Here is a 118,722-nt window from a genome sequence, read left to right as displayed (position 1 = left end):
TGTGGCTTTACTTTACTCAGAAAGAAGTATTTTTACCTTGTTGAACTTTAACTTTTACCACTGTAGTACTCCACATGGAGTACTCCCCTGTAGTACTAGTACTCCCCCAGCAGTAGTAGTACTCCCCTGCAGTACTCCCCTGCAGTACCAGTACTCCCCCTGCAGTACTAGTACTCCCCCTGCAGTACCAGTACTCCCCCTGCAGTACTAGTACTCCCCCTGCAGTACCAGTACTCCCCCTGCAGTACCAGTACTCCCCCTGCAGTACTAGTACTCCCCCTGCAGTACCAGTACTCCCCCTGCAGTACCAGTACTCCCCCTGCAGTACTAGTACTCCCCCTGCAGTACCAGTACTCCCCCTGCAGTACTAGTACTCCCCCTGCAGTACCAGTACTCCCCCTGCAGTACCAGTACTCCCCCTGCAGTACTAGTACTCCCCCTGCAGTACCAGTACTCCCCCAGCAGTACTAGTACTCCCCTGCAGTACTCCCCTGCAGTACCAGTACTCCCCCTGCAGTACCAGTACCAGTACTCCCCCTGCAGTACCAGTACTCCCCCTGCAGTACTAGTACTCCCCCTGCAGTACCAGTACTCCCCCTGCAGTACCAGTACTCCCCCTGCAGTACTCCCCTGCAGTACTCCCCCTGCAGTACTAGTACTCCCCCTGCAGTACCAGTACTCCCCTGCAGTACTAGTACTCCCCTGCAGTACTAGTACTCCCCCTGCAGTACTTGTACTCCCCCTGCAGTACTAGTACTCCCCCTGCAGTACTAGTACTCCCCCTGCAGTACTTGTACTCCCCCTGCAGTACTAGTACTCCCCCTGCAGTACTTGTACTCCCCCTGCAGTACTAGTACTCCCCCTGCAGTACCAGTACTCCCCCTGCAGTACTTGTACTCCCCCTGCAGTACCAGTACTCCCCCTGCAGTACTAGTACTCCCCTGCAGTACCAGTACTCCCCCTGCAGTACTAGTACTCCCCCTGCAGTACCAGTACTCCCCCTGCAGTACCTGTACTCCCCCTGCAGTACTAGTACTCCCCCTGCAGTACCAGTACTCCCCCTGCAGTACCAGTACTCCCCCTGCAGTACCAGTACTCCCCTGCAGTACTAGTACTCCCCCTGCAGTACTAGTACTCCCCCTGCAGTACTAGTACTCCCCCTGCAGTACTAGTACTCCCCTGCAGTACCAGTACTCCCCTGCAGTGTGTATTAGCTGACTGGCTCTGAGGCGTTGGACTCCTCTTCCTCTGTAACCTTCCTCCTGCAGAGGAAGAGGAGGGACAGTCAGATGGACCCAGGAGGTGCAGAGACAGATTTCACCACTGGGGGGAGGTTTAACACAAGAAACCCTTCGGTCCCTCCGCTCAGGAGTCTGAACATTAAAACACACTTCGCTCATCACCAACATGTCTGTCTGTCTGTCTGTCTGTCTGTCTGTCTGTCTGTCAGCACTTCCTGTCTGTGGCTCCTCACAGATATCTAGTTTCATTCACCGCCCACTGTGGCTCTTATCAAGCAAACAGGAGGGAATGCTGCATTTGTGGGGGACTATTTTCAGCGGCGGATGAATCCTTGTTGAGTATTTTGGGCGGCAGGAAACTGTGTCGGTGTCGTTACATGTGTGACGGGACTTAGATTACTCATGTGGCCTCAAGTTATGTTTAAAGTTACAACACAGACTTGAGTAATGATAAATAAGTTAAGATAAACCAGTGCTGTGTCCAAACACATAATCATCTGTCGTTTTAACCTCCTTTAAAAACAAAACAAAAAAACAGAATCATCACGTTTGTCAGCAAAACATCATAAAAAAACAGTTCAGCAATCTGTAGGAGAGAGGGGAGGAGCCACGCTAGCAGTTCCCCCCTGTTTCCAGTCTTTATGCTAAGCTAAGCTAACAGGCTTCCAGCTGCCATGTAGTACTCCACATGTAGTACTCCACATGTAGTACTCCACATGTAATACTCCACATGTAGTACTCCACATGTAGTACTCCACATGTAATACTCCACATGTAATACTCCACATGTAGTACTCCACATGTAATACTCCACATGTAATACTCCACATATAGTACTCCACATGTAATACTCCACATGTAGTACTCCACATGTAGTACTCCACATGTAATACTCCACATGTAGTACTCCACATGTAATACTCCACATGTAATACTCCACATATAGTACTCCACATGTAATACTCCACATGTAATACTCCACATGTAATACTCCACATGTAATACTCCACATGTAGTACTCCACATGTAGTACTCCACATGTAATACTCCACATGTAATACTCCACATGTAGTACTCCACATGTAGTACTCCACATGTAATACTCCACATGTAATACTCCACATGTAATACTCCACATGTAGTACTCCACATGTAGTACTCCACATGTAATACTCCACATGTAATACTCCACATGTAGTACTCCACATGTAATACTCCACATGTAATACTCCACATATAGTACTCCACATGTAATACTCCACATGTAGTACTCCACATGTAGTACTCCACATGTAATACTCCACATGTAGTACTCCACATGTAATACTCCACATGTAATACTCCACATATAGTACTCCACATGTAATACTCCACATGTAATACTCCACATGTAATACTCCACATGTAATACTCCACATGTAGTACTCCACATGTAGTACTCCACATGTAATACTCCACATGTAATACTCCACATATAGTACTCCACATGTAATACTCCACATGTAGTACTCCACATGTAGTACTCCACATGTAATACTCCACATGTAGTACTCCACATGTAATACTCCACATGTAATACTCCACATATAGTACTCCACATGTAATACTCCACATGTAATACTCCACATGTAATACTCCACATGTAATACTCCACATGTAGTACTCCACATGTAGTACTCCACATGTAATACTCCACATGTAATACTCCACATGTAGTACTCCACATGTAATACAGAAAAAATGGCCGCTGCTTTGGTTTGAGGACCCGTCTGGTGTCTTGAGTGTTCTTCAGTCCGGTGAACTGAACCTGTGGATAAAAAGCTCTGCTGGTTGGAATGATGAGGCTGAAGCCTGAAGTGACGGACCGTCAGAGGGAAACAGGAGCAGCCGTCTGTCGACACAAAAGCAGGAACACGATCGCTGCCTTTTTTTAGGGGTCAGTGAAATCTTATAGTGACACTCAGAGATGCCCCCCCACCACCCCCCCACAGTGGGACGACTCAAACTGAAAAGAACAAATAAAGAGGTGAAGTTACATTAGTACTTTAAAGTACTGTGAAAATACTCCACTGCAAGTGAAAGTTTGTAATGGTACTGATAAACTTTATTTATATGGAGTTTTACGATAAAAACAGATTTGAAAAAGATCCAAAAGTTAACATAGAAACCAGATAAAGTGATATTAACAGTTAGAAAGTATTAAAAGGAGAATGTTTTATTATTAGATCTGACTTTTTATTAATAACTGTGACGTGCGTAAAGTCCCTGAAGTTGTCAGATGAATGTAGTGGAATAAACAGTGGACTATTTTCCTCTGTGATGTGTCGGAGCAGTATAAAGAAGTATAATCATACATAAAACTGAAATACTTTTCTCAAGTACCTCAAACTTTAGTACTTTAGTACAAGAATGTGTTTTAGGAGATAAAAAAACATCCAGATATATTCAGTGTGTGTGAATCACTGCTGAACACTTCCTGTCACACCGAGTGTTAATGTGCTAATCCAGTTTCCCAACGTTACACACACACACACACACACACACACACACACACACACACACACACACACACACACGCTCTTGTCTTTCTGTGGTTGTGAGGACAGGCGGTGATGTAATGTGGTCACCAGCCTCTGACACTAACCTTAACTAACAACTAACAGCAGAACCACAACCTGATCTAATCTAACCCTGAACACCTTCACCCTCAAACAGAGGACCAGACCAAATGTCCTCACAGTGTGGGGGTACATTTGATTTTTATTTTAGTTTTAAAGCAAAATGAGTCCTCATAACTATACAAGGACACACACACACACACACACACACACACACACACACACACACACACACACACACACACCCTCAGTGTGTGAGGGCAGACAATCCTGTTAGTAAATGAATGGGTGATTGATGGACTGAAGCTCAAGAGCAAATTGCCCCCTGGGGCTGAGCTCCCCCCCCCCCCCCCCCTTTCCTCTTGTCCCCTCTTCACCCACCCACCCACTCTCACCCCCCCCATTTTAGCCCCATGCTCTTCCTCCCCCCTCGGCCTCCCCTCCTCCCCTCTTATCTGCTCTGGCTGTCACAGGTACCATTAACATTCCCCTTCACACCTCCTCTCCTCTTCCTCCTCTTCAGCTGCAGGACTGTGTGTGTGTGTGTGTGTGTGTGTGTGTGTGTGTGTGTGTGTGTGTGTGTGAAGGGTTTATTATAAAATCATTTCTTGTTCTTAATGTAAACTTTCTTTTACTTCCTGACAACTAAAACATGTCCTCATTGTTACACCAAACTTCCACTTTTCCTTATTTATTCTACATCATATAGTTTTTCCAGTTTATAAAGAAAGTTTCTATTAGCACATTATCATTGTATGTGTATATAAATATAAATATAAATATAAATATAGATCTGAGCACACTGTCTATACTGTCCTCCTACTTCATGTACTGAGGCAAAAACATTTAACCACACAAATATATCTACAGATCATACATGAGAGCAAAAGGGAAGGCTGGAGTCAGACTGATTCTGTTGTTTTGTTCTGTAAATGTGACATTTGTCCGTCCGTCCGTCCTGGGAGAAGAACGAACAGTGTGTTTGTGTTGTTGTGTGACTTTGGTGTTTTTCAGGGTTAGTTCGGCTCCAGTGTGATATTTGTAAAACACACAATAACACAAACAAACTAACTGGTAGAAGCAGCAGCAGACCAGCAGCTCCTGTCTTCTGTGAGCTAAAATCACTGTTTTTGTGAATGGAGTCTGGTGTGTGTGCAGAACGGCTGTTTGTGGTTAAAAACGTAGGATCTTCCAGTTCTGTTCCAACACTTAGAATAACAATCTGAGCCCATCCTGACCAACCTCAACACTTCCAGTCATTTTGACCCCAAAATATGTACAAATAGGATAAAAAAAAATACCGTAATTGCCCTTTAACTATCATTATTTACCATAACCACAAGCTTTCCTTATCTTTAACCATACCAAAGTTGTCATGTGCATGTGTGTAAGAGAGGATTTTAGAAACATTTGAGTGCTGACAGATTTGGGGGATTTATACACCAATAAATCAGAGCTGGCTGAACTCTCTGTTATGTGTGATAAGCTGACGTTTTGGAAGATGTTACCGCTGAGCTCCAGAGCCCCTTTAAGCAGCTGTCTTCCTCCAGAAAACGACCTTTCACTACAGCTGCGGATGACCTCACTGGCCAACCATCCCATTTAACGCACGCCGCACGTTTTCCTCCAATAAACCCGAGCACACGGCAGAGAGCTCAGAAACATGAAGACCATGATCTGAAAACACAAGAAAAGTTATTCTCCACAAAAAGTACTTAAAGTATGAAAGAGAGAGCGGCTCCTGTCACAGTGTGGTAATACTTATTAATTAATACACATCAGAGGACTGCAGTTTGTCCATGTGGAGCCAATAGTACAAACTGGGTACACTGTAGCACTGCATCGTGTAGCACTGCAGCATGTCTTCATGATGTAGCACTGCGTGATGTAGCTACATCATGTATCGCTGCATCATGTTGCACTGCACGATGTAGCACTGCACACTGTAGTGCTACATAGTGTAGCATTGCATCGTGTAGTACTGCAAGATGTAGTGCTGCACTGCATGTATCACTACATCATGTATCACTGCGCGATGTAGCACTGCATGCTGTAGTACTGAATCATGTAGCATGTTAGCATGTTAGCATGTGTTTTTTAATGTAAAAAGTGAATAAATGTAGTACTAAGTAGTAAAAGTACAAGTAGAAACAGTAAACGTGTTCAGTTTTTAGCACTGGAAGAACTGCAGAAGTGAAGTGGCTGGTTAAGGCCAGGTTAGGTTTAGTTTAGTACTGGTTATGGTTATGGTTAAGTCCTCAGGAAATGAATGTAAGTCAATGTAAATACCCTGAAAGTGACTTAAGTAAACGTGTGTGTGTGTTTTAACAGTGTCTCATTTCCTCTCTGTGTCTGAGCTGTAATGAGCTTTGAGCTGTATAAACACACACACACACACACAGACACACACACACACACACACACACTCTCTCTCTCTCACACACACACACACACACACACTCACACACACACACACACTCAGCCTGAAGCTAAATCAGCCCTGCAGACGCTCAGATTCAGATTTTTACACACAAAACAAATGAAGAATAAAATAAAAATATAATTAAATTCTGAAAGTGTCGCTGCTGTTTAATCATTAGTTTTTTAACACTTTTAACTACTTCTTCCTGACTGCCGTCGCCATGGAAACAAACCCCTTAGCGATCAGCTGAGCAGACCGGAGACGTCACCGCTCCAGTAAGAGATGTTTGTCCTTTTCTAAAATCAGGAATCAGATGTTTTCTGTCGTGACATGCAGACGTTAGTTTGGTGAAACTGATCCGGCCGACGGCAGCAGGTCGTTGTTCTGGACATTCAGCGACTCAGATAGATACTGTCAGATACTCGACAGGTTTACTGCCAGACTTTTTACAGCGTGGGATTAGTAGTAGTACTTCTCCTGGTTAGAGCCTGATCCATGTTTCGCTGACTTGGCCTTTTTAAACTACTCACAGTTCAATAGTTAGCCGGTGGTTTCAGCATGCAGCCTGTGTGAAATGTTTGGTATCACTGTTTCTTAACTCCAAAGGTGAAATCTTTGACCTTTTTCAAACCCTTTTCACTTCTGTTTTTTTTTAACCACTCATGTCCTTTGACTGACACTTCCTGAATGATCTAAACCACGACTCCTCTGATTCTCACTGGCTGCAAACAATAAAGGGGAACTTTCCGATTGTCGTCCGGCTGTGAATCATGACAACGTGTGAAATCACACGAATAATGTTTGACTTTCCATCATCACCGGACATTTGCCGTGTTGTTGTTGTGTGCACTGAGGATTGTACTTTCAATTTTCAGTCTGTCTGCTGTAAGAAATTTTAACGGTTTATGGCTGGAATCACACGTTCGGGGCGACTTATGTGAGCCAGAAAAGGAAGGAAGCCAGAATCCAGAGGTTCATCTGGGATGGAGAAACTTTAGCTGCTGTCTGTAGCTGCAGCACAACAAAGCAGGAAGTACATCCAAGAAACACATTTAAAGCAGCAGAAGAAGAAATGCGGCCTGTTTGGTCCTGTTAGAATCACATTTAAAGCAGCAGAAGAAGAAACGCGGCCTGTTTGGTCCTGTTAGAATCACATTTAAAGCAGCAGAAGAAGAAACGATCAGCAGGAGAAATAAAGCTCCTGATGGGAGATGGAGCCTCGTGGAGGACGGACACAAACTGGACTGCGACTCAGACGAGCCCGGTGGGGTTTCGGGATGAGAGTAAAGGATGCGCAGTGCATTCTGGGTGTTGTAGGTTCTCTGCCTGTTGAGCTAAAGGGAATACCACATCTCCTTGTCTCTGCTCACGTTGCACCAGTTTTAGAAATATTTGCGCCTTTCTACACCAAAGAGACGTCTCTGCAGCAGTGAAATACCACTTTAAAGATCTGACCTGAAAACACAAAGAAACACACACACATTCACATCACTGCTCCCACTTGCAACTGAATTGAAGCTCCCTGTGGAGAACAACCTGGTGCTAATTAGGCTCCAGTGCCTCGTCTCCCTCCCTCTGAGTCTCTTTGTTTGTTTTCTCTGCTCTCTTCGCTCAGCTCCGTCCTCCACAGATAACGTTTACAGTCTGTGAATTTACTAATCAGAACAAATGCTTTGCTCCTCGTCTTCACTGTAACTTCAGCTTCAGTGTGGATGTACTCCAGAGCTTTGTTCCTCCAGCCTGAATACCTCCACACGAGCTCCTTCCAAACTTAACACTGCTGCTGAATATAATCCAGGCAGCAGCTGATGTTTCCGTGTCATCATTTCTTTAACCAGTGTTTATGTAGGTGACATCTAGTCGAAGTAATTACGCTCACATGTCCCGTGTGATGCAAAGAGTCAGCGTTAACTCATTTTAACATACGATATTCACGTCATGAACGTAACCTTTAACATCATTCACATCTGGTACCTAACTTCTCTTTCTCAGTTCACTACATTAACTTACATGTAACATAACATTTAACGTAACTTAAGTTGCGTAAGTAAATCAGGAGACTGCTGTTCGTGTCCTGTATGAAACCAAACCTCCTGCATTGACTCATTTTAACCTACATAATGTTACTTTAAATGTAAGTATATTTAAAGTGACTTCACGTCGGTAACAAACACAGAGACAAACATAACTTGTCTGTAACGTCTGTAACTAATGTGTTTTAACGTAAACCCTTAATCTAACCAAGTGGTTTTGGGTGCCTAAACCTAACCAAACTGCGACCATTTCACAGCATCAACTTATTTTATGAACGTAACGTAGCTGCTTGCTTGTAGCTGGTCCCGGTCCGTCCTGTAGGGGGCGCTGAAAAGGCTCATACACGTCATTGTGTACCGACCGGCTCGGTTGTTTGGGCACCAGGATGTGTGCAGCAGAATAGAGACAGAATTTCTCGGACATGAAGTTGAAAAGTTTCTCTCCATCACTTTCTCTTTCTGTCTGGTTCCTTGCAGCTGTCAGACGGACTCGGGACGCATATTCATCCTTCCGCTTGCAGCCTCTCTTTGAGTTTCCTCCATTAAACACACAGAGCGTACACTTGGCTTCCTCGGAAACAAAAGAGGGATTTCCTCCCCACCAACAGGCCCTCAAACCTCTAAATCCTACACTGCAAACAGCGCGGTGGAGGTCAGCTGCGTGGCCTACAGTAGGAGGCAGATTTGGAGGTTACAATTCAACAGAGGTATGCAGTGACACCCCCATTGCTCCCCCCCCCCAGCTCCTGCATAGCTTTGGGGGAGAGGATCTTCACAGTCTGGCCCTGAGCCAAAGACTGAACCCTCTCTGTAATCCCCTCCTGCTGATATACACAGCTGCTGGTGTGTGTGTGTGTGTGTGTGTGCAGCGCTAGCTTACAATGGTTGTCTCAGTGTCTAGCCACAGTTTGTGTGTGTGTGTGTGTTTTTTTTTTTCTTTTGTCATTAGTTCCCTCCAGCAGACCGCTCATATCTCAATCTGTCTGACAGGGTTGAAGAGGCCCGTCAAGAATGTGATGGATTTTTCAGGCCCATCACAGAGTGGGAACCATTACGGCCGTCCAGTAACAGAAGTCGACTGTGAACGTTTTGCACGTTTCAGGTCTGTAACCCCCTTTTCCTGCTCGTAATGGTGGAAATGAAACTGGAGACTTGGGCGTATTCCCGACTCCAGATGTAGCAGGCCGCTCGCTCTCTCTTGCAGACTGGAGCACAAAGAAGACTTTTAAGAAAGCCCGAACGCTGGCTGGCTAAACTACGAGTCCACTGTCTGCAGGTACAGTTAAAGGTGCATGACACAGATTCAGCATTGCACGGCTGCAACACTGTCAGACTGACGCTGGACGGTGAGAAAACAAAAAAAAGATGATGCAGGAAACCCACAGATATAATTCTTTTTCTTTGTGAAAAGCTGGTGCATACATTACCCACAATGCAACTCGACCTGCTGACAGTTCATACTAGCCTGGACAAATCTTGTTGTGTTGCTTAATTAATCGGTTTCTCTCATCTTTATAACCAGGATGAAGTAAAACATAATGACACACACCACCTCACACCCCCCATCAAAAACATTAAGAGACATAATATGACTGAAAAGAGACACAAACAACCCCAAAGAGACAAAAAAACTACCACAAAATGTAATTAGAGACACAAAGCAACTGCAAAGAGATGCAAAATGACCACAGAAAGACACAAAACAACCAGAAAAAGACAAAAAATGACTATAAAACAACAGAAAACAACCTCAAAGACAAGCAAAACAATCATAAAGACATTCCTTTCCCTGGTGCCTACATTACCCATAGTGCACCTCTACCTGCTGGCAGCTGGTTCACAGAGCGAGCTGTGTTATGCTCGCAGACACTAGTGTAGCAGATTCATTAAATCTTTAAACCTTGAGCCTTTAAAATGAGTCTGAGTTTGTCTCTCCTGCTGCATGATGGGACTTTTGAGGCATGATGGGACTTTTGAGGCACGATGGGACTTTTGAGGAACGATGGGACTTTTGAGGAACGATGGGACTTTTGAGGAACGATGGGACTTTTGAAGAATACAAACTCAGCGTTTCCACACTCAGCCGGCCGCTCTGTAAAGTCCAGTGTTGTGTGTGCAGTCGTGCTGATGGACGTAACACATGTTTTCCCTCCACGGTCGTTGCAGCTGGTCATGGCTCTGACCTGCAGCTGACCTGCTATTGTGCTCTGCAGCGGAAACACAAGAACTACATGTGAGAGTGATCCTCATCAGTCAACAGTGTGTGTGTGTGTGTGTGTGTGTGTATGTGTGTGTACGTGTGTGTGTGTGTGTGTGTGTGTGTGTGTGTGTTTTCATCATTCCACTATAACAGATGCACATGATTAATAATGTTTATAATTCAGCTTTTAAGTCACTTTCATTTTCTTTGTTTTCTCTGGTATTATATTTTTAGTCAGGCTCTTTCTAATGCTGCTGTCATGTGAAAATCAATCAATAATCAATCAATAAGTCTCATCTCATCTCTTTGCATCACACGGGACATGTGAGCGTCACAGATGTGATTTAACAAAATAAAGTAAGTGGACACAGATGACTCTTATGATAATGAATTGAATAAATAAATGACTATTCAAGTGAGCAAACCACAACACTAATAAATATTCAATAGCTGATCAGTGTAGCTGTTATTATTTGGTTTGATTGGTCCACTAATATATTTATTATTGAATTATTTTTCAAATTAAATAGAGTTTGGACAAATCTAATACTGTTTTCCTTATCTGCAAAGCAGGGACAAACTAATTAATAAAGACACACGACCGCAAGCTCCTGTCAAACATAGAGACATAAACTGACCACAAAGACACTAAACAACTACAAAGAGACACTAAACAACCACAAAGAGACACTAAACAACTACAAAAAGATATTAAACAACTATAAAGAGACACTAAACAACTACAAAAAGATATTAAACAACTATAAAAAGATATTAAACTACAAAGAGACACGTAACAACTTCTCTGAGATGTGCAAGGAGACAAAAAGAGACAAAAAGAACTACAAGGAGCAGTAAACAACAACAAAAAGAGACAAAATAACCACAAAAAGATGTAAAACAGCCACAAAAAGATGTAAAACAATCACAAAGAGACTCAAACCGACTGAAGGAGACAGAAAACACATCATGTGTATTCACTTTAACAGGAAGTCTTGTGGCTCTGGTTTTCCTCCCTCCTCGGGTCAGGGGGTCAGGAAAGTGTCTAACTGCTCCTTTAAGGTCTAAAACTGTCCATTCGGTCCATCAGTGATCTGCCCCCTCCCTCTGGGCGGACGGGACCTACCTGTTGGCACCTGGTCCTGGATCAGCTCTGCTCTCTGCTCTGTGCTCTCTGAGCTGAGGCCTGTCTGCTGAACTGATCCAGGATCTGCACCATGGTCCTCCTCCTCCTCCGCCTCCTCCTCCTCCTCCCACAGTCTTTTCCTTCCCCTCCACTTCAGAGGCAGAAGCCAGCCCGTCTCTTTCTCACGCCTCCGCACCGCAAACCACCGCAAAACGCCTTGAACCAGCAAAAGATTGTCAAAATGCGGAAACGGCCGCTTTAACAGGGCGCCGTCAGTGGGAATTATGCTGCTTTCAAAGTGCCCCGACGATGCAGGAATTAAATCAAAACAGGCCTCGACTTTTTCCTCTGGACTAACTGCACCGAGGGGACGTAAACTTTTCAGGCGGTGCGACCGGACTGCGCTCGGTTTTTACAATGTCAGCGGAACCGAATCGGCTATGAGTGGGTTTTATCGCCATTTTTGACCGTTTGGAGCCTTTTCTGTCCACGCGCCGCCTTTTGGGGACTCTTTTCTCGGCGGAAAGCGGCTCTCGGAGGACTTCTTCCACACCTCGGGAGTTCGACGCCAGAAACTGACGCGTCCGTGAACGCCGCAGGTAGCTAGCTAGCTTGTTAGCTAGTTTTTTTGTTAAGCTAGTTTTTGGTGTTTTTTTTAACGCACTAAGAGACGAAACAACCACACAACTTAACGCTAACGCCGGCTGCGATGCGTTTAGCTCGCAGCTAACGTTAGCTAGCTGATTTCCTAGAGCTTTTCCAGTCTTGTAGGTTGTTTTTTTTAACAATCTGTAAGTTAGCCGCAACTCGGTCTAACTCGGCTGTTGATGCTAGCTGTCGCAGCTAACGTCCAAACATGCCGCAGCTAAACGGCGCAGACGGAGACGACTTGGGGGCAAATGATGAACTGATTGCGTTTAAAGACGAAGGGGAGCAGGAGGAGAAGAGGAACGTGTCTGCTGAGCGGGACCTGGACGATGTCAAGTCCTCCCTGGTCAACGAGTCTGAGACCAACAGTAGCTCGGACTCGGAGGTGAGTCGACCCGGACCAACTTTCCCCCCCATCATGGAGCTCATCCTGCTGTGTGTGTGTTCTGCAGCCTCCACAGTGCTGGACAGGCTTTGTTTACCTGTGTGTGTGTGTGCAGGCAGACAGACGCCCCAGGACCGACCCGGATCTGGAGAGCAGGGCCAGGCACAGTCTGCTGTTTGAAGAAGGTAATGGACCCAGTGCTCCACCTCTCTGTGCCTAAATCCTCCATAATGCTCAGAAGTTATGTGTCTGCAGACTTGACTGCACAGACAAAGTCACTAAGCCCACTCAGAGTTAAGGGGGTACTCTGGGGTTTAGAGTTAAGGTGGTTTTAAACTTTATCAGGTCAGAAACCCCTCTGTGTTTACATTAGAGTATCCCCATTATGAGCCTCTCACCATCTTCTAGACCTGCTGTTTAAACGGCTCATGAAGAACTCTGGTTCATGTGTCCGCCTTATCTTCAATGGGAATACAGCAGCATTAAGTTATTGTTATTTTTAAAAAGTACCGTATAACTCTGTATCTGTAGTTGGGGTTTGTGTTTATTTCATATGTCCTTGCCCATGTGGCCCAAGCACATTAGAGCTAATAGCTAAAATGGTTATTGTTAGCCAGCGTAGCCCGTTCAGAACAGAAAATTACACTTGTGTTACTTTTGGCATGTTAATTGTGGAACGTAATGTGTAGAAAACTACCCACCACAGAACAATAACCAGGCGTACATGTGGGTACATGAGTAATAACATGAATAATGTTAATAAATAACTTAAATAAAGTCATCAGACGCTGTAAATAAGCCAGTTAGCGCAGGTGAGGGAAGCGATCAGACAGAACTGCAGAACAAAATAGTAGAAGTTCGGCCATTTGTTGATTCCTTAATTTGTGTCCTCTGATACATAATCAATACTAGTATGCTAGTTACTGATCTCAGCGTGCTGTCTGCAGACGTTGGACATCACTAGCTGAGGTGCTCCTCCACTGTACGTGTTGGAGAACCTGCAGCCTGTGTACTACAGACTTTATTAGGGCGGCATGTCGGTGCTCCTTTCCCACCCAAACTACCAAATCTATATCCATCTGAGACGCCATGTTTGTGTTTTGTTGTTTCGCTGACGGTCGGCGGCGACCAGAAACCTGGATAAGATGTTCACATGCAGCAGGATCCTGGTTTGTGTTGGAGCGCTGCCTCTAGTTTACTGGATTAGGAGCTCAACCAGGTGTCTGAAATCTGGATATGATGCTCACGTGCCCAAACACACAGATGGGATACGTCACAAACCAGATCATACCTGGGATACTCATTTCCATGATCACGCGCTCATAGAGCTGGAGTTACATCCAGATAACTTCCATTTCCTCTTGTCATGATTACTGTCTGTCGTTCACCGTGAAGGAACGCTGCAGCCTCTTGGCTGCTGTTGTTCCTTTGTTTTGTTCAGATGCCCGTAATATCTGACATCGATACGCACAATAAGACTCATCGATGGACTTCACCTCTACTTATCCAGCTCTACTCGTCTTACAGAAAACTGACTCTCGGGTTTATCTCCACATCATATCTGCTCTGGTTAAACTGCAGCGGCTGGCCTAGCTGGCTCGATAGGCAGCGTCATGCAACCACCATCTCAATAAAACTGGTTCCACCGGTGTCACAGAGTCACAACCCCCCCCCCCACCTCACCCGTATCTTAACAAATACAAAAACATGACACCAAAATACTGCAATGAAATCATTTCATTTTCATATGTGCACATAAAAACAAGTTTCACCGCACTGTGAACTTCTTGCTTTGCCCTTTCGCCTTCAGTGTCGCTTCAGGATAAAAAAAAAAACAGATAAAGAGAAAAAGAAAGGAGATAAATAATCAGCAGATATACAGAACACACACACCAGATTAACAAGATATGTTCAAGAAGGAGAACTAAATACAAATTCAAGTAATAACTCAGTCCAGTTGGATCCACGATGCCGAGCAGACACTCCTCCACTGCGCCACGCTAGGCTAACGCCGTGTCAGGCTAACTAACACAGACAGCAGACGGCCTGCGGGCAAACAAACACGGCATCTGTGGAGGAGCGTGCACAGAAAAACAGGAAAAAGGAGATGAATGAAGAAGTGTCGTTAACATGCTCCTAAACCTGTGTGCACCCTGTGGGTGCTCCTAGCCTGCTAAGCTAACTAGCATGTTAAGCTAACTAGCCTAGTGCCTGAGACATAACCAAAGATGAATGCCTCCTGTTCTTTAGCGAGCTAACTACCCTCAAGCCCTCATGATGTCACCCAGACCCACAGAAGATATTATCATGTGTTTCCTTTGTGTGACTCCGGTGTTTAACTTGTGTCTCAGCTCTGAGGAGACGGCAGCAGGATGGAGGAGGACTCTTCCAGCCCTCCCCGTACGTTGGATATCCCTTCTTCATGATACCGGACCTGGGGAACCTCTGTAACCCTTACCTTGCCAACGGAGCTCTCACACCAAGTGCCAGGACGGTAAGACCACACACACACTCACCCAAAGGTCACTGTGACCAATAGCAGAGCACCAGGGAGGTCATCGGATGGTCTGGTTGCACTGTGGTGTCATCTGTCTTTATCTTGTTTATCGCTGTTAAATGCACCACCCGCTCAGGAAACACATCCAGTTGGTGCATGTGTTTAATGTTTTGCTGGAAAGAAGATATCGCCCTCTGCAAACGCACCAGACTCCATTCACAAAAACAGCAATTTTACAAAATAGTAACGGAAATCTAGTGAACAGTTTGTTTGTGTCAGTGTGTGACTTTTGGTCAATTCAGACCCAACACATTATTTCTGTAACACATACCTGAGTTAACGTGCAGACAGCAGCCAAAGAGGATTACCTGTACAGGGTATGAGCAGTGTATAAAGATTACACTAAATATGTAAAGTAAGCAAGGGAGTGTTGGTCAAAACAAGTCATTGTGCTACAGGATGTCATAAATGTCATAAATGTCTGTTTTTTAATGGACCAAATGAGTAAAGGAGAAAACAAAGAGGACATTAATCAATAAAGTCCCTCCCTACAAAAGTTAATACCACAGCTGTGTTGTCTTCGTCACCTGATAGATCTCAGTCAGGTGGCACGAACATGTCCGCTCAGACCCCTGAAGTATTGATGAGCATATTTCACCTTTTTCTGTCATTCTGTATTTGAGCTGAACAGATTGATAAACCTGGTGAATCGATCGATAGCTCTGTCGGGTTTGTCTGGTCGTGGTGATGCAGACGTTTACGAGACGCTGACGTCATGTAAATTAACTCGTTCGCGGGTGTAACCCGAGCCGGGACGCGCCCTGCACAGGTCCGAGCTGCCTCACATTGTGGGGATATTGTTTTGCGAGTGGAGACCTGGATACTACTGACTCTTCATTTTCCTGAAACCTGTCTGTTGCACTTGTGTTTGACTTGGCGTGTGTGTGTGTGTGAATGTGTGTGTGTGAGTGTGAGAGCAGCCTGCAGCCTGTTATGATAAGGAGGTTTGTGATGGTACAGGGTTAGACAGGCCCGGACACAGTCTGGTGGGGAAGCTGCCCGCCCGCCTGCAGCAGGAATGAGCTCCCATCATGGCTGCAGCTAATCTGCTGCTTTCGCTGGCAGCAGGATCGACGGTGTGTTGCCCAATTTCCCAGTGCCCAAAGCTTTATGGGAGCTCAGCGTGGATTATAGGAATACTGGGCGGGGGTTTAATACAGTAACACTCATGGCCACTAATCTAAAAACTGCCTCACTGGCACAGCGAGGAATTTGAGAGTATTTTAAGCGAGATGTGATCGTGGAGAGCAGTTGAGAAGGCGTGAGCTCAGGCAGAGGGCTGTGCTGAGAGCTTTGGTCTGAATGTGCAGCAGTTAAAACAACAGATTCTTCCGTGGAATAAAAACAAGAGGAGCGCAGTGCTTCTGGTAGCTACCACCAAAGACACCGAGGTCATGTCGTCTGCATTTGTGATTTGTTTTGTGTGTGAGTTTGTTGGTTTTTATAATCTGAGGGAAGTTTACACTCTAGAATGACTGATTCTAGTGTTTTCAGGCTCCGAATGCTCCCCCCCCCTCCCCCTGTGGATTAGTTTCTGAGGTTTCTAGCTTTCTGATTGCCCCGTGACTCTCCTTTTTTCCTCCTCTGGTTTGTTTTGAGAGTCTTTCCTCTGCGGATTTGGCCCAGACGCACATGTAGGCTAAACACACAGCCAAGCCCACTCACACAAACACCTGCATTCCTCAGCTCTGTAACGCCCGCCCCCCGCGTTAGTCGGCCATTGTTGTCATTAGCGGAGTCTGAATGGGGCTAATGCATGGCTCCACGGGGGCATCGTTACACCTCATTATACCTAACTCACTGCCCGTGGCTTCTCCGGACACACACACACACACACATTTCCACTGTTTCTGACTGACTGATGTTTGTACTCTGGCTGCACGTTGCCTTGAGACAACACAGTTATTCCCCCTGTTCCTCTGCGCTGGTCCTCCCTCACATTTCTCTTTGCACAATGGAGACCTTGTGTACTTTAAAGGGCTCTCAGTAAGAGTGCGAGGTGTGTTTATGAGGGACAGAGGAGGAGGAGATGCGCCTGCCAGTCTGAAGGCAAGTCAAGGTAAACAGGCGCACTTTAGCTGGACGCTACCTGAACCATAATACAGGCTGTTTACTGTACTCATGTACGCTGGCAGGAAGCAGGAGCCAGCATGTAGACAACCTGTCTGCTCACTCTGCCCCCCTCCCTCTCCAAACCTCCCCCACCTGCCTCCAGCCTGAGCCGCTTTCTCTGCTCTTTAAATGGTCTGGCAGCCTGTGACGCCTTCACTGACGTTCATATCAGGCACATTAGTCTTTCTGTGGTGTTTGTTTAATGGAGATCTCAGGTATTTTTAGACCTGGGCCCTATTCGTGCATATTTTGGTGTCTGAATGATCGGTATGTACAAAAAGTTTTGGAATTGGTCCAAAACTCCAATCATGTGAGTTAACTGCACCTGATCACAGTAGGTCCACTAAAAGAGCTTGTTTGATCCACTGACAGGCTCAGAGTGTTATTCTAAGTGTGTGACAGCATCATGGAAAGGATCCCTACAGAGAGAGACCTGGAAGATCCTTTTGGTTTAACCACAAACAGCACACACACCAGACTACATTCACTAAAACAGGGATTTTAGAGAACAGGACACAGGAGCTGCTGCTCTGCTGCTGCCTCCATCAGCTAGTTTGTTTGTGTTGTTGTGTGATTTTGGTGTGTTAAAAGATTAGTTTGGATCCAACGTAATATTTGAGTAACACACAATAACATAAACAAACAGGCAGCAATGGATCAGAGAACTCGTATTTTCTGAGCTAAAATGACTGTTTTTGTCAATGGAGTCTGGTGCCTTTTGAAGGAAGTGATATAACATCTGTTCGTGCCTCCAACTGAACGGCAAACAGAACATCAGCCACCTGCGACCAGTTTAGGGTTGAAATCCGTCTGAATCAACACAGTGACTGTCTGCCTTTACTCCACCGATCTGACTACATCCACGTGTGCAGCTGTGCCACTAAGTGTGAAGAGGAAAAAGACCCAGTTGGCCCAGTTAGAGGTTTGCTGACTTTTCAGATCGGTTACACACACACACACACACACAACGTCATACCTGTGTCACACCTGAGCAGCAGTGAATGGCAGGAGGGAGACCGTGGAGAGATAAGCTACCTGGTATTTGTGTGTTGATCATGCTGGAGATGGCAGGCGCCTCGCTTCATTTTCCCTCTCTGTTTAAAAAGGTTTATGTTGACAGAGCTTGACCATTTGTGTTAATGTTCGTGTGTGTGTGTGTGTGTGTGTGTGTGTGTGTGTGTGTGTGTGTGTGTGTGTGTGTGTGTGTGTGTGTGTGTGTGTGTGTGTGTGTGTGTGTGTGTGTGTGTGTGTGTGTGTGTGTGTGTGTGTGTGTGTGTGTGTGTGTGTGTGTGTGTGTGTGTGTAAATGTGGCTGTGCTTGTTTAGTTAAAGTTGGTCCCTTTCAGCTGGCTGAACAATCCCAGAATTCCTCTGTTTACTTGACATTGTCTCCAAAGTCTTAAAATACCAAGAGGATGACCTGTCTCACACAACAGCCTCATACATACACGCTCCCATATACATGCTAACGTAAACACACACACACACACACACACACCGTCCATCTTAACAAAGCCTCTGCTCATTCTGCAAATGTTTCCACTTCACTTATAATTCTATTTATCAGGATTTCTATAAAACTGCACCGTGTTTTGCATAAAGCTGTGCTCAGAGATTAAAGATTAACTCCAGTATTTTTCTAAATGACTGGTAGGTGCTGAAAGTGTTGGAATTGGTCCAGTAGAGGTTTAACCACAAACAGCCGTTATAGCGCTCTCTGCAAACACACCAGACTCCATTGAGAAAAACAGTAATTTTAGTTCATAGAACACAGGAGCTGCTGCTCTGCTGCTGCCTCCATCAGTTAGTTTGTTTGTGTTATTGTCTTATTTTTGATGTTTTAAAGGGTTTGCTCATGTAAAAAAAAACTATTTGTAACACACAATTAAGGCAGCAGTAGACCAGCAACTCCCATGTTCTGCAAGGTAAAATTATTGATTTCGTCAATGGAGTCTGGTGCCTTTTGAGGAGAGCGATATAATGGTTTCTTTTACCTTAAATTTAAGCTTGCAGAACAGAGGAGTTGCTGGTCTGCTGCTGCCTCGATCAGTTTGTTGTTTTTGTGCTTAACAGTCATTTCGACCCCTAAATATGTTAAAAATAGGGCTGAGATTTTAAAAAGTTACCTTTTTAAAGCTTCAGAAGGTCACTAAGAATAAGAGATTATCAGTCAAATCCACACGGGCACTGATAATCTTATATTTACTCCAGATTGTTCAGGGAGAGAAGGAAGGTGAAGGCAGGGCATTGGTCATTTAGTTTAAGGCAGCTGATGTGTGCTGAGGATAAAACAATATTCCTCTTATTCAGAGATAACCGATGAGCAGCACCCAAATTTTTTGGTTTTATTCTTGTCAAACTCTTGAATTTGTCCTCACATAAAGGGAGATTTTGTCTTCTGAAAGCTTCAACTCTAATGAAAGATGCTTTTTGTGTTTTTTTTTGTGTTTTTTTTTTTTTTTTTCACATCTTGGTGGTGTTCTTAATCTGTGTGTGTGTGTGTGTGTGTGTGTGTGTTGCAGTGATTCGTAAACAGCAGTAAGCCTAATAACTTTCCCCTCTAGTCACAGATTTTATGCTTCCCTCAGTAATAGACTCTGATTGTGCAGGGCTGGCTGTGTGTGTGTGTGTGTGTGTGTGTGTGTGTGTGTGTGTGCATTGATTTTTCCTGGTATTTCCAACAGCTGGATCCAGTTAGCGCTCTCAGCCAGAGCTTCCTCGGGTCTCAGAGTGGGGGACGGGAAGAGGCTGCTGTGTGTGTGTGTGTGTGTGTGTGTGTGTGTGTGTGTGTGTGCTGGGGTTAGTAAAAGTCACGGGGTTTCACACAGCAGCACGGGGACGTGTGCACGCAGCTGTAATAAGATAAGAGTAATTAAGAGGGAGAAACGCAGTTAGTGGTAGTTTCCCTTTCAGCATCGGTGGATGTCTGTGGAGCCTCTGGTGTTTTTTTTTTGTTTTTTTTTTTTACGAGTGGGTTCTTAGTTTGTTTTGGAAGAAGACGACTGAAAATATGCAAAACAAATATGGATGTAAACATTGCAGGTTTATACCATGTGGTCTGAGTGAATACTGGATTCTGATTGGCTGGTGGGTGCTTGTTAAAAAGTTATAATGGACACCCACTAAGTAGTTCTGGTCAAACTGTTAAATTAATGTTTCCATCAGTGTCTGAACACCACGAGCTGCAGGAAGTAGACTGATCCCCTCTGACCTCACTGAGACTTTTGAGTCACTTTGGGTTTTACAGTAATGATCCCCGAATCTTGCTAGCATAACGTTAGCTTTGTGGCTAGCATAACGTTAGCTTAGTGGCTAACAGCTGAGCCAAAGGGATCTATGAGCTGAGGGACTAGAAATATCTCCTGTTGCCACGTCTTATCTATGATCCGTCCTATTTCCTGGAGAAGTGAAGGACGTTTCCATAACCTAATGGGATGGTGATGACTGTTCCAGGTATTAGTCAGACCCTCAGGCGTTACCACGGAAACAGAGTTATGGCTTGTGAAAAACTTTAGATTTTGGTTGCAAAACTTATGAAAGTAAAAACAAATGGTCCTAATTGTTTTTCTCTGGCAGCGCCTGTGGTGTCAGCGGGATAACGCCCTCTAAATGGACCATAACGTACTAAGTGAACGTCCTGCTGTGCTGAAGAAGACTGTAAACTAGAGACTGAGAGCAGAAACTCAGCAGGAAAATGTTCACTGAGCTGATAAATCAGGTTTACCTGAATGTACATGAGTCACCTTGTCGTTATGGCCCCAGTGATCAGCAGAGTATTGAAGGACGATAATGAACGCAGGAGGTTTGGGAGCCGCCGTCTGTGGGGTCAAAGGTCACAGCCGGGAGTCTGTTGACGTCACTCACAGTTCACTGAGCACCAAAAGCCTTTTTTTTTTTTCACTGGGGGTCTGTGTGTGTGTCTGGTAGAGCTGGGGGGGTGGGGGCGGTAGGTAGGAGGTCTGGTGGTCCGGGGGGGGGGGGGCGTCCCAGATTCAGACAGTTCAGTCAACAAGTGGGACCCCAGTGGTTTTGTGTGTGTGTGGGTGGGACTGGGGGGGGCAGGGCGAAGGCAAACGTCTTGGACTCTCACTCTGTTCTTTGTCTAAGTCGAGACCCAGAGCTACACACACACACACACACACACACACACACACACACACACTCACACTCACACTCACACACACACACTTCACATGCCCCTGTGGTGATCGTTATGATTTCCATCCAACCCTCTTCAGCACAATAGAGCTCTTATCCAAGAGAGTGTGTGTGTGTGTGTGTGTGTGTGTGTGTGTGTGTGTGTGTGTGTGTGTGTGTGTGTGTGTGTGTGTGTGTGTGTGTGTGTGTGTGTGTGTGTGTGGCCCACTGAGGTGTGTTAATGTCAGAGTGTGAATCCTGTTGCGGCAGAGAAAATCCAAACATGGGGGAGATGAGCGACGCTGACCGGTGTTATCTCACCTGTTATCGGGCACTGTGTGTGTGTGTGTGTGTGTGTGTCGGCAGAAACATCCTGCACACTCGGACGTTTCCTCCATCTGCTCCTGACGGGGTCGGGGGTTCAGTCACGTGTCCACAAAATAAAACTAAATGACTAAAACATGATGGAAACGACACTTTTTCAGGGTTGAAGTCCTGGAAAACCTTCAAAATCAGATAGTTTTCTAACTTGGTCCTTGAAAAGTACTTGAGTGAAGCAGAGAAGAGAACCGTCGCAGCGGAGGAAAGTTTTATTAGCAGCTGTGTTGAAGAGCAGTCGTGATTATTTGAGGGGTTTTAGCTGCGGCGTACAGGCTAACAGGCTAACGGCAAGCTAGCAGAGGGAGGGAGTGCTTGTGCTAACTGGAGCTAATGCTTGTGCTAACTGGGGCTAATGCTTGTGCTAACTGGGGCTAATGCTTGTGCTAACTGGAGCTAATGCGTGTGCTAACTGGGGCTAATGCTTGTGCTAACTGGGGCTAATGCTTGTGCTAACTGGGGCTAATGCTTGTGCTAACTGGGGCTAATGCTTGTGCTAACTGGGGCTAATGCGTGTGCTAACTGGAGCTAATGCGTGTGCTAACTGGAGCTAATGCGTGTGCAGAGGTGAGGTTCCCCTCAAGGATGCATTCACTGACGCCGTCTCTGCAGGAAACTGGAGCGCTCTGCCAGGAAAATGTTTCCCCCAAGTTGAATATTTTCTCGTTAATTCGTCTGATTGTCATCCTTCACGTCGCTGTTTCTCATCTTCTCGTGTTCTTTCGCATCTTGGCAGGAAAAATTCACTTCACCTTTAGTGAAAACACACCTGAAGTTGGTAGACTCAGGTGTGGAGACTTTGATGTCCTTCGTCTTAACCTGACCGGTTTGTCTCTCTCCCTTTCTCCCTCCCTCTCTCTCTCTCTCTCAACAGTATCTGCCGTTTCAATGGCCTCTGCTCGACGTCCCGGGACGAGCCGCCATCAGAGACTCTGCGACGCCAACACACCTGGTAACACCTGCTGCACACACACACACACACACACACACACACACACACACACACACACTCTTCCTCCTGAGGAAGCTCTCAGGAATTCGATTGGTTATAAATAACTTGATTTCTGTGATGTGATTGGTTGTTGAGCAGCGTGACTCATCGCTCACTCATTTAGATAATTTTTTTTTATTGAAGAAATTGGAGTTTACTATCAGTTTTATTCTCAGTTATTTTTACTACGAGTCATTAAGTCCATAAAAATGGCTGTAAAATGACTAAGAGTCCAAGTTGACGTCAGTGTTTTGTCAATCCAGAAGTTTAAAGGCCAAAGGTTTGAGTTTAATATCAGACAAGATAAAGAAAACCAGCTGATTCTTCTCAAGAAGCTGGAACCAGTGAACTTTTGGCTTTTTGCTGTAATAAACGAGTGAAACAATCAGAGATAAATAAGGTTTTTTCAGTCAGTCAGTTAACTGAAAGGTTTACTCTGCTAACTGACTCAGTTAAAGTATATTTTAGACTTAAATTCAGTTATTTTAAGTTAGTTCTAAGATACTTTGGGTGTTAATTGAAACATAAAGTCAGCTGACCTGCGTCTCTTTAACTCGTTAACACTGTTGGGACGCGTGACGAGGACGTCGCTGCCAAATCCAACAAGACTAAATCCACATCAAACTGTGGACACAGAAAAGTTCAAGTCCAGTCAGAATAAGGTTTAAGGATCTGTGATCAACAGGAACCAGCTCGGCTGTATCAGTGTTTCAGTTATTTCTGTTTTGATTTAATTGGTATCAAATGGTATTTATAGTTTCTGTCGACTGGTAGAGGAGGAAGGAAACCTGATGGATTATAAATCCTTATAAAGGGCAAACTCACATGTTGCTCAGCTCCTCGACGCTCAGAGTGACGGAGTCAGAATCAATAATAATACTAATACTAATAATAATACTAATAATAATGATAACGTACAGAGCGAACAGGACACTTGGCTGCTCGTCGGTTCGTGTCCGACGTGGTTCTTTAGTTCTCGAGCTGAAGGAGAACAAACGTTTTTGTTTGGAAAGAACCTGCAGCTCCGTTATCTTCTGTCTAATAATAGTAGAGGAGCACTTTCCAGCTTATCACTGCTGTGTGTGTGTGTGTGTGTGTGTGTGTGTGTGTGTGTGTGTGTGTGTGTGTGTGTGTGTGTGTGTGTGTGTGTGTGTGTGTGTGTGTGTGTGTGTGTGTGTGTGTGTGTGTGTCTGAGTGTGTGTCTGAGTGTGTGTCTGAGTGTGTGTGTGTGTGTGTGTGTGATAGTGGAGGCCTGCAGTTTGTCCGTCCACTAACACACACCTACTTAAATGATTTCAAGGTTTGAAAAGTGTTTGAATTTTGAATAAAGTTCTTGTACTGATGAAATAAATTACTGTCGTGTGGCTTGATTGATTAGTAGATTAAATTAAATCAGAGTCGATGAAATTTGCGTCTGCAGTAAGTGTGTTTTAGGGTCTCAGGTGTGTGTTTTAAGGTCTCAGGTGTGTGTTTTAAGGTCTCAGGTGTGTGTTTTAAGGTCTCAGGTGTGTGTTTTAGGGTCTCAGGTGTGTGTTTTAAGGTCTCAGGTGTGTGTTGTAGGGTCTCAGGTGTGTGTTTTAAGGTCTCAGGTGTGTGTTTAGGTCCCACCTCCGCTCATTCTTGTTGTTGTTGCACAGTTGTTAAGAGGAGCAGGTGTGACACCTGGTGGACGCTCGGTGTCACTGCAGCTCCATAATCAGCCTCTCTGTGTCTCCAGTCCAACAACGTACCTGTGGTGCAGCACCCCCACATGACCCACCTCCACCCGCTGCTGTCCTACAGCCCCGAGGCCTTCTCCCCTCAGAGGGCCTCCCCCGGCTTCTCACCTGACACAGGTACGCTGACCACGCCTCAGAGCACACACACACACACACGTCTGACTGACACGCCGTTGACCTGTGTGAGTAACGTCACCTGTGCTGTAGGTATGTCGAGGACCCCCCACGCGGCGTGCTACCCCGTGTCTCCTGGAGGCGTGGCTCAGATCACACACCCTCTGGGATGGCTGTGAGTGAAAACACACACTTCATGTTCACCTTCGACCTTTAGATGACCTGCAGGACGTCTGACACCTGTGTGTGTGTGTGTGTGTGTGTGTGTGTGTGTGTGTGTGTGTGTGTAGGCAGGGACAGCCGGTGTATCCCATCGCCGGAGGTTTCTCCCCCGCCGCTCTCGCCATGAACGCGTCCATGTCGGGGTACGTGGCGTTTTTGATCGTTTCTGTCTTCTGCTGATTTAAGAAAAAATATACAAGAGAAAAGTCTGAATATTTCTGTAATAATACAGAAAATATAACAAACAAGGAAAAAAAGTTAAAAATATACAAGAAAGAAGTGATTATACTTTGAGAATAAAGTTGTTCTTGTTCTTCTTCGGCTGCTTTTGCTCCGTGGTGTTAAATCAAACGTCTGATTGGCAGCCTGGTGTCCGGTAGCTTCTCTCCTCGCCTGGTGCCGACCCCCCAGTCGTCCATCCCCCACCCCGCCATCGTCCCCACGGGGGTGAAGCAGGAGCCCGGAGGCAGCAGCCAGCCGGGGTAACCATGCCAACGGCAGCAGCCGCTCTCTGATCTCTGCATGAATATTTTCTTTTATCCGTGGTTTGCGTCTCTCTCTCTCTCTTCGTCTTGCCGTGGTGACGCCGTGGTAACGCTGTTCGCTCGTCCTCTGTGTTTTCCTGTAGGAAGTCGGCGCCCGACGGCCAGCAGGAGAAGGAGGACGAGAAGAGGCCGCACATCAAGAAGCCGCTGAACGCCTTCATGCTGTACATGAGGGAGGAGAGGCCCAAAGTGGTGGCTCAGTGCAAAGTGAAGGAGAGCGCCACCATCAACCAGATCCTGGGCCAGAGGGTGAGTGTGAGAATTAAAGGGACAGTCCGTATTATCTATCTATGTTAGCTACAGTAGACAGGAGAGGATTTTATACACCTGGTTTCGTTGCTTCACGTCTCCGTCAGGCAGCTCTTTGACGCGGGGAACTGAGGCCGTCTACCACACCAGACTCCTTAGACAAAACAGTCATTTTACCGCAGAGAAGAACAGGAGTTTCTGGTCTACTGCTGCCTCGGGTGGTTAGTTTGTTTGTGTTATTTTGTCACTTTGGTGTTTTAAAGGATCATTTCAGATCTGAACTAATGTGTTCGGTCATTGATCGAGGCAGCAGTAGTGCAGCAAACTCCTGCGTTCTGTGAGGTAAAATGGCTGTTTTTGTCAATGGAGTCTGGTGTGTTTGAAGAAAGTAAGAGAACAGCTTCAGTTCCCAGTCAGAAAGGACTGTGTGACAGCAAAGTGAAGCTGTGACAATAGTATATGTACAGTGTACACTTAAAGAGGGGTCTCTTTTTTTTTTAGATGGTTAAAAATCCACATATTCATTGTTCATAAAGTCATGATATTTGGAGAATTGTGTGAGAACTCCATTCACAAAAACAGTATTTTTCCTTTACAAAACACAGGAGCTGCTGGTTTGAGCGGTTAGTTTATTTGTGTTATTGTGTGTTACACAAATACTTCTGGATCCAAAGTAACTGTTAAAAACGCCAAAAGTCACATAATAACACAAACTAACAATCAGATGGAGGCAGCAGCAGAGCAGCAGCTCCTGTGTCCTGTTCTCTAAAATCCCTGTTTTAGTGAATGTAGTCTGGTGTGTGTGCTGTTTGTGGTTAAACCAAAAGGATCTTCCAGGTCTCTCTCTGTAGGGATCCTTTCCATAAAGTGTCTCTAAGCTTGTGTTTCCTTTTTACCACGTTAACCACAGCTGATGTTTCCCACAGTGGCACTCTCTGTCCAAAGACGAACAGGCCAAATATTACGACCTCGCTCGCAAAGAGAGACTCCTGCACTCCAAACTGTACCCGGGCTGGTCGGCCAGAGACAACTACGTCAGTGTAAACACACACACACACACACACACACACACACACACACACACACACACTACTGTGTACTCTACTCTTTACTCGGTGGATGAAGCTGCTCTTCATCTTCCTCCTCCTGATCAGCTGATAGTTTGAACTGTTTGTGTCTCTCTGCAGGGGAAGAAGAAGAAGAGAAAGAGGATGAAGAGTGACCCTCAGCCTGAAGGTAAACCCTTAACCTTTACCTTACACCTTAACCTTTACCTTACACCCTAACCTTTACCTTACACCTTAACCTTTACCTTACACCCTAACCTTTACCTTACACCTTAACCTTTACCTTACACCTTAACCTTTACCTTACACCCTAACCTTTACCTTACACCCTAACCTTTACCTTACACCCTAACCTTTACCTTACACCTTAACCTTTACCTTACACCCTAACCTTTACCTTACACCCTAATCTTTACCTTACACCTTAACCTTTACCTTACACCTTAACCTCTACCTTACACCCTAACCCTTACCTTACACCCTAACCTTTACCTTACACCCTAACCTTTACCTTACACCCTAACCTTTACCTTACACCCTAACCTTTACCTTACACCCTAACCTTTACCTTACACCTTAACCTTTACCTTACACCTTAACCTCTACCTTACACCCTAACCCTTACCTTACACCCTAACCTTTACCTTACACCCTAATCTTTACCTTGTTTGCCCCCCCCAGTGCCTGACGAGGACTTCCCCCTGCAGCTGAAGAGACCTCGTGTCCCACCTGAGGAGACGCCTCACACACACACTCCGCTCACACAGACTGCACACACACAGTCCCGCCCCCACCTGTCACAGCCTCACACCGTCTCCCACCTGACGCACACACACCTGTCCCAGGCCAGCCCCGCCTCCTCGCTGGACTCCCCGGCGACGCCCACCACGGCGCTGGCCTCGCCCGCCGCCCCGGCCCCGACGCACACCGAGCACACGCACTCCTCCTACGGCGGCCACACGTCGCCGTACGGCGAGCAGCTGCAGCCGCTGTCCCTCACCACCAAGCCCCACCGGACCCCCCACCCTCTGAGCCGCACCGCCGTCACCCCGGGACCCTCCACGCCGTCGTCCTCCTGCGACACCCCCATCTCCTCGCCGCTCATGGCTCCCTCCAGGTCCTCGCCTCCTCCTCCTCCGCCTCCTCCCCCTCTGCTCTCCCAGCCCTTCCTCGTCCCGCCTCCTACCTCCGCTCACCAATCGGCGGCGAGCTCCCACGGTGCCTTAACTCAGCCGTTCTCGCTCCGACGAACCAATCAGCTGTGAGCTGTGCTGGTTTCTACTTTCCCCAAATCACCTAAAAAACCAGAGAAATCTCAGACACGATCTGATTCGTACCTCCTTTTTAATGCTGTAAATAAGCTTCTTTTTTAAACTTTTTATAGATGTATCACATTTTATATTAGTAAGAAAATAATTGGTCAATATTTGACTGCATCTCTAACTTCATGAAACGGTGTATTTTTTTGCAAACTGTCACTTTTTCTATTTACTTTTTATGAATGATCAACTTCTTGTAATTAAAAACGAGGTGTGGCACCGGGGTTCGTTTGTTTCGTTTAAAAATGCTTTTTTTTTTTTCCTCCCTCCACCTGGTAGTAATGAGTGTACATCTGTTTTCTGGTTCCTCTTCTGTGTTAATAAATATTCACTGAGTTCTCACGTGGTGTCTGTGTGATGCTGGGAGTTGGTGTTTCCCCACAAAGGTGCAGTGAGGTCACGTGTTGTGTCCAGCAGGCGGAGCTGCAGGAGCGTGAATGGAGTCACATCACATGTTTTTAGCTCCACAGAGCTGTAGACCTTCCAGAGACATCATTATAGCTCATGTGTCATTTATAAACACCAATAAATCTGCTTGGAAATCAGGTAAAAAGACGCTCCAGAACTTGCCCGAGAATAATGAGACTTTAAAGTTTTCTTCAGCATCGCAGTGATGCAGTGATGATTATCTGCACATCCACAGACACGCTGTGAATATGAGCTGCTAACTGATGATTCGGCGTAATTTTAATGGAGATATTTTGCCAATATGTGAATAAACACCGGCTACAATAAGAAGCTGTAGTTAACTAGAGATGAGCACTTTACTTAATTTTGCTTTAATCGGGTTTATAAACGCGGGACTTGTACTTGTACTGCAGGAGTATTAGTTGTACTTTGTGGTTGTCGTACTTTTACTGCAGTAAAGTATCTGAGTTCACTCCGGAGCAGAAGATGGCGGTGGTTCGCTGGTTTCCAACCGCCGGTAATAAAGAAGTAGAAGTAGAAGAAGAAGGGGAAGCAGAGACCGTAGAAGAAGAGTGACCACTTCCGGGAAAAATACAAACACATGGGCTGAAACTCTCTCAAGGTAACGATGTCTGAGCTTAAATTTATAGATTTAATCGGTGATTCTGTGTGAAAAGTTGACTTTTAATGACTCCCAGTGTTTCGTTTCCTCTCTGGTGGAATATTTATCGTTAAAAACGAGAGTAACTCGCTGTGTTAGCTAGCTGCTAATAAACATGCTAACATGGTTTTTACAGAAGAGTTGTTCCTAAATGTTTTTGTGTGTGTAATAATTTTATCCTAACGACTGAAATTAGATTAAAAAACTAAAGCAACGTTTCAGTTTTCTTTTAGTAGTTTTTAATATTGATCTGACAGCTGCAGCTACTTTACAGGTTAATATGTTACACACCAAATATAAAGGATGGATGGATGGATAGATGTACTTTATTTATCTCAGACTGGGAGATGGTGTGAAAATGTGATAGTGTGAAACGGCTGTTTCACTGCTCTCTTCAAAGCCACCAGACTCCATTGACAAAAACAGTAGTTTTGCATGGGAGCTGCTGCTCTACTGCTGCGTCGATCGGTTTGTTTGTTTGTGCTGTTGTGTGATTTTGTTGACTTAAAGCGTTCATTCAGATCAAAAACTATTTGTGTAACACACAATAACACTATCAAACTAACAGCAGCAGACCAGCGACTCCTGTGTCCTGTGAGGTAAAATAGCTGTTTTTGTCAATGGTGTTTGGTGGCTTTGAAGAGAGCAGTGAAACAGCTGTTTCTGGTTCAACAAAACAGCATTACAGTGATCTACTGGACCCATTCCAACACTTTTAGTCCCTACCTGTGTCAGTTAGACACCAGGATATGAACAGATAGGACCCAGGTCTGAAAACAGCTTCTCCTTTAAGTAAACATCTGATCAGTTGTAAAACTTCATCCTCAGCAGCTGCAGTGATGACGAGGTGGGCGAGAGCCAATAACGTCCACAAACACAAGCCAGCAGACGCCACGCCATGGAGTCAGCTGAGAAGAGGAGGAGGAAGAGGAGGAGGAGGAGGAAGAGGGGGAGGCGGCCCAGGCGGCTCCGGGTCTCAGCTGAGAGGGACTCAGGCTGCTGGATCAGCTGTGAAAAAACCGAACCGTAAGAAGAAAGACTACACGGACGAGGACGTGAACGGCTTCATGGAGTATCTGCAGCAGAGCGGACAGACGGCGCCCAGAGGGGAGCGAGGGAGGAGGGAGGAGGAGGAGCTGAGGGAGGAGGTGCAGACGGCCCTGAAGAAGGACAGAAGGAGAGAGGAGAGGAGGACGAAGAGGCAGAGCGACAAGAAGAGCAACATGGTGAGAAAACTGAGCCAGAGATTTTAGTGAGATTACAAATGAAGAAGGGAATGAAGTTTACACCTCCTCCTCCCCCTCCTCCTCCTCTCCTCCTCCTCTCCTCCTCCCTCCTTGTCCCCCCCAGCTGTGTTTTAACTGCAGAAAGCCCGGTCACGGTCTGGCCGACTGTCCGGAGGCCGATGCCGATGAGGAGCTGGGTCGGGGGATCTGTTACCGCTGCGGCTCCACTGAACACGAGATCCAGAGGTGTCGGGCTAAAGTGGATCCGGCGCTGGGTGAGGAGATCCTCCGCCGGACGCCGCTGACAGACGGCCGATAACTAACACAGACTCACTAACGCTCAGCTGTCGTGTCCCGCAGGTGAATTCCCGTACGCCAAGTGCTTCATCTGCGGACAGACGGGTCACCTGTCCCGGGCCTGTCCTGATAACCCGAAGGGACTCTACGCTAAAGGTACGACCTCAGAGATCAGCTGACCGTCGCTCATCACTGTCTCGTTGCTAACCGCCTGTCTGTCTGTCTGTCTGTCTGTCTGTCTGTCTGTCTGTCTGTCTGCAGGCGGCTGCTGCCGGATCTGTGGCTCCGTGGAACATTTCCAGAAGGACTGTCCAGAGCAGCAGGCAGCAAGTGAGTCCTCAGACCAGGTCACTGCAGGGTCAGGTGTCACACACCTTTAGAATATCCTGGAAATGTCCCTTTATTTAACTCTCAGTAGATCACCTCAGCCAGCAGACACCAAACGGGCTGCAATGGCTGCAACGTGATCCTTTGGGACAACTGCACCTGATCACAGTAGGTCCACTAAAAGAGCTTGTTTGATCCACTGACAGGCTCAGAGTGTTATTCTAAGTGTGTGACAGCATCATGGAAAGGATCCCTACAGAGAGAGACCTGGAAGATCCTTTTGGTTTAACCACAAACAGCACACACACCAGACTACATTCACTAAAACAGGGATTTTAGAGAACAGGACACAGGAGCTGCTGCTCTGCTGCTGTCTCGAGTTGTTAGTTAGTTTGTGTTATTGTGTGACTTGTGGTGTTTTAAAGGGTTTGTTCAGATCCAACACAATAATGTTGTAGCTCTAAACAACACAGACAAACTAAGTGACTGATGCAGCAGAAGACCAGCAACTCCTGTGTTCTGTGGGGTAAAATGTATGTTTTTGTCAATGGAGTCTGGTGTCCGGAGTCTTATGTCTCACCTTCATCTTTCTTTTCTCTCCGTCCAGCAAACTCAATGACTCTTCCCTGGTTGTCCAACAACATGAGCGCAGACTATGAGGAAGTCCATGTTCCAGTGAAGAAAGCCAAACCCAAACAGACCAAAGTGGTGACGTTCTGACGTTCTCCTGCTGACCTGGACTCTGACAAACGGACTAATGATGAAGATGCTTCCTCAGATTCTCTTTGTGTGTCTTTGAGGTTCTTTGGATAAAACGTTACTTCATTCTGCTGCTGGAACGAGACTTTGGATGATAAATTTATTGTTTCAAAACAATAAAGTTTCTCATTTCTTCCTTACAAAACTACCAAACTGTCACCAGTTTCCCCCCAGAAAAGGTCGACTGGAAGATCCTTTTGGTTTAACCACAAACAGACGTTATATCGCTCTCTGCACACACACCAGACTCCATTCACAAAAACACGAATTTTTACGTCCCAGAACACAGGAGGTTCTGGTCTGTCTGGTCTGTTTGCTTGTGTTATTGTGTGATACGCAAATATTGTGTTTGGATCCAAATTAACCCTTTAACACACAAAAGTCACTCAATAACCCAAACAAACTAATTTATTGAGGCAGCAGCTCCTGTGCTCTGCAAGGTAAAATCCCTGTTTTTGTGAATGGAGTCTGGTGTGTGTGCAGAGAGCGATATAACGGCTGTTTGTGGTTAAACCAGAAGAATCTTCCAGGTCTCTCTCTGTAGGGTCTAATTATGTGAAAATCTGTTCCTCCAACCACAACTATAACTAATAGCTAACAGTAGAATTATAACAACAAATAATAAAAGTATATAAATATGTTTATTATAGTACAAAATATATGGAAACGTGTGTCAGAATGAAATATATCACTATAGAGGAAAGAACTGAAAATTAAACAGTAAATCTTATGCTGAGAAATGCCCCATATATAACAGCACAATAGTAAGAATAGTTAATAATAATAATGATAAACTGTCTATAAAGCAGCTTTCATACATAAAATGCAGCTCAAAGTTGTGAAAAATTTAAAGAATACCAAATATTAAAAAGACATAACAAACTAAATCTACCATTAAATAACAGTAAGATAGAAATAAATGTAAGATAAATTAAAAAAGCACCACATAAATACTGTGGACTTTGTTTTAATGCAGAGACTCATGAAGGATGAACAAATAATAACTGATGTGCTTTCATGTGAGCAGTTCCAGATAATAGTCTGAGCCCCAGTTTGTGCTTCGTTTTCTGTGAGAAGGAGAATAAAAGGAGTTTCGGCCACTTCGCACTAAATCAGCCAAACAAACAGTGGTGCTTCCACAGGCGCCGACGCTGGGGGTTATTTGTGCCGCGGCTTTGAACACCAGTCTTCTTCTCATGAATGAAAAGCAGCTGGACGGACCACAGCAGAGAGAAATCCATGATCAGAAGCTCCAAATACTCTGTTATTAGTTATTCTCTCTGTGTGTTTGAGGCTCTTTGAGTTGGGGGTCGTGGTTTAACCCTCCTCCTCGACAGCATCATGGAAAGGATCCCTGCAGAGATAAACCTGGAAGACCCTCAAACCGCTGTTATATCGCTCTCTGCACACACACCAGACTCCATTCACAAAAACAGGAATTTAATTTAGCAGAACACAGGAGCCTCTGGTCTGCTGCTGCCTCCATCAGTTAGTTTGTTTGTGTTAATTGTGTGTTCGACAAATAGTGTGTTGGATCGAAATGAACCTTTTAAAATGCTAAAGTCACAAAATTGAAGCAGCAGCAGACCAGCAGCTCCTGAGTCCTGTTCTCTAAAATCCCTGTTTTAGTGAATGTAGTCTGGTGTGTGTGCTGTTTGTGGTTAAACCAAAAGGATCTTCCAGGTCTCTCTCTGTAGGGATCCTTTCCATGATGCTGTCACACACTTAGAATAACACTCTGAGCCTGTCAGTGGATCAAACAAGCTCTTTTAGTGGACCTACTGTGATCTTTGATTTTAATATTTTAGCATTTTAACTGTTGCGTAGAATTTCTTTTAAAATCTAATCTTGACTTTCCAGCTGTGAAACTTTATTTTGAGAGATGAACTGAAGACTCTGGTTTTATTGCAGCTGTAATGAGGCGTCTCGGCCACTCGGGGGCAGGACTGAGCTGCAGGTGGACAGACAGACGGAGACAGACCTGGTTTTCACAGGTAACTCCCACAGTGCAGGAGCAAGCTGTTTAAAGGGACAGTTCACACATTCACATCTGACCTGCAGAGCCAAGAAGAACGAATAAAAGAACATAAGGATGACTGGTGCTTTTAAACCTGGACCCTGTTTGTACAAGTTTTGGTACCTAAATGACAAGCTAGCGGAGCGCTAACAGGAAGTTAGCCTGTGCGCCATGCCCTATTGGTCCAATAATGCAGTAAACAGTAGTAATGTCGTCCTCCTCCGCTGAGATAGTGTGAACATCATGTGGCAGCATGTCCACGTAAGAAAACAGATCACCAGGATGGAAAAAATATCCAGAATTATAGTGGAACAAGTAAAAAAGAAAAGGAGAAAAAAATAATGTGAGAGGAAACAACAAGAAAACAAAAATGTAAAAGAGGTCAAACGGTGGCAACAGTGAAGGTGGAGCATCATCAGAAAGACCGTGGGGGGTGCGGCGCCTCTCGTCCATGACAACACGGTTGGCAGGTGTAGTTCGGCAGGAAGTAGTTCCTACATTAAAAGTCCCATATTCTGTTCATTTTTAAGTTCATACTCTTATCTGGACGTCCCCTTAAAACAGGTTAACGTGGTTTTATGTTCAGAAGACACATTATTGTATGCTTCATGTCACCGGGGGCTGGAGGTCACATGATCAACAGATCCCGTATGACATCATAAAAGGAGCTAAATCTAAACAGAGCGTTTTCACCCAGAAACAGAGAGGACGGTCTTTTCTCAGAGGCACTCTAAAAAGTGTATTTTGGACATTTAAATATCCAAAAATCACTAACTCACACTAAACTGAGCTATGATGGATAAACAGCCCTACAGGTAAAATCTGTGTTTTTGATTTTGGGGCGAACTGTCCCTTTAAAAACAGAAGTGCGGTAACGTTTAAAGGAGCAGCTGATAATAGTCAGCTGGTCAAGTCTGATACGTCCTTTAAATACAAACACAAACACGTTTTGCTTCGTACACAAAATAACATCGTCTGCATAGAAACAAACGTCTCCAGTTTGACGGCTGTGGACGTGTTTTTTTCTTACTACAGGATGAATGTGTTGATCCATAAGAGGAAAAGAAACATAAATACATTAAAAAACATAAAGAAACAAACACAAACCTACATATAAATAAACAGAAACATTTCTTAGAGACACACGCTGCTTCTTCTGCTCGTTCGTCTCCAGTTTGGCGGCTCTGAACGTGTTTTTACAGCCACATTTTAGTAATTATATTCATTTATCTTCTATTTTCCTCTGAATTTACCCCCCAGACCTGCAGAACTTTGGTTTCCAGGAAACATGTTTTCCTCTTTAGTTGATACGTCAGAGCTGCAAGATAAATTTCCCTCTGTGGGACGACCCTCAAACGCAACACGTCACACTGCAGCATCGGCTCAGAGGACGACGACCAGAACCAGAACCAGACCGGACTGAACTCCTCTCAGTCCAGGATTTTGTTTTCCAGGATGCAGAGCAGAGTGTGTGTGTGTGTGTGTGTGTGTGTGTGTGTGTGTGTGTGTGTCTTACATCACTGATGATGTCAAAGGTTTCTCAGACTCAGATTCATCAACAGTTTCTACGATAAAAACTCGGGATTCATCAGAAAAAAGTTTTTAAGAATGTTTCCCAAAGAAAAGTCTCATTTTGTCTTTATTCTCTCCGACACAGAGTTTGTAGCTATGAAGTAAATAATGATAATTAATTAGATAATTATAATAATGAAGTTTATTTGTAGAGCACAGCGACAAAGTGCTTCAACAAGTTCAACCAGCCGGAGCGAAGCAATGTGTTGGATTTGTTTAAATCCAAATCTACATTTAGTTAAACATCAGTGAAGCTAAGATGATCAATAATATCAACAAAAGATAACCCAGAGGTCAAAGGTCAGTGGAGATCTGTTTGCAGTACTTTCTATTTGTTTGCAGTACTTTCTATTTGTTTGCAGTACTTTCTATTTGTTTGCAGTACAGTCCAGTCTGCCCAGAAACATCAGATATAATCATAATATATACATTATAATAACAGTGATAGTAAAACTGCTGCTGATGATACTGACACACTTTAGTAGGTCTGAACACAGGAGGTGAAGTTTTACTCCAGAAAAGACTTCCTGGTTCAGTAGATAGTGTAGGTGGTGTTGGTGGTGTTGTTGGGGGGGGGCCTCCTGGAGGTTACCCTCAGAAGACCCCCCCCCCCCCTGTTTCCACAGAGTCTGATGCTTTCTCATGGAGGCGAAGCAGAGCTGCAGCCAGACAGCTGCACACTGCCAGGCTGATTACACAATGATCCACAGGAGAGAGAGTGTGTGAGAGAGTGTGTGTGTGTGTGTGTGTGTGTGTGTGTGTGTGTGTGTGTGTGTGCGCCCCATAACAAAAGCACAGAGGGCTCATTCACTGATGTCTCCTGGATCCAATTTAAGAGGCTGAGAGGGGGTCTCTCTCTCCTCCAACTCAACTATTGTCTTTCTGTCATTGGATTGCCCAACAACCAGCCTTCATCCCGCTCTCCTCCTCCTCCTCCTCTGAGCCTTTACTGTACATACGTTCACCCTCAGCGGTGATCCTTCTGAACGTCTTTCATCTCCATATCGTTCATTTCCCCTCTGACGACAGCCGTGATGTAAAGTAGTCATTAACGTCCTTTGTAGCGACGCTAGCAACATGATAGCTTCTTAAAACGTTATTAACTTTTATAGGAACGTGTTTATGAATACATGAAGGGCAACCCTGGGTCCTCTCTGTCCACATCCTGGTGTCTGAGTGACTGGTAGGTAGTAAAAGTGTTGGAACTGGTCCAGTAGATCACCTCAGCCAGCAGCCACCAAACGGGCTGCAATGGCTGCAACGTGATCCTTTGGGACAACTGCACCTGATCACAGTAGGTCCACTAAAAGAGCTTGTTTGATCCACTGACAGGCTCAGAGTGTTATTCTAAGTGTGTGACAGCATCATGGAAAGGATCCCTACAGAGAGAGACCTGGAAGATCCTTTTGGTTTAACCACAAACAGCACACACACCAGACTACATTCACTAAAACAGGGATTTTACACAGGAGTTGCTGCTCTGCTGCTGCCTCCATCGTGTAGTTTGTGGATGTTATTGTGTGACTTTGGTGTTTTAAAGGGTTAATTCAGGTCCAACACAATATCTGTAAAACACACAACACCACAAACAAACTAACTGATGGATGCAGCAGTAGACATCAGCTCCTGTGTCCTGCTACGTAGAATTACCGTTTTTGTCAATGGAGTCTGGAGCATGTGAATGACATTGTAATATAATGTCAATATATGTTTTGAGCTTAAGAGTCCACATTACTTAGGACATTATTTTCATCTTTCCAAAGAAAATTACCTTATTTATATCTTTTCAAGTCTTTGAAACTCATCCTCTCAATGTCTGAGTGTGTTTTCAGTAACTTTTAGCTTTGGATCGTTGGTTGGACACATGAAGCGTTGTGAAGGAGTCACTTTGGGACTCCTCATTGGAGGAGATACTGTAAAGTGTCTTTTTTGCATTTAACTCGCTCTTTTCAAACACACCAGACTCCATTGACAAAAACAGCAATTTTAGACCTGAGTTGCTGGTCTACTGCTGCCAGAGATTATCAGCATGAGAAAACAAAATAAGACCCTCTAATGAGATTCCCCTGCAGTATTTTAGACTAGTTTGCACTATAGATCTGAGAGCATCCAGTTTTCAGATCGTGTTGTTTGACTTTTGCAATAACAGCTGATCTCTTTCAGGATTTAGTCCCATTTGACGTTAATTTTCTGGCTCTAATCGTTGGAGCTGCTGTCCTGTGTCGGTTGGTCTCACACCACAGAGACTGTGGACGTAGATCCACCCCACGCAGAGCTCTCCGTGCTGGGCTGCTGCTGCTGCTGCTGCTGCTGGAGGTTCTGGGCCCGCTGACAGCGGCTCATCGGGGTCCCTTTAACAGGAAATATCCATAATCCCTGGCGTGATCAGAGACCCCCGAGGACCCCGTTCAGACCCCTTCTCGGTGCCCCTCCGCCTCCAAAACTAGGCCAGTCCTAATGAACTTCACTGCCGACATTTATGGACTGTGTTTTAACTGCCTCCCTCTGAGAGGAGAGTTCTCTGTGGGTTTTTTTGTGCAAATGCAGCAAAACTTTGCAGGTTAATTGTCTTGACCTGCACGGAAACCTCATTTATCTCTGACGGTGGTGGAGTCCGTCGGTTAGATGCGTTTGGTTTAACCACAAACAGCCGTTATGTCGCTCTCTGCACACACACCAGACTACATTCACTAAAACAGGGATTTTAGCTCACATAACACGAGAGCTGCTGGTCTGCTGCTGCTTCGATCGGTTAGTTTGTTTGTGTTATTGTGTGTTGCACAGATATTGCTTTGAATCCAAACTAACCTTTTAAAACACCAAACGGACACCATAACACAAACAAAACAAGTAATCGAGGCAGCGGAAGACCAGCAGCTCCCACTTTCTGAGAGGCAAAATCACTGGTTTTGTCAATGGAGTCTGGTGATTTTCTGGACCAAAATCATTTCAAACCAAAATATGTAATAATGGGAGCCAGGATAGAAAATAAACAAGAAAGCCTTTAAACTTGAACACTATGTATGTCTGTAGAGTGATGAAGACAGGACTGAGCCTGAGAGAGATGGTCGGCGTCCGTCCTCTGGCAGAAACAACCACCAGGAAATGCTTGTTACCTAAAGACTGAGCTGGAAGTCATTACTGCAGGATCTAGCCTGGAGTGCTCGGCTCACGTACGCATTCACGCACATGTGTCCGCTGGAGGCCCTTAGGTGCAGGACGGCGCTAAAGACGGGCGGAAGGAAGGATCCCTGAGCAGCACGCAGGAGATGAAAGTGAAGAGTTACAGTTAATGACAGAGGAGAGGAGATCAGAAAGCGAAGGCCCCGTGTGGATCTGTTAGGGGTCTATTGGAGCTAATAAGGCCGAGCTGTCTGGTCGGGCCCTCTGGGGATGCCGGGGGGCCTCTGGGAAACATGTTCCTGTTTATCTGATGGGTCCCAGCAGGTTCTGGAGGCTCTGGGTGGGTCCACTGTGCGGCCGGAGCCACTTCTTCATCATGTGCTGCAGTGAGTGCATGTTTAGTATGTGTGCCAACTGTCCCGTGACAGTAAAAGCAGGTAATTCCACCAAGAAGAAGCAAAAAAGGGAACATTTCTGTAATAATAACATTATTGTCCACCAATATTTAAGGTTGCAGTCCAACTTCTCACTGATTTTAAGTTTAAGTGTATGCTATATTATAAATATTTAACCACCTTTCTGATGAACTGAAGCCGTTATATCACTCACTTCAAATCCGCCAGACTCCATTGACAAAAACAGTAATTTTACCTCACAGAAAAGAGGAGTTTCTGGTCTACTGCTGCCTCGATCCATGATCTAACACGTTAACGCACAAATATTTAATTGGATCTGAACTAACCCTTTAACACACCAAAGTCCCACGATAACACAAACAAGCTAACTGATGGAGGCAGCAGCAGACCAGCAGCTCCTGTGTTCTGTGAGGTAAAATCACTGTTTTTGTCAATGGAGTCTGGTGGGTTTGAGGAAAGCGAAGATAAAGACATAATGGCTTCATTTCCTGTCAGAAAAGTTGTTTAACAGCAAAGAAAAGCTGTGAAAATATTCTAAACACAGCGGACACATACACTAACACACTGACTGGTAAATGTGTAAAATGCTATGTAACACCTTTAAAGACGGGCACTATAAAGTGGTTCCACTATAATTAGCAGAACCACTCTTAGTGCTATTTAACACCATTTTTGTTAAGTGTGCGCCCCATAAAACTCCTCTTCAAATAATCCAAACTGTGCCTTTAAAGTTGCAGCGAAAAAACATTTTATCATCCAGGACAGATGGGCGGCGCGTTAGAGATCATGAAAATACCCCTGAAGATACAAACAGTCCCGCCAGAGATGCCAGTTTAGCAACTTCACAGACGGGTTCACTGTTATCCCAACCAGAATTATCCTCTAGAGCAGAATTATTCTTGTCCGCCATCCAAACGCTGTTCTCGGCCGCTCAGTCGCGATCCTCTGTGCCCGTTCCCGTCGACGCCCACCACGCCAAACACACACCAGAACCTCCTCCTCCGTGAGCCAAGCTAAATAAATGACCCTGGTCCTGGAGGGAGCGCCACTCTGTTGACCTTTTCTATCTCCACGTCTGTGAATAAACTCTTTATTCGGACTTGCAGGGCTGCTAACGCCGTTTAAGGATCGTCTCTGTCTGATGCCCGTCTGAAACATCTCACCATCCTTCAGCTTTAGAAGCAGGAGGAAACCACAGACACTGTGGAGGAGAAACAACAAAGCCAATACAAAGAAGACTTCCAGCGAGATGCCAGAGTGTGTTTGACCACACATCCATCTGTATTACTGGACGGACAAAAGAGCTCTGTGTCAGAGGAGCTTTGGCCCGCTACAGCTGGATGTACAGCTTCATTTAAGAGCTCTCAGCGTTCTCCAAAAAGTCCAGATCTCAGAGGACTGAGAAAGTTAGACGGCAATAACGGCGAGCAGCAAAGACTAATAAAAACAATAACAAAGAGACGAGCACAGATGTGTTTACATAGACGTCTGGAAGCCAGTTTGGGGAACTGATTGAAGCTGGATTATGAAGGCCTGTGGGCAGGATGGAGGAGGTTGTGTTCGCTGTGACCAACACTGACTGTATCAGTCCTGCTAATTAAATACAGACACTGCACTGGTTTCATTGTGTGTATGAGGGCAGTGATTCTGGAAATTATAGGAAATTATGGAAGAATTAAAGCTTTTAATTGATTTTTTTTGGACACAGATGGGCAGCAGAGCAAAACCATAAACAGGAGACTGACATATTATTAAGTTGTTGAATGAGTTTACACGTCCAGCAGATACAGAGCAATATTCACTTTCTTTTAGCTTTGTTTTTGGGCTCCACCGCCTCCTGAAGCAAACAACTGGCTCTTAAAATCCTAAGCGCTCAGCTGTGTTCACCAGCTACACACTAACTTGGTGCACATCTCCAAAATCTGAGTGTGTTTAGTGTACATGCACTCTAGTATCCTGGTATTATATTGTTTGGCTTAAAGCTACCAAACTCCATTGACAAAAACTATAATTTTGCCTTGTAGAACACAGGAGCTGCTGGTCTACAGCTGCCTCGATCATTAGTTTGTTTCTGATGTTGTGTTACACTAATATTGTGTTGGATCTCAACTAAGCCCGTTAATCACCAAAGTCACACAATAACATCAACAAACTAAACTTATTAAGGCAGCAGCAGACCAGCAGCTCCTGTGTAAAATCACTGTTTTTATGAATGGAGTCTGGTGTGTTTGCAGAGAGTGATGTAACGGCTGTTTGTGGTTAAACCAAAAGCATCTTCCAGGTCTCTCTCTATCTTTAAATGCAAAAAACGACACTTTCCAGTCTCTCCTCCGATGAGACGTCCCTCCGCCTGCATATACTCAGACCTGAAGCAGGTGTTAAAGGATGTTGTTAAAGGTGAGGCTGCTGCTGTGCTCTGCTCCAACATGTGTCTGAGTTATCTGATCCTTAATTCTGAGGGTCTCTGACAGACATCCTGTAAGAAAGAGCCCGGAGAGAAATGAAAGACCTGCATGATGAGAAATACAAACAGATAAACAGGAAGGAATTACTGCCGGGGCCAACGAACATATGAGCAAACACAACGAGAGAGAAACCAGTGATCCCAGTAGCTTCCACCACTTCAGGGGAGGAACTGCAGCCAAGGACGAACACACAGAGCCCCGTCCAGTTTTCTGTTTTCACTGCTAAGACACACGTTACAGTAACGGTGGCAGATTTCAGACGCCGAAAAGTGTCTATAAATGGGATCAATGGGGATTCTGTCATCTGAAGTGATCGTTATCGCTAAATAAACCAGCAACAACCTTAAAAAGACAGCAGGGCGACGTCTCCATCAGCTGACGGCCCAAGTGGAAAACACCAAACTAGAAAAGCATTATTCTGATATTGTCTATGTTGGTATGAGTTTGACAGGGAAGAACTTGATATCAGACTGTTGTTTGGTTCTATGTTAGCCGTCTTTGGCTGCTCAGCTAACACATTTATTTTTTTAAATATATTTTTTACAGTATTATCCACTCATAGTGTTGTGAGAGGCTTCAAGGACGAATCAATGTGTTTGGAAAAGTTCTTTTGAGTGGAAACTTCCCCAAAATCCAGTAAAGTGCACTATGAAGCGTTAGCTAAATGTTAGCTTAATCAAGCTAAAGTGGGGAAATGCTACACAGCGGACGTGCTAGTTTGTTTTTTCTTTTTAAAAATAATCTGTAACCACGGTAACTATGTAATTATCTGTTATATGTTTTTGAGGGTAGCTGTGTTGCCTTTTAATTATCAGTTGCTATCGGCAGGTGGGATGCAAACTGATGACATTTGTTAGCTTAGAGTTGTTTGTTTATGATCTTATTTTTATTTTTAAACAAAACACATCATAGGTTTGTTTTATTCACATTTCTTCTTGTTCCAGCGTGTTGAACTTACTTAAGAACCACTCGTGAATGATTGTAGTTGCCTTATTGCTAACTAGCTAGCTAACACAATAACAACACATCTAACCAACAAGGTGTCTGATTATTGAATAATTACAACCAGTTAATTGCATTTTAGTGTTTCAGTCACTTTTTAAAGCTGAACTTTGTCACTAGGTAAAAGATGCTAAACTGGCATCACTGGTTGGTAATAAGCTTGTTAGCCAGACATGCTAACATTAGCACACAAACACAGCATCTCTCTTTGGAAAGGCTAAAGAAGACTTTGTATACAGAGCGGTTGGCTTCATGTTCATCACTTCAACATGTGGAGAAACCCAAACACGTCAGCGTTTTGAGGAGCGGTTCAGCGAACAGTAAATTGTGGACAATTACAGCGTAGATGTTTCTCAACTGTGGTCTTCTCCTCCGATAAACAAGTCAGAAATCACTCTGGCTGAAACTTAATATTTCCCACAGTCCTGCACACACGTCACCAGAGGCCACCTGGGAGAGCTGCACAGGTGACTGTTTGAACTACTGCACACACACACACACACACACACACACACACACACACACACACGTATTTCAAATCCCTGCAGAAAACCAGCTGATGTCAGATGTCAGTGTGTGTGTGTGCAATTATTCTTGGAAAGAGAAGTCAAATCAGAGTCTTAGTAATCCCTTCATTTCCCTCTCAGCAACATGTGGCACACAGCTTGTTGCCTTAGCCTCTGTGACAAGGAAACCAAAACAACAGAGAAACAGAGAAGCTTATTATTATTTAACTTTAACTCACTTCATATTCAGATCCACCACTTGTCTGTCTGACTTATGCTGTCCTGAAAAGTTGACAGGCTCAGAGTGTTATTCTGAGTGTGTGACAGCATCATGGAAAGGATCCCTACAGAGAGAGACCTGGAAGATCCTTTTGGTTTAACCACAAACAGCACACACACCAGACTCCATTCACTAAAACAGGGATTTTAGAGAACAGGACTCAGGAGCTGCTGCTCTGCTGCTGCCTCCATCAGTTGGCTTGTTGGTGTTATTATATGACTTTGGTGTTTTTAAAGGGTTAGTTTGGATTCAACATGATTTGTGTAACACACAATAACACGATGGAGGCAGCAGCAGAACAGCAGCTCCCATGTTTCGCAAATTAAAACTACTGTTTTTGTCAATGGAGTCTGGTGGCTTTGAAGAGAGCGATACAGTGAGTATTACTGTTTTTTAAAAAAGCTTTAAGGTCTGTGTCAGAAATTTCACACAGGAGTTGCTGCCCTACAGCCGCCTCCATTGGTTCGTTTGTTTGTGTTACTGTGTTTTAAAGGATTAGTTCAGATCCAACATAATATTTGTGTAACACACAATAACACAAACTATTATTACTATAAAATAAATAAAAATATCAAACAAAAACACAATATATTCAAGGATTCAAGGAACTTTATTTGTCATACCAACACACGTTTACACATGGGGAAGTACGAAATTACCTTCTCAGGTCCCGTTTTAAGGCAAGATAGATATCAAATAAATAAAATATAGAAAATAGAATAAAGTATAATAACATAATAACATAATAAAAGGTAAATAAAGGTTATACAAATACAAAATTATTAAAGATTCTAAACTAATACATAAAATAAATACATTATAATAAAATAGGAAAATATCTACAAAATAAAATGGATTGAAATAATCATTATGACGATCAACCGTAAAAAAGTAGATAAAGCAAACTAAAAAATGAGAGGAATAATAATGATAGTAATAAATAAAATAAGTATAAATAATAAATCCCTTAAATTAAAGTATCAATCTATCGATCCATCTATCTAAATAACCTGATTGGATCAGCTGTGTGTCGCTTGGTGATGACGTAAGGACGTGCGTCCGCAGCCGGTACAGCTGCGGATCATTAAAAAAACAACATCAGCAAATTATCTGTAAAAGAAGCAAAGCTGCGGAGACCACGGTGAAGCTGTCGGTAAGATGAACACTGACACGGTGCTGCTGGAGGACTTACCGGGGCTCTGACCGGTGGTTTGACCACGTGGTCCGCCTCCGTGTTTACAAACACACGGTTAGCTAACAGCTAGCTAACAGTTAGCTAACAGTTAGCCACAGCTAGCTAACCCCTCATACTGTGTGTGTGTGTGTGTGTGTGTGTGTGTGTGTGTGTGTGTGTGTGTGTGTGTGTGTGTGTGTGTGTGTGTGTGTGTGTGTGTGTGTGTGTGTGTGTGTGTGTGTGTGTGTGTGTGTGTGTGTGTGTGTGTGTGTGTGTGTGTGTGTGTGTGTGTGTGTGTGTGTTGGACCAGAGGGATTGTTTCCTGTGTCTGTTGTCATCTGCGGTTCAGCTGGACGCTCTTGTGCGGAAAGAAAGTCACACTAAACCTTCATTAAACATCTGGAAAGTGAATCGATGGGGAGCTGAGGGACTGGATTTAATCGATCACAGTTTCCATAATGAATCACCAGAAGGTTCCCTCTGAGGAGAGACAGTGAGCAGGAAGGACTCAGATACCACACTGTGAAAACACTGCTTCAAGTAAAATAGTGTGAGTGTGATGAGGAAAATGTGTTTAAAATATTAAAAGTAGAGGATCAGGAAAGTTTCCCCTGAGGCTGTTCAGTAGGTCAGTAGATTATTGATCCTCATCAGTGATGGAAAAGCAGGATTTTACAGGATCAAACTGCAGCTGATGATTCTTTTCATTCTGGATTCATCTGCTGGTTATTTTCTCCATCGATCCACTGATTGATTGGTTTGTGAAAATGGCGTCGCAATGAGCCCAAAGTGACTCCTTCACTATGCTTGTTGTGTCCAGACAACTGTCTCAATGTACAACGTTGTTAAAATCACATAAAAACAAGTTCTTAGGTAATCAGGACTATTGATCTCAAAACATAAACAATTTAGATCACATTTCCTCAAACAAGTCCTTGAAGAATCATTTCTGTTATAACCAAAAACAGCTGATTTATTGTTTGATGCAGTACTGCCAGACTCCATTGACAAAAACTGTAATTTAACCTCGCAGGACATAGGAGTTGCTGGTCCAGTGTTGCATTGATCAGTTAGTTTGTTTGTGCTAATGTGTGTTACACCAACATTGTGTTGGATCTGAACTAAGCCCGTAAAACACCAAAGTCACATAATAGCACAAACGAACTAAACGGATGGAGGCAGCAGCTCCTGTGTCCTGTGAGCTAAAATCCCTGTTTTAGTGAATGTAGTCTGGTGTGTGTGCTGTTTGTGGTTAAACCAAAAGGATCTTCCAGGTCTCTCTCTGTAGGGATCCTTTCCATGATGCTGTCACACACTTAGAATAACACTCTGAGCCTGTCAGTGGATCAAACAAGCTCTTTTAGTGGACGTATTTGTCGTCCCAAAGGATTACATTTGGCCAGCTGGACCCATTCCAACACTTATTGTACCAACCCGTCATTCAGACACCAGGATATCTACAAATAGGGCCCAGGTTTAAAATACTGGAGTTATCCTTTGGAAGCAAAAACACTTTCCAGTCTCTCCTCCAATGAGACGTCCCTCCGCCTGCATGTGTTCAGACCTGAAGCAGGTGTTAAAGGATGTTGTTAAAGGTGAGGCTGCTGCTGTGCTCTGCTCCAACATGTGTCTGGCCGTGCGTGGATGTTAGCGCGCCGCTGAGGTCGGTCATTAGCATCCAACTAACTGAGGTATGAGTTTCTCTGCTGCTCTCCGCTCAGCCTGTACTTAGGCCTAATGAGAGGTTGTGTATCAGAGCATTACAGTGCTTACTGAGCTCTGATGACACGGTAGCATGAAGCTGGACTCCTCATTCTCACTTTGGTCATTACACGACCAAACGGCACTCAGGAAAACCAGCGTTTAACAATTACATACCCCTCATTCTAGCACGAGCGCTGTGCATGTTTCAGTTAAGTGGACGGACGATGAATCTTTTTCTGTTTTCAAGCTGTTTTGGGGAAATTTAGTAGTTTCTTTGAGCCAGGTTGGTTTTAATAAGCATTAAATAGATCCAGTTAATCAGGGGGAAACACTAACAACAAGATAATTAAACAGCAACTCAATCTGCAGATGGGAAAAATAAAACAAGTAGAAAGAATTGAATGCTCAACATGCTGTAGGTGAATGTACAGAACTTTATTTTAGCAGGAAAAGACCTCACTGACATTTAAATTCTCTTTTATGCTTAAAAAAAATCAACTCCATCTAGAAGATGAAGCATTTAAACCATCTAAAAACATCCCACAGGCTTTTTTTAATGACACAAAACATGAAGAGGAATCTGCAGCTTCTTGTAAGTGCACTGATAATAACTCCTCAAGAGACGTGAACATGGCGATCGATTTATGACCAGAATGAATGAGTGATTGATGAGTTTCATGGAGTTCAGTAACGCAGGGCTTCCTCGTGCTGCTGTTCCAGCTCTAAACCACTAATGGCACACAGGCCGGGAGTGTTTTCTCTTGTGGGGGCTCTGAGGTTCTCCTGGCCAAGCCTTATGGGGTCTCTGATGGTTTACAGATCCTCTCTCCCACCGGACCTCCAACATGTTTCCCATTCTTCTGTAAAACAATGCAGATAAGCACCAGAGAAGCTGCATCCAGGAGTTTCTCCTCTCCTGGTTCTGTGTTTGCCGGGCCGTTCGCAGCCTCGGCGAGCGGAGGTAAAGCGGCGGCACGTGAACGGCAGGCTGCGACACATGCCGGGAAAATGATGTAAGAACAGCTGTGGGAGTTATAACAGATGTGAGGCAGGTCTGACGCACCTCTGCCAGGCAGGACCGTCGTCACACCGTCTGCTTCACTGTTCTGGCTTCAATCTGGAGCAGCGGGCTCCATAAAAAGCTCCGAATGACTTTTAATGTGACAGAAAATGACTTAAACCTGATGTTTTCATGCCTCATTGACACTTTATGTTGTTTCTGTGCCTCTGTTGGTTTTTCTCTGGTCTCTTCTTCTGTTGCCTGATTTGGTGTCCGTCTACGTCCGTGTTAGATACACAGATGGGAGGGAGCTGAACAGCATGATGGCGTCTGCTGCCAGACTCCATTGACAAAAACTGTAATTTTACCTTGCAGGACACAGGAGCTGCTGGTCTACTGCTGCCTCCATCTGTTAGTTTGTTTCTGATGTTGTGTGTTACACCAATACGGTGTTGGATCTGAACTAAGCCCGTAAATCACCAAAGTCGCACAATAACGCAGACAAACTAAACCGATTAAGACAACAGCAGACCAGCAGCTCCTGTGTAAAATTCCTGTTTTTGTGAATGTAGTCTGGTGTGTTTGAAAAGAGCGATCTAACAGCTGTTATACTTTAAATGCAAAACTTGATCAGTTAGTTAGTTTGTGTTACTGTGTGTAACAAATGATTGTTTTAGAAAATAATCAGCATATGATCGTAGGATGCAGCCCGTTAGTATCATATATCAGACTGAATTGTGGACATGTTTAGGCCAGTCTGACGCTGAGCTCATGAAGTTCACCCAGTAAAACCAGGAAAAGTCGAGCTCATGGTGTCAGAAACCAGTCGTCCTCTAACTTTGCGTCGTCCTGTGGTGTTTCCTGTCTGCAGGGATGCACGTGTCGGTGCGTGAGATCCACGTCCCGTCGGAGCCAGACTCCTCCTACTTCCTGCGGGTGTCCTGGAGTGGGCGGGGCTTAGGATCGGGCTTCCAGTTGCTGCTGACTGACGGACAGGACGCTTGGAGAGGAGACGGTAAATAATGTCGCCCAGCGGGACCTCACAACTCGCTGTCTGACGTTTTAACGTGTCTGACTGACAGTTTTATGCTCCCCCTCTCACCTGTCTGACCACACACACGCACCTGTCTCACCTCACCTGAGAACATTTTAGAGCGTCGTTGACCTTTTCAGCTGCTCGGACAGCCACCTTTAGATTCTGACCACTTTATTATCACATCCCAGGTGTCATTATAGTCCACCTGTCCTAAGACACGGACAATACCTCTCCCCAAAGTATTTCAAAATAAAGGAGAATTCCACTATTTTTAGTATTTGGCCCCCATTTGTGTATATTCTGGTGTCTACTGATTCAGATTGTTATTTTAAGTGTCTGCAAATTTAACCTTGTAGAACACAGAAGTTGCTGGTCTACAGCTGCCTCAATCGGTTAGTTTGTTTGTCTCATTTCATGACTTGGGGTTGTTTAAAACAGGATCTTAACTAACCCTTTAATACACCAAACTCAACACAATAACACATTAAAACTAACTGATTGAGGCAGCGGAAGAACAAAAACTCCTGTGTTCTACAAGGTTAAATTACTGTTTTTGTCAATGGAGTCTGGTGGCTTTAAGTTACCTTTTAAATAAATGAAGTAAAAAGTACATTTTGACATGACTTGGCAGTGAGCGAGGCGGCAGTGTGCGCGGAGGCCGAGGAGCTGGAGATGCAGACGGAGCGGTACATCCAGGACCTGCAGCAGGCGCTGACCCACACGGAAACCTCCGGCACGTACAGCTTCAGCCTGACGCCGTCTCCACCCGAGCGCGGCTCCACCGCCACGCTGGCGTACGAGAAGGTTCAGAAGGACATCTCTGTGAGTAGTATCTCAGTGTGATGCTCAGATATCTGCTGGAGCTGATGAATGGGGGCATCTCACTATGGCTTCATCAGAGAGCGTGTGTGTGTGTGTGTGTGTGTGAGCGAGTGTGTTTATTTAAACCTCCCTCTCTCCTGGCACACCGGTCAGGAAGTTAATTTCACAAAGTGGCAGCGTGTTTTGACTTTTGCAGCTTTATCGGTAGAATGTAAGTTGAGTGTTGAGGTTAAAAAGCCGTCCTCACAGTTGTTGATGTTTCACATGGCGTCAGCGCTGCCATTACTGCAGGTAACGCCGTCACCTCTGCCTCCTTAATCTACCTCGGATGTTTTAAAGGAGAAAAATGCTCCGAGATTGTTTTGATTTCCTGACTGAACTGAGCGGCTGATGAATGGAGTGTGAAACGTCTGCTCGGACCCTCGTCTGTTGATGTTGTTTCAGAAACTTGAGCCGTGGCCTCATGTGATCGTTACAGTATTACCTCACCAACGACCTGCAGTAAACGTATCTGACCTAACGCAATAACAGCTAGAAATGGCCACCCTTTAAAGGAGAACTCCTACAGAGATCGACCGCTAAGATCCTTTTTTGTTTAACCAGAAACAGCTGTTAAATCGCTCTCCTCAAAGACACCAGACTCCATTGACAAAAATGCTCATTTTAAACTGCAGAGCACAGGAGTTACTGGTCTACCGGTAACTTGATCAGTTAGTTAGTATTGTGTTACAGATAGTGTTTTGGATCCAAACTAACACTTTAAAACACCAAAGTCACACAACAACGTAAACAAACTTGTAACCAAACTAACCGACTGAAGCAGCAGCAGAGCAGCAGCTCCTGTGTTCTGTGAGGTTAAATCCCTGTTTTAGTGAATGTAGTCTGGTGTGTGTGCAGAGAGCGATATAACGGCTGTTTGTGGTTAAACCAAAAGATCTTCCAGGTCTCTCTCTGTAGGGATCCTTTCCATGATGCTGTCACACACTTAGAATAACACTCTGAGCCTGTCAGTGGATCAAACAAGCTCTTTTAGTGGACCTACTGTGATCAGGTGCAGTTGTCCCAAAGGATCACGTTGCAGCCATTGCAGCCCGTTTGGTGTCTGCTGGCTGAGGTGATCTACTGGATCAGTTCCAACACTTTTAGTGCCTACAAGTTATTTAGACACCAAAATATGTAAAGATATGGGCCAAGAAATACCAGAGTTATTCTTTAAATGGCTCATACTGCGCGTGGTGTGAGTTCCGATATAATTTTCATGTGGTTCAAATCATCTTCAGCTCACAAATCAAGTGAACCGTCACAGTTAATCTGCGCAGCTGCAGCAAACTGCTCACAGATCAGCACTCTCCTGCGGCCTTAATTGATTTATCCTGTAATAAATATGTCTTATTATAATGCACCATTGGCCTTACATGCTGTTTTCCCCGATCACGGTTGTATTGCTGTGTTCAGCCTCTAGAGGAAAAGATCCAACCGTTCAGAACAAGACGTCGTGACGGCCATCGGCCAGATGTTCTTGTTCTTGGAGTTTTCTCACATGTTATGAATCCCCAGAGGATGAATTTTAAAGTTACTGACTGTTTTAAACACCAGACACCTCTCCACATTCAAGTGACACAACCTGATTGGTCCATCTCGCTGCCAATCAACTTATCAGCACTGCAGAACGAGCCCTTCAGGGGAACTAATCAATACTCTAAATCCTTCATCCTCTCCTGCCAATACGCTGCTGAACACAGACTGCTGCTTCAGAGGAGTTTTATGACTTTTACTGGATGTTTTACTCTACTGTAAACAATATGGCATCACCATAGCAACATGTCGTCATGCACGCGGCGCGTTGGCGTCCCGTTTTGTTTTGTTTAGTTTTGTTTGTGCCTGAACGCAGCGCTGGAACTTGCGATAACAAGAGCACAGATGGGAGGCACGGCGGCGTCCAGCAGCTGACTGAATAATCCGTGTCCAGGGGTCGGCGGCGTGGCGTGGACACAAACCGCGGTTGCCATGGTGGTTATGACAGAATGGAAACCGAAGTGCGTCTGTTGCAGCAGAGGGGAAATGAAACGATGCTTCAGTTTGAAAAAAGAGAGTTAAGAAACGGAGGATTTACAGAAGTGTGCTGGGATGTTTCTCAACAGCCTCGACGTAAAAGAAAAAAAAACAAAGCGGTAATTCATCTGTCATAAAGTTATGAGTCATAATGAAAGGCTGCTGACTAATGCCTGCTCGCTGCCCTCTAATCGCAGCGCTGCAAAACACCCAAAGAGCCCAGGAGTGAGACTTTAGCACACATGTGCAGGTGTTACCCAAGGTGGTTAGCATACCAAACCTGTGTGTGTGTGTGTGTGTGTGTGTGTGTGTGTGTGTGTGTGTGTGTGTGTGTGTGTAGCAGACGTGTCCCTATGACACGTCTCACATTTGTCTATAAGTGTATTATTGTGTGTTCTAACCATAATCCGATGGTCACAGTGACTTTACAAACACATTATTCTACTTTTTCAACACATTCTTTTCTTTAAAAGCAGCAGAATATAACTTATTAGTTTGAAATGACATGAAACAACATGAACATACAAACTAGAGATGAAATATGGCAACAGAACATCATCAGTAAGACAGTTCACCAGTGAACGTGACTAAAAGGCTGTCCACACCAAGAAAGATGAAAACTATGAGTTAGAGGCTCAACCGTTGGCCGATATTATAACTACAGCTAGAAAAGCCAATCAATCGGCTGATATCAGCGTGCCGCACAGACAGAATCTGTAAATTAAAGGTCTTATTAACTTAAATATGTGTCTCTAGTGTGTCTACGAACCTTCAAACTCCAACAGAAGAACCGTCCTCTCTCTTCTTCTGCTCCATCTTTCACTAAGTATGTGTGAAAACATTCGAAAACCTCCTGATGACCTCGCTGTCCGCCATTTTTGTTTAAATACGTAGATGTCAGCAGTGAGAGCGAAGCAGCAGATTGTTTCCGTTCCTTTAAAACCTTCAGACTGAAGCTTGAGGAATAATCAGATCTTTAACTTTAGAGCGTGTAAACCTGTCGCTGTAGGAGCTCCAAACACAAGCAGCTTCATTTTAGAAACAGTTTTTCTTATATTGGTTGAAAGTCTCCTAAAAGCCCGACGGCGATCAATAAATGAAAACCTGTAATACACCTGTAATACACCTGTGATACACCTGTAATACACCTGTGATACACCTGTGATAAACAGCCGACCTGAGTGAACTCCTGCTCGGCACAAATGATGAAGTGAATAAAAAGTCACATCAGAGTTTCCCCAGAAAAAGTGACGACTGAAGGAACCAATAAATGAATAAAAATGAAACCTTCAAAGCTCATTGAACTGAAAAGTGAAACTAAATCAGACTTCCAGATTATTTTCCTTAAACTAAATGTGTTTTGGATGAGTCACTCCTGGAGGAAAAAGAGTGTCAGACACGTTTAGAGGAAACTGTTACTGAAGATGAATCAAAACAAAACTCTTATTTTCAGAAAAACTGTAAATGAAACTTAAAAAGAAAATTATAATTTCACTTTTCTCTCCCATGTGTGCCTTCGTCTGTCTGCCTGTGAGAGAAATAATGTTTAATAATTATTATTATAGTTAGTATAATAATTAGTTCTGCAGCTGACTTTGCTGCTCTGGTTTGATTGTGGTTTGAAGGGAGCAGAGGAGGTTAATAACAGGAACCACAGAAGAAGAAATAAAGCAGGAGGGGCTCTGAAAATCAACATGTATACATTTGGCTTGTGGAAGTCCACGAAGTAAAAGTAACCTTGATGTTGTGTGATTATGAAGCAGATAATTGTGACCCTGTTACACACATTGTCAGCTATCAAACTAGCTAGCCAAGCTAACAGTAGCATTTATCCGTCCTTCATATTTCATACCCGATGAGCTGGTCAGGACACCTTAAATACCAGCAAACACAAATAAAACTAACCCATCGAAGCCAGTGACTCCTTGGTAAAATCGCTGTTTTTGTGAATGCAGTCTGGTGTGTTTGCAGAGAGTACTAAAAGTGTTGGAATTGTTATATGCCGTTATTTTGCTTTCTGCAAACACACCAGACTCCATTGACAAAAACAGGAATTTTACGTCACAGAACACAGGAGCTGCTGGTCTAGTTTCTGTGACTTTAGTGTTTAAACACATACATTTGGATCCAAACTACATCTTAAAAAAAAAAAAAAACAAAGCCGCAAAATAACACAAAGAAACTAACTGACTGAGGCAGCAGTAGTCCAGCAACCTCCTGTGTTCTGTGAGGTAAAATCCCTGTTTTAGTGAATGTAGTCTGGTGTGTGTGCTGTTTGTGGTTAAACCAAAAGGATCTTCCAGGTCTCTCTCTGTAGGGATCCTTTACAAAATGTGCAGGAGCTTGAAAAGTGCTTGAATTCTACTCTTAAAAAGCACTGAAGCACAGAGACACTATTTTCCTGCAGGTCCTTTGAGAATTACACTTCTTTTTTTGTCTTATTTATGCAGGTTTAGCGTCCCCAAAAGCAGCCTACTCCTTTAGTGACAAGTTCAGCCTCCCAAAGCTCAGTTGTTTTACCATTAACGCCCATTATTGGCTTTAACATTCATCAGCTCTACTGTATATCAGCACCGACATCCACCCACGTCGGCGGTAAATGTAGATTAGGTGGAGCTGCACTCAGAGGTCTCTCCCCAAATAAAAGTGTCCGAGCTGTTAATTAGTGCGAATCAGTGACTCACTAACTGCTTTTGAAACAGTGGCGTCTCTATGACGACATGAGAAACCTTTGCCCACATCAACAGTGCTGCAGCCAGCAGGACTGAGCCAACCCAGCAGGCTCTGATCCCCAAAGTGAGCAGGCAGGTTAAGAGCTGAAAGAATAACTCCTGTATTTTTTAATCTGGACTCATGTGTTTTTTTTTGTTTTTTTTACATATCCTGGTGTCTGAGTGACTGGTAGGTAGTAAAAGTGTTGGAACTGGTCCAGTAGATCACCTCAGCCAGCAGCCACCAAACGGGCTGCAATGGCTGCAACGTGATCCTTTGGAACAACTGCACCTGATCACAGTAGGTCCACTAAAAGAGCTTGTTTGATCCACTGACAGGCTCAGAGTGTTATTCTAAGTGTGTGACAGCATCATGGAAAGGATCCCTACAGAGAGAGACCTGGAAGATCCTTTTGGTTTAACCACAAACAGCCGTTATATCGCTCTCTGCACACACACCAGACTACATTCACTAAAACAGGGATTTTACACAGGACTTGCTGGTGCACCGCCGTCTCTCTCAGTTAGTTTGTTTGTGTTATTTTGTGACTTTAATGTTTTAAAAGTTTAGTTTGGATCCAGCACAATATTTTTCTAACACACAATAACACAAACAAACTAACCGATCGTGGCAGCAACTCAAGTGTTGTGCAATTTAAAAATGCTGTTTTTGACAATGGAGTCTGGTGGCTTTTGTAGAGAACAATTTAACAGCTTTTTATGGTTAAACATCTTAATTTGTTAGGTTTCTTTGATCAGGTGCAGCTGTCCCAAAGGATTGCAGCCTATTTGTTGATCTACTGGACCAATTCCAACACTTTTCATACCTACCAGCCATTCAGACACGTTTAAAAATACCAGAATTATCCTTTAATACTGACTGAGTGTGCTTGATGAGGCAACAACTGGAGGTGTGTGCCAGGACTGAGGAGCTCAGAAGAGGTATTTCCATCTCGCGCAGTACTTCAGTTTTGAGGTTATTTACTTAACATTTCTAAGCGGCGGTGAAGTAATAGCTGGCAAATATTGGACTCCTGTAAATAAGAGAACACAGAGGGTGGGAAGACCTGAGCGGGGAGGCAGGAGGAGAGATGAAGTGAGACGTAAATGACGTCCATGCATGTCTCAGTCAGCGGGTTTGTCTTTATTTCAGTCATTGTACAAGTGAAATACACATTTATATAAATACAAATAAGTAAAGTCAGAGACAAAACTTTAAAAGTAAGTTCATGCTGATGGAAAAGTCTTATTTATTCCACCTACTCTACATGTATAGTATATAAACTAAAGGTCCCAAGCAACTTTTATATGGTAATCATCTTATTTTTAGGAGTTTTTAAAAGTCTGTGTAGTTTAATGACCTCAAAAAAAGACAGTTTTCATAACAAAAGGACAAAACTTTAACAATCAACAGCTAATTGGGTGAAGTTTGACCACCCAGCCAGAGTGGATCTCTGTTTTATCTCTCTTCTTATCTGGTCTGCACACACACACACACACACACACACACACACACACACACACACACACACACACACACACACACACACACACACACACACACACACACACACACACACACACACCACCTGCAGACACACAGCTGTGTCTCTGCCCGTAAAAGGGTCAGTTATTTAGGGAGCTGGTGGTCGCAGAGGTCAGCGGTGATAGTCACCACTCGGCCTCTTATCTGTGTGTAAACACGGCAGAGTCGTATTTGAGGGGAAAGTTTGTTTCCCAGGTGACGGCGCTCCTCATGGTGTCGGTCACCAGGTCAGAAACAGTAAAGGACAATTCAACAGTTCAACAACTGCATCTGATCACTAAACACCTAACAAAGTAAGAACTAAAACTAGTTGCCTTTTAAAGGAGAATCTCTAAACAAACAAACCTGTAAGATTGTTTGTTGAAGCCATTAAATAGTTCTCTACAAAGCCACCAGACTCCATTGACAAAAGCAGTCATTTTAAATTGCACAACACTTGTGTTGCTTCCTCTATCGTTTGGTTTGTTTGTGTTATTGTGTGTTACATGAATATTGTGTTGGATCCAAACTAAACCTTTAAAACATTAAAGTCACAAAATAACACAAACAAACTAACTGAGAGAGACGGCGGTGCACCAGCTAGTCCTGCGTAAAATCCCTGTTTTTATGAATGTAGTCTGGTGTGTGTGCTGTTTGTGGTTAAACCAAAAGGATCTTCCAGGTCTCTCTCTGTAGGGATCCTTTCCATGATGCTGTCACACACTTAGAATAACACTCTGAGCCTGTCAGTGGATCAAACAAGCTCTTTTAGTGGACCTACTGTGATCAGGTGCAGTTGCAGCCTGTTTGGATAAAAGATCCACTGGACCAGTTCCAACACTTTAACTACCTGCCTATATGTAAACATAGCAAAGGCATCCTTTAAACGCTGAAATCCTGTAACTAAAGGCAGAGAAAGTGGAGCAGAAACCTTTCAGTAACAGTTCTTTAATGTTTTATCTTCCAGTTCAGGTTGGGCTCTGTGGTGCTGCAGGCCGTCCCGGAGCCGACGGAGGCGGTGAGGGAGCTACTGATCCACGGTCTGCAGAGGGGGAACAAACTGGATCACCTCAACCAGAAACTGGAGGAGGAGAACCGAAAACTGAGACGAGAGCAGCAGCACATCACTGCAGAGTAAACACACACAAAACACACCACAGCCAGAGGAGAAGAGTCTGATCACATATCTGATCACATCTGTGATCACTTTACTCGTCATGATCGTCTGTGATCTGGATCAGGACGACAATCCTGAAGGGGGAAGTCTCTCTGCTTCAGATTAACTGACGTTACACACGACCGAAACCTTGATATTGATCAGGACAATATTCCAGGTAAAAACTCTGGATTCCTGGTATCAAATTCATAAATTGACAAGAAAACTCTGATATTCTCTGAGATTACAGTGATACATGTACAACAAAAGAACTTCAATGTTCTCTGAGATTATAACAGATGACAGTAACTTTACACACGGCAGATCTTTTGTACGTGGAAATCTTCATATTGATTTGGGGACAGCTGGTTAGCTTTAACATACTGTGAAGTTATATTCAGTGATTGTCAACCAGACACAGCGTTATCTGAATCTTGCTAGCAGAACGTTAGCTTTGTGGCTAGCATAACGTTAGCTTTGTGGCTAGCATAATGTTAGCTTTGTGGCTAGCATAACGTTAGCTAATAGCTGAGCCAAAGGAATCTATGAGCTGAGGGATCCGTCCTATTTCCTGGAGGAGTGAACAATGTTTTCATTGCATAAGAACCTAATGGGATGGTAATGATTGATCCAGGTAGTAGTCAGACCCTCAGGTGTCACCAGGGAAACAGTTTTGGCTGAAAAACTTTAGATTTTGATGGAAAAACGCACCAAAATAAAATAAAATAATTAATTCCACGTCGTCCATTAACTCCTTATTATGGACAGCTCATCAGGCGTTATATATCTTCTTATATTTTACCTATATATAATATCTAAAACTGGAAACAGACTCTATTAACAAGCTGTTCTGCACACTGACGACTTTTACTTTTTAAATGCAGGACTCTTTATTCTAATGGAGTATTATTATGGAGAAGGGTTGCTACTTTTACTTAAGTAAATGAATATGTCTTCCATCAAACGTGTTTTATGTCCGAATGTACAAAAAATTTGCCCGAATACGTAAAAAAAAAAGAGATTAAAACCAGGAAATTCGTCATCACAGAGTCGTGAAGACGTCTCTTGTTACGACAAAGTTAAACTCACAGATTTTAGTTCTTCTAACATCCATCACAGGTTTCCCTCTGAGTTATTACCCAGCAGGCGTAGCTCTGGAGCCGTACGTTACGCTGAGGTCACCACACCCGGTAAAGTCAGAGGGGCGCCGGTGAGTCACACGGCCCGACGCCACGTCCACCTTCTCAACGATCTCACTGTGTTAGATATTTTATATCAGAGAGTTTCTTCCTCATTTACTTCATAATGTCAGAGAATATTCATGTTTATGATAATTTACCACTTCAGTAGAAGCCAATATTTAATCTCTCTCTCTCTATATATAAAATTTACCTCTTTAATCTCAGAATATGTTGGGTTTTTCCTCTTAACTTTGTGAATCTGACACTTTAAAATCAGAGAATATTTTTTTCTCTTAAGTTGGTGAATCACTGTCTCGTACATTTCACCACTTTGATATCAGAATATTCAAGTTTTTGTAAATTACAAACTTCTATCTTGCAAATTTGCCGCTTTAATCTCAAGAGAATTCATTAAAACAGATACTTTTATAGATATAAAGTATCTAGATATTGATACTTTAATATCAGTTTTATGACTCTTAACTTTACAACTTTAATCTTGATAATTCAGATTTTCTTCTCTGAATATCACCCCCTCCCTGTGTAACGTATTCATTTTAATTAATACTAATTAATTGATTAGTAATGCACAGTCACAGAAAAGGGCCGTCATGTGATTCATGGCTCTGTAATCACCCCCTGACTGAACTATCCATCACTGATTAGCAGCGCTGGTGTTTGGTGTCTGCAGGGAAACAGGAGACGTTTCTGCACCGACGCTGAGGAAAGTCCAGATATTGAGACCTGTGTGTGTGTGTGTGTGTGTGTGTGTGTGTGTGTGTGTGTGTGTGTGTGTGTGTGTGTGTGTGTGTGTGTGTGTTCCTGTTTTGATTTAGACTGAAGCGGTACGCCGGCGGTAAAGAAGCCCTGGAGGCAGAGCTGTACTCTCGGTTTGTCCTGGTCCTGAATGAGAAGAAAGCCAAGATCCGCAGTTTACAGGAAGCTGTCACACGCCTACAGGACACCTGCAGGTACACTGCAGCCCTTTAGTGGTTTATAGTCGTTTATCCATTCAGCCTGTGAAGGTTCTTAGAAGTGACCTTTGCAGGGCAGTAGTCACACTGTGTTGCAGGGTTTTGTTGTGTCTTTGGTGTTTTGAAGGGTTAGTTTGGATCCAGTAGACCAGCAACTCCTGTAAAGCAAAATAAAATAAATCTTCAAAGCCACCAGACTCCATTGATAAAATCAATAATTTTACTTCACGTGACTTTTTGTGACTTGTTTGATCCACTGACAGGCTCAGAGTGTTATTCTAAGTGTGTGACAGCATCATGGAAAGGATCCCTACAGAGAGAGACCTGGAAGATCCTTTTGGTTTAACCACAAACAGCACACACACCAGACTACATTCACTAAAACAAGGATTTTAGCTCATAGGACACAGGAGCTGCTGCTCTGCCTGACCCTCAGTTGGTTTGCTTGTTTGTGTTATTGCGTAGCTTTGTTTTTTTTTAAAGATGTAGTTTGGATCCAAATGTATGTGTTTAAACACTAAAGTCACAGCAGCAGACCAGCAACTCCTGTGTTCTGCAAGGTAAAATTTATGTTTTTGTGAATGTAGTCTGGTGTGTTTGCAGAGAGCGATATAACGGCTGTTTGTGGTCAAACCAACAACAATTCCAACACTTTTAGTACTTCCCAGTCCTTTAGACACCAGGATATGCAGACTTTGTCTCTGTTGTAGGAGCTCTGATGGACAGAAGAAGGAGGATTCAGTCAAATCGCACCGAACAGCAAGTCCAGAGGAGGATGAATATGGAGGAAGTACTGATGAGGAGCCAGATGAAGTGCAGCCGACTCCAGCCTCCACTTCATCCACTCGGGGTAAGACCTCAACCACAAAATAATGGTTATATATATATAAATTCTAGTTGTAACTGGTGTGAATAAAATGCCCAGATATCATGTTGTAGCTTCCCAGAAAGATTGATGGAGAAAAACCCCAAAATAGAAATGATATATTTTATGTTTCGGAACAAAGACTTCAGCTCTTTTCAGTGTTTAAAGCATAACATATCGCATAATATCACTCCGTTCAAAGCCACCAAACTCCATTCACAAAAACAGTGATTTTAGCTCACAGGACACAGGAGCTGTTGGTCGACTGCTGCCTCCATCAGTCAGTTTGTTTGTGTTATTTTATGACTTTGGTGTTTTAAAGAGTTGGTCTGGATCCAACACTATTTGTGTAACGCACAATAACACAAACAAACTAACTGATAAAAGCAGCACTACTCCTGTGTCCTGCAATTTAAAATGACTGTTTTTGTCAATGGAGTCTGGTGGCTTTGAGGAGAAGGATGTAGCGGCTGAATCTTAAAGGTCTATTTCTGAAGGAGTTCTCCTCTAAAGGGGTCAGATATGTTTACTGCAGGTGGTTTAGTGGACCTACTGTGATCAGGTGCAGTCGTCCCAAAGGATCACGTTGCAGCCTGTTTGAGGTGATCTACTGGACCAATTCCAACACTTTTAGTACCTACCAGTCACTCAGATTCTGAATTCTTATTGTGTTTCACCTTTAAACAATAGTTCATTGTGTTTTCCAGCATTTCTAATAGCCTAAAATAATTTTAGAATTGAATCCCAGCCCCATCTCACTCCTCCCCTCCACTATGAGCAAATGTGTAAATTCCCCACATTGACACACACACACACACACACACACACACACACACACACACACACACGTTTGTTAAGTTGAGTCAAACTTTCTAAAAAGAGGAACTTTTTTTTCCAGCTTCAGACTGTGGAGGTCACGACCTCGTCTCAATCGCACTAAATGAACATAATTATCACAGTTATTGACAGTCGACGGTTAATCTGTCATTTAATCCTGTAAATCCACATTAAATCACACGAGGCAGGAAATTGCAGGTGTTGGAGAACAGCTGGTGCAGGTAAACATCAGACACGCTTGGAAGTGATGGGAAGCAGAGCACCAACTGAACATGACGTCTTTTCACACTAAAGGTCCAGTTTGTGAATTATAACCGTGACTGTGGTAGTTTTTGGGGCTGTTGTCATGGCAGCTGAGTGTTTTTGCACCATCGCTGAGACCTTCTGTGTTTTTCGTGCCCAGAAACTCACCATGACATCACTGAGGAGTTATGTAAGGAGGGTCGAGGGGCGCCGCGACCCCTCGTCCCACAACACCTTTAAATACAAGCAGCCCGTCAGCCCGCAGACCTGAGCGTGCCCGCAGCAGGAGGGTGGAGGTGTGTGTGTTACAGGAAGATAAACTAGTGCAGATCATAAGTTACCTGTCGGGGAGCCTGACAGGGTTTTAGGGGAGTTTTCGCCTCTCAGCTGTTTACGTCCCTCGTTTTTCCACTCTCTCACTAGCTCGCCCACAGCCAGGCTTCGGGCTCCTGATGTAGGTGTCCCCCCTCTCAGAGCCTTCCCCTCCGCCCAAAGAGGAAAAGCTCGCAGGATCTGTGTTGTTTCTGTTGCCACGACAGTGACTCAGACGGGTCGGAGCCAACAGATAGACGAGGGAGGGGGGGTGTGAGGAAACGTGTGTGTTGTGCGCTGATCGCTGTCCCAGTTTTCATCCACACAACAAAACAACCTTTTGTCAAGTCAAACTGTCTTTGAGCCCATTCTGGTGAAGTAAGTGTGTGTGTGTGTGTTTAATGGTCCCACAACAAGCAAGAAGTTACGGAAAATTAATTTTTCTGCTTTACTTTTTAGCTCCTTGGTGCACAAACAGCAAAAAGATATTATTTTATTTTCAATCAGGCTCCAACTCTTAAGTCAAATGTGAAAGTCCCTGATTTCTCCACGACTTTCCATGATGAGAGTTTAATTTCCACCATCTGTAAATGCAACATGACAACAGGCAAGAAGATCATTTTGACCCACTTCAGCTCCATCTGTGATCCACTGTGATCATTTTGTACCGACGGCTACACTTTGTCTCAGTTCTTCATCCGTTCAGACGGCATTTAGAGCGGGAGCCGATTTCATGTCCCCATAACTGACCAGAACACACATGAACCCAGAAACAACCTGCAGAACAATATTACCCAACATTTTGGTTTGGTGAATTAACCCTGATTTTCCAGGACTTTCTCCAGTAATTTATTAATTCTGGAAAAGACTTGTGTTCAAGTGTGATTATGAGCTTCTGCTAAACAGCTGAAATCTCCGTTTACAGCCACCAATCTGCACAGAGGTGTCTCTAGTACTATTAAAGTGGAGTTAAAGTTTCTTTTTGTTCTGTAAGACCTCAGACGGAACAGGAACGTTTCACTTTTCGCCAAATTTAACAAACACGGTTTTCTTTAAATGCTGTTTTTCTGAATGGAGTCTGGTGTGTTTGCTAAGTGGATCAAGCAAGCTCTTTTAGTGGACCTACTGTGATCAGGTGCAGTTGTCCCAAAGGATCCCGTTGCAGCCATTGCAGCCCGTTTGGTGGCTGCTGGCTGAGGTGATCTACTGGACCAGTTCCAACACTTTTACTACCTACCAGTCACTCAGACACCAGGGTATTTAGAAAATAAGACCCTTCTCCTTTAAGTACAACATATTTTTTACACGATAGCAGAAGATAAAACCCTAAAAGGGGAAAAGAAGCACCTGACACCTGTCTGCTTTGTTCTGGTTTTACTTGCTCTTCCTGCTTTGTTCAGCAGAGTCATTGAGTTTAACAGGCAGCTTTTACAGACTGCTGCAGAGGCCTGAGTCAGTGCGTCCACAGGAACCAGGCAGCACGATGTGGAAACCGGTCAGAGAAAAATATCAGCGCTGATTATTATAAGAAAGGGAAGAACACGTAATTTGAAGGATGTTTTCACATTTTCCACCGTCATCCTGCAGCAGCTGGCTTCAGCCGCTGTGTGTTTCTGCTGTTGTTCCACACACTCGACCCCGACGGCGTCCTGGCGTTTAAAACGACAGGCAGAGACCAGAGGTGGTGAGAGAGGAGTGACGAGCAGATGGTGGCTGGATGCAGGCGGACATCTCTCAGGCTCAGACGGCACAAGAAAGACGTGTTATATCTTTATTTAGGAGTGTAGTCCTGCAGTCTGAGAGCGTGACTCCTAATGTTTTCCCTCAAAACGCTGCCTTCACGCTCAGATCATCCTGTGCTCACTCTGATTTTCTGTTGTTTTTGCAGATTTTACATGTAAAACATCTGATCAGTTTGTCTAATATGTCACACAGCTGTAAAATAAACGCCCCAAACTCACAGTAACACACCGATAACACCAGTAAAACACTGTACATGATGAATCCATCATTCTGAAAAGTAGCTGTCAGTGTATTTTGCTGCCAATACTTGATGTATATGTATATATATATATATATGTGTGTCCCCAGAGTCCTCCACTCCGAGCCCGATGGACGACAGCCTGAGGGACATCACCGACGTGGCCCCCTGTCGCAAACGCCGCTTCCGTCACCTCGGGCCCCCCGACCCTGCGGTGAAAAGGCCGAGCCCGCAGAGCTCCCAGAGAAAGAGGTACAGCCGGAATAAAACACACGTAATGTCGTTTCCAGCGTTTAATGTGTGAGAAGCCGCTCCTCCTACATGAGATCTGTAGCGCCTCCCGCTTTGTGGTGTCTCGGAGCGCTTTATTGGCTCTGTAGTCTGTAAACCGCTCACACTCTTGTCGGGGTGTGACACCTCCCGTCACCCACGGGCCACGAAAACACACAGTTAATCTATTTAAATGCACTTTATTGTCATAAATCCTGGCTAAATAAAACACCTCCCTTCTTTACTGTGGAACAAAAACACCAAATAGAGATGATCTGCATGTTTGTTCTCATTTTTCTTTGGCTCATCTCGCCCTTGCCTCCCCCTCCTCCCCCCTCTGCTCTCTCCTCTCGCCCCCTTCAATGGGAAAATCAAACATCATAAAAGTTCCCTGTCGGGGATCTTCTTTATGTCGGGCAATTACGCCCAATCTGCAGCGCCTCAGCATTCAGGCGGCTGGAGGTCGACCCCCCCAAACGTGTGCGTGAAGCTGGTGTCGCTCGTCTGGCAGCGGTCGGCCGTAAACTGCTGATTGACCGCAAGACAATCAGTGAACATGTGAAGGAATGTGGGAGCTAAGAGCAGAGTGTGTGTTTCACAGGACACACACACGCACACACACACACACACACACACACACAAACCACCACTGTTAGTGGTGAAAAACTAAATAAGAAATCAGTTTGAAAACAAAAACCACAACATATACGAAGAATTAAAGGATAATTCTATTTTTTTTAAACCTGATTGTCTGAATTACTGGTAGGAACAAAAAGTGTTGGAATTGGTCCAGTAGATCACCTCCATTAAAAGCACTAAAAGAGCTTGTTTGATCCACTGACAGGCTCAGAGTGTTATTCTAAGTGTGTGACAGCATTATGGAAAGGATCCCTACAGAGAGAGACCTGGAAGATCCTTTTGGTTTAACCACAAACAGCACACACACCAGACTACATTCACTAAAACAGGGATTTTAGAGAACAGGACACAGGAGCTGCTGCTCTGCTGCTGCCTCCATCAGTCAGTGTGTTTGTGTTATTGTGTGAGTTTTGTGATTTAAAGGGTTCATTTGAATCTAATAAAATTGTTATTTAAAACACAATAACACAAACAAACTAACTGATGGAGGCAACAGTAGACTAGAAACATGTGAGGTAAAATCCCTGTTTTAGTGAATGTAGTCTGGTGTGTGTGCAGAGAGCGATATAACGGCTGTTTGTGGTTAAACCAAAAGGATCTTCCAGGTCTCTCTCTGTAGGGATCCAGTATCTATTACATGTGGGTCATTTAGACACCAAAATACCTTAAACAAAATAGTGTCCAGGCTTAAAAACACCAGGATTACCCTTTGACATGTCACCACACACTCGGCTACATATGTGTGATGCCGTAAACGTTTACAGAGGTCACTGTACTCAGAGTAGAGAGGAGGAGGAGGAGGAGGAGGAGGAGGAGGAGGAAGCAGTGTGACCTTGCTCCAGTGTCCGAACTCTTGGCCCAGCTGAACACCTTCAGGGCGTTATCACATTAACAGCATTCCTCTGAGAGGGAATATCAGATTCAGCTCTCTGGAGTTTATTGGTGATAAAAGAGCAGCGTTGTCCTGCAGGTTTATGATTTGTGCTGCTGGTCTTCTCTATCCCAGCGTCTGTTTTATCTGTCTAAGCACACAAACACATGCCGCCGTGGCTCTAGGCGGACCAGCTGGGGACGAGCTGGTCCGAGGAGAGGAGACCTTTAAAGAAGGCCGATAATGAGTGAGTGGAAAACTTCAGGAGGCTGCATCACATCCCAGGCTGTCGTCTCTTCCCGTTAACCACATCCATCGTTCGTTTAGTTCCAAAAAAATAAAGTTTATCTCTGGTGGAATCTCTCCAGTTAAGAAGCTACGCTGTGCAGAGGTTTCACTACTTTTTATGAAATCTTTAAACACTTTTAGTACTTTTTTTTTTCAATTCTTTGAGCCAGTTCGCCTCCTTTTTATCGGTTGGAAGGAAAAAAAGTTTTTGTTTAGTTTTACTTGATTACTTGAATGAATAAATAACATTTAAGTAGTAGTAGTACTCGACCAGCAACTCCTGTGTTCTGTGTGGTAAAACTCCTGTTTTTCTCAATGGAGTCTGGTGTGTGGAAAAACAATAAAAACCTGAAAAAGTAGCAAAATTCTCATTAATTTATGATTTAATAATCTCAGAGAATATTTGAGTTCTTTACTTGTGATTTTTGTGAGATTTTCCTGCTTTTATCTCTTTTCTGTTTGTAATCTCAGACAGTACCTGAGGATTTCTCTTGTAGATTCACCACTTTAATCCAACAGAATATTTAAGTTTTTCTTGTAATTTAACTCAACTAGCACCAGAGGTTTTTGTTTTCCTCATAAACTTGACTGTATAATCTCAGAGAATATCAAAGTTTCTTGTAATTTTGTGAGATTGTTCTCGGAAATTTACCTCTTTAATCTCAGAATATCCCATGTTTTTTCACTTTAATTTAAATCTTTATAATCTCAGAGAATATCCAAGTTTCTTCTCTCAAATTTGTGTCTCTTTTCTCGTAATTTAACCACTGATTTATTAGATTATTCTTCTACCTACAGTGGCTCTAATACGGCGTCGTTGTATTTGTTCTGCCTCTAAGTCGCCGTACGACGACCCGTCAAACTGCGTCCATCGTCTTTATTCCTAATCCTTCCTGCGAGGCTTCGAGAACCTGGACACCAGCAGAGCGAGGAGAGAAAATGAACCCGGAGTTTAGTTTGTTGGATTTCGCTGAATGTTGTTATTCTCAGTGCAGCGGGGGGGTTTCTGAGGGGGGCCAAAGTCAGTCTCGGCTCTCAAAGGGACAATTATGCAACTCTCTTCTTCCCTCCCCTCCGCACACCCACTGGTGTCTGTGTCACCATCCACATCCAAACCTGCACAATACTGACGCTCTTGTTCCCGTATATCTCCCATGTGCCAGTTTCTCTTTTGGCCGTTTGGAAAAGGCTCCAAAGACTCAAGTCTCAGTCTGACGTTGTTGCCGTGCACCTCCAACAGAGGGTGAATACGCCGCCTCCGAGCCCCTCCGAGTGCCAGCCACTGTAAACTGTGCCACATGCAGATGGCCGCGGGCGGTGCCATCCATCCATCCCCAGCTGCTGGCAGGAGTCGGCAGCGGCGCCCATTACCGCCTCTGACCGCCACAACAAGAAGCAGCAGTGATGTGATGAGCAGCTGTGGCCGGCTGGGCGTTTGATCGCTGCAGAAGCTGCTCCCCCTCTGAGCTGGCAAACACCGGCCGCAGAAGAGAGGCCTTTGTCTGGAGAGGTGGCTGCTAACGTGGGGGTTCAGCCCCACACCACAAAAACCTTTGTTTGGTTTTTTTATTTCCATCTCCATCACCGCTCAACCCGTTCACCTTCCTCTGCTACCTCCATGTTTTCACCATAGAGAGGAGGAGGAGGAGGAGGAGGAAGCTGAAGGAGTGAAAGAGCCTGAAGAGAATGAAAGGACATTTTGGGAAATAAACTTTAAGATGAGAGGATTGATTATTATCCTTTTGGTTTAGCCGCACACACACACCAGACTACATTCACTAAAACAGGGATTTTAGAGAACAGAACACAGGAGCTGCTGGTCTGCTGCTGCCTCCATCAGTTAGTTTGTTTGTGTTATTGAGTGACTTTTGTGTTTTAATTATGACTTTTGGTCCAAACTAATGTGTCAGTCCATTGATTGCGGCAGTGGTAGCCCAGTGAACCCCTGCGTTCTGTGAGGTAAAATTACTATTTTTGTGAATGGAGTCTGGTGTGTTTTCAGAGAACGATATAATGGCTGTTTTTGGTTAAACCAAAAGGATTTTACTGCAACAGTACTTTTACTTTTTGTATTTTAAGTACATTTTGGTAATGATACTTTTACAGTGACTTCAGTAACATTCACATTGTACAGGTCTACTCTTCCCTCACCTGGTGGCTCAACCAAATGTCTGCGATTGGCTGTATGAACATTCATCCAGTCTGTTCTGACCAATAGCCTTTCATGGATGATCAGCTCATCCTCTGAGGAGCTGTGTTTTTTTTTTTTTTAACAGATTTCTCAGGACAAAGTGTATTTCCCAAAATGTTGAATTGCTCCTTTAAGTGTGTTCAGTGTGTGTTCCCCTGAGGATGAACACCGTGTCCCTGAGATTTAAGCGTTTGTGTTTCCCATGAAAGGAAACGCGCTCGCTTCCTCCTTCGGCTCTGTAAACGATCAAGCGTCGCTCCCAGCCATCGCAGATAATCACTCCAAGACCCGGGACTGAGAGAGCTTCACTCCTGCTTGTCCTTTCTGCTTTTACAGTTTTACACATTTTACAGTTTGTTGTTTAACATGTGAACCTTTCTAGAGGACCGAATCCATTAAAGGTTCCCAACGTGGGGACAGAAGGTCACAATAGAAGAAGGAAAAACATGTTTCTGTTTGATGATGTTTCTCCTTCTTGGTGTGAAACAGTGGACGGTTTTACCTCCTAAACAGATCTTAGTGGAACCATCTGAGGTCGGTGCTTTATTTTGAAGACAGAGAAGGTTCTTATGTGTCAATTTACAGGTGAGGGATGAATTATGTTTAAATCCCGTCTGGATCCTGATTGTCGTCAATTTAAAAGACAATTTTAAAGTCAAGAAAGCATGTGGAACGTTTCGTAGTTAGCTAGCTAGTACAGAGAAAGCGTTAAATCACTCTCGTCAAACACACCAGACTCCATTGACAAAAACAGCGATTTTACCTCACAGATTACAGTAGAGTTGCTCGTCTACTTCTTCGTTAGTAGGTTAGTTTGTTTGTGTTGTTGAGTGACTTGTTGGTTTGGAGCCATCACAATATTTGTGTAACACAAACTAACTAACTGAACGAGGCAGCAACAGAACCAGTAACTCCTGTTTTTCTGCAGAGTAAAATGACTGTTTTTATGAATGGAGTCTGGTGTGTTTGGACAGCAGGTCATCAGAATATGTACAACCCAGGTTTAGAAATACCGGTCTTACCTTTTTAACAGGAGCACTGTACCTGCACAGAGGTGGTGGTGTGTGTGTGTGTGTGTGTGTGCACACCACTGGAGTTGAGTGAAAACATGCTTGTTTTGTTGTAATTTGGTGCACTGAACCTTTAAGTGACAGAACTTTGGGTTTCATTTCTTTTATTTAGACCAAACTAATCCGTCTGCTCGGCCTGAGCCCATGTTTAGCGTCCTAAGCTACAAACTAGCACATAATTGGGGTGCAGCTCTGCTATGTCACCTGACCAGGAGGCTTAACCTCACCTCGTCACGTCCCCCCTCCCGCCGTGTGTTCATGTCCCCGGTGGTCCTCCTCCTCCTCCTCCTCCTCCTCCTCCTCCTCCTCCTCCTCCTCTCCAGCGAACATGTCTCTAGTTTCCTCCTAACTGGTTCCAGCAGCGTTTGTTGCACAGTTGGAAATGATTTAAACGAGCTCAGGGCCTCTGCGCTCTCCTGCTTTCTCACACCGACCTTTTTCCTCTTAGTCTTGTTTCTTCTCTTGTGTTAAAGCTGGAGATGCCGCTGTGGATCGCTGGCGGTCCTCGGATCCTCGGATCCTCAGATCCTCAGATCCTCAGATCACGCCGGCGTTAGATCGATCAGTCACTCAGAGAGGATGGAGGTGTTGGATGGTTTACAGCAGAAACCTCCATACCTGCTTTTATCTCAGCTCAGCTCAGCGTTTCTCTAATGAAACACTTCAACAGCACTGACGAATAAATGTGTGTGAAAACGCTCCGTTTAGATTTGGTTCCTCTTGTGATGTCATAAGGGGATCTGCTGATCATGTGACCTCCTCCAGCCATTCAGCAGGCCAACGGTCCCGCCCACTGAGAACATGAATTCACCTGTCTGTCCACCGTTGACGTTACCTGTCTGTCCACCGTTGACGTTACCTGTCTGTCCTCCCTTGTCGTTACCTGTCTGTCCTCCGTTGTCGTTACCTGGCTGTCCTCCGTTGACATTACCTGTCTGTCCTCCGTTGTCGTTACCTGGCTGTCCTCCGTTGTCGTTACCTGGCTGTCCTCCATTGACGTTACCTGTCTGTCCTCCGTTGACGTTACCTGTCTGTCCTCCGTTGACGTTACCTGTCTGTCCACCGTTGACGTTACCTGTCTGTCCTTCGTTGACGTTACCTGTCTGTCCACCATTGACGTTACCTGTCTGTCCACCGTTGTCGTTACCTGTCTGTCCACCGTTACCTGTAACCTTAAATCTGGAGCTACCAACAGCAGCCTGTTAGCGTAAAGACAGGAAACAGGAAACAGGTAACAAACTCCACCTTGAGCACCTTTAAAACTCACAGATTAACACATTTTAACTAGTTTGGTTAATCAGTAGGAAAAACAACCAATCACTGTTTTAGGAGGGTTTGGGGTCAGACTAATACTTGGTCAGGACAAGTAACCTCCTGGAAAATTGCAGTTTATTGTTTTTGCGCTGCAGGTTTTTACAGATTTGTGTTAGTTAGTGAGCTTCAGGGGTGCTGGGAGGTGAGTTTTGTCACGTTAGGATAGAGCGGGCAGTCTTTATGCTAAGCTAAGCTAACCATGTGCTAGCTGTAGCTTCATATTCACCAACATGCCCACATGAGTGGTATCAATCTTCTCATGTCCCAAAATGTCAAACTACTCCTTTAAGACTCCTCAGGATGTGTTTTCCTTCTCAGTGTCTCAGCCCTGATCCCCTCTTGCCCTCTTTTCTCTGCTACCCACTGAGCAGCCCTGATCCCTCCTTCATCCCCGGAGCGGCTGACATTTTGTTTTCCCGACCCCTGAACGTCTCACGGCGTGACGTTCAAGTGAAGCCAAAGTATATGTGAGCTTCTGTGGAGCCGATACCCGAGTGTTTAGTCGAGTCCGGGATTTGATGTAGAGCACTTATGGTGGGGGAGCTGCTGGGCCACAATTACACACACACACACACACACACACACACACACACACACACACACACACACACACACACACACACACCTTTCCACACACAGGTATAAAAGTTGCCCATGTGTTTCCAGTCTTGCTCCTTATGGGCCACATGATACACTTCCCGTCTCAACAGGAAAACTCTCCTGTAAACCAGCTTCATTAGCCCACTGACCTGCTCTGTGTGTGTGTGTGTGTGTGTGTGTGTGTGTGTGTGTGTGTGTGTGTGTGTGTGTGTGTGTGTGTGTGTGTGTGTGTGTGTGTGTGTGTGTGTGTGTGTGTGTGTGTGTGTGTGTGTGTGCGCAGGACCGACCCCCCAGCAGGATCCAGTAAGCTGCAGCCCCCCCAGCGCTCCACAGACGCTGCAGCAGCAGAGGACCTGTTTGAGGACTTCTGAACATGATGACATCACTGATTCTTATTGGTAAAGATATTATATTTTTATATGAAGTCATTTTTAAGGAACCGTTCCTGTGACACACGGACGGGCGACAAATGTCATCCCCACAGAAAGGAACTCTAAAACCTTACAAAGGATCTCTGGCACCCTCTGAATGAACCCTAGAACCTCCTAACGGAACCGCTTGAACCACCTGAAAGAATCATAGAACATTTTAAATAATCCCCAGAACCAACTAAAGAGTGTAAAACATCAGCAGAACTACCTCAGTGCACCCTAAAGGAACGTTAAAACATTCTGAAGGATCTCTGGAACAACCAAAGATCTTAAAGGATCCCTAGAATCTCCTGAAGGAACGCTTGAACCACGTTAATGAACCCCACTACTTTTTTAATGATCCCTAGAACCAAGTAGAGATCCTAAAGCATTACTAGAACCACCTCATCAAATCCTAGAACACCACGAAGGATCACTAAGTTCCTCCTAAACGGCTACTAGAACCACCTACTGGAACCCTAGCACGTCCTAAAAGATGGCTAGAACCCCTTAAAGGAACCCTATTACCTCCTAAATGACTACATGAAATCTGAAAGGAACACTGGAACCACCTATTGGACCACTAGAACCTCCTAACGGACCTGAAGGTCGCTGTGAACCAGGTTTTTCCTTCAACTTGTTGCCTGTCTGAGGTTCTGCTGAATCTGCTTTGTATTTTAAACACTTAGAACATTTTTTCTGATGTTCTTCGAGAACTGATAATGAAATGTAATTTTTACAAACGTGTCTTTAATATTTGTACCAATAAACGGTGTGAATGTTATTTTGTCTTGTAAATCAGTTATATTTGTGTTCTAAGGGGAACGCTCCACTCAGCCGTGGTCTGCGAAGGTCTGTGGGATTATGGGAAATGCTGTTTATTAAAAACAAACCTGAAATATTGAATTAACAGTATTTAGATAATTGAGTGAAACAACATGAAGGATGGATGTTTAGTTATTAGTTTGGCTTTGACTTCCTGACACGAGGAGCAGACTGAAGCCTTTAGTTCCTTTTGTAATTACTTTTTAAAAACAAGTTTATTTGGGGATCTGTTGAAAAAGATTAAGTGGTGAGGCATTATGGGAAATGTAGGCGCTTAGCCCAGACTGGCATAGCGCCATCAATCACAAGGCCTCTTCCAGAGTCGAGACGAGACAAATATTTTGTCAGTAAAATGGGATTTTAGACACATAAGATACACAAATATTCAGCTGATAGATAAATAAAATGCCGCTGGTGACGAACAGCGAGCTAACGAGGAGTTTATTGGTGATAAATCAGCACAGTATTGATCTCTGACTCACACAATAAGGACTTTAATTCTACATAATTTTCATCCAGCACAAATCCTGCATCTTATTTTATTGACGTGATATTTCTGCTGCGTCTTCGTTCTTCTTTTAAGAACTGGTTACCGGACCGCCGCTCGGTCTAGCGCCCACTTCTTCCCTGGTGGACACTCGTGGTATTGCAGCTACAAAATCTTCCACGGCCCAAAAAGCAGTTTTCGGCAGAGCGTCAACGCCAAAGAGACGTCAAGTTTGGAATATTATCATATTGTAATATCAGGAGGAACTGGAAGTCTGGTATTCAGCATCCATGGACCGAAGGAGTGGGCGTCAATGGTCAGAAAGAAGTAAATACAGGCTGAAGGGCCTGACGCCTCACATCCAGCTGGATTTATCAAAGTATCACAGATGTGAAATTGCAAAATAATGATTGGACGTGTCGATAAAACCAAGAATAGAAAGCGAAAGAGAGAAAACTTCTGTCTGGAGGTCTGAGGGAGAAAAATGACGACATCTCTGCTTCTGCTGCTCAGATTTTTAAGATTCTTGTTTTAATCCGTCTCTGGGAAGTCTCCTGACTTTGTGGATGAGTGTTAATAAATCAACGGACTGCCCCTTTAATGCCTCCCCCTCTCTCTCTCCTCCTGCCTCCCAGTGTCTCCCTCCCACTCAGGCTTTCCCCAGTCTCACTTCCTCCATCTACACCTCCTCCCACTCTGTCTCTCATCCACTCCATCCCTCTTTCTCCTCCTCCTCCTCCTCCTCCTCCCCCGCACTGGGCGGTGTATCATCGGAGGAGGGGGAGGAGGGTGAGGAGGAGGGGGTTGTTGCACGCACATGGTCGCCCCTCCTCTCCGTGATGTCCGCATAATAGCGGGTGTAAAGTGGATTTGAACTTGCAGCCAGCGCTGAGCGGAGGAGGAGATCCGACCGGCGCACATCTGCTGCTGCACGCCGAGAGAAGCGCCTCCTGAGCGGCTGTTTGTTTTGGGACCTCCCGGTGATTCTGGTGGGGGAAGCTTCAGCTGAACACTACTGGACGTTTGGAGTTTTTTCTTTTTGAAGGATTCACAAAGTAAGATCGATATTTTCCACCTTATTTCTCGCAGAAATGTTAGAAGTGACGTGAGACTGATGCTGTTTCAGCTCCTGCAGGAATGTTCCCACACTGATAAGAAACCCATTGATAGGCACCAATCAGACCCATTTACATCCACTGATCTGGTGATAAGTTTTATCAGCACAGCTGCTCCCACACAGTCAAAGGGGCGATTTTAAGTCGTTTTAAAAACTTTTTTTCCCCACAGAAATCCTTAAAATATCAAAGTTAGAATGAACTTTTATCATCCAGTTATGTTTAGAAACAAGAAATTAGACCATGAAGTTGGATGTAAGAGCAAACAGAGTTAATATGAAGAGTATAAGTGTCTAAATGTCTGCTGTTCAGATCTCCAGCTGCAGAAATGAGTCACTTTCAGTGTTTTTTTTAATCATAAATGTCAAATATCTGAAGATTTGCAGCTTTTCTTTGTTATTTTTTAGATTTAATTAAATGTCTTTGGGTCAGATGGTCAATATCAGATATTTATTAACCCTTCATACTCCAGAAAGAAGCTTTTCTCTCTGTTGTTTTCATATTTCGTCACATTTCACAGCTAAAACTCCTTTTTTTTAAAATTAAGCAATGAAATACTTGGACAATGAAAATGATCTTAAGAGAAAGAGGAGGAAGAGCAGCAGTGGAGGAGATTAACTAACTAACCAAGCAACTAACTAACTAACTAACTAACTACTGTGCTTATGTTCATTTTTAAGGTTTGAAGTTTATTAATAAGTCTATTTTGTCACTTTTTACTTCTCTTCCTGTGCTTTTACTCCACTTTAACTTTCTTAGATTACTTTAGTTACTGTCCAGATTCAGTTTAATGCAAAACACAACTAACAAAAAGATTAAAATGTAAAATTATAGATTAATTTAAGACTTTATTGGTGATTTTGATGCTTTTGTGCTTTGAAAAGTCCTGAATTCAAAATATGAATAAAGTAAAAAGAAGTTTTATGATTAAAAAATACTTAAAACTTTAATTCTTAACCTTCAAATCTCAGTTTTAACACCTGCACGTACCTGCAGGATTTATGACATCACAGCTCGTCCAGAGCCAATCAGGGTGCAGCGTGGAGACGAGGAAGCAGGACGGAGGAGACATCTTGTGTCCAGATGTTAAACCTCTGGAATTAGCAGGATTTACATATTTATGGTTTCTGTTGTTTTCAGCGAGGGAGGAGAAGCAATTTAACATCTTTTAATTAAAGGTAATTAAACTCTTTTGGTGGGAAAAACATTTTTCAAAGTATTTTTGTCTGGAAGGAATCTTAGAAAAAGAGCCAGATGTCAAAATAAAAGCAGAATACTTGAAGAAATTAAAGGAAAAGTGCTCATTTGTTTTAATCACTTTAGAAGACAATCGCATGTTTCAAAGTATCTTAAACTGTCCAATTAGAGCCGATTATTCTCATTATCAATTCATCTGCAGCCAATTATCTCCATTAATCAATTAGCTATGAGTTTCCACAACCTGAGGACTCAAAGATGTTCAGTTTTATCATCATATGTGAAGAAGAAAAGCATCAGTTGTTTGATTTAATGTTATTTCTTCTTCTCTTCTCTCTCTCCCGTGTGCAGGCTGTGTCGAGATGATCCCACTCGTCCTCACACACCTGCTCTGCCTGCTGTGTGTGTGCGCCGCTCGTCCTCAGCCAGGTGAGTCCAGTCCTGCAGGAAGTCTCAAGTCCTCCGTCGACGTAATAACACACAGGAGCCAGATCTCAGGGCCAAGAGTGATTATTAGTCCGGCACAAGACTGAACACATGCGTCCCTGCAAACCACAGGTGTCTCTATCCCAGTGGGGACTACTGATTAATATACTGCAGCTGAAGGATATTAACTGATCCCTCAGATCCCTCAGATCCCTGAGATCCCTGATCTTAACCATCAATCAACAAATGTTTTTACACAACATCATTTAGAAAACATTGTTCTTCTAGTGGGGCCCAGTGAATTATTTAATTACTTAATCTAAACTTTATTCTAACCCTTAATCTAAACCTTAATCTAATCCTTACCTAATCCTTATTTAACCTTAAATCTAACCCCTAATCTAAACCTTAGTCTAACCTCTAATCTAATCCTTAGGTTAGGCTGAGTAGACGTTTAAAGTGACAAAAAAAATACTAAAGTGGAGTTTAGTAGTAATAGTACTGCAGTAGTTGTACTAGTTAGTACTAGTTAGTACCACTTGGTGTATCATATATAATATATCATATACTGTCTGATCTTGATGCTGATGCTGATGCTGATCCTGATCTTGATCCTGATGCTGATCCTGATCCTGATGCTGATCCTGATGCTGATCCTGATCTTGATGCTGATGCTGATCCTGATCATGATGCTGATGCTGATCTTGATGCTGATCTTGATGCTGATCCTGATGCTGATCCTGATCTTGATCCTGATGCTGATCCTGATCCTGATGCTGATCCTGATCTTGATGCTGATGCTGATCCTGATCCTGATGCTGATCCTGATGCTGATCCTGATCTTGATCCTGATGCTGATCCTGATGCTGATCCTGTCTTCCAGCTCCGCCGTGCTCCATGAGGATGGAGACGAGCTCTCCGGCGAGCGGCTCTCTGTCCGGACGGGTGGTGCTGCCCTGCCACTTCTCCATACAGCCAGATCCCCCCAGCGGCTGCTCGCACACCCCCTCACACACCCCCTCGCACACCCCCTCACACACCACGCCCACGCCCGGACCTCGGTCCACGCCGGGGCCCGACGACCAGCTGAGGATCAAGTGGACGAAGCTGGAGGCGCAGGGGGAGAAGGTGGTGCTGGTGTCCCAGGAGGGGGCGGTGAAGGTGGGGCAGGAGTACAGGAGCAGGGTGTCGGTGCCCAGCTACCCGCTGTCGGTCGGGGACGCCTCCCTCATCATAACCCGTCTCAGGGCGAGCGACGCGGGGCTTTACCGCTGTGAGGTCATGCACGGGATGGAAGACACCCAGGACACCGTCAGCCTCAACGTCACTGGTGAGTAAAACAAGCGCACGCTGCCAATTCTCAGCTTTTATTGGTGGAGTTAATGGTCAATATGAAGAAGCTACAAACTGGATCCAGATGTGTGAAGCTGGCCGAGACTTCACTGCTGCTGTCGAAGCAGAAGCTGCAAAAGTATTATTCAAGTCTGGTATTTCTCCTGGTGTCTGAGTGACTGGTAGGTGGTGAAAGTGTTGGAACTGGTCCAGTAGATCACCTCAGCCAGCAGCCACCAAACGGGCTGCAATGGCTGCAACGTGATCCTTTGGGACAACTGCACCTGATCACAGTAGGTCCACTAAAAGAACTTGTTTGATCCACTGACAGCTGTTATATCGCTCTCTGCACACACACCAGACTACATTCACAAAAACAGGGATTTTAGCTCACAGAACACAGGAGTTCACTGTGCTACCACTGCCTCAATCATTGGACTAACACATTAGTTTGGACCCAAAGTCACATTGAGTCACACCAAAGTCTCACAATAATACAAACAAACTAACTGATCAAAGCAGCAGCAGAGCAGCAGCTCCTGTGTCCTGTTCTCTAAAATCCCTGTTTTAGTGAATGTAGTCTGGTGTGTGTGCTGTTTGTGGTTAAACCAAAAGGATCTTCCAGGTCTCTCTCTGTAGGGATCCTTTCCATGATGCTGTCACACACTTAGAATAACACTCTGAGCCTGTCAGTGGATCAAACAAGCTCTTTTAGTGGACCTACTGTGATCAGGTGCAGTTGTCCCAAAGGATCACGTTGCAGCCATTGCAGCCCGTTTGGTGTCTGCTGGCTGAGGTGATCTACTGGACCAGTTCCAACACTTTTACTACCTACCAGTCACTCAGACACCAGGATGTGGACAGAGAGGACCCAGGGTTAAATATACCTGAGAGCCTGGATCCTTCAGGGTGCACAGAAGACCAGGTAAACAAGTGATTTATCTACTTATATAAATAGCAGTTTGTATGAAAGGTCTCGGCTGTTTAACACACCGTCTGGTAGTAAATGTCACAGAGTTCATGCAGTGGAAACGCTGTGGGGACAAATATGTGACAACTGAGCCAGGCCACAGATTCCACATTATCACTGAACAGGACTCTTTGTCGGGGGGATCTGGACAAAGACGCTGCCTATGAGTGACACACAACTCTCCATTTAACATCCTCCTGAGCCTCTGCCAGAACGCCCTCGCTGACGGTATAATAATCCTCCCGTCCAGCTGAAAATAAAGGACCTAATGACGCCGGACAACAGATACATATAGTCTGAGGATGACAGCTGAAATTACTGGCTGGCTTGTGTTTCTCTTTACTGTCGAATAATGAGCTGGACTTTCTATCGCGGCGGATATTCGGTTTCTGTCAGGGGTGAATCTTTAGGGTCATATAATGTCCACAGGAGAGGACGTACCTACCTGCTGCGTCCCATCATGTCAGGGCAGCCACAAAGATGCTAGCTTCCACTTTAAAAGGTTAGTTTAGATAAAGGTTAGTTTAGATAAAGGTTAGTTTGAAGTGTACAGACGCTCAGCAGGAAAACACAGTTTAGCCTCCTAAAAAAGGCCCACCTGAGAAAATAAACATCATTTTAAGTCTACATTGTGTTTAGCTCTTCAAACCCACCAGACTCCATTGAGAAAAACAGCAATTTTACTCCGCAGAGCACAAGTTGCTGGTCTGCCGCTGCCTCGATCAACAGACTAACTCATTAGCTCGGATCAGATTTAATGTCATTTAAAACACTGAAGTCAGACGACAACACACACAAACTAACTGACCTATTGAGGCAGCAGACAGACAGCTCCTGTGTTCTGTGAGGTAAAATGACTGATTTTGTCAATGGAGTCTGGTGAGAACGGCTTGAGTTCAGACGATGGAGGACCTCAGGCAAGCAGACTTCAAACCATCCAAACTGTCCCATTAATGGCACATAATCCTCCTGAATGTTGAAAGCTTTGAAGGGACAGTACAGTATCAATACACAGATAATATTAGAAATAGAATAGAAATGAACAAAACTCCTTAAGATCAAAATGGTAAATTTAATATCTCTGAGTTTCTGAGATTAAAGTCGTAAATTTCTGCCAAAAACAAAAATTTCTGGGGGAAAAATAAACTAATAAATGTGAATATTGACTTGGATGATAAAATAATTTATTTGCAAGAACAAAATTCTGAATTTCCGCAATTAAAGCAGCTAATTTATGAGAAAAACTGTTTATCTTTTTGTTTGTTTTGTCTTGAAATTGAAATACAAGTTTAGTGATTAAAACATACCTGTGATTTTTAGCCCCTAAACAAAACCATTCTCATCTAATCCACCGTCACGTAAACGAACAGAAATCTGTGTGATCGTTTATTTGTTAAAGAAATATATTTAATGAGAATACAGGAAAAAGAAAAGCAGGAAGAACTGTAAAGTCTCCGATCTCCCTCCAGGTGTCGTGTTTCACTACAGAGCCAACACCAGCCGCTACACTCTGGATTATCCTGCCGCCGTGGGGGCGTGTCTCTCTGCCGGCGCCGCCATCGCCACACCTGAACAACTGACGGCGGCCTTCGAGGACGGCTTCGACCAGTGTGACGCCGGCTGGCTCGCCGACCAGTCGGTCAGGTGTGTGTTAACACCGCAGAAACCTCCAGTCCATTAAAGTTTCTCATGTTATTTTGAGATATGAGTCATTATTTTTAGTTTCTCATTGTTTTGTCAATTTCTCTTATTTCAAATAATGTTCTTGTCAAGTTTCTTGTTATTTTGTAATATTAAATCTTCTAATATTAAATTTCTTATTACGTTATGAATGTTTTCCAGTATTTTTAGATATAAAGTCATTATTTTGAGTTTTGTTATTCTGAGATACTAAAACATTATTTTGAGAACTATTCTTCTTATTTTATGAAAGTTTTTCATTATTTTGACAAACTTTCACCTTATTTTGGGAGTGATTTTCATTATTTTGAGAAGTTTTCTTCTTATTTCCAGGTACTGAGCCACTATTTACTTTACTTACAGGATCTTTTTTCATCACATTGGCTGAAATGAGCTTCCATAAGCTCTGCCTCTTGAAACAAGTTTAAAATATCTGTTTCCAAATGAGTCTGTTTAAATTCTTTGTGCTGCTTTTTATTTTGTGTTTTTTCCAGATATCCAATCACAGTGCCCCGTGCGGGCTGTGCAGGCAACCTGCTGAACAGGCCGGGCGTCAGATCGTACGGCGTCCGCGACCCCACGGAGGAATACGACGTATACTGCTACGTAGATAAACTACACGGTAAATACGCTTGTTTGATCCACTGACAGGCTCAGAGTGTTATTCTAAGTGTGTGACAGCATCATGGAAAGGATCCCTACAGAGAGAGACCTGGAAGATCCTTTTGGTTTAACCACAAACAGCACACACACCAGACTACATTCACTAAAACAGGGATTTTAGAGAACAGAACATAGGAACTGCTGCTGCCTCCATCAGTCAGTGCGTTTGTGTTATTGTGTGAATTTGGTGATTTAAAAGGTTAGTTCAGATCCAACACAATATGTTTGTAACACACAATACCACAAGCAAAATAACTGATGGAGGCAAAAGTAGAATAGCAACTCCTGTGTTCTGTGGCATAAAATTAGTACTTTTATGAATGGAGTTTGGTGGCTTTGAAGACGGCATTATAACTGCTACTTCTGGCTAAACAGAAAGGATCCTACAGGTGTATCTCTGCAGGGATCTTTTCAGTTTTATAAAATGGGAAAAGTCGAGACAAATAATCCAGTCAGTACCAAAAAACAATCTTAAGTTTATTTAATAATCACACAATTAAGTTTAATTATCAGATCCTTTCCTGTGACTTGTAAAGAAACTACGTACTAAACCTTTAATGTACTCTCTCCCTCTCTCTCTGTGAAGGTGAGGTCTTCTATCCTCCTTCTCTCACCAACAAACTCACCTTCCAGCAGGCGAGTGTGGAGTGTGAGAAGCACGAGGCCGTGTTGGCGTCGCCCGGTCAGCTGTTCGCGGCCTGGAGGGCGGGGCTCAACCGCTGCGACTACTCCTGGCTGTCCGACGGCAGCGTCCGCTACCCCGTCACCGTCCCCCGGCCTCAGTGCGGCGGAGGCCTGCTGGGCGTCCGCACGCTCTACAAGTATGAAAACCAAACCGGCTACCCGGACCCCGGCGAGCAGCACGGCGCTTTCTGCTTCAAGGGTAAGACGGGATTCAGGGGAGGGGGAACAAGGCTGCAGGGGATGTTCAGGTCCTGTGAGGGGTCACGGGGTCACAGTGATGAGCTGCATCTGAATCTGTAGCTGGATTTTCTCTACGATTTCTCTGAAGAGGGAAACTTCTCCGACATGTTCCAGAGCAAAGGGGGAGAAATGAAGTGACTAAATATGTCTTTTTATGGTCTGACCTCTATCAGCAAGACGTCAGTGCCTCCAAAACTACACGACTGTGTGTTTGGACAGTTGTAGGTAAAAGAAAAAGAAAAGAAAGAACAAACAAAAATGCAGAGAAATATTTCAAGATTAAAATGATAAAACTCTTTTCCAAGTTCAAAGTGGTCGATTTCCAAGAAAGAATCGTCAGAAGAGTCGTTTTTCTGTTTCCTCGTCCTTCTCCTTGATGGAGTCGTCCACTGCAGGCAGAATACACAGTGAGCGGCGGCGTCAGTGGCGTGATGAGGTCGATCAAACCGTACACAGAGAAGCCATGTGGCTCCGTGACGGGAAAAACCTTTTCCTCTAAATTTGTGCCTCTGATTCGGTCTCATGGTTAAAGGAAAACGACGCTGACAGTTGGTAGGAAACAGGAAGTGAACCTCTTCCTCTTCCTCTTCCCCCCACTAGAGGGCGCCGTCACATGATAAAAACATGTGAACGTTGTTTACTCATCATTCGCGGGAGCGTCTGATGCTGCTGGAGGGAAAGTGTTGTTTTTCTAGATCGATTAAAGGTACTAAATTATAATAATATTAAATAATATATATTATAATATTAAAGATACTGTAAATGAAGTAAAAACCTCATTATCAAACTAATTTACCAGCTGTTAGCCTGCTGCTGTTGTTAGCTTCCATGCTAACTAGCTTTGGACCACAGCAGGTGTAGAGTGACGGCTTTCTATCAGAAACAGCTTCAGAGTCACTGAGGACGTTAGTTTGTCTTTGGTTCACGTTAAAACAGAGACGATCCACTTAAGCATCACTTCCTGTATCTGTGTCATGTGGGTTTAAAGCTCAAAGCTAGTTAGCATGGAAGCTAACAACAACACCTGAACAGCAGCTGACTACAACCTCCAGTCAGACTGATATTAAACACTAAACAGCTTTAGTTGCTGTTAATTGATGTTAAACAGTTAACGAAGCCGCCGGACGCTCACAACGAGGCGACCACGCCCACAGGAAGTGAGTCATCTTCATTATTAGAGGATCTTTGGCTAAGCGTCGTGCAGACAGACTCACCTGTCACGACCACGATCGACCGATTGGTTCGGCTCCTTCGTGCAGCTTCACATCGACCAATCAGTTATTGTCTTTGGCTTCGTCTGGTTTAATCTGAATAATTTCAGGAGGCGCGAGGGGATAAAAATATCCAACATTTCACAAGACACGGCGTCTAAAGTGGAAGATGCTTTGGATGCTTTCCTGCGCGGTGAATCATCTTGAGGTCAGAGTTATGTGCAGCCTCTTTGGAGTCTTTCTGTAAGCAGGTATCTGCAGATTCACTGGTCTCCTCCCCTTTTCTCAGCCTGGGCACAGATTCAGGTCATGGAGCTGCAGGCCGACCCCCCCCCCCCCCCCCCCCCCCCCCCCCCCCCCACCCACCCACCCCCCCCCCCCCCACCCACCACCACCACCACCACCACCACCCCCCATCACAGACACAGAACGTCACCTCGCTACATAAACGCTGAGGTGTGTTGCGGCGCTAAGCGTGTGGAAGTGTCAGCAGAGACCAAAACCAGCGGTCAGACGCAGACGAGAGGAGAGTAAACTCCCTCTGGCCTGTTTTTATGAGGGGAAAACCCAAGTCATGCACTCTAACACAGATACAGCAGAAAGGGGACAAGTCCCTGAAGCTTCGCAGCTCGACCCTGCCCAAACACAGACGGTGGAAAAGAAAAGAGGAGGGATCTACTTTTCCCACAAGTAACATCACCATTAAAACGCACTCAAAGCACACACACACAGTTTCAAACCAGAGTTCAGCTCAGTCAGAAGCAGCCGTGCAGCACAGGAACCCATTATGCTCTTCGAGTATGATTCCTCACAGATGATATAATTGCGAGCAGTCACATGTTCTGGCAGCGTGGAGGTACTTTCTGAAGCTTAAAGCTGTGTGATGTGTCCTGCCAAGCTGTGAGTGAGGTGGCAGAGCTGTGGGGGAGGCAGAGAGAGAGAGGGGGGGAGAGAGGGGTAATGTACAGCGGAGTGAGTGACAGCGTGAGGACAGACCCCAGCCCCGCCAGATGACTGCAGCTCGCCAAACACATGACATCATATCTGTCGGGGCGGGGCCGAGGCCAGGGTCGGCTCGTCCCCGGAGACTGCAGGCAGCGAACACCTTTAGCATGAAGAAACAGTAACATCCCCTAAGTAAGAGAACTGTCAGACTGCTCTGGTACAAGTAATAGTCCTACTTAAAGGGTCATTCTGGTGTTTTTAAACCTGGGCCCTATTGGTAGGTACAGAAAGTGTTGGAGAGACCTGGAAGATCCTTTTGGTTTAACCACAAACAGCCGTTATATCGCTCTCTGCACACACACCAGACTCCATTCACTAAAACAGGGATTTTATGTCTAAGAACACGGGAGTTGCTGGTCCACTGCTGCCTTTATCAGTTAGTCTGTTTGTGTTATTGTGTGACTTTGGTGTTTTAAATGGTTTGTCTGGATGCCACACAATGTTTATGTAACACACAATAGCACAAATAAAGTAGCGGTAAACCAGCAACTCCTGTGTTTTTTCTGACAGGTAAAATAACTGTTTTTGTCAATGGAGTCTGGTGGTGTTAGAAAGAGTGCTAAAATGTCTGCTTCTGGTGAAATAAAAAGGATCTTACAGGCACTGCAAGCACAAAGTGTTCATCATTACATTGTATTTCATAATCTTATTAAATATTTTGAATGTAAAAGCCCTCTCTGAAAGAGTAGCTGCACTCAGTACATAGAAGTATAAAGTAGAATATGATGGAAGTAGTCAAGTGAAGCATCAAATAAACCTGGAAAAGAGTGGAAAATTGAGAGGGAGAAGGAGAAAAGGGGAACCCCACCTACCCTGGCCGTCCGTCCATACGTGTCCCTGACAGCTGGGGGGGTGGGGGGAGGCCAATTAGGTCTGGTTTATTAAAGCATTATGTCAGTGACGTTCAAAGCTCTGCTGCTTACTCCCAAGACGCCAACTACATGAAGTCAGCACTCAGAGCTGCACAAAGGAGAGCATTGTGTTTCCTGCCCCCCCCCTCTCATATGGTATATATTCCACCATAATGAGATATAAATCTTCACTAGCATCACAGCCCGTTTCTGAAGAGGCCTTTGCAACAAAAGCCTGATCGGAAACGTAAACATGTTTGGAGAGAGAAGAAGAAGAAGAAGAAGAAGAAGAAGAAGATGGATTCGCTCCCATCCAGGCCTCCGTAGTTCACGTCTGTTGCTGCTCTGACGCCACCGACTGTTTTATTTCTGACGGCTGACTTCATGTTTCAAAAATCCCAGCTGCTGCATGTCCTTTTATAGCCCGCTGCAAGCTAGCGGCGGTCTGGCGGCGTCGGCGTCGTCAGCGTTTCCCAGATAATACCGTTTTTTTAATGAGTCACAACGACACTGATTCATTCTGTAAACATTTTCTCTGGGATGTAACTGATGTGATCTCTGCCGGGCTGCGAATACCTCGCAGAGCTCTGCTGTAGTTCACTGAGATTTAGTGCAGATGTTCATGTTCCCCAGAGGATGAACTACACGGAGTTTAGTGCTCCAGATCAGTTTATGAGCAGGATAACATGGATTTCTGTTTCCTCCTCTGTGTTCCCGTCTCTTGCAGCCAAACTACCAGAGCCGACCACCACGAGTCCCCCGACGACCCCGGCGGAGGGCAGCACCACCGAGGGCCCCCGCACGCCGACGCCCGGGCCGCTGTTTGTGCCCGAAAGAGCTGAGATTCAGACAAACACTCCGGAGAGGCCGCACACGGCCTCGACGGTCCAGCACGGCGCCCCTCGCACACAGTCAGACCTCACCACGACCCCCGTGACCCCCACGGCCACGTTTGACGACTATGACGTCAAAGACTTCAGCTCCTCGCTCGGGGTCCACGCGGTGCCAGAGAGAGGAGACATCTTGTTCCCCATGCAGCTCCCTCCTCTGCCCACCACCAGCTCGCAGCCCGAGCACCTCGACATCTCCCAGGGGGGGACGGCGGGGTCGGGCCGAGGGGAGAGCAGCGGCAGCGGGGAGGGAGGCAGCAGCGATGACAGTTCAGGTGGGGCGGAGGTGGTCACCACTCCGGTGTGGGTGGAAACCACATCGAGTCCAAGCTGGCGCCCGGAGGCCGCCGCCGGGTCGGAGCGGTCGACGCCATCAGGGGTTCCCCGGGTCAGCCCGGACCACGTCACCCCGCCGGACGCCCCCACTCCAGGACCGGGCCTCCCAGTCGGGCCCGGAGAGGTGGGACAACAACCCGCGGTGGTTTTTAAAGAGGACGTCACCCCCGGCACCGCCCTGACCTTTGACCTCGACCAATCAGCGGCCGCTCCTTTGGACAGGAACTCGTCGGCGAAGCCACCCTTCCACCTCATCATCGTCAACGTGCAAGACCGAAACCAGTCAGGTGAGTCAGAAAGAGAGAAAACAAAATCAACATCAGTTTAAATCTGAACTATATTTAGTTTTTACATCGTTATCACACGGCTCCTTCTGACTGGGAACTTTCTCTCCTCAAACACACCAGACTCCATTGAAAAAAACAGCGATTTTAGCTCACAGAACACAGGAGTTGCTGCTCTGCTGCTGCCTGCATCAGTTAGTTAGTATGTTTGTTTTGTTGTCTGTCTGTGGTGTTTTGAGTTGTGGCTTGTGCTCCGCAAAGTTAAATTACTATTTTTGTCAATGGAGTCTGGTGGAGTATTCAAGTTTTTTTCTTGTAATTTTACCACCTTAATCTCAGAAATTCTGATTGTTTTTTGTTGGAAATGTATGACTTTATCATCTCAGAGAATATTCAAGTTAGAGTTTTTTTCCTCATAAATTTGTGACTTTTCCTTGAAATATAACCCCCCTCCCCCAGCTTTGTAACTTCTTTTGCTTAACGCTGTAGGAGCTCAGACAACCACACTCCAAAAAACCCAAACTGTCCCTTTAAGTCTTCAGATCCAGTCGCTGCCAATCATTCTTATAAAGACTGTTTTAAACATGACGTAATGGACGTCCTCGTGGGATTTGTGTGGTTGTTTATGTTAAATTTGAGATTAAAAAAAGAGCCATTCCTTCTCCCAGGACAATCTAATGCTTCAGAGAGGTAGAAATTCAGAATTTAACATAAAATCCTCCTGTTTTTACACAAAAGTTTTGAAGTAAACTCCACTGTGCTCTAACACATCGGTGCTGCTGGCTGTCTTTCCTCTTGTATTTGCTGTATTTCCCTCTTTGGGACCCGACAGTCTCACATTTCAAGCGAAGCTGTTCGCTCTGTCAGCGTGAACATTTATCTCACAGAGTGACCTCATGTTCGTGCTGTCAGAGGTCGGACTGTAAGCCGCTCGTGTGTGTTTGCTCCCCGAGGACAAGCCTGATGTTCAGTCACCTTTTTCTATACGTGTGCCGACACAAACACACACTGATGTGGAAAGTTATGAAGTCAGTCGTCTCTGCTCGCTAAACGAGCTCTAAACACATCACGAGTAGTCAAATACATCAGAGCTAATGACTCTTGTTTCTTTTGGTCTGAAAGTCGACAGCAACCACAGATTGTTCACCTTTTATTGTCTCCGGGGAGCTGCTGATGAGAGTTCACTAACGTTTTAAGACCAAGGTTTCAGTTTAAAGAACTGTAGGAATGTTGTTTCAGCTCCAGAGTCTCGTCCGATATTTATTTTGTTATATTTTTGGCAGTTAATTTAACTTTTAAGCAAGGCTGTTAATCTGAGCCCTTTTGTCAGGCTTGGAAGAACTGCACCACACAAAGTATCATGCATTATGGAAAGGATCCCTACAGAGAGAGACCTGGAAGATCCTTTTGGTTTAACCACAAACAGCCGTTATATCGCTCTCTGCACACACACCAGACTACATTCACTAAAATAGAAATTTAACCTCACAGAATTTGGGACTTGCTGGTCTATCGCTGCGTCGATCTGTTAGTTTGTTTGTGTTATTGTGCATTTTATTGGGTTTTTACAAAGTTTGTTTTGATCCAAACTTATGTGTTAAGACACCAAAGTCATAGCAACTAGACTAGCAACTCTGTGTTCTGTGAGGTAAAATCCCTGTTTTAGTGAATGTAGTCTGGTGTGTGTGCAGAGAGCGATATAACGGCTGTTTGTGGTTAAACCAAAAGGATCTTCCTACCTACTTTGATCGATTGTTTCATAGGTGTCAGCTGAGGTGACCTATTGGACCAGTTCCAACACTTTTACTACCTAACCGTCATTTAGACACCAGGATATTTAGGACTTTTGGTTTGGTTGATGCTACAGACACGTTCTGGTCAGCATTAGAAATGTATTGATCAACATAAAGCTAAAACACGACCTCTCTCTCGGTTCAGTGTCTCAGCTGTTTATGTACATTGTGTCTGATGTTTATTAGAAGCAGCCACGGTGTGTATCTGGGCGGTTAAGTGCCGGTCGGTGCTGCAGGCGGCTCTCTAACAATGCACGCCTGTGTGTCCATTAAGACTTTATGGTACACATGGAAGCTATATCGTGGGAACTGGGGCAAAGAAAGCACGATGCAAACAGAGCCCTGAGCACGGGTACCTTTATTTTGTGTGAGGACGAACAGAAACACACCAAGTTTAACTGGTTAACCTGCGTTAGCCACAACATGTCGGTCAAAAAGGCCTCTGTGTGACTCTGAACTTGATCCCCAACCAAACAGGAAGTTTTCATTAAAACACTCAATGCTTCAATTTTCCTAATTTCCCCGAGACGTGGCAGCAGAGCGTCGGTGGGCCTCACACAGACCAGTGGTGATATATTACCTGCAACTGAATACGCCCTCAGCATTTCAATAATAAACAGGGCTCCTGGAGGATGGCACCACTGGGCTGGGGGGCCACAAACACAGGAGCACTGGTGTTTTAGTCAGTGTGTGTGTGTGTGTGTGTGTGTGTGTGTGTGTGTGTGTGTGTGTGTGTGTGTGTGTGTGTGTGTGTGTGTGTGTGTGTGTGTGTGTGTGTGTGTGTGTGTGTGGCCCCTACACCAAACCCCCCCATCACATTTAGTAATTCTGGGGCCCTGAAGCCACATTGAGGATGTTGCTGAGGTGGAGAGTAACTAAGTACAAGTTCTGTACTGTAATATTTGGGGAAATTCAGAAGAGTTAAATGAGAAATGTGGTGCCAATAACTGCACCTGATCACAGTAGGTCCACTAAAAGAGCTTGTTTGATCCACTGACAGGCTCAGAGTGTTATTCTAAGTGTGTGACAGCATCATGGAAAGGATCCCTACAGAGAGAGACCTGGAAGATCCTTTTGGTTTAACCACAAACAGCACACACACCAGACTACATTCACTAAAACAGGGATTTTAGAACACAGGACCTGCTGGTCTGCTGCTGCCTCCATCAGTTAATTTGTGAATTTTGTGTTTAATAGGTTTCTTTCAGATCCAACACAGTATTTTTGTAACACACAACAACAGAAACAAACTAACAGATTGAGACCAGACAAACCAGACATGACTGAATCTATTGATCAGTTGCCTCTATGAAGGAAAACACATTTATAGAATTCAAAGTAAAGAACTGAAGAAAAGGAATCAGCTGTAGTTTTATTACAGATACAGAAATATAAAATTCACACATCATCATGTTGTCGAGGTTCATCATTCAGTAAATAAACAAACAGAATAAATAGTCACTTTTCTGTCCGTCTCTAGTCGACCACATCCTGGACATCCTGAACCAGCCTGTGAAGGCCCTCGACGGCCCCCAGTCCCACTTCCCTCAGATCACTGACCTCTCCCGGGTGACCAGCGAGGCCGTCCAGGGCAGCGGAGACGTGGACCCTCTGGAGCCCTCTCCCGTCGACCTCCCTCCGGCCATCAGCTTCGTCAATGGGAAACACGAGGTACCATCTATTCACTAGAGTATCTGATTAACACAGAACTCTGGGTTCAGATATTGTGTAGTTTTCTCCATCACGTGTCCTGTTTGACAGCACTGTATTCTCTAAGTTAAACGAGAGCTTGTAGGTAGTACAAGTGTTGGAACTGGTCTAGTAGATCACCTCAGCCAGCAGCCACCAAACGGGCTGCAATGACTGCAACGTGATCCTTTGGCACAACTGCACCTGATCACAGTAGGTCCACTAAAAGAGCTTGTTTGATCCACTGACAGGCTCAGAGTGTTATTCTGACACCAGACTCCATTGACAAAAACAGTAATTTAACCTAGCAGAACATTGAAGTCTGCTGCTGCCTCAATCAGTTAGTTTGTTGTTATTTTATGCTACACAAATATTATGTTGGATCCAAACTAACCCTTTAAAACACCAAACTCATACAGTGACACAAACAGACTGACTGATGGAGGCAGCAGCAGACCAGCAGCTCCTGTGTTCTGTTCTCTAAAATCCCTGTTTTTATGAATGTAGTCTGGTGTGTGTGCTGTTTGTGGTTAAACCAAAAGGATCTTCCAGGTCTCTCTCTGTAGGGATCCTTTCCATGATGCTGTCACACACTTAGAATAACACTCTTTAGTGGGCCTACTTTGTTGGCTGAGGTGATCTACTGGACCAGTTCCAACACTTTTAGTACCTACCAGTCCTTCAGACACCAGGATGTGAACAGATCATAGTCATCGACCTTCTGTCCTGATCCATTCAGGTGACGTTTGAGACGAAGCTGCCGGAGGAAGCCAGGGGGGATCAGTTTGAGACGGCCACTCCAGTCCGGGTCGGTGAGGCGGAGGAAGTAGAGGAAACGGAGGAGAGCGTGACGCCGTTTGACCACAGCGCCATAGAAATCCAGACCGGGGAGACGCCCACGGAGGAACCCAGTGATGCTGTGGCTACAGGCTCGGGCAGCGAGGCCCACAGGGTCCCTGACGTCCTCACTGGCTTAGTTAAAACTGAAGAACCAGGTGATGAGACCACAACGAGAAGCACCATCACATCACCAGCACCCACCACACCATCGGGCCCCGTCTCCCCCGGTGTCTCCAAGCCCGACATTGACATCGAAGGGTCTACGAGTCGCTGCACCGACGACGAGACCGGTTGCGCTCATGAAGGCTCTGCAGGCGACGCTCTGCCCACCCCGGCTGCGGGGAGTCAGTCCAGCGTGATGACGGATGAGGCAGAAATCGGAGGCACGGAGCTTCCTACTTTAATCCCCGACACACAGTCACCGAAAACCACCACCCAGACCCAGAGGGAGGACGTGGAAGGTTCTGCCTCTGGAGAAGACGAGGCTTCGGGACAGGACGTTTACCCACCAGAGAAGCCCACATTCACCAGTACGCCACCACCCACTTTTTCCTCCCTGCACACCCAGCAGCCTCAGCCAGCAGCAGGTACTCAAGCCACAGAGGTGCCGGTGGTTTTACCGCCTGTGGACACGGTCGCAGAGACGGGCTCAGGTGCAGAGCAGCTGTCCGGAGAGCGGGAGGATCCTGGGGAGCAGGGTGGTCCGGCTGCCCTTCCTACTGAGGTCACTCTTACTGTTTTACCAGATGTGGCAGCTGTGACTTTCGGAGACCAAACCACACTCACCGCAGACATTAAAACCTCCACCTTCCCGCCCCTCGCCGCCGCAGATGATAAGAAACATCCCGTCAGTACGACCACGAGCCCCACCGAGCTTCACCGAGACCAGACCGAGCCGCGCACGCAGCCCGCAAACCGGCCGACGCTTCCCACCACGTCGCCCCTGTTCACCTTCGACCACAGCCCCCACTCCATCCCGCAGTGGGCCCTCATCCCTGACCCCGGGGCCACCCCTCTACCGGAGGACGAGTTTCCACACTATGACAGAGAAATAGTCCCCTCTCTGGTGGAGGGGCGCCCTCCGATTCCAGAGGAGACCCCGGCCACCGAGCAGCCGGAGAGCGGCACCGATTCAGCTTATTCTGTGGAGGCGAGCACTGTGAACACCAGAGGTACACCAGCTTCATTATCAGAGCTTCAGCCTGTAGATACCTCAGAGGTGCAAACGTCACAGCAGCATGTTTAACTTTGTGCTCCAGTAAGTGCAATGACACTTTTTCCAGTGTTTTTTTTGCATCCTAGCAAGATAAGATAAGATAAGAAAAGATAAGATAAGATAAGATAAGATAAGATAAGATAAGATAAGATAAGGGCACACATACGACAAAATAATGAATATATTAGAGTAAAAAATGATCACTAAGGTGCTAAAACCAAATGTGCAGCCATAAATGCAGCAGGTTGACGGTAGGTTCATTGTGTTTTTTAGACCTCCTGCCTTGCTCCACCAGTTTTTGTCAAAATGGAGGCTCCTGCTACAAAAAGGAAGCACAAAATATCTGCGTCTGTGCACCTGGATACACTGGGCAGTACTGTGAGACAGGTACACACACCTACACACACACACACACACACACACACACACCGTATTGACCCCGTACTGACAGACGGACCATGTGGGATAATGCAGGCTTGTGTTGTGTCTGCAGATGTTGACGAGTGCCAGTCGAACCCGTGTCTGAATGGAGCCACCTGTCAGGACGGAGTCGGCGGCTTCACCTGTCTCTGCCTGCCCAGCTATGCAGGAGAGCTGTGTGAACAAGGTGAGCGGTCACAGAACCACACTGGTGCTGCAGTCTGAGCCATGAAAACAAGCGTAGAATCAAAAGAATCCAGGCTTTTCTTCCAACTTTGGTCTATTTTTATCGTTTTGTGGAGGAATTTACGTTAATTTGACATGTTTGCAGGTGAAAATGTGGTAAAATCCATCAGTAACAACTGAATCACAATGATTAGTGGATTTTAGATTTGCACCACTGAACAATATCAAGAGATCTGAGAGCTATCGTAGCTTGTTAGCTGTTTGTTAGCTTGTTCTACCACAAATTATGCAGTTTTTATTGTGTTTTTCCAGTTTTGTTGTGGAAATCTTTTAGGCAGTAATGACACAGGAGTCAATGGTACAAATACGTCTTTTGAATATCTGTGAACTCATTGTACCACTAGCTAACTGTCAGTTAGCATGCTCGTTAGCATGCTAACTGACAGTTAGCATGCTCGTTAGCTGCGTTGCACCATCCACTTTTATTTAACCTCCTCTGGTTTAGTAAATACTTTTATGTGGACATATTTTTAGACATTAATTAGACAGGAGTCAATGGTACAAATACATCTGTTGAATAAACTGTAAGCTTATTGCACTGCTAGCTAACTGTCAGTTAGCACGCTCATTAGCTAAGAGAGCTACTGTGATTGACTCGCACTAGCTTGTGTTAGCAGTTAGCTCTCCAGACTCTTGGCCTTTGAAACAAACAGCTTCACCTACATATCTGCAATTTAGCCGTCTGTTTATGTCTCAGGCGGTTTGGTGTCGTAATAATCTGGTCATTCTGGACTTGCTAGTGTCGTCCATTTTGTATTGGCAAAGGAAACGGTGGTTCACCTCATTATTCCCTGAGTTTGACTTTTCGGTGTAAAATCACTCAGGTCATTGTGAAGCTCATAGATCAGACCAAAGGACCACGGGCACTCGGTTAACTTCCAGTTCAGTCCCCCACTAACTTGAACAGGGTTTAAAGGATTTACTTTCCAAATATCATCAGAGCAAATGGATCAAATGCTCATAATAAAAAGAGTCGTTAAGCAGGGGTTGTGATGTTTGCATGCAACTGGTGCATTTTCCTAAATGCCCCCTGCAGGAGGACAATGCTCGGCCTGCAGTGCTCCACACGGGTCAAATCTTTACGTTTTTCACACGCAATTTTTATCTTAACACCTTTATTTTGGGGTCAAACTGAATGTGAGCTCACCTGAAATGTTGGTAATGATCCTTTAATGAACAGTAAAGCAGTGCACACAGCAGTACTTATAGTAATATAGTATAGTATAGTAATCACAGCAGGTCAGTTGGTCTGAAAATGGCTGTTTCCAATCTGTCTGCTGACTTTACAGACTTATTATCACTGACAGTGACGGTCAAAGCTACAAAAACAAAACCCAAGTTGGTAAATCAGAGCGAACGTGCATGATTCAGTGCACACAGGTGGATGCAGGCTGCAGGCTTACAGTGGTGGTGTCCTCCAGCTCTGGGCGTCGGCTCCTCTGCAGATTAGTTCCAGCTTCCCGTCCAATATTTCTGCCATTACTCAGCAAGTAATCGACATTCAGGCATCCAAACAGACCCTTAGGATTAATGTTTTCCATGAAAATGTACCAGCTTTCAGAGAATTTCTGATGTCTTTCCCAGTGTTCTTTAAGCAAAAGTAATGTGTTATTATGTTTTTAAAAAGAAATGATAAGGCCATATTCCCTGTTTATAGCCAGGTTTGGTTGTTATTGTAACGTCGTAACACTGGACTAATTTACTGACAGATTTAATAGGCAGGGTGAAAAATGAATTGTTAAAGTTTTGTTTGTTTTGTCAGTGAATGAAAATAAGTTCTTCAATTATTTAGGGATGAGTGCTAATAAATCAAACAGGAAACATATAAGGAGCTTTTAATGTTCTTAATGCTGTTGGCTAGCAGTTGATTCACTAACTCACCACAACCTTACAGATAAATGTAAAGTGAAATATGTACATCTCAAATGTACAGAAGAAAACCACAAACAGATGTTACAGCTCCAGTTTTTGTCAAAGTCACCAGATTCCTTTGAGAAAAATAGGAGTTTTACCTCACAGAACATAAAACACGCTGCCTTCATCAGCTAGTTTGTTTGCATTAGTGTGTGTGACACAATTATTGTGTTGGATCAGGACGAACCCTTTGAAACACCAAAGTCACCCAATAACACAAACTAACTAACTGATGGAGGCAGCAGCAGAGCAGCAGCTCCTGTGTCCTGTTCTCTAAAATCCCTGTTTTAGTGAATGTAGTCTGGTGTGTGTGCAGAGAGCGATATAACGGCTGTTTGTGGTTAAACCAGAAGGATCTTCCAGGTCTCTCCCTTCCACCAGTCATTTAGACACCAGAATATGTACAAATAGGTGTAAAAACACTAAATTCTCCATTTTAAGTTCAGTAAATGTGTTTAGTTGCTTTCCTCCGCTGCTTAAAGCTCTTACCGGGTTACATATTCATATTTCATCACACGATAAATGCTTTTCTCTCCAATCTTTGCAGTACTGTTTTGACCTCTTCTGGTAAATCCTTGCTAGAAGGTGGAGTGAGCATAAAGTGTAACTCCCCAATTCCCAGAGTGCAGGGTGTTTCCATGTGCACGATCCATGCGTGCAGCATGTATGGCGTGTGCACGGCGTCATGTACACAGTTAGATGTGAGCTATGCACAGGCGTGCTGTGTATTCTGTCCATCCTGATACATGCAGCAGGAGATAGAAAGACACAGCTGTCCTCTCGGAGCTTTCAGCCAGTGGAAATAAGGAGGAAAAAACAGATAATTGGCTCTTGCCGGAAAGCTTTTGCAGCTGTGTGGCATTGAATCAGTGGTAAACGCTGCCTCCTTCATCTTCTGTTTGTTTAGGCTGATTCTGTGCTCTGCTCTTTCGCCAGAAGGAGAGTCACGAATTAAAGCTCTGCATTTATTAGAGAGCCCGGAGGCCTCACCTGACCCTCCAGGTGGCCGCACAGTGGAGTTATTAAGACGAGGGCGGGCTGACGCTAGCTCATACCCCGAAGCCTCGACAGCAACTTTCCATCACGGCTTCGTTGGCACACAAGTTGTTCTGAAGCCTCCGATACAAACCAGGCATTGTTTACCGAGTCTGACAAAGCAGAGAGCTGATTATGTGGCTTAAAGTCATCGTATGTGGAGCTAAATGTGTGTGTGTGTGTGTGTGTGTGTGTTAATGGAGGCTTGTGAGGGTTAATGAAGTCTGACTGTGTGTTATTGAGCTCATTCAGCGAAGGGGGCCTTTATCCCCCAGCTGGACCTCGGCGCTCTGTCTCCGTCTCGGCCTCTTTGGCCTCCACAACAGAGTCAGATGAGAAATAAACAAATCAAAGTTATTGTGCAGCTGCAGTGCGTTCACTGTTACAGCAGCGATGGTCCAAAGCAACTCTGGGCAGCTATATATTTATATATAGAAGTATAAACTCTTGTTCTGCACGTTAGAATCACTTTGTGCAATAATTCAAATACATACGCTGCCATTAATTCTGCATACATATTCTTATTGTTACCATTCTTGCTTTTAAAGATTTATTTCTCAGTGTTATTATCACACTGTTGTAATGTTTTGTAGTATGATGCACATATTTTTACATACTCTCTATATATATATTGTTGTTATATACATAAGGGATATCGAACAGCAAACCGGTCATTATTGCAAAAATCATCCTGAAGGGGTTTGTTTTGCAGTAATGTCACTGCTAGTGGGACATCATCCCGCTTTTTACATGGCTTCATACTAAAGAAATTGACAATTTGACACAAAATACTAACTTGAAAATGATTTTACTGCTGCTAAATTAAAGGGCAACAATATTTTAAACCATCACCAGACTCCATTGAATAAAAGAGCAATTTTACCTTGCAGAATACAGGGTTTGACTATCTACTGCTGCCTCGATCAATTAGTTTGTTTGTGTTATTGTGTGACCTTGGTGTGTTTTTTAAGGGTTAGTTTGGATGTAACATAATATTAATGGAACACACTAACAAAAACAAACTTAATGATCGAGGCAGCAGTAAACCAGCAACTCCTGCGTTCTGCAAGGTAAAAGTACTGTTTTTTTAAATGGAGTCTGGTTTGTTTGAAGAGAGCGCTATAACGGCTGTTTCTGGTCTATTTCTGTACGGATCCTTTCCACTTTAACGTATTATTTATTTGACTTTTTTTTATAATTTCTCTATGCTTGTATGTATATAACTAGTAGATAATGAGAGCAGCTTGTCGTTCGTTAACAGTTAATTAATGGTTTATTTCCTCCCTGGCTGCAGACACAGAGGTTTGTGGGTTTGGATGGCAGAAGTTTCAGTCTCACTGCTACAAGTACTTCACCCACCGCCGGACCTGGGACGCCGCTGAGAGGGAGTGCCGGCTGCACGGCGCCCACCTGGCCAGCATCCTGTCACAGGAGGAGCAGCTGTTCGTCAACCGTAAGTCTGAGGCGAAGCCCCGCCCCCTCCAGTGGACTGCCATGAGGCCTTAGCTTAGAAAAAATCACACGTTTGGTCTTTTTGATTAGATATTTTCTCAGTCTGAGACTTCAGCACTTTTACACCAAACTGACTTTCTTGAATTACAAAATTGTCGCTTTTTTTTTATTCTCTTGCCGTTGACCGAACATATTTTTTCCAAAATGGTCCCATGGTGGTCCACTGGCAGGGGGAGGGATCATCCAGCGCAGTCATCAGGTCAAACATGTACTTGGTTTTATGACCAAATACTAAAGACAGTCCCATTACTACGTCCCAACATGCTAAACTAAGATGATGAATATACCTGCTTAGCATGAGCGTGTTAGCATGCTAACTTTAGCATTTAGCTCACAGCCTCACAGAGCTAGCTAGCTAGCATGTCCGTGGGCTTGTTTTAACCTTTCTGTAGCTTTCGCCATCATCGCCACCAGCCGTCCCAACATTTTACTGGTTAAAGCTTCAGTCTCGAAGATCTCCGCTTTGTTCTGTTTGGCGGCACCTGTGGCGAGAAGTAGTAATTGCAGGTGTTTGTTTTTTTTTAGCTTTAGATTTGCACTTGATTTTGAGGTATCAGTCATCAATCTTTATTTTGTTCGATGATATTAACTCACAACTCAGCAGAAACGGGAGAAAACAGCACCGCCAGGTTCCGCCTAGCCTCTCTGACGGTCTGATGGATGCCACTTGTGATTTTTCCTGGGAATGTCGACATGAGATTATCTCTTTCTCACACCGGATTCTTCTGTAAAGCTCCCAGGGCAAAGCTCCCAATCCAGTTTTGTTTTTTAATGGTTCATTGTGCCTTCACTGATGAGCTGAACTCAAGTATCTTTATCTAGTCTTTAAAGCAACTTCCCGTCAGTACACTTGAAGAGAGCAGCGTGTTTGGAAACAGGCCCGTCGTATCTCTGCTGCAGTCCACTGACGAGTGTTAGTGAAATCAGATGAAGTCGTTTAAACAGTCGATTAAAGCTGACTGTGTTGAGCAACATGCAGACATGTCTCTCAGTTTATTGGGGAAATCTGCTGACTGAGACGAAATAGACTCGAGTCATTCCTGAAGGCAGCTCAGCCTGAACGGTTCCTCTCTTGTTTGTTCACACTCTTGATTATTCACCGCTGCTGCTGCTGCCACCCACATGTTGAAACCACAAATTTGTGAAACAGAATCAACTCACTGTCAGACCCTCAGACGTTTGTGTAGCAACAATCCTGATCATATGCTTCCATCTGTGGGGGTTAAATTAAACGGCAACTCCAAGATTTAAAACCATCACCAGACTCCATTGAAAAAAATGGCAATTTTACCTGGCGGAGCATGGATGGTCGCTGCCTTAATCGATTAGTTTGTTTGTGTTATTGTGTGACTTTACTGTTTTTTAAGGGTTAGTTCAGATGCAACAGAATATTTTTTGACCACACAATAACACAAACACACTAATCGATCAAGGCAGCTGTAGACAAGCAACTCCTGTGTTCTGAGATGTAAAATCACTGTTTTTGTCAATGGAGTTTGGTGCATTAGAGGAAACCGACATAACAGCTGTTTCTGGTCAAACAGAAAGGATCTATCTCTAAAGGGATCCTCTTCATACTGTTGTCAGACATTTAGAGACCAAAGTATATTCATGTAGGGCCCTTGTCTTAAAACACTGATGTTACCCTTTAACCTACAGACTGTGATGTGTTCTGCCCCTGCAGGTCTGGGCAGTGACTACCAGTGGCTCGGCCTCAATGACAAGATGTTTGAGAGAGACTTCAGATGGACTGACGGCAAGCCAATGGTAAGACAATAGCCAGACCTCCTCTCCACTGTGCTGGGGAGAGACCTGCCTGAACCACCACCTCCTGACCGAGCGCTGCACTCATCTGTGTGTTCCTTAGTCATGATGACACATCCTCACACACATTGTTGTATCTGCTGGGAACGCTCAGCTGCTGAAGCATGTGAGCCGAGTTATGCAGTGAAATCGGGGCCTGAAATCTGATGCTGGGGAGACTCTGCTGTCGTAATGTGTTATCATTCAGAGTGGAGGCACGCCCTTACTGGGGGGAAGTTTGTCTCATGTTTGGGAGTCAGCGGCTGCACAATAGCATGCATGTAGATTTTATGGTCTTGTTTTTAAAGGGTAACCTGGGTCCTAATTGTGCATATTTTGTTGTCTAAATGACAGCCGTTATATGGCTCTCTGCACACACACCAGACTACATTCACTAAAACAGGGATTTTACCCTGCAGAACACAGGAGCTGCTGGTCTGCTGCTGCCTCCATCAGTTTGTTTGTTTCTGTTGTTGTGTAACTTAAGAGTCTAAACTGGCTTTAGTTCAGATCCAACACAATATTTGTGTAACACACAATAACACAAACAAACAAACTGATGGAGGCAGCAGCAGACCAGCAGCTCCTGTGTCCTGTTCTCTAAAATCCCTGTTTTAGTGAATGGAGTCTGGTGTGTGTGCAGAGAGCGATATAACGGCTGTTTGTGGTTAAACCAGAAGGATCTTCCAGGTCTCTCTCTGTAGAGACGTTTGGTGTCTGCTGGCTGAGGTGATCTACTGGACCAGTTCCAACACTTTTACTACCTACCAGTCACTCAGACACCAGGATATGTAAAAGTAGGACCCAGGGTTAAAAAAGTTCCCCTTTAAACACACTAAAGCAGCTTTGTGGAGCTACTGAAAGCCTCCGGTGTGTGTTGGTGTGTGTTGGTGTGTGTTGGTGTGTGTTGGTGTGTGTTGGTGTGTGTTGGTGTGTGTTGGTTGTCCCAGTAGCACCACTGTCTGCTCCGTCTGTGAATTACAGTCACATTTGTTGAATAAGCACCGTCTCCTCGTGGGGATAGGAGGTGGTTTCACAGCTCTTATACACACAGTGATTGTGGCAGGATAGCTGTGGAAAGCATCTTGAATTTCTCAGCATGACGTCGTCGTGGAAACCAGATGTTTATTGGGTGTTTCACAATAAAGTCGAATAATGAACATGTGTCCCGACAGCAATACGACTACTGGAGGCCGAACCAGCCGGACAGCTTCTTCCAGTCTGGAGAGGACTGTGTGGTGATGATCTGGCACGAGGGGGGGCAGTGGAACGACGTGCCCTGCAACTATCACCTGACCTTCACCTGCAAAAAGGGAACAGGTACGAACACAAACACACACGCCTGAGATTCAACGGGACAAATTCATGCACGGCGTCCCAGCCGGGGCTCAGAGGAACATTTGTCTGGAGGTGTGGAGCTTAAATGTGCATTTCTACATGTTGCATTATGGGAAATGTAGGATTTAGTGCTTTTACTGAGGACTAAACTCATACAGCACTAAGTTACTAGAGAACTAGAGAACTTCCTGCTCCGCCATCACCACAACTTCACTGTTTTCTCTTTCAGTCTCAGCGTTGTTTCTCATTAGGGGGAGGAGACCAAAAATGGAGCTAAAAGAGAGAGAGAATGTAAAATCACTGTTTTTGTTAATGGAGTTTGGTGCATTTGAAGACTCTGCTATAACAGCTGTTTCTGGTCAAACAGAAAGGATCTATCTCTAAAGGGATCCTTTTCATACTGTTGTCAGACATTTAGAGACCAAAGTATATTCATGTGGGGAGAGAATACTGGACTTAAATTCATTTTGTGGACACAAACACGACTTGAGATGGATGGTTAAAGTTAAATATCTCTGTTTCCTGCCGTCAGTCTCATGTGGGCAGCCGCCTGTGGTGAAGGACGCTCGTGTGTTTGGGGCCATGAAGCCTCGCTACGAGATCAACTCCCTGCTCCGCTACCACTGTAAACAGGGTTTCATCCAGAGACACACCCCCACCATACGCTGCCGCGCCAACGGCCAATGGGACGCCCCCAAAGTCACCTGCACGAGCCGTGAGTACCGACATTTAAAGAGCCGTGGTTAAGAGTCACGAGGCTGCACGGTGCGTCCAAACGTCGTTAACCGTAACTTCTCCATTCGTCTTCATCAGCAGCAACTTACCACAAGTCGTTCACCCTCCGGCGCCGCAACAACCAGAACAACGAGCAGCAGAACCGGCACTATAACCACCACATCCACCACGCCAAGAGTCACCAGAAGCACCACCAACACCAGGAGCAGCAGCAGCAGAGTGACAACGCCCTGCAGGACCTCTTCCAGAGTCGAGACCAGAGGGAGAAGCGCCATCAGCTCCAAACACACAACGAGGACCCGATGAGACACTGATGGGGTTTGTGGGTTCGCAAACCAGCTCAGCGGCGGCAGCCAAACACAGCCGGGCCAGCTCCGTCGGTCCAGAGGCATCGATAGACAGAGAGACGCTCTGAACTGTCTATCGATGGCTCTCAGAGGGACGAGGGACAAGTTTCACCAGCATCTTTTCATTCACACTCCAGCATCTGAACCGTAACACTAGTGAGACGTTTGAGTGTCGGCTCACTGATTAGATCGACGCTCTGAACAGGATGACTGGTGCCTTAAAAAACTAAATTCTCTACGTTTGGTCCGTCAGTGCATCTTATAAAGAGGTGAAGTTCATCCCCCTCCTGGTGGATCTGATTTCATTAAGACTGCACGGCCGTCAACGGCGGGAGACAAATAAAGTTTGGATCCTGTCGACTGTGAAGTGATCTTTTAGACCGTGTGTGATTCACTTCAAACAGATTTGAAAAGTTTTTTGTCTCTCGCCGTTGACAAACTTGTATATTCTTTCTGTAATAAGGTCCCACGGCGGTCCACCGGAGGGGGAGGAGCGTCCCCTCTCTGTTTTAAAGGTACCCTGTGGAGTTTATTTCACCTTCACTCTTTGTTTCTCGCCACAATGAGGTGATGCTTGGGGGGTGACGTCTTGTTTATAGCCAACACTGTTCGCTTTTAACTTCTGGTGACTGACTTAATGCTTCAGACCTCCGACCAGCAGGGGGCGATAAAACCTGCTTCACCTTATTGAAGAAAGACCCTTAAATAATCGATGTTTTCTGCTTCAATATTTTCCTTAAATTTCATTAAAAACGTCTAAAATTGAACACCCTGAACACAACGTTGCTCCACAGAACATCCACAGGATACCTTTAATAACAATAATAATGATAAATGGATCCAAACGGCACAAACGAACAAACACGTGGTTTATTTTTAGTTTTCCAGTAAGTTTGAGGATTTATTGAACACAGCTGATCAAACGTAAAGACCATGGATCACTTTAAATCATTATCAGAGTATCATAAACTTTTGTTATAATATGATAATAATAATAATTATCTAATAATTATAATAATTAAAAAACACGTCATCTAATACAGTTCACTCTCCGACCAGCAGGGGGCGATAACACCAGAGAGTTCTGGACCTTATTGACGAAAGCCCCTTTAATTAATTGATGCTTTTTCTGTCAATATTTGCCTTAATTTGATTGATTTGATTTTAAAACTCTTAAATCAAATTTGTGTTACGATGCAGGAACCCTGAATAAAACTCTGCTCCACAGCCTCTAAACTCCACCGGGTACCTTTAATAATAATAATAATAATATTAATAATAATAATGATAATAGAGGATCCATACGGCACATAACGAACAATGATATTGGATTCATCGCTTCAAATCATCATAAAACATTTCCAGGTTTTTCCGGTTTGTTGCCGCCTGTTTTTTTTTTTTCCGACTGATTTTCTGTGTAGATTTTTGTACAAAATGTTTATCTGAGAAAAGGTTTTGTGTTTTTTTTTTTAAAGGGAGCAGGTGAGATTTAAAGAGCGGCACACGCAGGATTCTGGATGTGTGCGATTAATTATAGGATTTCTCTGAATATATATATAAAATATAGATACTTTATATGAAGCCATATGAATTTAACTTATTGTATACGTTAAAACTATGAATGGACTGTGATATTAAATAAAGGTCATTGGAACTGAAGCGATTCTGTTAATGACGACTTTGCTGTTTACAGATTTTTATCACGTAGTACTCGCTGCCGTCACGTTTCATTTTGTTTTCGCTTCTTTTCTTTTGTTTTTTACGTTTTTTTTAATCGTGCTGTGACTCGAAAAATCAACCCGACCGACTCTCCGCCGAGACGCTCCTGACCGTCCTAAACATTTTTCCTAAAAACGCCGTGTTGGGTCGCTTTATGCTGCAGATCTGGAATCTGTGTTTTTAATCCAACGAACAAGGAAATGTGAAAAATGTGCAACTTTCAGACGACTCCTTCGTCCTCCACAAGACTGTTTCTGTGACTTTAATGCATCGTACCTTCTCCTCCTCTTCACGATCTTCACACATCCTCCTTTTCATATATTGTTCGTCCGTGTATATGCATTTTTTTAATTGTTTTTCCTGCACGTGGTTAATGGGAGTTCACTGTATCTGTGGCACAAGAGCTCATTTTTATGTAATCAGTGTGTTTTGTTTTCTCCATTACTGTAAAAATGTCCATCATCCTGGTTTCACTGTCATCGTCAGCTGTGTGTGCAATAATAGGAACTATTATAACACCGCCTGTGTTGTTCTGTGTACTTTTGTTTTAAGCCACTTTAGTTAAACGATAGGTCACCGACAACCTCAGTGCGTCTGTCAGTGCTTCCTGACTTCCTGTCCGTTGGTTCCTGCTTGAGACGTAAAACTAGAAGGTAGAAAAATGTTCAGATTTCAGAAGAGATCATCTCAGATTGAGAAGATCAATAATGAAAAGAATCATTAGTTGTTGCCTTAAACTTCACAAATATTTAATGTGATCTGAGCCCAAGCGGCTGAATCTTAACTTTGTCTAAACATAAATTTAGCTAAATTATGATTTTAATTGAAGTCGAAGTTACAGACTGGGACCTGGATCAACTGACCTGGAAGATCCTTTTGGTTTAACCACAAACAGCACACACACCAGACTACATTCACTAAAACAGGGATTTTAGCTTTAGCTGCTGGTCTGCTGCTGCCTCCATTAGTCAGTGTGTTTGTGTTATTGGATGACTTTGGTGATTTAAAGGGTTAGTTCAGATCCAACACAATATGTGTGTAACACACAATAACACAAATAAACCAACGGTGGAGACTGCAGTACAAACAGCAGCTCCTGTGTTCTGTGACGTAAAATTACTGCTTTTGTCAATGGAGTTTGGTGCCTTATGTCGCTCTCTTCAAAAACACCAGACTCCATTGAAAAAACTAGTGATTTTATCTCGCAGATCACCAGGAGCTGCTGCTCTGCTGCTGCCTCCATTTGTTAGTTTTTTAAATCTTTTTGTGTGACTTTGGTGTTTTACAGTGTCATCCTGGATCATAAGTTACTCTTTAAAACACCAAAGTCACACAACGTCCTGTTTAGTGATGCATATTACACAATAATATGCATTTATTGATCATAACAACACTAAAAATGACACTGTAGTACTGTGTGTACAATCTTGAGGTACTTATGTATTTCCATTCTAGTTTATACTTCTACTCTACTACAGTTATCTAAAATATGTAGTTACTACTTATTTTAATATTATTACAGATGAATCTACCCAGCAGTACATAGATTATATCCAATAATATTATAATGTCATATATATCATTCTGATATGGTAGTTTTACTCCTGAACTTAATAAAATGGTGGTATTAATACTTCTACTCAAGTACCACATCTGAGTACTTCTGAGTATATTGAAATAATCGTTAGCATTAGCTTTTTGCTCCAGTTTATCAGCGACCCGTTGCAGTGGTTCGGCTCCAGGGTCGAACGGCTGCCATGGTTTCTAAAAACCAGCAGATGTCACCGTGCTGCTGCGTTTAAAGGCCCAAAGCTTCAGAAGGTCTTTACCAGCCGTCTAGTTAGCTAGTTAGGGGTTAGCTGGTGAACACAGTGGAGTATTTAAAAGCTTAAAAGATTTCCTCCAGGAAGTGGTGGAGACCAAAAATAGAGCTAAAAGAGAAAAAACAGAGAGAATATTGGACTTAAATGCATCAAACATGAATCTTAATTAATGATGGTGCTGCTCTGGGACTGCTGGGTGTGGATCCAGGCAGCTGTTTGTTAAAATGTGGATAATAAGTCAATTTATCCTGGTTTTTATTGTTTATTCTGCTGCCCCCAAGTGCAGCATTAAAAAAAACGGCTCAAAAATATGTGTTTTAATGTTTTAAAAGCTTCAATGATTTCCTAAAACGGCAGCAAATGTTGATTAGAGAGTAGATGAATGATTTTTCCTGCCTGGCCTGGTTGACCTCTGACCTCTGACCTCTGTCTCCATTTGAACCATGGACGTATTATCAGACCTGGACCACAGTCTGAGTAAAGAAGTGTTTGTTTACAGTCTTCTTCAGCACAGCAGGATGTTCATTTAGTAAATGATGGTCCATTTAGAGGAAGATACACCAGGAAGGGGGGGGGGGGGGGGGGGCTTTAGGGCGGGGCTACCTGCTCACTGACCAATCAGAGGAGGGTTCTGGCTCCAAAAAAAACAAGATGGCAACGTCCATAAAGCCAAACTAGAGGCTTCAGTTAACAAACCAGTGGGTGACGTCAAGTGGCTGCTGTTGCATCACTCCCTTCAAAGACACCAGACTCCATTGACAAAAACAGTAATTTTACTTCAGGAGATGCTGCTCTACTGCTGCCACGATCTGTTATTGTGCGACTTTGGTATTTTAAAGGATTAGTATGGATGCAACACAATATTCCTGTAACACCCAATAACACAAATAAACTAACCAATCGAAGCAGCAGCAGACCAGCAGCTCCTTGTTCTGCGAGGTAAAATGACTGTTTTTGTTAATGGAGTCTGGTGCCTTTATGAATTAAGCACTGTAACAGCTCTTATACAACATTTTCTGGTTAAACCAAAAGGATCTTTCAGGAATCCTGTAGGTTACGTCGCTCTCTTCAAAGCCACCAGACTCCATTGACAAAAACAATAACACAGGAGTTGCTGCTCTAAAGCTCAATCAATCGTTCAGTGTGTTTGTGTTATTGTGTATTACACAAATATTACTTTGGAGCTGAACTGACCCTTTAGAAACATCACAGTTAACAGAATCAGTTAATTGCTGGTTTGCATCTTTTTATGGCAATAAGTCATAATAAGAAAAATGTTTAATATGAACAGAAAAATGTACCGTATGAGTTCATTTCCATTACTTCCCTGCATTCAGACACATTACAGATGAATGGTGGCCTGACACCTGTGTTATTCCAGCGTGAGAACATGAATCGACATGAAAAAACAAAACCAACATGACGTCGCTCGGCTCCTAAAACAGCGTCATGCTTTGACAACACGAGCTGCGTTTCAGCTGCAGAACGGCCGACAGCAGCACCATGAATGGCCTCGGTGTTCCTCGGCGCCCCTCCCTCTGGAAACACCACATTACTGCATTACCCAGGAACTACACCTGGCAAACCTCCGCCAAACGGCCGTATTTCCATCTCCAGTCGTCATGGTGTGTTTGGGGTAATAGGTGCAAAGAGACGGAGGCAGAGTCGTGGTTTATGTACTGTTTTATTGTCCTTTTGTCTTTGGGTCCCTAAAGTTTCCTGCGGTTATTAACAGCTCGGTCAGATACACAAAGTAAAAGGCAACAGATTTGGGGTCTTTTCAGGAACAGTTTGACATTTTGGGGGATTCACTTCATCACTTTGAGAGTTAGAGGAGAAGCTCCACACCTCCCGTCTCTCTCCCAGCTTCAGCCACCAGGGGATTAGCTTAGCTTAGCTTAGCATAAAGGCTAGAAGCAGGGGGAAACAGCTAGCCTACCAGCACCTCTAACGCTCATTAATTATGTTATATCCAGTTTTATTAATCTGTAAACTGAGTGAGCTTTAGATGCTTCTTGTATGTGGACTTTGATAGCGTTAGCAAAGCCAGGCTAGCTGTTTCCCCCTGTTTCCAGTCTTTGTGCTAAGCTAAGCTAACTGCTGCTAGCTGTAACTTCATATTTAACACACAGATATGAGTTTGGTGTCAATCTGCACCTCTAAGCTTCACTGATTTAACACTTTGTGTTTTGTTTCTTCAGTTTTTACACCAACAGAAAAGTAAAATGCAAATATTTTACTAGAAACAAGTCGTGATCTTCCATAAATGTCAAACCCTTCAAACATCATCTGCAAACTGTTTACAATTAATGAAAACAACACAAGTTAAAAGGAAGAAATCTTTAAGTTTTGCAACTCTGCAGAAGACTCTTCGCTAAGTGTTTACTTCACAGCTGTTGTTCTTATAAAATGTCGTTCCCCACAGCGTCTCTGGCTAATCATTACAGAAAGCTATTATACAGTCGTTGATAAGTGAAGCAGGACTCCTGATTGTTCGGGTGGAGCAAAGTAAAGCTAACGCTGCACCAGGCCCAAGTTAGTGACCTAAACCGGCGTCCTGGCCAGCTGGGACGGCGTGAAGGTTTGCCCCGTTTACTCTCTGATACCCGTACATGGTCCTTAGTGGCTCCATGCAGGGAGCGATCGGGGCCTCGGAGACGTGTCGTGCAGAGCTTAGATAGCAATCAGGGAGCCGGTCGCTGCCAGGAAAAGCAATGCTCGCTCGTGGCCTGGCCTCGTCCCATTTGTGACCTCAGCACGCCGTACGTACACATCCAGTCACTGAGAGTTCCCTCAAGTAAACACGCTGTTGTTGAAGTTATCCAGAAGTGGACGGCGTCTCCAGAGGCATCTTTATGATCGCACAGTCAAGTCAAATGTTACTTTTAGCACCAGATTTTGACAAAAATTTGCGCGTTTTAGTCACATTTTGGTCGTTTGACTATTGTTATTTAACAAAAACTAAAGATACTTCAGTCTAGATTTCATCAGCGAAATGTTAGCCTCATTTTTTTTATCTGTAATCTTTACGGCTCTGGGAAATTACGACTGTGTGTTCAGTGGATTACAGAGGTGGAGCGATTGCGTACAGATGCAAAAGATGCAAATTTGCAAGCTGAAAACGCATCAACAGTGAAAACGTCCCAAATGTATACAAAAGAGACAAACTCTGGTTTTTTAAGCGAATAAAAGCTCTTTAAAGAAATAAGAAGGAAGAATTTCTACTTTTTCTTTCTTTTTCTGCTACGTTACGTAAGACAAAAAAAATTTGCTGAGCATTCGGCGAGGCTACAGCTGATATGTGGTCACCATGGTTACAGCTGTTGCTCTCCTGCCTGCCGCCATCTTTGATATGAGGCGATGGCGGGAGAGATGCAGACTGTATATCGGCTTTAGACGAGCAGCTAAGATGTCGGGTGACATCAACACAGCGAAATTCATTCAGTGGAGTTCAGAGGAAGATTTAGATGCTTGACGGCCGACGTTAATCCTGAACTCATTTGGGATTGTGGATTATTTGGTCCATGAATCTGCTACTTTTACCTCCCAAGCCTCATTAGCATTAGCATTAACATTAGTGTTAGCATGAGCTGCTTTTCAAGTTCAGTTCTGAATTTCGGTAGCTTAGGTAGATGTTTTATCACTCAGGAGCTACCGTGTGAAATACAACTGATAAAACGGCACTAAAAACATTAACAAATGTCCTTTCAGGCAACTTTTCTTTAGATTTTACTATTTGAAGAAACTTGTGATGCTCTGCTCGTCTAGCTCGTCTTTTTTACTGTCACAGACAAAACGACAAAGACGCTTCGTCGTGGTTTTGATGAAGAAATCAACATTAATCGAACTGTTTTTTAAAAACTTTTAAATCCAAAATTTCCACACACATTGGGCTGGCCACTAGGTCTGTGGAAATACTGGATTTAAATGTTGGTTCAGACACGGGCAACAGTTTTATCAGTCTGGGCGGACAGGCGACGTCGGTAGGATCACGATAAAACACCATTAAAGATCTGAACCCACTAAATCAAACGTAGATTAAACATTAGTGGAGTTACATGCTGCCTTCAGATGCTGTCGTGTTTTCTGTATTTCCTTCTTCTGGTATTCACGACTACAGAAGTGGAAATTTTCTGGAAGCTCTTAGTTAGCGTGTTGTTGACGCCCTCGAGAAACCACAGAGGTGAATATATTTCTAATTTTAGCCGTATAAAGAGTAATTTTATGTCCCAACAGCCTCACATTTCCTGCGTTAACGTCACCCACTTGCTAGCTCGCTAACTTCTTAGCGTTGGTGGCATCTACACTCCAACAGCAAAGGTGTTTTTTGGCATCCGTGTTGCCTAGCAGCAGTGTTTTAAGCTCATCCTGCACACGAGCTGACGAAGGCAGCAACAAAACCAAGCAGGACGTGGCTCTGCTCGGCCGCCATGAGAAACTACAGTGTTCATATTATGGAGGCGCTAGTTAGATAGCAGTGTGAGTAGATCTGCTCGTAGAAGCGAAGTCATGCTCTGAAGTCTAAGATGAAGCCAAACAGAGATGCAGCCACAAAGGTCGACGCCTTTGTGTACTGAACTGTTTTTATTCATGCCAGGCATCTTCTACTGCTGCTCTCCTGCTTTATCTTTTATTTTCTGTTCTATTGTGGAATTGTTTTGGTTTTTTTCCCACCGTTGTTACTGCTACGTCGTGTGTTTTCATAGACTTGGATAGTTTGGCCGAAAGAAGACAGGAAATAATAATGTAAATATTTCTACAGTATATCAAAAAATAGCCGTAAACAGAAATACATTTCTAGATAATAATATTCTACATACTTAGAAAACATAAACAATGCTAACAGTTGGATTATTTTCTCCTCTCTCTTACTCGTTTAGGTGATGAGGCTGATGTTTGGTCCAACACATTTGTATAAAAACGTAAAATACTGGACGGTAAGATGGAGTACAAAGTACCGGTCGTAGCACCTTGTTAAGTATGGACAGCAAAGGTCGGTTTAGTTGTGCTCGGCTTCTTCTCCCGCCTCCTGACGAGTGTGGCGGGATGCATCTCGCTCTCGTCGCCTGTTCTCAGCTGTGTTTTGTGGCTTTGTTGCTGTCGCTGTTCCGGGTCTTGAACAAAACAAGATAAGTGCCCAAAGTATCCGTCCGAGCACGAGTCGTCTTCTCAGGCCGGACGTCCCGCTTCCTCGTCACGTGACGGTACGGCTGCAGTCCACCTGCCCCCCCCCCTCCAAAGCCACTCATTAAATAATATGGACCTTAAATATGTGTAAACTACCCTCGTAGAGCATCAGGTCCCACAAAGCAACAACACGACTCTTCTCTCAAGGTCTCCACCAAGTAAAGCATCACAGTTTGAATGTGTTTGTTCCAAAAATCCCTCCTGTGTCTCTTCTTCACCCCACTAGTGTTCACTAGTGAGCCACCGTGTGTGTGTGTGTGTGTGTGTGTGCATGCTGATGTGTGTTTGCAGGTTGTGTGTGTGTGTGAGTGAGAGTGTGTGTTTTGCGGCTCAGTTTTGGCCCTTGAAGCAGTACACGCCGTACAGCTTGTGCTTTTTGTCCGGGAAGCCGCTGAACCTCACGGCGGCCTCCGTGGGACTGCAGCGCCGGCGGGGGCGGGAGATGGGGTAGCGGACGCTGCCGTCGGCCAACCAGCCGGCGTCGCAGCGGTCGTAGCCCAGCAGCTTCCAGGCGGCGTACATCTGGCCGACCTTGGCGATTTGAGCGCCGTCTTTCTGGCACGCCCTGACCGCCTCATCGTAGGTTAACTTGGAGGGGTGGATCAGGTAGTAGAACCGACCTGGGAGGAGAAGAAGAGGAGGGCAGGTGAGCACAAAGATAAGTAAAGGCTGCAGTGTTTATCTGGGAATCATCATTTATTGATTAAATGTCTCTTTCAGGAACTTTGTTTGAAAGGCAGCGTATTTTGCCTTCTAGCAGGTCGCCGCTGTGGCAGCCAGATCTCGGTTGGCGCCGTTGAACCTCGAGCCAAAAGGGATCAAGATGACAGCAGAGACAGCTGGATCCCTCCAGAGGCAGAGACAATAACAGCTGTTTTATTGCTCTCTTCAAACACACCAGACTACATTCATAAAAACAGCAATTTTACTTCACAGAACACAGGAGTTGCTGGTCTATTGCTGCTTCCACCAGTTAGTTTGTTTGTGTTATTGTGTGATTTTGGTGCTTTAAATGTTAAGTTTGGATCTTACAGAATATTTCTGTAACACACAATAAACACAAACAAACTAACAGATCCAGGCGGCAGCAGACCGGCAACTCCTGTGTCCTGCTGGATAAAATGACTGTTTTCGTCAATGGAGTCTGGTTCTGAACACTGAGAACTCACTTTCTTTGTTCAGGGGTCAGATTCTCCAGCCTGCTCTGATTTATTGGACTATTGTGTTTAGGAGCGACCTGGTTAAATGAAGGTAAACACACACACACACACACACACACCTTTGTAGTGGGCGGTGAAGCAGAACACGTCGAACTGGTTCTTGTCTTTGTCCCTCAGGCCGTAGTTGCGGATGCCCGGCACCGTGTTCTTGCCCCCGCAGGGCTCCCTGGGGGTGTTGATGGGGTACTGGACGGTGCCGTCGCTCAGCCAGCCGGCGTTACACCAGTCCAGCTTTCCTTGCCACGCCTCGTACAGCTGGTCGAAGGACGCCACGATGGCATCCTGGTCGCGGCACGCCCGCTCGGCGTCGTAGAAGTTGAGGTTGTAGCGTCCCAGACGGGGGAAGTAGGGGAAGACGATGCCTACATGGAGAGGTGGGGACCAGATAAAAGAGTTATTGATGAGTGAATGAAAGCTCGTCTCGTCTGCTCTGAAACAAAACGACGTACACGACGCTTGCAGAAACACTCCTGACTTTCCCCCCAGCAGTCTCTGCTCGCCGGGCTAAATTTAGTTAAACAGACATTTTATTTTTGGACAAATAAAAAAATTTGCTCCCATTTTAAAGTTATCACTGAATACCTTCAAGGTCGAGGGACACCACCACCGTTCCATCCTCCAGCCCGTCGATGACTTCACATTTATATTTCCCATAATCCTCCAGGGTGAGTTCTGTGATGACCAGCGAGGCGTCCGCGGGGGAGGAGCCTTGTAGGTGGACGCGTCCGTGGAAACTGCCGTAACTCCTTTTGTGGTAATCCATGGCGACAAAGACGTCCACCTAGAGCGGGAGGAAGGAGGGTCAGCCTGTTGTGGCGATTGGGCCAATATATCAGCTATTGATCGATTGTTCGGGTGTTTCTTGTCATTTTATTTTGCTAATTTAATGATCTGCCGCTCACTCGTTCTGCTCCTCTGCATTTAAACCAAAGTTCCTCTAAAATAACTTCTCTGTTCAAACATTTTGATTTGATTTTTGTGTTGAATAATTGTCCTGTTTGGTCGTCACGAGCCACCGTACCATGCATGTGTCTCCATGGCAACACCAGTAGACATGCTCAGGATGTGTTTAATGTCCGATCTGTTCTGTTATTTCAGCACAGTGTCACAGTTTTCACCGGGTTTTCTACTGTAAAACAATCTTTTGCTGCCATTGTACGTTTGCAAATTCAGGTCAAAGATCCTCTATAACTAAAGATGAATCACTACATGCTGTGGTCTCCACTTCCAATAAAGGAATATCTTAGCTTAGCTTAGCTTAGCTTAGCATAGTTTAGCTTATCTTAAAATGAAGATGATACAGCAAAGAAACACTCCACTTAAGAGTCATTTCCTGTTTCTATTTTAAGTTCAATGCTGGTTAGCATGTAAGCTAACAAGAACGACAGGCTAACAGTCATTTCTAGACAGTCTGTCGACCTGTTGCTGTTGTTAGCTTCCATGCTAACTAGCTTTGGACTCCAGCGGCTAAAATCAGCAGGTGCAGCAGGTGTAGATGAATAATATATAAACTGTGACCTCTTTCAGGTAGTCGGAGGTCAGCTTGGTCCACTTGATCCTCATCTTCCGATTGGGCGCCAGCGATTGGTCCCTGTGGATCCTGCATGGCAGCGTAGCGTTTCCGCCTCGCCTCGACACGACCTTCGATTGATCCGCCGTCACCGAGAGCCGAGGGCCGTTCTCTGAAACACAGTCAAGACCGTCGCATCAACTTTTCGGTCTTCAGAAGGTAAAAAGAAAAACACTTCTTTCTGCTTTTCTTTCCGTACGAGAGCGACAGCGTGAATCTGACGTTTCCATGGTAACGGCACAGACAACAGCACACCTCATACGTATCTGCGTTCTTGTTCTCGTGAAACTGTGAAACGTCATCATTCGCAGCAGAAGTACTGCTCCAATTCAAAGTCTGCATTAAGTCGAGTTTTACCCAGGATGCATCGGGTGGTGACTTGTGTGGACTTCTGACAGCCACGTATCCCAGAATGCTTTTGGTACCAACCAGCGGCGATAGCAGAAATGGTGGACAAAGCACATCTGAAGTTTTTAGACTTTTATGCAAGTTTTTAGTTTTTAAACTTAAAAGCTACAGTCAAACAGCTATAGAAGCAAAAGAGGCTGAGCCTAGCTTAGCATAAACACTGAAAGACGGGGGAAACAGCTCGTCTAGGTCTCTAAAGTTTAACAAAACTAAACCCCAGTTTGCACAGGTGTAGTATTACGAGAGGACCTCATGTGATTTAGTATCGTCTCATGTTTCTGTTTTTGCAGCACACTAATAAGTAATTCTGTATTTTATCCAGATCTACTGACATTGTTCCCTCAGTGTGGTGTCCATGTAGCGGTGAGCAGCCTCCACGATACTGGAGCTCTCAGGTAAAATGTGGAATTATTCCTTTAGCACTCAGTGGTACACTGTCGGAGCTGCAGCCGCCTGAAGGTGACATAAATGAATGGTAACTGTAGTGGAGCCATTAAATGATGTCCTGTAGATAAAGTCAGCAGCTGTGTGTGTTTAAGTCTCAATAAGAACATAAATAAAATGTTATAATACACAATTACATTACATTAACATCTGCTGCGTCACCGTCCATCCGATCCGGCTGACTGACGGAGTATTGATCCCATGTTTCTGAACAGTCGAGGTGTTAAAGGGAGAGTTTGCACTTTATTTTAGCTGCTTCATCAGTTCCTGAGCGCTGAAGCCGAGAGCGGCTCCAGATCACAAGTTAATTATCTGGAGAAAACGAGATAATCGACCCGTTATCACAAGGAAGCAAACGGTTGTTGCCCACGAGGTGCTTCCTTCATCATCTCAAGGCCTCATAAACAACAAATCAAACTTCTCACTAACCTTTCTGACGTCTCAGGGGTCAAAGGTCAACTCCTCGAGTATGAATCGTCCACTAAAGCATCATAATCACTAAATGAACTCTGTCACACTGAATCAACACAGCAGGTCGACTTCCTAAAACAACGGATGTTTTCGTATGTGATGTACGTTACCATGGCGAATCGAGTGCAGCTTGGTTAGGTTTAGGACGCTCTGATGGGTTAGCATGAGTCCGCTAGTTACTGAAGTTACGTTATGTGATGTACGTTAAGTTTGGGCAGCAAAACGTGAATGAGATGATGGTTTTGGTTCCGTTTGTGACTTGAGTTACACTTTCATGTGTTAAAGTAACTCATCTTTCACTTGCGGCCACTAGAGGTCGCCTACGTAAACATCGGCTGTTTTAACCCCCTGAAAACACGACTAGTTGTGAGGACGCCTGCTCTAAACTGGTGCTCACATGTTGTTTGGATCATTAGAATAAAACGCTGCAAATCATTACAAGTTTAACAGCTGGCTTTACTCCTACCAGGGCTATTGATACGTTGACTGACTGATCGGCGGTGTTTAAACAGCCTATCAGCAGGCCACGTAAACTTCTTACCTTCTTGGGTAAACTATAAAACCTACGCTGTGTTTTCCTCTCTCTGTTAGAAATCTAAGCGCTGATGAGATAGCTCTTATCTCAGTGAGCTAATAATCCCCACATAGCAGCGTTATCTCCGAGCCGCAGCAGCTGATAAACCGGGAGGCGAATGTTGCTGCAGAGTGAGTCTGCTGAGCTGAACTCAGGGAGGGAAAACACAGGAAATAACCTCTAAAAACTCTGCAAACACACACGGACGCCGAGTTCCAGTTAAAAGTGGGGCTGCATGATGAGTGATGGACACGGGGAGGAAACTCTTTATCTAATTAACACCAGAAAATGACATTTCCTAAACCAATAAAGCTGCTCAGTTTGTTCTGCAGCATAAAATATCAGCGTTTCATTGTTCTGCTCCAGTTTCAGCAGTGAGGCAGATTAAAGGTGATGTGTAACGCAGATATTTCATAGTTTATAAAGACAAACTGCAAAGCTGCTTCACTCATCTGGACACATTTGAGACCTGATTCAACATCATGTGCATTTCAGTGTCTGATCCTAGTGTGTAAAAATAAACTATCGCCTCTTTACATCAACTTGGGACTGAAGTTTTTCTACCAGAAACCCTGAAGGTCAAACTTCTTCATGCTCAGTGGCTGAAAGCCGAGCTCAAAGATATTCAGGGAGCAGTAACATAGTTAGTTAGTTAGTTAGTTGTTGTATGTTTTGTAGTTCTCTGATGTTTAGTTTGGACCTCAGTGCTGAAGCTGTTATTTCCGACTGGACCTGAACGCCCCTCTGATGGCACAGAGACTTCCTGTGATTTCTAGTGAAATAAAAGCTGTTTTTGTTTCGGTTAAACACTTAAAGACGCTGAACTACGACCTCAGCAGGAGTTTTTCAGAGCTTATATGAGAAAACAGCTTCAGTGAGGACAAAAAAAACATCATTTATAATTCACATCCTACAAAATGATACGAACTGATTTTGATCCAAACCTGCTAAAATGTTTAAAAAGTTGTCTGATCAAAAAGTGGGAATGCAAAAACAGACATTTGCTCCTCTTGGTGCTTGGAGCTGCTCGGCCTGCTCCATCACCCAGGTCCCTACGACAACACACACACACTCACCTGCACACACACTCACCTGTGACATAGATGGTTCTGGAGTGCTCCAGTTCAGGGTAGAGAACGTCCAAGTCGCTGCTGGCTGCTACGCTGAGTGAGATCAGAGCACTGATCAGCACGGGAATCATCTTCGCTCACCAAACTGGGGGTGTGATCACTGCAGAGACACACACACACACACAGGTGGGTTAGAGATGAGCACACGTATGACCAGCAGCGTGATGCTTCCTGCAGGTCTGCTGCAGCACATAGAGAAGTTAAAGTTGGTCATTTACAAGCTCTCTGCCTGCAGCTCAGCTCAGAGTTTCTACAGATGCTGTGTTTCTATCTGCAGTGCTGTTTCTCCCCCCCCCCCAGAGCTCTGTAATCACTGTGGGGGGGGTGCAGAGTGATCGGCGTCCTCGCCACCGATCACGTCTACAGACAAACACACACGCTAAGAAAAACCAAAAAGAAACCTCACCCCAAAGAGCCAGAATACAAAAACTAAAGAATGATCCTGGACGTCCTGAGAGAGGGTGGACCACACACACACTCACACACACACACACACACACACACACACACACACACACACACACACACATACGTACTGTGCGGTGATTGTTCGCTGTCATCCAGCAGAGCAAGGCGGCGGCAGCATGTCCCGGTGACACTGACAGTCCACAACTTCAGACACAGACTGAGCCTCAGTGCAGCGTCACCCCCCCACAACCACTAACCACCCCCCCCACCCGTCCTCAGGCTTCATTCACACACACACACACACACACACACACACACACACACACACACACACACACACACACACTCACTGCAGCCCATCCTCTTCACACTCGTCCCAAACAGACGGGGAGTCACTACTTCACCTCCACTTTCAGGGGTGTGTGTACGGAGGGCCAGAGCTGCCGATATTAAATCAAATCAAGTTCAAATTCAACTTTTCTTTTGTCTCCACAGAGTGTTTGACAAAAATCACACATTAAATTAAAATATGTCATTTTTCAGAAATAATACTGTATTAATAAATGCAAAATAATAAACATAAATGTAAAATAGTGCTGCTTTATCACGTCCTATAGCAAAAAACTAAAAGTGTGTTTTCACCAAATGCAAAGCTAATTTTTCCCGCAGGCCAGTTACGTACAAAATCACTGCAAATACGAAAACAGGCTAAAAATTGGTCTGCTAGAAAGCTCTGGTTTCCCACAGAGACGCTTTAGTGAATGTAACCTGGAGGGGAAATCTGCGCTCTGATTGGCTGTCCTGATCCGTGCTTCTGTTACTGATTCTAGCTTTAGGCTCCACTTTACTATGAAGGTTAGCACAAACATTAGCCCCAGGTAGCACAAACATAAGCCCCAGTTAGCACAAACATTAGCCACAGTTAGCACAAACATTAGCCCCAGTTAGCACGAACATAAGCCCCAGTTAGCACAAACATTAGCCCCAGGTAGCACAAACATAAGCCCCAGTTAGCACAAACATTAGCCACAGTTAGCACAAACATTAGCCCCAGTTAGCACAAACATAAGCCCCAGTTAGCACAAACATTAGCCACAGTTAGCACAAACATTAGCACTTCGAGTTTGGTGGAAACAGTTTCAGTCAGCAGCTGTGAACAGAACGAACGAGGAACCCGGCGCATCAGTAACATTAGTCAGGTAGCGTTCAGGTGTGGTGGGGGAGGGGCTTTGGAGGGAGGGGGGTATTTAATCATGAGTATTAGCACCTCTTGCTAGTTTCTCCAACAGTGCGTCTCTGCCTTTAAATGATTTGATATTAATTTTGGCAGCTCTGGACTTCCATAGAGAGTCTGGGTGTTGCTTTTGAGACTGAGTGTATTGTTTCAGGGAGTGTGTGTGTGTGTGTGTGTGTGTGTGTGTGTGTGTGAGGGGGTTGTCATTTGGATTGATCCTTACCCCCCCCCACACACACACCCCCTTATCTTCATTCACTCCACCCCAAATTGCTGATGCACTGCATGGCCCCCTCTGCCAGGTGGAGCTCCTGCAGTCAGCAGAACAACTCTGCAGCACACACACACACACACACACACACACACACACACACACACACACACACACACACACACTGGGCCAGTTACACACACGTCCCTTATTACCCCTCCCTGCCTGAAAATAGTCATTACGTGCACTGGGACAGGACAAGGTGGGGTTACAGCGATAAGTAGGTGGATGGAGTGTGTGTGTGTGTAAGTGTGTGTGTGTGTGTGTGTTGGGGGGGGGGCTGTAACTCGTCCTTTTTAAAAAGGGTAAAAACTCGGAGTCTGACTTTTCTCTGCAGGACTGGAGGAGAGCAGCTGATGTGTGAAATGAGAATAGAGGAGATGAAGACGATGAGATACAGCAGGAAAAAAAACAGATGAAGCAGGGAGGGAGGGAGGGGGGAGGAAGGAGGGAGGAAGGAGAGAGGGAGAGAGGGAGGGAGGACGAGACGACTGCAGCAGCAGAAATGATGCAGAGAGCCGGAGTGTCAGGCTCCATTAGCTCCAAGTACTGAGCCGAAGTACAAATATACAAATACTCCACCAAACCTCATAGAAAAAAACTCCACTTTTAACTCCACTACATTCATACGGTGACTTTAGTCACTGACATTAACATTTTACATGCAAAACATGTGAAGAAGTTTAAAAACATGATGTTCTGTTATAAGTTTAACTATCTGACAGTTTCTAAAGTTTGCCCTCTGACTCATCGTGACGCCATTTCTCACTATTTTCACCATTTTTTACAAACTATCAATGGATCGATGGAGAAAATAATCATCAGCTGCAGCTCCAACAGTAAAATCCTGCTTTTCCATCAATGATGAGGAATAATATATAATAGTAATATATAAACCTCATTAATTGATTAGCTCCATCAGCAGGTGTTAAAGAATAACTCCAGTTTTTTTAAACCTGAGCTCTATTTGTCATTTTGGTTTAACCACAAACAGCCTCTGTATCATTCTCTTCAAAACCACCAGACTCCATTGACAAAAACAGTAATTTTAGCTCACTGAACACAGGAGCTGCTGGTCTACTGCTGCCTCGGTTGATTAGTTTATTTGTGTTATTGTGTAACTTTGGTGTTTTAAAGGGTTAATATGGATCTGAATTAACCCTTTAGTCACAACCTGAACTAACCTGAACTTGGATCTAAACTAACAAGAAGTTTTGTGTTCTGTGAGGTAAAATCCCTGTTTTAGTGAATGTAGTCTGGTGTGTGTGCTGTTTGTGGTTAAACCAAAAGGATCTTCCAGGTCTCTCTCTGTAGGGATCCTTTCCATGATGCTGTCACACACTTAGAATAACACTCTGAGCCTGTCAGTTTGGTGGCTGAGGTGATCTACTGGACCAGTTCCAACACTTTTAGTACCAACCGGTCATTCAGACACCAGGATGTGGACATAAATGGGAAAAGGCCTCACAAACACAGCAGTTAGTAAACGTGTCTTCCAAAGTAACGGCATTCCTCAGCATCCATCTGTGTGGAGGGTAAACAAGGCCAAAGTCTTCACAGGCCAGGTGTGTGTGTGTGTGTGTGTGTGTGTGTGTGTGTGTGTGTGTCAGACAGCATGTTGATGGTTCCTCTCACAGCTCAGCAGAAGGACATACAGTACGTCCGACGAGTTCAACACGTGAGGGAGAGAAAACACTAAATTCAGGGTTTGCCCAATGAAGTTTGGCCTGCAGTCCCCAGAAACACGTTCTCAACTTAATTTATGTGTCACATTTTATTTTTAAGCTTCGGCTGGATTACATATGTCTTTTATTTAATTCAGTTTAACGGTAGTGGAAGCAGTACTCAGATTGTTTTCCTGCTGCCCCCGTCCACAGCAGTACAATGTGTCTGTACCAGGACTCCTGCCTGCATCAGATTTTTATAAAACTGTAAAACTAAAACTGTAAAAGTAATTAGGATTACATTTCCAGGAATAAGACGAATCACACAGTTTGTGTTGTGACTACAAAGAGCCGTTGTCTTCGGATGAGGTCAGACCCACTGATGGGTGAAGAAACAGATTTATTGCAGCTGGATCTGAAGAAATCTTTTGTCCCTCAGAGACACGTGGGACTCCTCCCGGTCCCTGATTCAACAGGAACAGGCCAACACAAGAACACACACAGTCACACACGCCAGCACTGAGCTGAGGGAGGTTGATTTTGCAAGGTCAGCACTGTGTGTGTGTGTGTGTGTGTGTGTGTGTGTGTGTGTGTACCTGTATGACTTTGGCAGCTAATCATGAAAATGAAGAGAGAAAAAAAACCTCTATGATGAAAATTGCATGTCACTCTATTATTTCTTTCTTCACCACAGTTATTTTGGAAATTCACAAATTACATCAGCTGACAGAAATCACACAACGGCCTCCCAACCTTATGTTTTATATATTTAGGAGGAGGATAACTCCAGTATTTTTAAACCTGGGCCCTGTTTTTACATATTTTTTGGCGGCAGGTACAAAAAAGAACATCCAGAAACAGCTGATGCGCCGCTTTCTGCAAAGCCACCAGACTGAATTGACAAAATCAGTAATTTTACCTGACAGTAGACAGCAGCTGCTAGTCTTCTGCTGCCTCGATCAGTGGGTGTGTTTGTGTTATTGTGTGACTTTGGCATTTTGAGGAATTAGTTTAGATCCAAAATAACAGTTTAAAACTCCAAAGTCACACAGTCACACAAACAGAGTAGATCTGCGACTTATATATTCTGCAAGGTAAAATGACTGTTTTTGTCAATGGAGTCTGGTGTGAGATATGACAGCTGTTTGT

At 44.4% G+C, this 118,722-nt stretch overlaps 5 protein-coding genes across 6 annotated transcripts in view; 4 read left to right on the top strand and 1 right to left on the bottom strand.

Annotated features, from left to right (window-relative positions):
* Positions 1 to 11,857: 11,857 nt before the first annotated feature.
* On the top strand, positions 11,858 to 28,393 carry tcf7l1a (transcription factor 7 like 1a). The gene is made up of 12 exons (XM_070850527.1): positions 11,858 to 12,673; positions 12,789 to 12,858; positions 15,025 to 15,167; positions 22,731 to 22,808; positions 24,565 to 24,682; positions 24,773 to 24,854; positions 24,970 to 25,044; positions 25,267 to 25,383; positions 25,530 to 25,695; positions 26,622 to 26,729; positions 26,883 to 26,931; positions 27,444 to 28,393. The coding sequence occupies exons 1-12, from the start codon at positions 12,497 to 12,499 to the stop codon at positions 28,025 to 28,027; spliced, it is 1,767 nt and encodes a 588-aa protein (XP_070706628.1). The 5' UTR covers positions 11,858 to 12,496; the 3' UTR covers positions 28,028 to 28,393.
* Positions 28,394 to 29,055: 662 nt separating this feature from the next.
* On the top strand, positions 29,056 to 31,898 carry zcchc9 (zinc finger, CCHC domain containing 9). 2 transcript variants are annotated; one of them, XM_070850529.1, is made up of 6 exons: positions 29,056 to 29,111; positions 29,979 to 30,376; positions 30,501 to 30,651; positions 30,737 to 30,829; positions 30,935 to 31,003; positions 31,608 to 31,898. In XM_070850529.1, exons 2-6 carry the CDS (start codon positions 29,990 to 29,992, stop codon positions 31,718 to 31,720), a joined length of 813 nt encoding a protein of 270 aa, XP_070706630.1. In that variant the 5' UTR covers positions 29,056 to 29,111; positions 29,979 to 29,989; the 3' UTR covers positions 31,721 to 31,898. The 2 variants fall into 2 exon arrangements, with proteins under 2 accessions (XP_070706630.1, XP_070706629.1); XM_070850528.1 differs by lacking the exon at positions 29,056 to 29,111 and having other exon boundaries at positions 29,951 to 30,376.
* A 12,344-nt stretch (positions 31,899 to 44,242) lies between these two features.
* xrcc4 (X-ray repair complementing defective repair in Chinese hamster cells 4) lies at positions 44,243 to 71,131 on the top strand. The gene is made up of 8 exons (XM_070850889.1): positions 44,243 to 44,293; positions 47,890 to 48,033; positions 48,686 to 48,876; positions 56,132 to 56,298; positions 58,338 to 58,472; positions 59,186 to 59,325; positions 62,824 to 62,965; positions 70,237 to 71,131. The coding sequence occupies exons 2-8, from the start codon at positions 47,892 to 47,894 to the stop codon at positions 70,325 to 70,327; spliced, it is 1,008 nt and encodes a 335-aa protein (XP_070706990.1). The 5' UTR covers positions 44,243 to 44,293; positions 47,890 to 47,891; the 3' UTR covers positions 70,328 to 71,131.
* Positions 71,132 to 75,319: 4,188 nt separating this feature from the next.
* Positions 75,320 to 99,417, top strand: LOC139219263 (brevican core protein-like). The gene is made up of 13 exons (XM_070851073.1): positions 75,320 to 75,385; positions 75,455 to 75,746; positions 78,188 to 78,362; positions 78,893 to 79,020; positions 79,648 to 79,944; positions 89,034 to 89,039; positions 90,374 to 90,487; positions 90,594 to 90,707; positions 95,010 to 95,168; positions 96,912 to 96,994; positions 98,206 to 98,350; positions 98,901 to 99,083; positions 99,182 to 99,417. The coding sequence occupies exons 1-13, from the start codon at positions 75,320 to 75,322 to the stop codon at positions 99,415 to 99,417; spliced, it is 1,998 nt and encodes a 665-aa protein (XP_070707174.1).
* A 9,092-nt stretch (positions 99,418 to 108,509) lies between these two features.
* Positions 108,510 to 118,722, bottom strand: part of hapln1b (hyaluronan and proteoglycan link protein 1b) — a 21,690-nt gene continuing 11,477 nt past the window's right edge. The window contains exons 2-6 of the mRNA XM_070850615.1: positions 113,959 to 114,096; positions 110,918 to 111,081; positions 109,982 to 110,180; positions 109,459 to 109,761; positions 108,510 to 108,799 (exon numbers count right to left, since the gene is read on the bottom strand). Coding sequence (XP_070706716.1) covers positions 108,510 to 108,799; positions 109,459 to 109,761; positions 109,982 to 110,180; positions 110,918 to 111,081; positions 113,959 to 114,067 — 1,065 coding nt within the window. The 5' untranslated portion in view covers positions 114,068 to 114,096. The remainder of the gene's footprint in view (positions 108,800 to 109,458; positions 109,762 to 109,981; positions 110,181 to 110,917; positions 111,082 to 113,958; positions 114,097 to 118,722) is intronic.

This window comes from Pempheris klunzingeri, chromosome 19 (genome assembly GCF_042242105.1).
Source record: "Pempheris klunzingeri isolate RE-2024b chromosome 19, fPemKlu1.hap1, whole genome shotgun sequence".
NCBI classification, from domain to species: Eukaryota; Metazoa; Chordata; class Actinopteri; order Acropomatiformes; family Pempheridae; genus Pempheris; species Pempheris klunzingeri.
The sequence above is the reverse complement of the archived record's forward strand: the minus strand, read 5'-3'. Positions and strand labels throughout refer to the sequence as shown.

What these genes read in the sequence shown, in the direction of transcription:
- LOC139219263 (XM_070851073.1), top strand. Translation starts at nt 75,320, where the DNA reads ATGGAGACGAGCTCTCCGGCGAGCGGCTCTCTGTCCGGACGGGTGGTG. An exon ending in AGGAGAGCTGTGTGAACAAG is followed by an intron (nt 90,708 to 95,009) that starts GTGAGCGGTCAC and finishes CCCTGGCTGCAG; the next exon opens with ACACAGAGGTTTGTGGGTTT. An exon ending in CAAAGTCACCTGCACGAGCC is followed by an intron (nt 99,084 to 99,181) that starts GTGAGTACCGAC and finishes CGTCTTCATCAG; the next exon opens with CAGCAACTTACCACAAGTCG.
- zcchc9 (XM_070850529.1), top strand. Translation starts at nt 29,990, where the DNA reads ATGACGAGGTGGGCGAGAGCCAATAACGTCCACAAACACAAGCCAGCA. An exon ending in GCGACAAGAAGAGCAACATG is followed by an intron (nt 30,377 to 30,500) that starts GTGAGAAAACTG and finishes TGTCCCCCCCAG; the next exon opens with CTGTGTTTTAACTGCAGAAA. An exon ending in GAAGGGACTCTACGCTAAAG is followed by an intron (nt 30,830 to 30,934) that starts GTACGACCTCAG and finishes GTCTGTCTGCAG; the next exon opens with GCGGCTGCTGCCGGATCTGT.
- tcf7l1a (XM_070850527.1), top strand. Translation starts at nt 12,497, where the DNA reads ATGCCGCAGCTAAACGGCGCAGACGGAGACGACTTGGGGGCAAATGAT. An exon ending in ACCAGATCCTGGGCCAGAGG is followed by an intron (nt 25,696 to 26,621) that starts GTGAGTGTGAGA and finishes TGTTTCCCACAG; the next exon opens with TGGCACTCTCTGTCCAAAGA. An exon ending in GAGTGACCCTCAGCCTGAAG is followed by an intron (nt 26,932 to 27,443) that starts GTAAACCCTTAA and finishes TGCCCCCCCCAG; the next exon opens with TGCCTGACGAGGACTTCCCC.
- xrcc4 (XM_070850889.1), top strand. Translation starts at nt 47,892, where the DNA reads ATGCACGTGTCGGTGCGTGAGATCCACGTCCCGTCGGAGCCAGACTCC. An exon ending in AGGTTCAGAAGGACATCTCT is followed by an intron (nt 48,877 to 56,131) that starts GTGAGTAGTATC and finishes TTTATCTTCCAG; the next exon opens with TTCAGGTTGGGCTCTGTGGT. An exon ending in CAGCAGCACATCACTGCAGA is followed by an intron (nt 56,299 to 58,337) that starts GTAAACACACAC and finishes GTTTTGATTTAG; the next exon opens with ACTGAAGCGGTACGCCGGCG.